Source organism: Peromyscus maniculatus, chromosome 4 (assembly GCF_049852395.1).
Source record: "Peromyscus maniculatus bairdii isolate BWxNUB_F1_BW_parent chromosome 4, HU_Pman_BW_mat_3.1, whole genome shotgun sequence".
Lineage (NCBI taxonomy): Eukaryota > Metazoa > Chordata > Mammalia > Rodentia > Cricetidae > Peromyscus > Peromyscus maniculatus.
In genome coordinates, this window is record NC_134855.1 from 70469863 (window position 1) to 70612783 (window position 142921).

General features: G+C 52.2%; 1 protein-coding gene and 1 long non-coding RNA gene across 2 annotated transcripts; one reads left to right on the forward strand and one right to left on the reverse strand.

Moving 5' to 3' along the window:
* Positions 1–908: 908 nt before the first annotated feature.
* Cd82 (CD82 molecule) lies at positions 909–46593 on the reverse strand. The gene is made up of 10 exons (XM_042275763.2): positions 45922–46593; positions 25426–25501; positions 18640–18722; positions 15133–15205; positions 11320–11444; positions 11141–11215; positions 3637–3750; positions 2330–2533; positions 2036–2119; positions 909–1748 (listed from the first exon to the last, which is right to left on the reverse strand). The coding sequence occupies exons 3-10, from the start codon at positions 18700–18702 to the stop codon at positions 1671–1673; spliced, it is 816 nt and encodes a 271-aa protein (XP_042131697.1). The 5' UTR covers positions 18703–18722; positions 25426–25501; positions 45922–46593; the 3' UTR covers positions 909–1670.
* Positions 46207–50391, forward strand: LOC143272930 (uncharacterized). Its single transcript, XR_013050597.1, has 3 exons — positions 46207–46302; positions 47885–47981; positions 50299–50391. It is a non-coding gene; the product is annotated as an uncharacterized LOC143272930 (long non-coding RNA).
* Positions 50392–142921: the final 92530 nt, after the last annotated feature.

The following is a 142921-nucleotide window of genomic DNA, read 5'->3' on the forward strand; positions in this document are numbered from 1 at the left end:
CACTCCTGGCTCAGTCTCCCCAGACCCTGTTACTCTAAGTCAGGTCAACTCAACGCAGGAATCACTTCCTGCTTTGCAAGAATGCAGGTTCCAGCCAGGCGGTGGTGGCGCACGCCTTTAATCCCAGCACTGGGGAGGCAGAGCCAGGTGGATCTCTGTGAGTTCGAGGCCAACCTGGGCTACAGAGCGAGATCCAGGACAGGCACCAAAGCTACACAGAGAAACCCTGTCTCGAAAAACAAAAACAAAACAACAAACAAACAAACAAAAGGAATGCAGATTCCTTGTCCCTCCAGCTCTGTAGCTCCCACACTCTTCAACCCTGGAGTCTGCATTGTCCTAAGTGTCCCCGCTGGCTGAGAGAATCCCAGACTTGGGGCAGGCCAGGTGCCCGCAGTAACAGGAGCCTCTGGGTCCCTGGGCTCCTAAAATGGGGCAGCAGCGCCCTCTGGTGGATCCCACGGAAGCATCCACCTGCACAGCCCAGAGAGGCCCTCACTAGGAGGCAAGGGTCCCTGTCCTCCCGGGCCCCACAGGTGAACGGGAGAGGTGCCACCTGGCCAGCCCTCCCACCTGCCATCTGCTCCTGCGTGTGTGTGCTTCCCCATCATGTCATTTGACTCTGGGTTTGTCCAGGCCATGTGTGCTGAGGCTGTGAGGGACAGTCCATCTCAAAAGGCCCAGAGTTGCGCATCCTTCTTGCTTCACTTATTATGAACTTTCCTTCTGTGAGTCTTAATAGAAGCCCAATGCTCCAGAAAGAGGCCAGACTGTGCTGTGGCTTCGTGGCTCTCTACAGCTCACTTCCAAACACGTGGACCCGGGTCTCTGAGGAGGAAGGAGCAGTCTCCCTCCAGTCACCCCCATGTCCCTTCCACCCCATAATTCAGGACAGTACCTCTTCAGGCTATATTGTACAAACCCTCCTTTAATAGTTGATTTCAGAGATGAGCACATGGAGGCCCCTCCCCCACCCTGCAAGGCACAGCCTCAACCACCCTTAGCCCAGGGGACAGGAACAGCTGTCTAGAAACACCAGGCCAGCTCCTCCTAGTCCACAGAGCTGAGTTGTCCTGTGCCAGACCTGAGGGACCCATGCCCCTAAGCAGTCGCGTCCCTCATCACGGAAGAGCTCACTAGCGGCTGCCTGGGGCAGTTCCCGCCCCCCAACCCCTGCTGGGCTGAGCTGCTAGGGGTTGGGGGGGAGCTGTCAGGTGTGGGGAAAGACTGCCTACTCTGTCTGTCTCCCACAGAAACATGAAAAACCCACAAAGAAAGCGTCATAATGGGGGGGGGGGCCACTAACCTTTCTTGTGGGAAGTCCTTGGGCAGCCATGGCTGCTACACCCACCTTCCCTGGTATTTAATACAATATAATATGACTTCAGGGTGGGGACCCAGCCATTCTGTACAGTAACACTGGGAGCCATTTCAAGCTGTTAATGGGTCCCAGACAGTAAGTAAGAGCCACAGAACAGCCAGGGCTCCAAACTGGCAGCAGAGGGGCAGGGAGAAGGGTCCAGGCCCAGAGAGTCCCTGATGCGGCCTGTTCAGGATGAGCCAGAGGCCTTAGAGGTGGACGGCGCACCGGCCATGGGGGAAAGAGCCAGAGAGGCCCCATCAGAGGCTGAGGGTGGAGAGACACAGGACAGAGGGGAACGTCAGCAGCCTCAGTACTTGGGGACCTTGCTGTAGTCTTCAGAATGAATGTGCCGGCACAAACAGATGGACAAGAGCAACCCCAGCAGCTGTAAAGGACAGACAGAAGTCAGGATGGCCGGCCCCGGTCCCAGACCCCTACCATCCAGCTCAACCCTGGGCTCCAGTCACAACCACCTGACAGCAGGCTGCTAAAGGAGGCCCAGAGAGGGGCAGTGCCCTGTCTGATATCACACAGCTAGACGGGCTAAGGTTAGAGCACCTCTAGACGCCCATGGACCACTCACCCCACAGGATATCAGTGCAGGGACAATAGGGAAGAGGATTTGTGAAACAATGCCCCGCCCCGAGGAAGGCTGGGGGAGGAGGGACAGACCTCAATGACAGCGACGCCAACACAGACGCCCAGGAGGATGCCCAGGTTCTCCTGCAGCCACGCCTGCACCTTCTTCATGCACCCCTGCGGGAAGACTCCACGTCAGCCACCATGCACCACAGCAGGGCAGGGGCCTGCCCAGGGCTCCCTGTCTCCCGATGCTTGTAGATGGAGCATACAGGGAGGGGACTCAGGAGGGAAGGAGGCCCAGTGATAGCCCAGGCAGGCCTAATGGCTGTGGAACACCCACCCTCTCAGGGTAGGAGGGCCCCATCCAGCCCCGCCCCAACACACCTCCTGGTACACAGGCCACTCTTCTGGGAGGTTTTGGCCCTGGGTGCTGTTGCCCTGGCCCTCGCAGAACCCCTTCTTCACAATGCGCCTGTTGTCCTCCTCCCCCGTGACCTCACAGGAGCAGGGGTAAAGGGTCTCCGTAGAGTTCCTGATCTCCGAGTTCTCTGTCCAGTTGTAGAAGCTGACCCAGCCACAGCACTCCACCTGTGAGGGGTCGGGACAGGCTGTGATCGGCCACTCAGCCCATCCCCAGCAGCCCACATCCTGGGGGAGACTCGGATTGGCCACTTCTGGGCCCCCAGGAGTGGTGTAGAGTGTGGGCTGAACTTAGGTCCTGTGTGTCACAGGGACTTCAAAAGGCTTCTGAGAAGTAGCGCTTGCTTGCTTGCTCGCTGCTCTCCTTGGTACTACCAACACAGCAGACAGCCCAAAGGAGAAACAATTCGCATATGCATACAGAGTGGAGGGAGTGAATTCAAGTGCGAGGCAAGGCGTGTGGTGGGTTGTGAGGCTTGGCAGGTGGTAAAGGCTGAGCATGGGGATCTGCGACCAGGGGCCGGGTTCAAATCCCAGTTCTGCCACTTCAAGCTGGGCTGAGGTTTCCACAAATGAAGAAAAGGAACTAAGGTCCCTATGGGGTGAGGCAGACAATGTGCACAGATGGGCCCAGCAAGCTTAGGCACAGTCAAGGCCAGGGTTACCTCTCAGTGCTCAGCATCAGCTGCTGAAATCGGGCACTGAGCTTCCTAGTCACCAAAGTGAAAAAGGAAACAGGATCGATTCTGCTGTTTTAAAGCACACAATGCTCTCATCCAGAAGGCAGAAAGTCTTCCTGGGATGGAACCTCAAGCTGCCACCCATGGGTCCCTCTGGGGATCAAATGGGAGGAGGGGCTGGTATCCATTCTGACACCCTCTGGGCCATCTCGTGTACCCAAGCTCAGTCCGCGGCAGCCAGAAGGGGGCGCTGCAAGCATGCACAGGAGAGATGAACTCCAGACTCTCCCCAGCGGTCAGGAGTCTGTCAGAAAGGCTGGACCCCCCCCCCCCAGGGGTGGGTGCTACAGTCTCTGTCCCACTAAGCAGACAAAGGCAGGCCTCACTCACTCTGTGACACCAGAAAGGGACCACCTTTCCAGGTCCAACAAACAAGAGTCAGCACTGTGAGCCCAGGAGCTACCTCCAAGGCTGTGCTTGGGGGCCAGGAACACTTGTGTCCCGTCCCCAAGGGCAACACAACCACACGCCCTCACTGTGCAGACATCAGACTGCAGATGTGCGCCCCGTGTCACCGCCAGCCCTCCTCACCTGCGCCTGCACGTAGTCCCAAGCCTCCTGCAGGCTCTCCTCACGGCTGCTGCTGGCATTGACCTTGTAGTTCTGAATGATGTCCATCACCATGTTGCCCACCTCCTGCTTCAGCTGTAGAGGGATTTGAGGGTCAGGGATGGACTTGAACCTGAGCCTCACGGCTGCTCAGGCTGACACAGACCACCTCCTCCACCACGGCAATCCCAGGCCACACTCATGGCTACGGAGGATTTTGACCAACTTCCTGCTAATTCCTAGTACCCACTTGGCAGGCTTATCTGCCTGTGGTCTATCCCTTAACCATTCATCTTTCCTGTCCATGCGGAAAAGCCTCCTGTGGCCTCCCACACCTTTCAGGAGACATGTCAATGTCCTCTCAGTGACTTAGAGGGTCCCACAGCACTTGCCCAGGTCTTCCCGGCCCTGCTTGCCTGCCCTTCCCTGCTGTGCCCCACTACAGAAGACCTCTTGCTGCTTTCATGCTGTTCCCTCTGCCCAGAATGCTGTTCCCTTGTATATGAACATGGCTGGCTCCCTCTGTCGCCCTGCCCTGCCCTCCTTGTCCTACAGGGTTAAGTGTTGGCACCACAAGCTCATCTCTTTGGGCTTAGGGTCTCTTTCCTCAACGGTGGGGGGATGGGCTGGCTCTGGGTGCTGGCTAGAGTCCCCGACAGCTGGAGTGGAGCTAGGTGTATGGATATAGATAATAAATACACTTTTCCCATGGTTGGTCTTCAGAGAGGCTGGGCATAAGACCCATCTCCTGGAGAAAGCCAAAACAAGAGGCTGAGCATGTCCTTCCTATTCCTTGCTTTTGTGGAGTGGGCTGCAGTTTCTCCGGAAAGTTCTGAGACTGCAGGGCAGGCAGCTGAGGGACCCCAACCGGAAGCCCGTTTCAGTCTCAGCCCCTGGACCAGGCTCTCCTCCCTCCAGCCAGCAGTACCACAGGAGGCTGAGGTCCGCCTGTCTGTTAGAGGGGTGGGGTGCAGAGCTGCCTGACCCTTCATGGTTGCCCTCCCTCCCTAGACCTCACAGTCCACATCCTGACTAGTGGTCCTCACCCCGCTGGGGAATCCCATGGTAGGTGGTGTGAGGAAGCCCAGGGGTGTAAGGCAGAGGAGCGCATCAGAGGACACAGGCCATGGTCTCACAGCTTCTCACTACCAGCCAGCTCTGCGGATGGAGACCTTTCGGGTCTCACCTCACTCTGGGGCTAGCTGTGGTGCAAAAGATCTGCAGGTAGCCCCAGAGCGAGGTGAGATCTGCGAGGGTGGGGATATGGACCAGTTCCTGCTGGCTTCCCTAGCACAGTGGGCAAGCTGGCCGCCCTCACCTGCTTGCCAGCGAGGGACCCAGACAGATGGCTGTGGTGAGGAAGGCCACACACTTGCCCTTCTTCCCGGTATCAGCATTTAGTGTGCTCTTCCCCCAGCCTCCCAAGGGGAGCCTTTAGTGCTGCACCCAGGATGCTCTCCTCCTCCAGCTGTGCCAGCAGCTGGGCTGCTGGCTACTTCCCTCCTCCACGCAGGGGACCAGCGAGTGCTCTCAGCATCCTTCCCTCCCAGGAAAGCTCCCAGCATCGGCTTCCAAAAGCCTCACCGGCTGGGGCTGGGACTCAGTCAGCACAGAACTTGCCTAGGCCAACCTGGGGTCAGTCTCCAGCATGGCATAAACTGGGCATGGTGGCACACACCTGTAATCCCAGCACTCCAGAACCCCGCAGATGGAAGGAGGAGGGTGAGAAGTTCAAGGTCATCTTTGGCTATGTAGTAATCACTTTGAGACCAGCCTAGACTACATGAGACTCCCCCCCCCCCCCCGCCCCCCGACTCAAAAGACAAACCAATCAACAAGAGGGAAAGAAGGAGAAAGCCAAGAAAAAGCATCATGGAATTCTACAGTTTGCAAATCTCTCCAATCCATTGTCAACAGGGGCTTGACTTACGGAACATAGTAACTGCGATATCTCCTGACCCTCCCACCAGGCCTGTGGCCCTGGCCATCCCTGCTGTTCCCTCATCGCAGGCCCAGAGAGGTGTGTGAACTCAGCCAGGTCACATGACCATGGGCAGGCACTGAAGTTAGGACGTGGACTTGTCTTCTCCCCGAACCCAGATTTCCAGTCATCCACAAAGCTCCCTCAGCATTCAACCACATGCCAGAGAAGCCCCTGCGGTTTGCGCTCCGCACAGCTGGGCCGTCTGCCTACAGGTCTTGGGTCTGACTGGCCTGACCATCTGGGCCTCACTTCTAGTCCCTGGTAAGCAGATAATCCCCAGGCGTCGAAAGCCCACCTCCCAACCACTTCCACATCCTCCCCTTGTGGTAGGCCTCCTTTTGTGGCCACAGGGCTCTGTATTTTCCCAGTATGGTTGCCATGACAGCCGGACTTCCCTGTCTCCTCCACAACTGTCACAGATACCAGAAGGTGATAGAGGCCCTGGGTAATTTCCACCAGGGTGGGTAATTTCCATGGCGATCATTCAGCATCCTGTAGTCCAGGATGTGGCTGACACAGCTGGGTTGGGAGACTCAGGCTGTCACTTGGTGATGTACACACATGTGTGTGGGCTTCTTGTGTTAGAGGAGTGTGTTGAGAGGCTCCCTGGGGGACAAGCCACCTCAGGGGGAGGGTTGAGGGCTGTCATAGCTTTGGAGACTCATAGCTGATTAGGAGTCTCTTGTCCTCTTGGTCCGTTCCTGGGATGGTGTCAACCCCACCATCCTCCCCAACTTGTCAAATTGTTCCTCCTAATGTGACCCCCAGGCCTCCTGGGTCACACAGCCAGCCTGTGGCAGATTCTGTAACCCAGATCTATACAGCTCCTGTGATCCCAGAGGCCTCCACCTGGACGGACGGACGGACACACACACACACACACACACACACACACACACACACACACACACACACACACACACACCTGCCAAGGCTGTGCTGCTATTTCTCCAGGCAGAGTGCTGCTTCTGAGTCTGAATGGCGAAGGACCTTCAAGTACAGCACCCAACTCAAGACTCCTTCCCACACCTTCCTGCTTAAACACTTCCTGTCATGGAGAGTACAGTACCCTACAAAAGCATGGTTGGGAGTCTCTCAATGCAAGCAGCTCACCACACTTCATTAGTCTCCCCCTGTCTCGCCGGCATTGGTCTCCTTAAGTCCTAGCTTTGACTACATAGGACCACTTAAGTCCTTTACAAAGATGACTGGTGCCCTCTGCCCTCCTTCCCGTGGTCACGCTCCAGGTTCTGTGGGACACTGCAAAGTCCCCTCCAATGTGTTGGAGCAGCCCAGCACGGCCCGCAGGGTCCCTCTGAAGATGCTGTGTGGTGCTCCTTTTGAGGGTCTGCTAGGAATGAGGCCCTCCACTTGGGCCATGAGACATATGTCACCTCTAATGACCACCCGAGTGCAATCCACAGTCTGACAGAGAGCCTGGGTCCTTCCCAGTGCAGAGTCAGACTCCAGGTCTCAGGGCTCACTTGAGAGACTCCACCCATGTCTCTGTGACCCTGGGCAACCAAGAGCCTGCTGCCTTCTCCCTTCACAGCTGGGAAGCCAAGGCCACCTGTCCTGTGACTGGAACACTCCCTCCCACAAGAGCAGACTGTTCACAGAGAAGGTTTTATCTCTGCAGACCTGACCCACCACCTCTGCCACGGCTTGAGTACACTTGTGACCTCAGGCTTCCTGGCGCTGGGAATGATCCAGCTGGCCTACCACCCTCTCTGGAACAATCTGGCCCCACCCCTCCCCCACAGGAACCCTTTCTCCTGCAGTTCTAGCTCTGAGCCCTGCACTCAAACCCAATCTGGGTTCTTAACACCTCTCTCTGTACACGTTAATAGGACGCTATCATGTGGCCGTCACAGGAAATTAGGAAGACCTCATTTCTTCCCCGGCCCTCTCACTCTCTACTGCCCTAGGGAGGATCAGCAGAATCCCAGGCCTAGATATCTGCACGGCTCAGAGGGTGTGTGTAACTTCACCCAAGGCACACAGCAATCAGCACCAGAGCTTGCCAAGGAGCAGGCCCCCCAACGCCAGGCCTGGCCCTGCTCCCAACACTGGCTCGGTGAAGACACAGCAGCCAACAGCCAATGGATGGCGACTGCACCTTAGGTCGCTGTGACTTCACCCCGAGTCTTGCTCACTCAGGCTGGCCTATTGACTATGGTGGGTGCATTTGTTACCCATGAGCCCTCATCAGGCCCAGCAAAGTCTCCAGTCAGTGATGCCATGATGTCCACTGGCCAGCCAAGGGCCCTGGGCTGCGCACCCTCTACCTTTACCACTGTCCACACAGCACTGGAAGGAGCCCTAGAAGCATTCAGATCTTATAGAGGGACTGGAAAGCCTGGGGGTGTGGCTTGGTGGCTAAGTGCTTTCCTGGCTCACACAAAGCCCTGGGTCTCATCCACAGACTAAATAACACAGGTGTGTGTGTGTGTGTGTGTGTGTGTGTGTGTGTGTGAGAGAGAGAGAGAGAGAGAGAGAGACAGAGACAGAGACAGAGACAGAGATAGAGACAGAGACAGAGACAGAGACTGTACTCCTAGCACTTGGGAGAGGTGGGGCACAAAGAAGTATCACAAGTTCAAAGTTATCCTTGGTAACAAAGTAACTCTAAGGCCAGGCTGGAGTCTAGGAAACCCAGTCTCAGAACAACCAGAAAGGGTTGGTGACATGTCATAGCCCAGAAGGGCATTAGCACAATTGTACCCACTGACTTCCTCAGGGACACCAGCTATGGGGTACAGGGGCCCTGGTGTCCTGCTCGTGGACCACACTGCCGTGAGTGGCTGCAGCTGCTGTCTCAGAGGACATACCTGACAGAGACACACCCAAGGGAGAGTGGCCTGAAGCACCATTCCACAGAAGAGGAAGCTGAGGCAGAAAGAGATTGGGGGACTTCCCGCCTGGGGTCTCAGAACCATGGGCCCTTGAGGAGGGCCAGCCCCTCTTCTAGAAGGCCTCTTCCTCTGCCCTGAGAAACCCTGCCCCACCTCCCCAGCTGTGCCTGTCAGCAGGAATAAACGTCACCACGGGATGTTTAGTCTCCTGCTGTGGTTTACAATGTGCCTAGAGTGGGAAATTATGCTCCTTCCAACTCAGGGGTGCAGGGCCAGAGCCTCTCCAGCCCAGGGGATCCCCGTCCTATGGGGGAAGGAGTGAGGTGTGGAGCCTGAGGTGGCCAGGTGGCAGAGGAAGGGCTGTGGGGCACACAGCACTGGAAAGAGCCAAGGCCTGACCCCTCAGCCAGCCCTGATCCAGGACTGGAGGCAGCCGGAGGCGGGTTCCTGGGCTTCCACCACAGATGGGGGTCGGCAGGCAGAAGGACCCTGGGGAAGTCACTCTGAGGCTGCTGAGTGTGTGACTGTGGCCAAAGGCACCTGGCCTCTGTTTCTTGGATGGGAAAGGTTTGTAAATTTAAAACAGGTTATGTTCATGCTTGGCCCCTGACATGGGGTTGATGGCCGCCCAGAGGGTGCTGCTGTCATCACCATGAGATGGTGGCTCCACTGGGGGGAGGGTGGGGGTGGCTCAGACCCCCTGCAGAGGGCACCAGCTTCCTACCTAACTGCATTGCAAGGCACCCTGATTGGGTCCCAGAAAAGCCACACAAGGGACAAATGAGAACCTGACCCTACACCCTGCTGGGTAAGGAGCTTCCCTCCCCTAACCGCGGCTTCCTGCCTGACATCCAAGTGAGCCTCTTTTCATCTAGAACTCCACCATTTCCTCTTTTGCCTTGGCCCCCTGGAGGCTCAGGGCTCAGGTCAGCCCTCAGCAGTCCAGGGTCAGCAATGCAGCTCTGCTTCTTGGCACAGGCTCCCTTCTCTCTCACTGTGACTGCAGCTGCCCTATGCCCACACTGGGAGCCCTATGCCCATGCTGGGAACCCTATGCCCACGCTGGGAGCCCTATGCCCACTCTGAGAGACCTGTGCCCATGCTGGGAGCCCTGTGCCCACTCTGGGAGCTCTATGCCCACTCTGGGAGCCCTATGCCCACTCTGGGAGCCCTATGCCCACACTGGGAGCCCTATGCCCATGCTGGGAGCCCTATGCCCACTCTGAGAGCCCTGTGCCCATGCTGGGAGCCCTGTGCCCACTCTGGGAGCCCTGTGCCCACTCTAAGAGCCCTGTGCCCACTCTGGGAGCCCTATGCCCATACTGGGAGCTCTATGCCCACACTGGGAGCCTATGCCAACGCTGGGAGCCCTGTGCCCACTCTGGGAGCCCTATGCCCATGCTGGGAGCTCTATGCCCACTCTGGGAGCCCTATGCCCACTCTGGGAACCCTGTGCCCACTCTGGGAACCCTGTGCCCACTCTGGGAACCCTGTGCCCACTCTGGGAGCCCTGTGCCCACTCTGGGAGCCCTGTGTCCACTCTGGGAGCCCTATGCCCACTCTGGGAGCCCTATGTCCACTCTGGGAGCCCTGTGCCCACTCTGGGAGCCCTATGCCCACTCTGGGAGCCCTGTGCCCAGCTTACGTGGGGAACAGGCTGGGGGTGAATTATAAACCAAAGCAGTCTGAGGTAAGGAACCACTGTGGTGAATATTTTATCAGCATGACCACTGAAACCAGAAGGCCTGAATTCCCATCCTGCCTCTGCTGCTCACTAGCTGTGTGAACATGGAAAAGTTGCTTAACTTCTCTATGCTTCAGCTCCCACATCTGAAAATGAGATTCCTCCCCTCTGGTCTGCACGGTTTTAAGAAATGAGCAAGCGACAAACTGTGTGTGTAGAACACAGCACCAGGCTCCTTCTCCGTTCTGCAAAACTGAATGTTGAACCAATGTTCTCAGTTCCCAAGAAGGACCTATGACCACGCAAGAAACCCTTGCCCCAGACTGCACAGCAGGAAGAGAGGGAGGCCCAGGGCTCAGCTGGGCCCCAGTGGGGCCTCTGAAGGGAGTCAGAGAGCCTGCCTCACTTCTCCCCTGGCAGGATGGAGGCCCGGGTATGACCCCGCCCCTCACATGGCCTGGCTGGTGACTAGTGACAGCACAGGTGTAACAAGGTCACCACTGAGCTTCGTCTGTGGCCTTTGTGGACCCAGCAACAGAGACGCTGGGGTCCGGGTGACTATGATCAGTGTTTTCCCTCAGCATCCACTTCTCCAGACATGGTGGTACCCACATTTAATACCAGCATTCAGGAGGCAGAGGCAGATGGATCTCTGAGCTCTGGGCCAGCCTGGTCTGATAGTGAGACCCTACCTCAATAAAAAGCATTTGTTTCTCTATCTGTCAGCATGGAAGCTTCTAGATGGTGCCAGTACACACAGCAGGTGCCCAGTCGGGGAGACAGTTCTGCTTGGCCACTCTCACAGCCTTGGTCACCTAGAGGGGGGTAGTGTCCTTTGCGGGGGGGCTGTCTATGACCTCCTGGGCTGCCTGTGGCAACTGAGTGGCTTCCTGTCTGCTCCATAGCCAAGGTACCTGCCTCACGGGACCTCACCCCCTGGAAGTGCAAAAGAAGAGCGCTCACCTTGCCAGCATTGAAGTAGAACAGGACCCCTACGGTCACCTGCGCAATGAGGATCAGCAGAAGGAAGACGAAGTACTGCGGACAAAGAGGTACAGAGTTAGCTATGGCCCAGGGACGTCTGTCCTCCTTCCAGGAAGAACTCCCCACCTGGAGATCTGGGCCCCAGGGCCTCGACTCACCAGCCCCAGCAGGCAGCGGACCTCATTGACAGCACCAATACAGCCCAGGAGCCCCATGAGCATGGTGATGGCGCCCACGCCGATGAAGACATAGGCTCCAACCTGCAGTGAGCTGGACGAGGTTTCTGAAAGAGAAAGGCATCCACCCAGTGAGCCGTGAGCCGCAGGGCAAAGGCAGCCTGAGTCCAGGACTACTGCCTGACTCTCAGGAACTGGGGTGGGGGCAGCCACGTTTCTACCCTCTGCTGGTCTTGGGTCCAGCTGCACTCCGCTCTCATCCAGCCTAAGGTTATTTTTCTTCCTTATTGTTCTCTACACCTCACACCTGATTTTCCCTGAACCCAGAGACTCTGAAAGCAGGAGGGTGCGGCCGGGGGTTGTATTTCCCGGGAGGCCCCGCATGGCAGGCCTGGCATTTGGAGGAGCATGTAGGTCAGGAAGCAGACACCACAGAGGTTCTGTTGAAGGCCCTGAAGACCTGCAGATGCCCATGCTGGCCGAGACCATGGTGCAGGGAGAGGCTGGAGGGTGGGAAGATGTTAACTGGGGCAGCAGTCTGGCATGCTTTGTAGAGAGCAGAAGTCAAAGGAGATGCAGGGGTGAGGGAGGGAGGGGAGTTGGGCATGTCTGGGAAGGCTGTACCTATGGGGAAAATGGGGACCCACCAGGGAACGGCACTGGGGAGCTGGGCAGACCTCACAAGGGAAGGTGGGGCCTGTGGTCAGAGGATGGAAGGTAGAAGCAACAAGGGACTCTTTCTGTGTTTTGTTTTGAGATGGAATCTCTCTGTGTAGCCCTGGCTGTCCTGGAACTCACTTGTAGACCAGGCTGGCCTCCAACTCACAGAGATCAGCCTGCCTCTGCTGGGATTAAAGATGTGCCACCATGCCTAGCACAACAGGGGAATTCTTTTTGTTGGTTTTGTTTTCTATTTGAACAAGGTCTTGTTACAGCCTAGGCTTAAACTCCTGATCCTTCTGCCTCCGAGCGCTGGCATGCCACCATGCCTGGCTAGAGGAACCTGAGACTCAGATTCACACAGGGCCTTGGGGTCAAACTCTGCTGGAGGGAAGGAATCCTTCATATGGCCCTCTAGGGATGAGGCCCAGCCGGGGCCAACTCAGACCCTCCTTCAGGGGTGACATAGACCTACTTGGTCATTCTCACTGCTTGATCACAAAGGTGCTGGCTGCGGGGTGGGATGGAGTGGGCAATGTCCCTGGAAACAGATGCAGCTGGGGCATGGGTAGCAGAAGGCCCTATGACCTTAGGTAATATTCCAGAACTCAGGAAGACCCAGGCCCGCCCTCCTTGCTGCTATGGTCCTGGGGAAGCCTCTTTGCAGCTCCACTCAGAATCTCCAAGAAGCTTGGGAAAGTCCCCTGGAGTGAGTGGGAACTCCTGGAGTTAAGCTCCTCACACCGGCCTCACTTTCTGGGGTCACAGAGATGGGTCTGGGCTCCAGAGGACGGGCTGGCTGGGACAAGAAGGATGCCATGAACCAGCTCATGCAGCCCTGAGCAAGGCCCTTGGACTAAAGCCCTTGGCACAAGCCAGCACCGTCTGGGGAGGTAGAATTCATACCCGGGTCTCCCTAGGAGCTTCCCTGAGGCTGAGGAAAGCTCCGGTACAGGGAGCTGGCCCTGTGAGACGCCAAGACCTGCTGTCCCCACTCAGTCTCTGTCTACCTGAATCTGAGCAGCCTGACTTGGCAACTGACAAGTGTCTATCCTTGGGTGGCCCCTGCCCTGTGTACAGCGGGAAAGTGTGTCTGACTCAGCCAGCAGGGGACCAGGGCAAGAGAGAGCAGGCCATACAAACGGAAAGGACTGGGCAGCACCCATTCAGGTGACCAGTCTGCCAGCATGCCACAGCTGGCGGCAAACCACTTCCTCCTTGTTCCTCTGAAAAATGAGACTTTGTGCTGTGCCTCAGGGTCATAAGGATTAAACCGTATTACACAACCACTCCAAGCGGTCTCACAGTCTCACGGGGCACACTGCTCTCATCGCTGCTCTGTAGGTGAAGTAGTGCAGAGAGGTAAAGTCACCTGCCGAGGACCACACAGCAGATCTGTGATGACTGACAACCCCCACTCCCCCCCACACCCTGCATCCAGGGCTCCCTCTTAACCATGCCTGCCTGCTTTCTCTTCTGAAGAGCCCACCTTGAGGGTCAGAGCAGTCACATGGTACAAGGGCCAGGGCACGGCTGCCATCCCCACTCCCTTACCGCCTATCCGTGTGCCCTCAGGCAGGTTACCCCCTCCTCCTTGTGCTTTGGATTTTTTTCCTCTGTAAAAGGGGATGATGGAGGAGAGTGGAGCCCAGTACCAGGGATTTACGGCAACGGGGTGTCTAGGTAAGGGACGGCTATGTCATACAGCAAATCAGGAGCCCTAGGTCCCATTTTGACACTCCCTTGTAAGTAGGGCCTCTACCAGCCTCAGTTTCCCCAAGTGCCTGGGCTCCTAGATCAGCGTTTCTTTCCTCTGTATTTTGACTTTGTTTTTGTTTTGTGTTTTTTTGAAATAAGTTTCACCCTATAGCCCACGCTGGCCTAGATATCACAGCAATCCACCCGCCCCAGCCTCACAGATCAGTGTTTCTGGGCCCTGGCTGCCTTTGAACCCCTAGAGGCTGTTGTAAACACAGAACAGTAGTAGGTGGGTGTGTGATGGGTGTGACCTGGGCCTGGAATTTACAGAGCTGTGGACGGTCAGAGCCTTTAAGGCTTGATCACACGGGGCAGAATGCAAGCCGGAATGAGGTGGCCTGCAGCCTTTGCACCCTGGCACAGTGCCTACTGGGTGTGGGATGGAGTCATCAAGCCAGACCAGGTCTAAGGAGAGCTTCTCCCTGTGGGTGGGCATTGGAGTATGGGGGTGGGCACAGAAACCCCGCCCAACCCTAACCCAGACACTGACAGCTCACAGCAGGACCATCCCTGCTTTCTACCTCCTGGGGCAAGGCCCGGCCCTGGGAACCTAGGCGACAGGTGTAGACCCTGCTCTCTATGTCCCAGCCAGGTTCTGTCTCATTTAGGTCAAACAGCTGTCAGACTGGCCAGAGTCCAATCCAGCTGCTTGGGACAGCTGCTGAAAGTGAAGAGGGCCAAGGCCTGCCACTCACTGGGAAATGGCTGGCACAGAGTGCTCCTGGCAGGCTCCACCCTTCCCCACCCAGAACTGGGACAGGCCAACACAGCCAGTCATGAGGGCCTCCCAAGGGAGGAGGCAGGAGGTCAGTCACTGTGTCCTCGGCCAACCCATGCTGGTCACCTCTACTTGTGAAGAACAGAAGGAGCCTTGCATGGAGGCTCACCCCATCCTGGGCTCATTCAGGACCAGAGCTCGTGGGGTTGGGTCTTGCAAATCACCATCAGGAGTTGTATGAACTTCAGTCGCTGTCTTAATGGCTCTGTTCCTTCACTCCTCCAGTGGGAGCAGAACAGGGCTATTGGGCTAGGACCCTGTATGCACCTGACTGTCTGCCATTCCTGGCTCTTTCCTACGGCCCTCGGAAGTGGGACGCGACTGCAGCCTACATTTCGCCGTACAGTCAAACACAGGGACAAAGGATGTGAGAAGCTTTTCTGAGGGTGAAGAGAATGAGTTCCTCCACCCCCAGCCCAGTCACCCAGGGATCTGCAGACAATGGTGGCTTTGTCTGTGAGCAGGAATTTGTCCTGGACCCTGGCAAGGGCCCCTGTGCAGCCGTCAGCAACAGGAGCTGGCCACGTCCCTGAGGGCAGCTGCACACATATGTCCCTCCCCTCAAGGGCAGGCTGTCTGTGGGGCAGGGGGTGTCTTACGCAGGACAGAAATGAAGCTGTTCTTGTCTGCGAGAATCCACACTCCAAAGCCCAGGATCACGGCACCCAGGATCTGCAAGCAGAGAGGCAGTCAGTGGAAGCCCAGAACAGGTAGGTCAGAAAGCTGCCCCTGAGACCCAAACAAGGGAGGGAAGGGTAGGAGGATGCATAGGTGTTACCTCCATCCTGAGAAAGGCCAGGGTATGTCCTCTGTCATTCATACACACACACACACACACACACACACACACACACACACACACACAAACACACACACACACACACACACACACACACTGATCCCACTGGTACCCTTCTTCCCGTATACTGAAGTTTCCAGAAAAAAAAAAAAAAGGCACACCAAGTTCAAGTGCCTCAAATTTAATTAAGGGATGAGAACTGTGGTTGTGGAGAGTTGGAATGTTACAGGTTGAGAGTACATTACTCTGTTGTCTTTAGTCTTCTAAATAGCCATTTGCCGCACACCTTGTGTATGGTCTACCATCCTTGTGACTTTTAGGGGAATCTCTTTGGAACATTATAAACACTAACTTCCACCAATCCAAACACTAAGAATGTCATCAGATAACATCAGAAGCCTACAACAGAGATCCTCCTCCTATGATTTGCTGTAACCTACCTACCAGATGTTTCCACCAATGTATTTGAAAAGTTCTCTGAGCTCACTTCATGTCAGCTGGCCCTGCCTGGCTCCCCAGGCTGCACCCTCAAAGTTCTATGTACAGGAGCCCTGAATACCCAACCTGACTGGATGAGAGGTGGGCCAACCTTGTCACCACAAGGTTGGTGAGTCTACCTCAAACAACTTAAAGAAGATGTTTCCAAGTGTAAAGGAAGAAATGCATTTGAATGAAGTCTGGACATCTGTCCTAGTCAGTACTGTCAACTTGACAGAGCCTAGAGTCACCTGAAAGGAAAGCTCCACTGGAGGAATTGCCTAGATCAAACTGGCCTGTGGGCACATATGTAGGGCTTGGTCATTAACTGATGCAGGAGAGTTCTGCCCACGGTGGGCAGCACCATTCCCCAGGCAGTGTATAAGAAAGCTAGCTGAGCATGATCCTGTGAGTGAGCCAGCAAGCAGCATTTCTCTGTGGTTTCTGTTTCAGGTTCTTGCCTTGAGTTTGTGCCCCGAATTCCTTCAATGATGGACTGTGACCTAGAAGTGTAGGGTAAAATAACCTTTTCCCCTCCTACGCTGCCTTTGGTTTATCATAAAGCAAACTAGTACCCCATGCTAATATAGCATGTTCCACATAGTGACCACAGCTGCTCATCTAGATCTAGTTGTGAATATTCTAGAAAACCTCTTTATGAATATACATCAAGTCAGAGCTTGTCTTTGTATCATTCAATAAGATAAATAAAAATCCTCAGATTCTTTTTTTTAATGTGCTTTAGTTTATTACTTTCTTTATTCTCTTACTAGAAAAACCTCCTGAGGGGTTGGGAAGATGGTTCAGTGGGTAGGTGAGCTTGCCCTGTGAGGACCTGAGTTCAAATCCCCAACACCCTCATAAAAATCTATGCATGCTGTGAGTGGTATGAATGCATGCTGTAGCCCCTGTGTGGGGAACAGTGATAGGCAGATCGTGCTAGCAAAGCAGCACAGCAGACACTAAGCTTTTGACTCAGTAAGGGAGCCTCTCTCCCCAGCCACATGTGACCACAGCTGGCTGACCTTCCCTTTCCTTTATGGTTAGTCCTTTATGGTTAGTACCTAGCACTCTGCCAACCAAGCAGCAAGCCCAGCCTCAGCCCTATACTCTAAATCACCTCGAGATGGCCTGTGATAGTTGACACTCCTGGGAAATGCTATGCTCACAGTGGCCATATTGCAATGTCTAGGGAACAGTGAGCAGCAGTGGACTGCACGTGCTCAGTAAGGAGACAGCATTTTGGAGATATTCTTCAACTGTCGTGGGCGGAAGTCACAAACTCAGCACCTGTGGCCCTGTGCTAGAGCAGTGGTGGGAAGGAATGCATAAACGCTCTCTCTGCCTCCCTCTCCTGCCCGGCGAGATGAGCACCTAGGCCGATGTACAGGCCGCTAACACCTGCCAAGCCGGCTCTCGACCGCTGGTTCATGAGTCAGCCTAGAGAAACCCAGAGGAGAGACCCAGGCCAAGCCATCCAGCCTTCTCTCATTTTCTACGAGCTCATGGACCTTTTTCACTGTCTCTCCCAAACTGTATAGAAGGCAGAAAAGAGAAAAAATACCTATGCCCTTTATCCCACATACTGAAAACCTCACCAAGCATGAACCCTGACGCCTTTTTCTAGTTTCCAAGGCCTGAGACAGAGCAGGACCATGCTGGCCATACCCTGTTGTCCCTCTCACCTGGGCCTTGGCCCAGGAGCCTGGTGTCCATAAGACCAACTGCTCTGTCTGCCTGTGCACTTGTTCCCTAGGAGCCAGCTGGGAGGGATCCACCTGCCAGGCTGGGAAGGGCAGCACCCATGCTCTGTGTGCCCAGCACAGGTGGGTTCTGGGACAATGTCCTCATTGCAAGGCCTGAGGCCTAGAGGGAGGGACCAGCTGGCCTATTGGAACCTACAGTGGAACATGCCAGGACAGCCCACCTGTGTGTGCATACATGTATGAATGTGTACCAGGGACATTCCTGTAAGTACCATGTACTGGGATAAAGTTTTGAAGGGGAATTTAGAATGATTCTTGGTGAATATTCCAAAGTTTCCATAATCTTTGCACTTATAACATGAAATTTCCCCCTATAAGTAACTCATTTATACTTCAGAAAAACTCCAACACAAGCAGGCAGGGGCTTATCCTTTGCCTCTCAAAGGTAGGACTCTAGACATTATAAAGCATAAAACCCGGCTGTGGCAAGCACCTGCTGTATACGATCTGTGTCCTACAACTATTCAGGGTAAACCAGTACGGAGAAGCCACGGCCCCAGTAGCACTCTGGGGCCGTGGAAGCCCCTTCAGGCTGCTCACACCCCCATCACACACAAGCACACACCCATGTGCATCCACTCACGCACACATGTGCACATCATGGGTCTGGCAACACCAAGGCTGGACTGTGGGTTCCAGGCCAGAGGGGAAGCCCAGGGCCCCAGGAAAAACCAGCTCCAGATGTGCTACGGAACTCACATCTGAGCGGGCCTGTGGTGGGGGATGTAGTGGGTCTATGGGGGTGGGGTGGGGGAAGGAGGTCCCCCGTGGCCTCTGGGAGTTCAAGATGGGGTGTTGGGAGCCTGCTCAACTGGAGCTGTAACGGGCATCCGGCGAGGGGTCAGGCAAGGAGGGCAACCAGCCAGAGACACTGGGGGGCTTTCTTCTGCCACTCTGCTTAGAGGGAGGGGATGTGTCCACCCTCAGCCAGGCAGTCACTCCATTTCACCATCACCGGTTCTCTTAGGGACAGTGTCCTGGGACTCACAAGCCACATCCCACCCAATACCTGGCCAGAGTCCGGGGCTTGAGAGGGCTGGATAGCCTGGGAGTCACATACTTACAAAGAACAGCAAGTTGAAGAGAAAGAGGAAGTACTTGGTGACTTTGATGCAGGCCGCCCCCATCCTGCAGCTTCTGGAGCTCCCTGGAGAGAGAGGAAAGGGGAGCAGGTGATGGAGGCAGACTAGAGACCGGTGGAGGGCACAGCAGGGCAGAGAGCCAGCACCATCATCCCCAGACCCAGTCATCTCAGCCCACTCACAAAGGAGCAGCTAGCACTGTGCCTGCTTTACATGATGCTGAGGTTCAGAGAGGTTGGATGCCTAGCCCAACGTCACACAGCTAAAAAGTGTGAGTCTCTGGTCCAGAGAGATGTTACTACACAGGGCAGAGAGGGCTTCACCTCCAAACACCAGGCTCTAGGACTCACCTGGGGAGACACTAGCAGAAGTTACAAGGCCAAGAAATTAGTAAGTGGCTGACAGACCAGAATGAGACCTAGGGCTAGCTCCCCAGCTTGGTGCGCCTTTTAGGACCAAGGCTGGGGATTCCCGGATGCTGAGGCTGGAAGCTGGAAGGGTCTTGGCTTCTCAACAAAGGGAATAAATATATGTCACAAAATATCCAACAAACGCAGAGAAACACAAATGTCGGCCACAGACTCTTCCTCTCACAGCCTCACAGCAACTAACACCATCTCAAACAGCTACTTCTTGTGTGTGCTTTGTAGCAAAACTGTGGGTGTGTGTGCCACACACAGAGAGAGGGTTTTGCATAATCTCTGCAAAACAACATTTGCCCAAAACACAAAAACACACAATCTTACATGTCTCATAGGAATCTACTATTGATCAGTACTTATTCATATTCGGGGGTTATACATTCTTTCTGAAAATTCACATGTAGGTAGCATTTTCAGAATCTGGTGGGGGGGGATTGGTTACAGGCCAGGCCCCAGGAAAATCATTCAAAAATTCCCATGCTGCTGCATTGAAACCCCTAGTCCATGGAGAACATGGTCGGTAATCTACCCTGGGATGCTCAGGTTGTTTCCTAGTGTTCACGACGGTCACCCTGAATAACTCAAGCTGCACTTCTGAAGTGACAGAAGCCAGCATGAGGCACCATGCCTCTCCACAGTAAACCCCCCAACTCCCTGGGAACTAGAGGATTCAGGAGAGGCAGGAAGTTGGCCTCCCTCTCCTCCCCAAGGCCAGGCAGGTCCTTTGGGATGTTGGGAGCCATGGACAAGCAGCTGGGTGTGGACAGCTGGGATGGAACAGCTGCATGGGTAGGGCCAGGCTAGGGTATGGGGCAGCACAAACCTGACTGGTCCTGCAGTCCTGGGGAGGGGAACCCAGGGCAGAAGGGAGCAGAGGTTGTTCATACGCAGCCTCCTCTGAATCTACACATCCACACCCGGGTCCCCACTCCTTTCTGAACGCGTTCACAGTCTACCCTCCTTGCTGAGTAGAGCCCCACTTCTACCCTGTACACTTCCAGAGACTGGAGATGGGGCTGGGCTAAGGGAGAGGCGTGCGGCCTCCCATGAGGACCCCTTCAGCCTGTGACAGCTCTGTTAAGGGAAGGTTTAGATGCCCCTTTGAAAGGGTGGCCTTAGAAACTGCTTGAAGCAACGCCATCCGGGGAAAGGAAAGACTGCCCAAGGGTGGTGATCTCCCTATCCCGGGTGGTATGCAAGTAGTGGGAATTAATGCTCACAGGGACTCAAGGACTGCATGGGGAGATGAGAGGAAATGGCCGTTCCAGTCTACTAAGATGTCAGGCCTAGCTGCCAGACCTGCAGGGCAGCAGGGACCTTCTATTTGGAGGCACTTCCGGTCTCAGTAGCTCCCACACAGTCTCCCCAAGAGGGAAAACAAAGGTTGCCTGCATCAGAGAGCTGGAGATGGAGATGCCACAGGCCCGGCCTGGCCCAGGGAAGGTCTGCCTGGACACCACAGGGGCAGATAATTTCTCCTCCCCCGGGCCTCCCAGCACAGCCTGGAACCCCCACAGACTACCATAAACTCCAGGATAAACAGTCCAAGAGGAAAGCTATGTCCCGGAACGAGGGGCTGTTCTCACCTCTCAGGTGACTGCTTTGCTCGGGCCTGTCTATGTCTCCTTCCCAGCACATTCCTCGGAACAGCTGGGCCCAGGCAGGCCAGAGACATTCCTCCCTCCACGGGAAAAATTTAATCTAATTGTCCAGGAGGCTGAGTATCAGGAGCTGGTGCCCATTTGTCTGCTTAGGAAGGGGTTGCGGCCCTCCCGGCAGGGACCCCTGAGGCAGGCCCGCAGTGCGATTTCAGAGTCTGGAGTGTCTTCTGTACTGTTGGGCTCCCACACTCTGTAGGTAGCTGGGGTCTGCAGAACAGGCTTCCGGGGAGCAGGAGTGATATCTAAACAATGGGTCCTGCTAAGGGACGAGGAGTGGCCTCAGTAAACAGCACCTGCTATGGACAATCACCCTCACACCTCATCCCCATAATCCTCCCAACAAACCCTGGGGGACCTGGGTCAGGCAGGCTCTGACTGGCCCAATCAATGCCAAGTACTGGGTGCGAAAGTTGAGGTCCTCCCACTCTAAAGTGCTCCCTCTGGGAGGAGCCCGCTAAAACATTAGTTCTTGCTCACAGAGATCCACCTGCTTCTACCTCTGGGAATTGAAGGTGTGAGTCTATATAGCTAGCCAAGCTAGCCAGGACTACATTCTTCCACAAAACAACCAAGATAAAAACAAAAACACTGCAGAACAACAACAACAAAAGCCACAGTTTATCTGTAACAGCCTTCAAGCAAAGACTGGAACCCGAGGGCAGACAGGGCAGGTGGGCCATTGCCACTGACCACCGTGACTGTGGCACACCTGCCTGAGAACCGCCCTCTGAGCCCCTCACTGAACCACACCATCACAGTAAGACCTGCAGGGCCCAGGCAGAGCTGGGACAAAACCACCGGCAGTTTTGAGCTCCATGCAGAAGCTGTGGGGCACTGACAGCCTCCTCCCTTGCCACACATTCAACCCTTCCTAATAAACCCAGACGAGATGGCCTCTGCCTTCAGGCACCTGCAGCCACCACCCACCACCTGGGGCATATTTGCTGGGCCTGTTTCAATGACAGAGTCTGGCTCTGCCTCTGCTTCAGAGCTGGTTCAGGTCTGACTGCTACCCTCCCGGAGATAAATGATCACCCAGATGGTGACAGGTGGTGAGGACCGAGAGCTGCTGCTCAAAGGAGCTCTGGTCTTGGAGGCCAGGAGGAAGCCTCAGCCTTGGACACGCTGGACCACACCCCAGGCTGGTATTCCCCTAGTATCCCAGGCCTTTGACACTTGGGCTGGCCTCTTGGTTACTCATCAGATCCTACCACACATTGGCCTAAGTCCTTCAGCTCCTTGAAAATAAACTGAGACCCAAAGAGGTGAAGGACCATGGCCAAGGTCTCCAATAGCTGACAGGCGAGGGTAGAGCCACTTTGAAGGCATTCGATTCCTATCCGGAAACAACAGCCAGGCAGTGCCTGACTGGCAGACAGCTCAACCAATTGGGACTTGGGAACCACCTTAGGAAGTGTAGAAGCTGAGAAGCAGCTTCGGAGAGGGTGTTGGGTGGCCCAGCAGAGCTGTCACAGGTCCAGGCCACAGGTCTTTGTGCCTAGAGGCAACTGGCAGGCAGTAGAGAGCAAGATCCTTGCTGAGCACAAAACAGACAAGAGTCTCCCTAAGGACAGACAGGCAGTTCAGTGCCAGCTGGAGACATGCCCAGGTTGCCCCATGGTGGGCAGTGGTACCAGCTTCAGAGAACCCACAATCACCATCATACCTGAAAAGGACCATAAAGTCTTACTATGGGGGCACAGGGTTATATCTGGGCATGCCTTGCCATCTGAAGGGACAAACTATAGTTCTTGCCCAGCCAATAGAAATAAGCGCTGGGGGAGGGCAGGGCCTGGTTGGCCCCCACCTATTCCCCTAATAGCTGGGCTCTGAGAACAGACTGAATATTTTTAAATAGTTAACCAAACAAACAAACAAACAAAAACTGGGGATGCAGCTCAGTTGTGAGCAAGTAGAATGCTTGCTCACAACGTCAGCAACGTAACAAGTCTGAAAGTATCCTGAGCTACAGGAGACCGTCTCAACAAAGCAAAACGAAAACAAACACAAACAACCAATCAGACATTTTGCAGTTCACAAAAATGACATGAAATTTAAGTTTCTGTGTCCATAATTAAAGCTGTTTTGGCAGGCAGCCACACCCACCAGCCCATGACATTTAATCCCTGGCCCAGCCTTGCCAAGAGATCAAACGATATTCACACAGGGTCTGTACCCACACAGGGTCTGTAGGAGGTAGCACGGGTCATGACTGGCCTTAGCCGAGATCTTAGATGGAAGGGAGTAACAGGCTGGAATCAGGAGCTAACTGCTCCTGGGAGAGGACAGACACACAGTCCCTGGATGAAAGTTCAGATCCTGGCTCTGCTAGCAGAGTCACAGGGAAGAGTTTCCTGGGGCTAGGCTTGCAGCGACTCTCCTCTATACTGTGGCTCCCCTCTGTGCAGTGGGCTCCCCTCTGTGCAGTGGGCTGCTCTCTGTGCAGTGGGCTCCCCTCTGTGCAGCGGGCTCCCCTCTGTGCAGCGGGCTCCCCTCTGTGCAGCGGGCTTCCCTCTGTGCAGCGGGCTCCCCTCTGTGCAGTGGGCTCCCCTCTGTGCAGCGGGCTTCCCTCTGTGCAGCGGGCTCCCCTCTGTGCAGTGGGCTCCCCTCTGTGCAGCGGGCTCCCCTCTGTGCAGTGGGCTGTTCTCTGTGCAGTGGGCTGTTCTCTGTGCAGTGGGCTCCCCTCTGTGCAGTGGCTCTCTGTGCAGTGGGCTGCTCTCTGTGCAGTGGGCTGCTCTCTGTGCAGTGGGCTGCTCTCTGTGCAGTGGGCTGCTCTCTGTGCAGCGGGCTCCCCTCTGTGCAGCGGGCTCCCCTCTGTGCAGTGGGCTCCTCTCTGTGCAGCGGGCTCCTCTCTGTGCAGTGGGCTGTTCTCTGTGCAGTGGGCTGCTCTCTGTGCAATAGGCTCCTCTCTGTGCAGCAGGCTGCTCTCTGTGCAGTGGGCTGTTCTCTGTGCAGCGGGCTCCTCTCTGTGCAGTGGGCTCCCCTCTGTGCAGTGGGCTCCTCTCTGTGCAGTGGGCTCCCCTCTGTGCAGTGGGCTGCTCTCTGTGCAGCGGGTTCCTCTCTGTGCAGTGGGCTGTTCTCTGTGCAGCGGGCTCCACTCTGTGCAGCGGGCTCCTCTCTGTGCAGCGGGCTCCACTCTGTGCAGTGGGCTGTTCTCTGTGCAGTGGGCTCCCCTCAGTGCAGGGGGCTCCCCTCTGTGCGGTGAGCTGCACTCTGTGCAGTGGTCTCTTCGTAGCTCGAATATCAGGAAAAGAGGAAGTTGGGACCTGGCAGCCCTGGGGCTAGTGCTCAGGATACCAGGGATGCACCTTGTGGCACCAAGTTATACAATACATGCAGAAGTCGGGTGAATGTTGCTTCCCAATGGAGCTGAGCTAAGAGAACACCCCCTGGGTTAGGTGCTCTTCTGAATACTTTGTATAGACACCTTCCTGCCCGGGTGTGTCAAACACAACTGATAACACAGGGACTGAGCTGCAAGCACATCTTATGGGAAGTCCCGGAGTGGTCAGGGGGAGCCGTGCCAGCCACCCTGTGACAGGCCAGTTGGCCATTTCTAAGCAAGAATAATTTAAACTGATGGAATGCAGTTTCATGCCAAGTCAGTTTACACAACAAAACAAACACACCAGTATTTCCCTGCTGCTGTCTATGACATTCATCTTAGGCCTGACCTCCTCCCCGGTACTCCCATAAACATCCCCCCTCATCCCACCATCGCCCCTTGGCCCTAAGACACACGTCAGTTGGGGGCATCATTCCTATAGCACTGGATACTAGAGAAGCTCCCAGAAGTGGGGTGCAGCATCAGACCATCTGGGTTTGAATTCAGTTTTATCACCTCTTAGCTGTGTGACTCTGGATAAGCGATTTAACCTGTCTGGACTGCATTCTAGTCCCGTGAAATGAGGAAGTTTAAAACCTGTTTGTTTGTAAATTGTTTCCCAGGTGCTAATGTAAGTAAAATGTCTGGCGTGTGGTGGGCTCTCAATGCATGGCAGTTGCTGTAACTTTCCGATCTGTCTCTGAACCGTGATGTCTTGAGGGGAAGACCCAGTGCTTTGTAAATAGGTACCCCATAGGTGAGGTGAGGCTGGATGTGTAGATGAACGATGGGGTGGGTACGTGGGTGAGTGAGAGGACGGTGGAAGGATGAATGGATGAGTTGGATGGGCTGTGGAAGAGGAGGGACTGTCACAAAGAGCACATGACTTCGGGTGCTCAGCCACCTGAAGAGTGTCTGAGATCCACCGTGCCAGAGTCACCTGGAACTATTATCATACACACCCTACGTTTCCACCCATGGGGTATGGTGAGGCCACACCTGGTGCCCAAGCCGAGCCAGCTTTGAGTATGTACAATGTTGCCAGACCTTCCCACCTTCCCAGGAGCCCCTGGGAGCATTAGTGGGGCCCAGGGAGGCTGGGGTTGCCAAGAGAACACTCCCGTGTCACCCCCTCCTGTGACTTTGCACTATGTATTGGGGGAGGTAGTTGTCACACACAGGGGCACAGGAATATGCCCTCCAGCCGGACCTGAGGCTCCACCCCTGTGTTCCTAAGTGTTCCGGGGTGTGGGGACCAAAGTGCTCTCTGGTCCAGTGTTGGGAGATATGAATTCCAGGGTTCCACAGGGAAGCCATGTAAGACCTGCAAAGGTGCCTGCCCACCCTGCTTCCTCCTCACCTGTTCAGTGATCAGCTTGGAGCAGAGCAGCAATTTCTGCGGCAGTTTCTCAGATGAGTTCTGGACAATGGACACACTGTGAAGAACAAACAGTTCTGCTTGTTACCAGGCCGGAGATCAGGGAGTCTCTTCCCAGGAGTCGCCGTGTGCTACCCATTCCAATTCCCAGCATGCCCAGCGGCAAACACGTCCAGCTGAGGCCCTCCCAACTTCCGTGAAACCCCTTTCATGTAATGGCTCTAAACACTGTGTGTGCCACCTCTCAGGATGCACCCAATCGGAATTCCAGCTTTCTAAGGTCCCTGGGGGGCTCCCACTCCTGGCTCTAAGTGCTGTGGGGTTGAGAGAAGAGGAAATGGTCCACCATCAGAACACCTAAGAGCTGTACAGGTCTCCTTCCTTCCTCTCTGCAGCTTCCCCACTTCCCCTAGGCCTAGGCCAGCCCAGAACGGAGCAGGGGCCAGATCCACCCCTGCTACCAACTCCTCCTCCACACCGCAGAGATACGTTGAGAAAAGCAGCAAGAATCCTGTCCATCTGCTGCTAGAAACTTTCCTGTTGACATACTGGCTATAAAATGCAGACTCCGTACACGGTCCTCTGGGCCCTGTCTGGTTTTCCCTTCCTTATTCTTGTCGCCCTGGTTCTCTTACACACACTTATTTGATCACACATGCTCTTACAATCGCCCGGTACTCTTGGCCCTTATCTACACCAGGGCCTCCGCGTGTGCAGTTTCTCGGTTAGAAGCCTTCTTTACAGAAACTCCCAATGCAAATTTCTCAGCCTCTGCGAGTCTCACTTCCAGTGCACAGCACAGCCAAACTTTACCAACACCCAGGCCCACACTGCCCAGCTCAGACCATCAGATGCTCTAGAGGTGAGTTTGTGCCCCCAGGCAGCTCTCATATGACTTCCCCACCAGATCTCCCCAGAATTCAGGGTCCTTCAGGGGTGTCCTGCACCTATCTCCTTCTGCTCATGACTCTACAAATGCCCAGGATGTAGTGAGCTCCTAGCACATGAGCGTGAGAATAAGGTAAGAGGTGGGGATCTGGAGAGCTCAGGAAGGTCCCTTAGGGATACAGATCAACTTCAATCCTGCAGAGGAAGTCACTGAACACCAAAAATGACATCACTGAACCCAGCATGGGGCACAAGCTTGTAACCCCAACATTTGGGAGGCTGAGGTAGAAGGATCAGAAATTCAAGGCCAGCCTCAAGTTTCATAGCAAATTTGAGGTCAGTGCGAGCTAAATGAAACCCTGTCTAAAAAGAAGAGGAGGAGGAGGAGAAGGAAGAGGAAATGCTGAGTTATTGCAATGGGAGTGAGTTAGTTGACTCCTACCAGGATTGGTTTGAAAACTCCTCTGAGTCTGAAAAGCTGGGGAAAAGCACAGTTTCCTTTCCTAGAAAGATGCATACAGATGGTTTACTCCTGTAATCCCAACACTGGGAGGCAGAGGCAGAAAAATCTCCAAGACTGAGGAAAGCCTGCCCTACGCAGTAAATTCTAAGCCAGCCAGGAATACATGAGAGATCCTGTCTCCAGAAGAAATACATAGGATCTATACCTAGTGGTTAGGAGTGTGTACTGCTGTTGCAGAGGGCCAGTTTGGTCCCTAGCACCTACGTAGGTGGCTCACAAATGGCCCAGCCCGTAACTCCAGCTCCAGGGGATCCTCCATCTTCTTCTGTTCTCTTTGGACCCTGGCACTCACATACACATATCCACCCAGAGACATATAATGAAATAGAAATCTTCACAAATAAGCAAATGATATTGGGGAGAGGATTCAGCGGGGTGTAGACACTTGCTGTCAAGCGTGACAGCCTGAGTTCAACCCCAGGACCCCACGCGATAGAAGGAAAAACTGACTCCTGAAAGCTGTCCTCTGACCTCCATGTGTATGCATTGGTGCTTGTACACACAATATAAATAAACAAATGTAAAGACAAACTTTGAGATGAATTAATTAATAAGTTTCTAAAATGCTCAAAGACATACTTCCACCCAATTTCCAAGGATTGCCAGGCCTGGAAAGCCCACATGGGACCCGAATATCTACCATCCCTATCACCCCAATCTCCTGGAGCTGTGTGTGGTCCCATCTTGGCTGCACACTGGAACTGTCCTGGAGCGTTAAAGCTTGCGGGCACTTGATCTCCATGGCCAGAGATCAAGTGAACTGGTGAATTGCTCAGAGTGCAGTCAGAACCCGGGTTTTCAAGCTCTCAGGATGGAATGCGTTGAGGTGCACTCAAGGGTCCAGCCCAGACACTTGCTCCTGTGTGGTTCAAGCCTGAGTTTCCTGGTATCACAGTGTTGTGTGGTTTTCCCACCCCTCTGCTTTTTTCACCCTTCTAGAAGTTCATTTCCCTCTAGTCGCTTACCCCAGAGCACCATCATGAGGGCCATCCAGAAGATCACTGTCTTCAGAGAGACCAGACAGAGTAAGAGGCACAGGGTCACACAGCCTGCTGGGCTGGGCCAGAAGCAGAGTGCCTGGAAGCATGCAGGCCAATGCACACCAGAGTTCCAACAACGCACAGGTCTATGCTGAAGAGGCCACACGGGCCACCTCCTACCAGCTACGTGGCCTGGGACCACCGCCTTGCTTCTGCTGTAGCTTTCCCACCAGTGAAAGGAGAAGAACAGTGGGTCCCCGTGAAGCCTGGAGGAGCCAGGTGAGGGACTGGTACGCAGTGTCAAATTCAATGGCAATGACATTTGAAGTTGGAAAGCAGTCAGAAACCATCAGAAGCCTGCTGCGGCCTCTGATGTGCCCCCACCCTGCAAGCTTCTACCCAGTGGTCCTGGCCTGCTCTGAAGCAAGAGTGGGGTGGCTCTCCTGAGGAGGGAGATCTCTGTCATCCCCATGGCAAAGAGCCTGCTCCCAGCCACAAGGGTCTGGCCTCTGAGGCCCCTGCAGGCTGGGAAGTCTGGTAGCCATGTCCGGTGAGTGGCCTGCTCACACATGGCAGAACGTGGAGGGAGAAAAACTGCCTGGCTTCAGGGCTTTGGAGACCACCTGGCCCAGCCTGGCCCCACAGGCTGGTGTCTGGCACAGGTCTCTAGCCTCTGGACTTTGTCCTGATCATTCACTGGAGGAGGCTGGGCATGGCGACTGTGTGTGTGTATGGACCTGTGTGTTGTAATTGGCTGTGACAGCTGACTTGGGGATTACTGGCTTTTTGACCTCTCACTATCTTATTTTCCAATCTCTGGTTGAACTTTCAGTTGTTGCTGTTGTTAAAACGAGAACGGGGAAACAAACACCTGTTGCTCTGGCAACAGGAGAAGCATGGGGCCATAAGACAGCCTGGGAGTTTGGGTTCCCCGGAAGACCTCTTGGGAATCCTGCTCTGCTTCCTAGCTGCTGTGTGACCTAGCATAGGAGAGTTACCAAACCTCTCTGAGCCCTAATGGGCCTCACCTCTAGCAGAGGGGTGCTTGTGGGCCCCTGAAGCAGTGGGAGCCTGAACACAAGTGGCTGTCTCCCCCTAGTATCCTACATGTTTACTCACAGGATTCCAAAGTCCAGTCACATGACCCCATGAGCCAGATCGACAGGTTCCCACTCTCTGCCACCTAAACACTGTAGCCAGGAAATGACAAGCTTCAGCCTGTCATCTGCTATCACCCACAACTTCTCATTGAAGCTCCATAACAAGCGTCTAGATAAAGCACTGTCCCCATTCTGCAGCTAGAGAAATTGAGGCTCAGAGGTGCAGTGACCTGCCTAAGGCCACCCAGTGACTAAGGCAGCATTCCTTCCTTACCTGATGCTGGGTAATGAGTTGGTGGAGGCCCCACCCAGCCCTTCCTCACCCAGTCTTCCACCAGACCCCTTCTATCCTGACCAAGCTCCTGAGGTGTGACTCTTGGCTTCCAGTGAAGGAAGGAGACCAGATCCTCCAATCCTGGCCAGGATGTCCCTTCAATTTGGCCACTGAGGCCTATAGAGGTAGCCCTTCTTGATTTTGCTCTGAAACCTGAGCAATGTGACTGGAGGGCCCTTGACTGAAGAAAAGGCCACCTTGGAAGGAAATAGGGAACAGGGGAACACAGACCCCGGAGCCAGCCTCCTCACCTGGCCCACGCACCGAAGGCACAAGCTGAACCAGGGCCCCTGACCTCCCCAGGGTGCTGGGTTCTGTGGCTCCCACACTCAGATGCACTGTGCTAGGAATGGCCCAGACACCCCAGTTCAGTCTCCACTTCCCAGTGAAGAGATGAGGCCCAGAGAGAGCACTTTTGAGGAAATGCATGTTGAGGATCTGGGGGGCTAGTTAAAGGGGCCAGTGCTGTGGGCTGCTTTATATTCTGATGAGAAGAAGTGTCCACATTTGTTCATCACACTGGGATATACAAATGGAGCTGGGCTTGGCCTGAAGGGTCCCGCCCATGGCTCTGCCCTTGGAGGCAAAACAAATGACCATCTCAATCTAACTGTTCCTCATTTGGAAGGTCAGAGAGGAAGGTCTGAGGAACACTTATAGACTTCAGGCCAGGCTATTCAGAAATCTCAGATCTCCGATTCTAGGGCCTCATGTCAGGACCTAGGTGCCCAGGAGATTTCTACCTTATAAGGTAGAAGCAGCTACCTTTTAAGACCCTCTCCTCTCCCCAGTAAACCGGGTCATAGTGTGGACTCGGAGTTGAGAGAGACTTAATTATAATCTCATTACTCAGAGCTATGTGACCTTTGACAAGGAGCTTTCCCACTCTGGGCTTAGCACGGTCTGTAAAGTGGACTGTCATGGATGTCCAGGAAGAAGTCAGCCCTGACTTGCAGACATCTGAAGCCTCGTGAACTCTAGGAGGTCGTTAGCCAAGTAGTGAAGTGTCCTCGCCTCACACAGCAAGAAGGGTGTGCATGAAGATGCCCCTTGAGAGGTGGGACAGGCCTGGGGCTCCAGAAGACTGGCCCAGAAAGGTCAAGGTCACTAAGTCCTTGAAATGAAGTCTGGCAGAGGGCAGAGTGGAGGACAAAGGGAATGTGCTCACTGCCCAAGTCACCATACCCAATTCCCAAACCTCAGCAGGACCACCGGGGCTCAGGAGGGAGCGGGCAACATTTGCCCTGGTCACACAGGGATAGTGGCCGAGCTCAGCTGGGCCCTCGGGACTCTAACTCCGCAGCCCAAGGCCCTGCACATTTTATGATGAGAAGGGACCGTCCTGAAGTCAGGGATGACATGGGTAACTGGCCCCCGAGCCCCTAGAGCCTGAGCAGATGGGAGTGCTGTCCAGTATCTTCAAGGTCAGTGGCACAACACTTCACAGCTCCTGCCTGCCCTGTCCCAGGCAGCTGGACAGAGCTGACCCACGGGGCCTGCTCAAAGCCCAGCGTAAGGCTCAGAGGTAAAGGGCTCGGGGACCCAAAGGCCACTCGGGGACCCCAAGTGACTTCCATCCTGAGCCACTGCAGTTCGCCAAGATCCCACCGTGGGCTAGCCTCAATCTGGACACACAACACAGGAGCTCACAAGACAATGAAGCACCAAGTAACACTCCGTGACAAATGCCCAGCTGTCCTGCTGCTCGGAGGGACAGCTGGGTCGTGGGAACAGTCCACAGTACTAAGCAACCACAAGTGACCACAGGTCACAGTACTAGGTGACTGCAGTTATCCTTGATGGAGAAACTTGTCTCCTACTCTCCACGCCCGTGACACAGTTGGCAGACTGTTATCCCGAGATGTGATCCGGATCCCCCCTGTGCTAACCACTGTGTTTCACGGCCGGCAGAAACAGTTTTGCACGATAACGAACTGATGGACCCTAACCAAGGTTATCTTGCTTGTTACTCAGGCAGTTTTATAGTTCAGACACCAGACCTAACCAGCAACAGACAACCCACAATGGACCTTGTGAGGTCTGGGGAAGAGACTTGCTCACCCACCCATATGATGGGCAAACTCTGGGCCAGGGCCAGGGTTCCTAAAACAGAGCCTGGGTGTGGGCCCCGAGTGGGTGATTAGGGACAGGGAGGGGACTGTAATCAGGGATCCCACATGGCAGCAGGCAGCAGGCTCTGGCAGCTCCATTGTAACCTCCCCAGGCTGAGCTCGGGACAGAGGAGGGGTATGGCTGCAAGGCTGCTTCCTGCAGGCAGCCCTCCCAGAGCCCTCCTGCCATCTCCACAAGTGTTCAGACAGGCTCACACTCTGCTCCTTCTGCCCCTTCCCAAGTGCTGCGTTCTCTCTCTCTCTCTCTCTCTCTCTCTCTCTCTCTCTCTCTCTCTCTCTCTCTCTCTCTCTCTCTCTCTGTATGTGTGTGTGTCTCCCCCGCACCTTTCTGTCTCTCTCTCTCTCATAGATAGGTCCTCATGATCTGAGCCCTGTCTTCAAACTCACTCTGCAGTCAGGGAGGACCTTGAACTTCTGACCCTCCTGCCTTCATTTCCTGAGCGCTGGGGTTTCAGGCATATATGAGGTCAGGGACTGTACCAAGACTCCGTGCACACTATGCAAATGCTACCAACTGAGCCACGTCCCCAGCCCCTGAGACTTACTTTCCTGCACCTCTGCTTCCACCCCTGAAAATGGCCAGACTTCCTGCTTCCCCTGGTTGCAGGTTTAGGAGGTGTCTGGCCTGTTTGGTGGGGACACCGGGGCGAGACAGCATCACACCCAGAGGAACCCACACTCCCCTGGGCAGATGTACAACTCAGAGAGCATCTTTCTGACATCTAGCTCCAAGCACTGGCCAGGCTGGGAAGAGAGGAGACCATAGCCCTCTCTCCTGTCCCCCCTTCTGTGGCTCCTGTGCCTCTGCCCGCAGCTCCTCGGAGCCTTCCTGCCTCCTTGTCTCTGGGACCACCTCTCCAGCAACCACAGAGCCCGTGAACACCCAGGGTTGACAGCCATCTCACCGAGTATATAGCTCAGACGTTAGCCTCATCAGCCCTCTGCAGGGTGGGCACCAGGCTCTAAGGAGGGGCTGGTTCCATAACGAGCACCGGGGCTGCACCCTCAGGAGGCCTGGCTGAGGGCTGTGTCACCCTCTGCCTCCCCAGAGGGCCCTGACCACCGACACAGCACAGGCGCTCAGCCGTCAAAGCAGGAAAGCATCCACGGAGGAGGCCAGCACGTTCTGTACTTTTCCACCAGGACCCCGTGGGCTCTTGGGGTCTGTGCGGCTGCTGAGGAGCCACGGCCAGGAGACTTCTCAAGGGTGGCTGTAGGGCCAGCCAGGATGGCTGGGACATAGACGCTCTGCTCAGAGAAGTATAGAGGATCATGGGAAGTCATGATGGGGAACGAAAAATGTGAGGGGTGAAAAGAGGCAGAGGAGTGTGAGGAGGGGAGAATGGGAGAGGAAGAGGGAGGGTGAATAAGACGCTAGAAGACAGACAGCTATCCAGGTGACAGGAGCCTCCTCTCTCAGACCTCACGTACTCTCTGGTCCCTACAGGAATGCTTGAGGAATGTGCTCAGAGGGAAAGCATGCAAACCTCAGGCCCTATCAGGCCCCACTGGCCACCAGGAGTCAGACCCCCCAGGTCCCTAGCAACTCCAGATGCTGATGAGTCCACTCATACCTTGTCTTGTAACCAGGGCCCTGTGCTCCCTTGGGGCTCCTAAGGACACTGTGTCCCTCTGGCTCTGCTTCTCCTCTCTCTCCCCCACGAGCTACCATCAGCTACCCACCTCCACCAGCTTGTTCTCAGTCCAGGCCATACCCCGCCCCCAGACTCCTGAGCAGTCCCCCGGGCTAGTCTTTATTGCCAGATGGGGTACAGAGGAGCTTGGGGCCTAGCCACCTCCCACACCCAAAGTAAGGGGAGACAAACGGGGAGTAGGAAGGTTACTGGGGGGTAGGGAAAATTAAGACAGAGTCTTGTTATATAGCACAGGCTAGCCCCAGACTTGCGCCAATCCTCACGCCTCAGCCTTCTAGGTGCTGGGATTGGAAGCCTGTGCCACCACGTGACCTGGGAGAAGGAACTCAGTGTCGGTCGGCAGCAGAAAAGCCACAGCCACACCAGGTCCCAACGAGCCCATGGATTCTCTTCTCTTCGCCATCAGGGCTCCAGGGATGGAAAAAGGACAGAAACCCGCTGGACCAGTTCTTCACTTCGTTACTTGTGGTCGCAAATCTCAGTACGCCAATGTGTGACACCCCCTATCACAGCCCCTTAAAGCCGGTGGGAATCCTGGCCCTCCACCCTTACACTCAATACTTGACACTCCTCTCTCTCCTCACAGGACCACTACTTCCCTTCCCTCTCTTGGCAGATAGTAGGCCAAGCCTCTGGGATGCAGATCCTGAGGGTGATGGGGTGAAGGTGGTGGGTCCTGGCTGTGGGCCTAGGGAAGGCCTCTTCGAGGGTGGCCACGCTCACTCCTGCTGTAGGCAGTAAGAAGTCTTGGCAGCTCAGGGACCAGTGTACTGATGACTAGCATGAATAACTAGTAGATGTAGGGTGGGGAGTTACTGGCATTTCCAGAGAGCTGGGACAACCCGGGGGGTGGTTAGTGTTCTTCCCTGAATTCCTGCAAGTCACCGGAGGGAAAAGCATCCTTTTCCTTAAAAGACAAGTGATAACTCCAGGTCTTCAAGACCTGAGGACCACAGGTCTGAAGCTGATAGTCCCTGAAACACACAGACCCAAACACTCTGAGCCCCCCGGCCTCTGCAAAGGGCCTGGTCCCACATTTGTTCTAACCCTGTGCTCAGGCCTAGTTAGGGAGGCCACTCAGGCTAACCACGCTAGCCAGGCTAGTCGTGTCACCAGCTACATAGAGCATGAGATTACGAGTTTATGTCCCCATGCCTGGCTGGGATATCATAGCAATACCAGGTCCCAAGCCTGTGGACTTTCCTCGGCCTTCAGGGCCCTGGGGAGGAGGAACAGGAACCAGTTGAACCAGTTTCTTGGTCAGAGGACCAAGTTCTCCTCCAGGGAGGATGGTGGCCTAGAAGGAGGACAAGAGATGGCAGACATTCAGGCAGGGCAGTAGACCCCACATCCTGATGTGTGAAAGTCTGCAAAATACTGTTCTGAGGACATATGGGTTCTAGGAAAAAAGCCAGGGGCAGAGTGTGCCTAGGATCCCACTCCCACATCCACACCTATCTGGGCTTTTACATTCCAGGGCTGGAGACAGTCTGGACCATCACCTTTCCTCCACATGGGCTCCAGACCTGGTCCTTCATGGGGTCTTGCGCCCCTCACACCAGGGCCCACCAGCTCAATGTGGAGCACTGGGTTCTCTGGGGCTGAGCAGAGAGGGCCCAGAGTCCTCCCTTCAGAAGGCAGTGTGGTGATACCAAATGGGATCGACAGCCACGGTCTCCTGAGCTGTGGGATCTGGGCAGCTTGCTCAGCACCCTGTCACTGTGAGAACAGACTAAGTAACATCCCTCTCCCTGCCTGATTCCCAGGGCACTGGAAGGCCGGAGAGTGTGTGTGAGAAACCGTCCATGGCCAACAGCTATAAAGCACAAGGTATCATTATGAGAAAGGGGGAGTGGGTGCCCCAGGAAGGAGTGTGGGATTGGAATGCCCAGCCCCGCCCCTTTCGGTTAGCAACCTAGCAGGCACTTCCAATCTCATCCCTCAATTTCTGTCTGAGAAATGGGCACGGATGACCTCTACTTGGGAGGCTGACCTGGTTCAAGAATTAATTCTCTGCGAACAGCCCCGGGCAGGCCTGGCTCGCACTAGAGGCTCACAGAAGCCACAAAGCACCCTCCTCCCTCTGATGCATGTGACAGGCAGAGCCCAGGCTGAGGGAAAGTTTCTGGCTTCCGGGAGCACATACTGGCTGGGGAACAGGAGACGTGGACTTAGATCACGTTACTGAGGATCAGTCAGCGGGGAAGCAGAAAAGGCCCTGCCTTAGGAACGGCACAGCACGGAGACTCAGCTCCCTGGGGAGTCTCCCCGGGTAGGCACAGTGCTAGAGAAGGTATGGAAGGTATGGCAGCTACCCTGCCCACAGGAAAAAGCCAAGGCAGGTGAGGGTGAGGGGCACAGCAGGGTCAAAGTTGGCTGGAAGCCAGCCTTCAAGAGTCTCGTGCCCTCACACCCAGGCCCCACTGGTCAGGGCAGAGCCTTGGGTTCTCTGGGGGTTGAGGAGGGAGGGGGCATGTGCCAGAGCCTCAGTTCTCCTTTCCGTAAAATGGGGGTTCTCCTGTGTGTAAACTTCCCCATTCAAACAGCATCCTTATGGAGAAGGGATGGGAGGGCAGTCACCAAGCCTCACTGGGTGAGCCTCTATTGACAGGACACAAGCCCCGCCTCCACGCACATCCATTCTGCTAGGCTGCCTTCACCAAGGGACGCCCTGCAGGACCTCCTGCGAGGGACCGTGTGTTAGAAACGGGTTTGCAATTGCCTAGCACATGCAAGCCCCCGGGTTCAGTCCTCAGCGTGGAAAGGGAGAAAGAAAAGACAGAAATGCACATTCTGGGCCCAGCAAGAAAGTTCAGAGGGGGAAGGCCTTTGAGGCCAGGCCTGAAAACATAAGTTCAATTTTCCCAGGTTCCATGTGATAGAAGGAGAGAACGGATTCCCACAATGTGTCCTCTGACCTCCCCCCCTCCACCAGCCCTCATACACATACTAAAATAAATGGATGGATGGATGGATGGATGGATGGATGGATGGATGGATGGGTGGATGGGTGGATGAATGGAATAAAAAATGAAATGCACACTCGCAGGCCATGTCACACACTAGTGGGACAAAGTTTTCCTAAGCTTTCTCATGACTGGCATGCACACCAGGGTGTGAGAGCCACAGCACCTGTCATGACCCACCTCCCACTCCTGAGATGTCCTATCCGGGGCTCGTCTCCTGGAGCCCTGGTTTCCAGAAGGCTACTAGGAAGAAGGAGTCACTGCAGGGACGGGCCATTAAATAGTAAAGTGATCCCATGGCCAGCTAATGATACCACAGGCTCCAAGGGAGGAGGGTCCAAAGTCACACCAAAGAGAGACCTAGCTGCCTCTCGCTGTTTCCTGTCTCTTCCAAACACAATAAACTCCCCTGTACACACTGCCCTTCCTGTGATCTTGAACCCAGAGACCACCTAACCCAAAAGCTACCTTGACGAGTTTATTCCTCATTCTGGAGGACAGAAGGCCTGAGCACAAACTACAGTAAGGACAAGGTGACCACTTCAGCCACATGGGTCATCATGAAATATTCAAATGGGCAGGCGGATACTTAACAGAGGGAACGCACCCCCTCTTCCCGGAGCTGGGAGCTGGGCTGTGGGGTCATGTGGCAAACTCCTCCCTAGGCCATGGCAAACCCAGGCTCAGGCTCACAGGAAGCCACTCTGATGGCACAACCCCAATCTGGGGGTGTGAACACTTCTTTCATGGTTTGTTTTTAAAAGCCAAAACACCAAATTGTTCACCATGGTTATCTCTGAGTAATTATTTCCTTTAAGTATATGGTTCTGTGTACTGTAATTTTTTCCACAGAATCTCTCTTCAATAATTAGAAAGTTTTTCATTTTTTTTTTCCATTTGGTTCATATGGAAACAAAGATTCTTTGGTCACTGTTGTTTTGGGACATATATGTGTGTATGTTGTGCCTGTGTGTAAGTGTGTTCCCTTGTATATGGGCACACGTGTGGAAGTCTGAGGTTGAAGTCTGGTGTGTTGTGCCTGTGTGTAAGTGTGTTCCCTTGTATATGGGCACACATGTGGAAGCCTGAGGTTGAAGTCTGGTGTCTTCCTGTGATTTCTCTCCACTTTATTTACTGAGATGGCTTCTCATTGGACCTGGAGCTCCCCAATTCCAGCTAGTCTACCCAGACAACTTTTCCCAGGGATTCCCTCTCTCTGTCTCCAAGTGCTGAGGTTACAGGCACCTTTGCCTGGCTTTTAGATGGGTTCTTGGAGTCCTCACACATACAGGATCCGTGTGTTACCCACTGAGCCATCTCCTCAGCCCACAAGGTTGTTTTGCTTTGTTTTTTAAGTCTATGCAATCACCCCTGCTCCATTTTAATGTTATTTGGGTCCCCTCAACTCTATACCAGCAACACCCAACTCCAGGCTGAGCTTATTCAATCGGGTCCCCAGCTGATCCTCGGCTCTTCAGGCAGCAAGCTCTGTCACCCCAGCTCAGGGCTGCCTGGCTCGGCTCTCATTTGCCATGTCATCACACTTACCAGCTCCTTGCTTTAAGAGGGTGGGCTCTTCCTGCCACTAAACATTCCCTCATCTACCCTCCCTGCAAGTCAAGGGTGAGAAAGGGCCACAGGCAGGCTGGGTGGTGGTGGTGCACGCCTTTAATCCCAGCACCTGGGAGGCAGATGCAAGTGGATCTCGGTGAATTTGAGGCCAGCATGGTCTACATAGTGAGTTCCAGGACAGCCAGGGCTATGAAGAGAAACCCTGTCTCAATCAATCAACCAACCAGTCAGTCAGTCAGTCAGTCAATCAATCAATCAATCAATCATCAGTCAATCAATCTGGCTAAGCCAGGAGTCCCAGTGTCTGGAAGAATCCCGTCAAGGTGTACGGAGCTCCCCGAAGTTCTCTGCTTACAGCGTACACAAAGCTTGAGAACAAGGCACCTAACTGTCTCCAGGAAAAGAAAGGCCTGCTGCCTGGGGATCTTCTGGAAAGACTAGAGTAGAACACACATCCTGCTTGTGCTGGCCACTCTACGTGCACACATGCACGCGCGCGCACATACACAGAGGCCAGAGGTCAGAGAGGTGGACGGTCTACATGACAGAGCATGACTCGAAGCCTAGACACCCACTCACTCATTATATGACTTCAAAGACATCAGTCCTCTTCCAATGCGTCCACCGAGTTTCTGTGCCCTCTATAAACAGGGCTGCCCTCCACTCCCCAGCAGAGGCACACTAATAATCCATCTCCTCAGACAGAGGGTGGGAGATGGTTTCCTCCATGTAGACGTGCAACTGCTAACTGTTGTGACTAGCAACAGGTGGTGAACATGTACTGAGTGCTTAGTACACACCAGAAGTGCTTCAGTGCTTCGTGTGTGTGTGTGTGTGTGTGTGTGTGTGTGAACACACACTCCTCTCTACACTTGTTTCACCGTGGAGGGATCCCCATTGATTATACACTGCTAGCCTTGCCCCCAGCCCCGCCCTTCTTCAGTCCCTGCCCCAGATCCAAGGGTAGCTTATCAGATGGGCTCCTCTAGGAGACACACTGGGCTGGCTAGGCCAGGCTCCCCACCCCCACCCCCCACCTGGCACAGAGCCAGGTTGTCTGCAGACAGCTGCCATCTTGGTGTTGTCTGCTTCTGCCACCTGGTTCTGCAGCGAGGCAGGCTCCTGCCAAGTGCCACCTTTATCCAAACAAGTGACTCCACCGGTTCCAGAACAGACAGTATGCCCAGATCTAAAGCCGTGTCCTATCTTAGCCTTTCACATATGGTAAGCTCGCCTAGCCCTCATTCAGTGCCCTGGCATAACTTTATTAGCCCCATTCCCATTTCACAGCATGTTGAGGCCCAGAGAAGCAATTAAGCTGTCCTCGTAAGCTGCTGGGGACAAGCTCTGTGAACCTAGCTCTCGGGTGGGTCACACCTATGCTACCTGTGATATTCTCATCCATATCTGGTGTTGGTTGCCCAAGCAGGCTGTGGCCCAGGCACTCCCTGGGAGTTGCCTGGGCCTTGACAAGCTGATATGTTCTTCAAACCAACACTCCACCCCTCCTCTGAAAACACAGGATTGATTAACAACCAAAAAAACTCAATGTGACCTCAAGTTTACACAATCTATTTTTCTTCAAATATGTGTCTTTTGTAACTTTGTTGCGTGTGTTCATTTTTTTAAAAATTGAATATCAAAATAAGTTGGGTTTCTGGCATAAGGTTAAAATAAGGAAACTTTAAAAGGTAATAAATTGTCTCAAACCTGCATATTTGGATATGGTAATGTGCATATATATTTACTTGGGGTGTTTATTTAGTCACTTATTATGTGTATGAGTGTTTTGCCTATGTGTATGTAAATGCACTGTGTGTGTATGGTACCCACAGAGGCCAGAAGAGGAAGTCAGATCCCCTTGGAACTGGAGTTATGGACAGGTGAGAGCCACCATGTGGGTGCTGGGAACTGAACCCAGGTCCTCTGCAATAGCAGTAGAGTTCTCTTAACTGCTGAGACAGCTCTCTAGTCCCATTCTTCTTTTTGTTGTTGTTACATTTATTTATTCATTTAGTGTGTGTGTGTGTGTGTGTGTGTGTGTGTGTGTGTGTGTGTGTAGGCACACATGTAGAGGTCAAAGGACAACTTTAGGAGTCAGTTTTCTCTTTCTGTCATATGGTTCCTGGGGCTCGAACTCATGTCCTCAAGCTTGGAAGTAAGGGCCCTTGCAGGCTGAGCCACCCCTCATCCCACTGTGCATATTAAGAGGTCTTTAACTGCACCTTGATTGGCGAGAAGTCATGGGGAGCAGCCGCTACCCTTCTGTGCCCCCAGAGCCTCCTGGCAGCCGCTGAGAGCTGACCATCCCCACCTTGCTCCCGGGCTCACCCAGATGTCCTCTCCCTGGGAAAGGCCCCGCTCTGCCCACAGTGGCCGCACATGTGCCTGGATGACAGAAGCCTCAGAGAGCAGCTGCAGGATCACAGTTTCAGCTCTGCAGTCTGGGAAGGGCAGGGACTTGTCTGAGGTTTCACAACAGGTCTTCAGGACAAGCTGGAGTATGAACCCAACTGCCTGGTCTTTAGATTCAAGGCTCCAGTTTCCCAGGGACTTAAGCCTGCTTCCTGTCAACAACAGTGGCCAGAAGCAGCTTGTATGGAGACAGCACCCAGGAGCCCAGCACTGTCAGAAATCTTTCACAAACATTAGCTCCTGGGTCACTGTCACACAGCATGAAGTGAGCACAGCTGTCCCTTGGCGTCTGTAAAGGACACCAAATCTGGGGATGCTCAGAGTCCCTTACGGACAACAGTGTAATGTCTGGGTAACCTGAGTACATCCAGTACGCCTGACGCCCTCTCTGGTTGTCACACTGTGTCATTAAGAACTAATGACAGCCCCACCAAGCCTGCCCACACGACAGTTTCCCCCCAAGCGCCCTAGGTCCACAGCTCATGGGCTGGGCAGATGTGAAGCCCCTACCTGTGGGATGGCTAATCCTAGCTGCCAAGGTGACAGGCTCGAGATCACCTAGGAGGCCAGCCTCTGGGCATGCCTGGGAGGGATTATCTAGATTAGGGTGACTGAGGTGGGAAGATGCACCAATCCATAGCCCGGGGCTTCAGACTGCATGAAATGGAGAAGGCTCACTGAACACTCACTTTCTGACTGCAGATACAATGTGACCAGCTGCTCAAGGCCCTCCCCTCACAGTGTGCCCACCATAGCAGACTGTGTCCCTTCAAACTGCGAGCCAAAATACACCCCACCCCACGCCGCTTTAAGTTGCTGTTTATCCAGAATTCTGTCATAGCAATGAGAAAAAAATGAATGCTCTGTGGACAACCTGTGGCTGTCCCCTTCACAGGTACCGACACTGGTACTAGGGGACACAGACGCTTGCCCAAGGTCACTCTCCACTGGTGAGCAGCAGCGGTGGCAGATATCCTGGAAGTTTGATTCCAGAGTCTCTGACCCTGCCTAGGGTCCCTGCACTCCCCTGAGGGCCCAGGAACCTTTAGAGCATATCCTGCCTGAAGTAAGGAAATCAGGCAGAGGCCCACTCCCTGCCCCAGGTTCCTCAAGAATCCCATGGTACAGCCAGAATCTGAACCCAGGCCCTAATGTCCAACCTCCAGCACTCTGTCCAGCGTCTCATCAGCCCTGAGAGCACAGGCCCAGAATGCTGAGCTACGACGCCTAGCTGATTAAGGAGAGTTGGATTGGGCCCCAAAAGGCACAGATGCTGCAGCACAGGCCAAGAAGTCGGGGTGGGGTAGCACTTCCCAAACTGCCCAGGTGGTCTGTGGATGATGCCTGGCCTGGGCATCCTGGAGGGCACCTCTCCCGTCGCCAGCCCGAGCCCCACATGCAGAAGCTCTGTCTACTGCCAGCTGCTGCCCGGAAGGTGCCTCTGGCCGAGTAAGGGTTCACTAAGGGCTACAGAGGTCCCTCACTAGGCTAGGACTGAGGAAGTTGGCTGTTCCCCTCTCTGTAGAGGAAAGGCCAGGCTTCATAGGGAAGCGGAAGCCCTGTCTGAAACCATGGAAGCCCGCAGCCACCCTCCTTCCCGGTACAGGTTGTAGGCCCTACTTCCTGAAGGTGCGACCGCTCAGAGTCTCCAAGGACCTCACATGGAGCTGAGTCCTCCTGAAGTTCCGCCCCAAGACAACCCTTTATTCAGCTAGATGTCATTTTCTGAGTGTCTACTGTGGGTCAAGATACATAAATGGACAGGGTGGTCCCTGCCCAGGAGGCCTCTGTATGCCACAAAGCAGCAGGACCAAAGGGAAGTTAAGTCATGGGAGATCCAGGTAGAAGAGCCTGGGAGCACCCGACACTTAGAAATGACTAGTGTCTTGGGGCACCCCGTTATGCAGAGAGAGGAACAGAAGGCCAAGGAGGAAGGCACATTGAGAAACGCGTCTGTTGGAGCTGGAACGGACCAGCCATGTGCAGACCCTAACCACAGCTCTCAGCAGTTCGCCCCTGCCCTGTGCCAGGGATAACATGCTGTTTCCCTTGCAAGTGTTTGTGGTGTCCTCACCCCATCCCACGAAGCCATAACCACCACTATCATCATTCCCCTGGTTCAGAAACTGAGGCTCAGATACAGTGACAGAGCTAGGAAACGGAGCTCCCGAGTGCAATGCCGGGGGCCACATGGCATACTATGAGCTCAAGTCTCCCTTCTTCCCGTCAGGCAGAATGGAGGGAACAGAACAGGAGGCATTGCTCAGCCCACGGCAGTGAGGCTGGGGTGTGCATGCGTGCGCCGCCTGAAAACCAAGTAAGGGCTGGCCGGTGGCAGGGCCTGGGAGGGATGGCCAGGGAGGACTCATCTACGTCCACACTGGACAAACAGGAGAGCTAGCCTCGTCACCTCTGCTCCTCTCAGCTGCTTCTGCGTGCTTGCCCTGTGTGTGTGTCAGCTGCTGACAGGAAACCCACTGTGGTGCCGGGGGAATCCCAGGATGAGTCAGGACTAAGTCACTGGACAGACCCCAGCTGGACCCTGCAGGGCACTGGCTTTAGGGCTGACTCCTCAGCAGGACAGCATCAGCAGCTGAGGGGACGGGAAGAACGCATCTGGACCACTGGGCCCTGTTTACCTCTGGGCTTCCCCTTCAGGCTTCTCAGACCCAGGCTGGCCCTTTCCTGCTGAGATGAAACAGGTCACCTCCCCCAACCCCATCCTGTCCCACAGAAGGGTCCAGGCCAAGCAGCCTGGGTTCTACCCACCCTTCCCACCAGCTGCCTCTTGCAGAGCCAGATTCTGGCTGTTTGATGCTACTGATTGTATCATGGCTCCAACCCAGCTTCCCACAGGGCAGAGGAAGTGGGCATAATGGTTCAGATTAGCGGCCAAGGCTAAGGTCTCAAGGCAGGAGAGCCTGCAGGCTCCAGACATTTTAAACCCAAAGCAGTGTTCAGGGCCTGGGCTGCTGGGTTAGGTGCCAGTGTCTTGGGACAGTCCCCTCCCTCCAGTGAGGATCAGACCTTGTTTGGTCCTCAAGTGAAAGAGTTGGGTCCCCAAGGTGGAGGGAGTTGCCAGCCATTGGGAACTTCCTCTTCTAAAATAAGGGGATGCCCCTGCATGTCAAACTTTAGCCCCAGGGAACCAAAAGCCATCCTTGTGGGAAATGAGCCCAGACGGCTGACCTCTCAATCTTGCCTTCTCTGGGCTGAACAGGGAAGCCTGGGTACTTTTCCCACCCATCTTGAACAGATACCCACTGCTAGGGACACAGGCTCCCCACTCAGCCCAGACTTCACTTCTTCATGGGTGAACGCAGGGCTTTCTGGGGCTGCCACCCTATCACTCTCCAGCATTCATCCTCCCTGTGACTATCACCCAAATTAGTGCAATCACCTTCATGAGCCCCGACTGGGTCCCCCAAGGGCAGGCACAGCTGGATTCTTCCCGTATCACTCTTGGCTGGCTGCCTTTCCTAGCCTGTGGTCTCTTTCAACCAAAAGTCCCCTAGACTTGTTAGTCCTCTGCCCCCCCCCCATATCTAGGTATCGAGCGCACACAGTGTCAAACCTTGCATCACTCTTCCTCCACCTCACCCCACCCCACCCCCCCAGCTCTAAACCCTTCAGTGGTTCTTCTCACTTTCTATGATCCAAGCCTAAGCTTTTCCATTGTCATTTAAAGCCCTTCTGGAGCTCATCCTACCTACTACCCCTGCTCTTCATACCCTGAAAGCTCAGTTGTAGCCAGACCAGTGTTTCCCAGCCAGCGTTTCATTTGTGCGGGTCAAATGAGACCATAGGAAACGCAAGACATTTACATTATGATTCATAACAGTAACAAAATTACAGTTATGAAGTGGCAATGAAAATCATTTTATGGTGGGGGGGGGTCACCACAACATGAAGAGCTGTATTCAAGGGTCGAAGCGTTAAGGTTGAGAACCACTGAGCTAGAAACTCAACTCAGCCATTTACAAGAGCTCGCTCAACAGGCTGACCTTGCCTCTGAGATGGTCCTCTGTCCGAGACGCCTTCCACCCTAACTTTCCAGTCCCTAAGGCTCCAAAGCCCCCCCCCCTTGTCCTTGCTTTGAACATCTTGTGTCACATTCCCTGATCCAAGCCCCTTCCCAGATGCTCAGCAGCCCAAGGGCGAGGGCGTCATATCACAGAATGGGAGTGGTGGTGAAGGGGACCCACACACACCAGGCATGGTTCTACCACGGCTGATCCCTCCTCACTGTAGCAAATTCTCATCTAATGCCACTGAGATGCTGACATCCGTGGAGCAGGGAGTGTGTCGGCCCAAGCTTAATGAGCACCGGAGAGTTCAGGCAGAAAGTCTTGTCCAAGTCACTCCCATTCCTGCTACCGGCCATGGTTCTCCGGAGTCTCCCGACAGACTCAACACACACACACACACACACACACACACACACACACACACAGTCTCCTCCACATGGCCCGGCCTTCAGCCTGGCTTTCCAGTACACTTTCTATCTGACTCCACAACATGGGCTCATCTCCCCCAAGATGCAGGGCCTCACGTGTAGTACCTTCCCTGTCTTCTGTGCCAGTCCCTGCTCACACAGACCGTCTGCTCACCCTGCCCCAAACGGAGCCTCCAGTCACTAGAGCCTCAGAGACCCCTGAGACGTCCCCTGAATTGACCCAGGCTGTGAGAGAGTCTCTCCAGGAGGGAAATGGGATGGGGGAGTCTCACAGCACCTCAGGAGGAGGGCAATGCCAGGTCCATGTGAGGATTCATGTCTCCATCCTCCAGCTCTGTCTTGTGTGCAGTACCCATCAACCCCGAGCACTGTTATGAACTCAGGCACTGTCTAGTCCAGGTAACATACTTTCTGACTCACAACAAGATGATGGCGGCTGGTGGCTGTTTCTGACTCTGGTGAGGTCAAGGGTGGGACAACTGCAGCTACCCACCAGCCCTCCAAACCAAGCCAAACCCCAAAGACAGGCAACATACCACCTGCCCACTGACATCACAGGAGGCTTCTCGGCACCCAATGTCTTGTTAGGTGTTGTACACACAGCTTCACTTAGTTCTTGTTACTACTGTTAGGTCACTGTCCCCCAAGTCACAGGTGAAGAAAGTAAAGTTTGAAGGGGGAATGGAATCCAAGTCGGCTGAGTTCCAAAGCCCAAATCCTTGACACAGCCAGGACCCGGGACCCAGGACCCCCACCACCATTAGGACTGGAGCCCCTCAGCACAGATACCTAATCCTGGGCATAGCAGGGAGCTCCAGGGCTTGGCTAGGTTCTAAGTAGGTTTTCTAGGGTTTCCCCTTCTCCTCATTCACCCCCCAAAAGAGTTACTCCTTCTGCCAACCCTCCGGGGGGCCTCTCCCACCTGCTCACCTGGAAAAGTCTGGCTAGGTTTCCACTTCTGAGCTCAGTGGAGCGCTCAGAAGTTGGAAGGAGGGAAAGAATGTTAATTGCCTTGCTTTGGGGTCCCTGCCTGGGACTCGATAACCCAGAGTGACGCATCAAGTGGTTTTTCTCTCGGTGGCATTTTGCAGCTGAGGTCTAGCTACGCGGGTGGCCTTCTGTACCACAGTGCCCGTCACCTGCTTGCTAGCCCTCACCTTCCGGGGTTCTGGTGAGAATAGGGCACTCCGGGAGCACGGAGCTCACCTCAATCAACTTCCTCCTTCTGGAACCCGAGGAGCTCAGGGCTGGGGGCAGGGACCGGCCCAGCGCCACACGGCTGCGGTCTGCTGCAGCCAGAACTAGGGAGTTCGGACTCGGAGGCTGAGAAAGGATCTTTCTCAGTCCGCTCTGGGTCTTGTTACCTGTTGCCAAGCGGGCCCTGAAGTCTGCAGAAGTTCAGGCGAAGCTAAGTTTGCTTCCGATTGTCCCGCCCCCTCCCCCATGCCCCTCTTTACCTGCTGTCTCGGTCCTGGCTACACGCTGAAAGTCCGGCTTCTTCAGCTGGCGCCCCAGTCCGCGTCTGACTGCGCAGCTTGGCTCAGTTCTTCCACTCTGCCCTGCCACCCCCTCCCGGAGTCAGTCCAGAAGCTCAACGGCCTCGTCCGGCCACGCCACGCCCCCCCTAGACCACGCCCTCGACACGCCCCTTGTAAGCCTCCTCTCCCAGCCCGGGGGAAGGTAGCACCAGGTTCCGCCTATCACAACCTCCTGGTCCAATCAAACAGTCACACCCCTTGGCACACCCCTGAACTGCCCTTTGCCAACCCTCCAGCTCCGCCTCCGGCCCGGCAGCCTGGCTCCAAGCAGAGCTCGTCCCTGCCCACTACAGCCTGGAGGTGAGGCCGTGGGCGGGCCTTCTCCAGAGGATGAAGCCCGCCTAGGACCCCAGTCTCTGCCTTGTTTTCTGTGCCCTTCCAGCCTCTAACAGCCCTGCCTAACGGTCCTCCCCCCCTGAGGTCTCCCTCACCCTTCCCAGTTCCCTCCTAGGCTGCTGGCGAGCCTCCTAAGCCCTTCGTTCTCCGCCTCCATCACTTTCTCTAGGGGCTTACTCCTGGGCCTCCAACTGGGAGGCTCCGCCCCTCCCCGGGGGTTCTCTGCTCCGCCCTGATCTTGTTCCCCCTGGCAACCCCTGCTCAGGGCTGCAGGCCTGGGGGCCCCACGCTGGCATTCTAGGACTGGCGTATCCTGGTGCAACCCGGGAATGGCGTGGGAGCGTTCGCGTTCCAAGACTAGGCCTCCATGTGGAGGCGGTTCAGACCCAAGCACTTTCTGAAAATACTAACAGCTACCAGTGTTTGAATCCTCGCTCAGAGACAGGCTGATTAGTCAAGAGTTGTGAAAGCCATGATCCTTGAGTTCTACTTCCCCTGGGCTACTTTCCTTGCGCCCATTTTACAGATGCACAACCCAAGCTTTAGAAAGGGGGAGTCGTGGGCTAGAGTCCAACAGCGTAGTTGTTTGTGAACCATTCCCACGTCTCCAGTCACAAACTTTGGCTTGTCCTAGCTTGCCTGGATTCTGGCCCTTGAAGAAGTGGCCCAGGCCAGCAAGCTGCTGGTACAGCAGGCAGATGAGGGTGTGGCCCGAGAGGGCTGAAGGCCTGAGCCCTCCATGACTGGCTTCTCCCTTTAGAAGGTGGGCTGCCAAAGATCTCCAGATGTCTGCACACCCTGCCCTGCATGTCCAGACTGTGGACCAGCCTCGGGCAGATTACCAGGTTAATGATCAGAGCCCTTAACCTGAGAGCTGACAAAGCTCTTTCAGCCGTACCGTATTATCTCACTGGCATCTCACGGCAAGCCGCTGTGGGGAGGGTATGAATGAGCCTGCTTTACAGAAACCCAGAGGGTAGGGAGCACTAGATGCCTCGTGGTTCTCCAGGCTCTGTCCTCACCCAGAAGCCCTCCCACTGCCTGGGAACTTGTTAGGGGCATGTTTGGGGCTTGACACATCCCAGAACAGAGTGAGAAACTGCAATGGTTGGTTTTCACAAGGTTTCCAGGTGATTCTGAGTCAGCCTTGAGTTTGAGAGCCCCTATTGGAAATAGATGAACACCTTAGGGTGGGTTGAGACTCCCAGGACCTAGGTAGACCGGGCAGCTGCGTAACCCAGGGCAAAATAAAACACTTAGAATGCACCATTAAGAAGGGACTAACAGCCAGGTAAGGCGGCTCACATCTATCCCAGCACTCAAGAGGTAGAGTCAGAAGGATCAGGAGTTTGAGGCCAGCCTTGGCCACACACATTTTTCTGAAAAAAAAAAAAAGAAAGAAAGAAAAAAAGGTTAATAACAAAAATATTAATGCCAATTCTGAGGGTGGCCATTGGAAATAAGACTTTATTTTTGGTTTTTGCTTTTTTGAGACAGGGTCTCATGCAGTCCAGGCTGTCCTCAAATTCTGATCCTCCTCCTCCAGCTTCCTGAGTGCTATGCTCAAGAACACTGCTCCTGGCTTGGAGATGAGGAGAGATGCTCTTCACCGAGAGTTCAGCCCGGAGTGTGGACTAAGGTAGGTATGGTGGTATAAGCTGAAGTCCCAGTACGTGGGAGGTAAATACAGCAGGAACATCAGGAGTTCAAGGTCATCCAGGCTGTCTCCAAAAATGGGTAATGAATTAATCACACAATTTACACACTGCGTTTAGGAAACCAGTTAGAGATGGCTCATGGGTTAAGAACGCTTGCTGCTCTTCCAGAGGACCGGAGTTTGGTCCCAGTACCTAAGTTGAGACGGTTACAATAGCATGTAACTCCAGCTCCTACCAATCCCAAACCCTCTTCTGGCTTCTGAGGTCATTGTATATGTGGCATGTACACACACACACACACACACACACACACACACACACACACACACAGCCCATGTAAATAAATAAATAAAAATAAGCTCAGGGAACATGGACTGTCCTTTTCCCAGACGACAAACCTTTATTCCATAGGATGCCATGATCTCGCCAAGCTCCCAGATGCTGTGGCTGCTGCTGGTGCAGGGCCACGGTGAGAGAACAGGTCTGCTGCTGCTGCTACGTCCCGGGTTGGGTGCTAAATCTTGACCCGGTCCAGCCTTTGCCAGGTGGCCATAGATTACCCTCCCCTCCCACCCGGCTTGGGTCTGCCTTGGTCTTTGTGATGTCTGTGACTCACAGATGGCTGTTGTGTGACAAAACTGTTACTGGGGGACACACTGTACACAACAACTCACCCCAGATAGGGAGCCCATGACAGATCCACAGTGTGGATGCCACCAAAGTCCAACTTGGTGAAGCAATGAGTTTTATTGGGGTCACTTGCAGAAGCATAAATGACCCATAGGCAGCTGCATCCCCAAAGCCCACCCCAGCATGGGTGACAGTGCACAAAGCTGGGAACCTGGAGCACACTGCACAGCCTGTAGGCAGCTCAACAGGTTGGAGAGTGTCCCTTCCAGGTGATTCAGTTGGGCTAAACCTCTTCCAGTCTGACTTTTGTTGTTGTTGTTGTTGTTTTTGTTTTGTTTTGTTTTGGTCTGAATCTTCTCTGTAGTTTAGCTTATCTGAAACGCTTCCTTACTCTGGGAGGGAGGGGCCTTGTGAATCTGGTTAGTTTCAGGAACTTCCTGAAGCTATTTTTGAGTTGTTCACCTTCCTGCTGAAGGAGCTTCTCTGCAGGAGGAGCTGTTTCAATCTCAGGGAAATGTGACACAAAACTGGTAAAAGTCCTGGGTCCGGTCAGCCCCTCCCTAGCCCAGATAAGTCCCTCCTCCACCCAGATGGCCCCTCCTATTTAAGTCCTGTTGGTACCCACTTCCTGTTCCGGCCACTCCAGATTGGAGATGGGGGCTGCTGTGGGAAACAGAGAAGGAGGCAAGCAGCTTCTGAAATGTCTGCCACACAAGGCCCCAATCTTTTGCAGTCCTGCCGGAGTTTTCCCCAAAGGCATTCACAGCCTGGGGCCCTGGTGCTGTTGTCCAGGCCTCATTTAGCACAGGAAGCCCAAATTCAGAGTGCAGTTGAGGTGTCCTTCCTCAGGCCTTGAGCGGTTGACAGACAGTACAACAAAGGGTCCCCCTCCTGCCTTCACCGTCATCTTCATAACCTCCAGCAAGACCGTGCTCGAGTTTAGACTTCCTGGATTCTGCATCTCCATGTTGGCGTAAGAACGGGTGAGGAGGTCAGCTTGACTCCAGATCTGGGCCACCCACCTGCTTCTCTTCTTCTCCCCATTTCCATCTGGTGTCAGACTGTACAGGATTCGGTTATGAGGATACTCTAGCCCTTCTGTCCAAACTCTCTCCACAGCCACTGTCTCCCGGGGTTGCATACCTGTGACAGGGCCAGTTATCTGGGGATAGAGGAGTCGGGAGGTTTGGGTCACCCTTGAGGCTGTATGTGTGCCAGCTGGACAGAGATCCCGGTGTTTCCACACTGAGACACCGTCAGGATGACCCGGTAGACGCAGGTGCTCCTCATGTCTGGTGTCTAGGTCCTCATCTCCTAGAACTCATACACAGTGTCTGGAACCCTAAGGGGTAGTCCTGGGTGTATACAGACACAGCTACTCATTTACTGGAATGATAGATGTCCCAGAATTGTTCCTGCCTTCTCTTCTAGACTTACCTGGGGTATTTTGTCAAAAAGACAACAGAACTTTCATACCAGACTCCATCTGGTATGAAATTCTTAGGCCATTCCAGAGGTGAAGCCAATAGTTCTGGAGGTGAGAAGAGCCACTCTAGAAAGCTTAGCAGAAGAGCTCAAATGGCCAATTGGAGGGTGTGGGGTGGTGACTAGACTTTTAAAGAAATGTGGTCATGGGGTTCCCAGACCACAGAAGATTCCATTTCTTCCCCAGGTGGCAGAGGGGCCGAGCAACAGAAGACCCGAAGCCATGAGCAAGAGCGTAGGCATTGTAGGCATCAGGTTCTTTTGGTGCCTGGTTCCAGCAAAGACTCCAAAACTTCTGCACAGCTGAGATGGAGAGGAAGAAAGGGTGTCTCTCGTTGTTATTGTATTCATCCATTTTGCATTACTGTAAACAAATTACCTGAGTCCAGAAGACTTATAAAGAAATCTGACTTGAAACATGTTCTTCAGGGCAAGGTGCACATCTGATGATGTATGTTGTTGACAGGGTTTCCACTAGCCCAGGGCTTCACAGTGTAGGACAGAAATGCACTTGTGTGTTGTCATGGTCAGTGTTCTGTTGCTGTGAAGTGACACCACAACCATGGCTGCTTTTACAAAGGAAAACATTTAATTGGGGCTGGCTTACAGTTTCAGAGGGTTAGTCCATTATCAACATGGCCCATAGCATGAAGACACACAGGCAGACATGATGCTGGAGAAGTAGCTGAGAGTTCTACATCTGGATCCACAGGCAGAAGGAAGAGAGAGACATTGGGACCCGCTTGGGCTTTTGAAACCTCAAAGTGACCCCCAGTAACACACTTCCCCCAACAAGGCTGTACCTACTCCAACAAGGCCACACCTCCTAATCCTTCTCAAGCAGTGCCACTCCCTGAGGACCAAGCATTCCAGTCTATGAGCCTCTGGAGGCCATTCTTAGTCACACCACCACAGTGCACTTACCTCTGTAATCCTGGTGTTTGGTACTCGGGAGGTGTGAGCAGGAGCATCAGGAGTTCAAAGTCAGCCTCAAGAAAGGTGGGAAGGGGAAGAGAGGAGACAAGGAAAGAAGGGAGGGAGGGAGGGAGGGGACAGTCACAATGTGTAGTGCAGTCCTCCCCTCCCCAGGGCCCTCAGTTTGGCTTCCTTATAGAAAGACTAATGCTCTGCAGAACAATCTAGGGACAAGGAAGGTGCATGCGGCGTCTTGTGACCCAGCCTTGGAAGTAAGGTGTGTCTTCCTTTTCAGCCCACAATGGAGCTCAGAAAGGACCACCCTGTTCAGAGGGAGGAAATGGCTCAGCCTCCTCTGAGAAGGTGGGGATCTAGGATAGTCGCTGGCATGGCAGAAGCGGCTGCAGGCTTCAAATGGGTCCTCAGCGAGGTGGGGTAGAATTTCCTTTGACGAGAACTGGGAATCTAAATTAAATTGAGTTAAAGCAAGAACAATCTTCCTTTCAGAATTCTCTGGACAGAGGAAGCCCCTCCTGCCCCTTGGCTGGCCCTGTTTCCTTGACATTGTGAACCTGAACCGATTTTTCCCACCCCCTCCAACAATGCCCATTCTTAGAATGCCTGCTTCCCACATGTGGGAACAGAGGTACAGAAACGCATTTGCCCAAGGTCAAGGTCATGAAGGAAAGAGAAAGGCTAATGTGGCCAACTCTGTGGCGGCTCACAGCTGGCTTCTGCACATCTCAGCTGCAGAAACTGAACGCCACAAAGCTTTGAATTGGACCATGTCCAGGACCCAGATTTTGAGCACCCAGCACCCAGCACCAAAGGCCCGCTCTGGACCAGAGAGCTTCCCCAGAATCCAGGGAACTAGTCACATCTAACTGTAATAAAGGATGCTGACCCAGAGAGCCAGCTCCAGAGTACCCCACATATCTCTGTCCCACCACCTCTGTACCTTACCCGTGTCTGGGTCCATCAAGTCCCATCAGCATCTCCAGCCTGTGGCATTTGAGTGCATTCCATTGAGACACTGGCCTTCATCATCTTGGCCAATGAACCCATAAGGCTCTGACCTCTAAACCCATTCCAAGTGGGTCACAGCCAGGACAAGGGCCTTGTTCCCACAGAGGAGCCTGGGTGCATTCTACTGGTAGCCACTTAAACAAAGATCAACCAGACTTGATGGCATCCACTGTCCCTTGCTACCTCCGGAAGTCCAGGGAGACCAGGAGACCACCCCACCATGGCCCGGGGGTGGAAGGCTTTTAGCATTATTAGGATGGTAACTGTGGCAACCATGGTTTTAAAAGTAACCAGTTACAGAATCTCAGCAGCAGTTCTCTGTCTGCGCAGGGGATGGAACCCAGAGGCCTGAACCTACCAGACAAGCGCTTGACCACTGAGCTACACTCCCAGGCTCTGCCATGCATTAAAAACAAAACAACAACAAAAAAAAACCTACTAGTTTAAGTGTATCCACTAATTTACTAACTTGGCATGCCACACTCTACATTTCATAAAGATGTCATTAGTGGACAATCTCTGCACCTGGGTCACTATCCATTAATGTCTTCATGATTTTCTGTCACAGCTGCCCTTTTTCCTTTGCCGGCATAGGCTCAACTCCATGATGGGGCCTGGGTACTTCAGACATTCATGACACCTCCATCTTAGCAGCTGTGGGTATATTTATTCTTCTTGTTTTATTTGTTTTGAGGCAGGGTCTCTTAAGAATGTAGCTCTGGCTGTCCTGGAACTCACTATGTCGATCATACTGGTCTTGAACTCACAGAAATCCACCTGCTTCTGCCTCCCAAATGCTATTATTTATTCTTTTAAAAAATATTTATTTATCCATTTATTTATTTTGAGACAGATCTCACTACATGGACAGAGAGCTGGGATTAAAGGCATGTGCCACCATGCCTCCACAAGATTTGTTTTTATTTTTTATTGTGTGTGTGTGTGTGAGAGAGAGAGAGAGAGACAGAGACAGAGAGAGAATACCATAAGTGTGTGGGTACCTAAGGAGGCTAGAAGAGGGGGTCCGATACCTTGAAATGCAGTTTTAGACAGTTAGCCATTGAAGTACGTGGTGGGAACCGAACCCAGGTCTTATGCAAGAGCAGTACAGGCTTTTAACCTGTGCGCCATCTCTGCAGCTCCTGTGAGTTTATCTGTAACTGATATTCCTGGCATGCTTTACTAGGTATTTTGCCTATTATGAACCATGGACCAACATGAATTTAAGAACATTTTTGAAACAGTGACTTCAGATATCCAGCATTCATGTAGTAACTACAAAGCAGCCCTGCCATTTCTTGCAGTAGACCACCGAGACCATTATCCACAGCCTTCATGCTCTGGCATGAGGGCTGCTGGGTAGCAAAGCCAACATAGAGGAGACCCGTGCTGTGTGGCTTTTGGTGGGGAGACGTGAACAAATGTCCCCTTAGTTCAAGCATCCACAATGCCAGAGCAAAGACTCAGACCCAGCAGTCTAGCTGGGTGAACCAGCGGGGCTCTTGGAGCTAGTTACTTCAGGGAGCACAAATGACCCTCAGGCAGCTGCAACATCACCCCAAAGCTCTTCCCAGCAGGGGTGCCATCTGGTGAAGGCTGCATCCCTGGAGCTCCCATCATGCAAGCATCTTCACTGAAGAGTCTCCTCTCCCTAGCAAGGTTACTTTTTAATCATGGAGGGGCCTGGAGAGTTCTGTACGTTGCTAAGGACCAGGAGCCTTGGACACTTCCTTAGCTTACCTGAATCTTCTGAGCCTCTTTATTCCCCTCGGGAGGGAATGTTTCAGCTCAGAGGAAACAGCTACACGAAATTCGCCTAAACAATTTCATGTCCAGATCACCATCCACCCAGAGGTGGATGAGAAAGATGGGAAGGAGAAACATGAAGAACAGCCCTTGCACTGACCCGGGCTGGAGTGCAGGGTACCAGTGGGAGAGCCTTTGCTGTGTCAAACCCAGGTCAAACAAAACACTCTCCAGCTGGGTTGGTGGTGGTGCATACTTAATCCCAGCACTCCAGAGGAGGCAGGCCAGCTTGGTCTACAGATGGAGTTTCAGGCCAGTCAAAACAAAACAAAAAAATTCCAGCAGCCCCAAAAGCCTGTGGTGGGCAGCATAGACATTCTCTCCCTGAGACTTGAGTGGGAAAAGTTTTGAATCTGTTGCCAGCATTTAAAAACTAGGAAATTGCCAGGCGGTGGTGGTGCATGCCTTTAATCCCAGAATTTAGGAGGGAGAAGCAAGTGGATCTCTGTGAATTTGAGGCTAGCTTGGTCTACAGAGCTAGGTTCAGAACAGTCAGGGCTACACAGAGAAACCCTGTCTCAAAAAAACCAAAAAACCAACCAAACAAACAACCCCCCCCCAAAAAATAGGAAAGTTTACATTAACATTTAACTGTGTACCTCCTGGTAAAGGGAGAATATCTCTGGTAGACCTGGGCTACAGTTGGTAGACCTGGACTGTAGCTAGTAGACTTGGGCTGCAGCTGATAGACCTGGGCTGCAGCTGGTAGACCTGGGCTGCAGCTGGTAGACCTGAACTGCAGCTGGTAGACATGGGCTGCAGCTGGTAGACTTGGGCTGCAGCTGGTAGACCTGGACTGCAGCTAGTAGACTTTGGCTGCAGCTGGTAGACTTGGGCTGCAGCTGGTAGACCTAGACTGCAGCTGGTAGACCTGGACTGCAGCTAGTAGACCTGGACTGCAGCTGGTAGACTTGGACTGCAGCTGGTAGACCTGGACAGCTGCTGGTAGACTTGGGCTGCAGCTAGGAGACTTGAGCTGAAGCTGGTAGACTTGGACTGCAGCTGGTAGACCTGGATTGCAGCTGGTAGACTTGGACTGCAGCTGGTAGACCTGGATTGCAGCTGGTAGACTTGGACTGCAGCTGGTAGACCTGTATTGCAGCTGCTCACTCCAATTGCAACATCCATTCTCCATGGGGCCACAGCCTCCCAACACCTTGACGCACCCCATCCATTTGTCTCCTTTCTGTCACTTGTCAGGTTCCTATAGGGATATAAATTCCTATGGGAATCATGGATACTAGCTGACCTTCCAACTGCATCATACAGCCTTCTGGTATGAGATGGCTCTAGCCCGTGCTCTGTTTTCTTATCATGTAACCTTGGCCATTGGCCCCTCTAGGGACTTCTTTGTGCTTGTTTCCTCTTCACCTGTGAGCTGCTGCATTTTACACAAAATATGAAGGAGGATGAGCTCCTTGCTCTAAAATAAAGTTATATATCGCCCCCTGGTGTCCATAGTTGTCAATGCAGCCAATCAAATGCCGGGGAGAGAAACCAAGAGTTGAAAGGTGGAGGGGTGGGGAGAAGAAAGGGGGCAGAAAGGAGGTAGGGAGGGAAGGCGAGAGAAGAGAGGGGAGGGGAGGGAAGAGTGAGAGTGAGTTTGTGTTTCTCTGTGTGTTGTCACCTCCCTCAACCAGTCAGGGTCTCAGGTTAGCTCCTATGGCCAGGGGACCAGGAGAAGGAATTTAGACCCCACACAAGGATCCAACAACAGACGCTCTCCCTGTCTCAGACCTTGGGGTGTGTATTCACAAGCCACTGTTGGTTGGTGCATGGTGACCAGGTGCCTGGAGGCCTAAAGGACCTGCTGCCTCTTCACTGCATAGTGGTGACAAGTGGAGCGCAGAACAGAATCATTAGGACACAGCTCATGCAAACACACTTGAGTTACTGAGGGGAGGAGCTGGCCGGGGTCAGAGAGGCAGGTTCAGGCTCAGGATCCAGGTTCAGGCTCAGGATCCAGGAGGAAATCCCTAACCACACAGCAGTGCTGGCCTGGTGTGGCAAGTGTCACTGTCTCCGTCCTCTGGCCCCAGCCTCGGGAGGGAAACTTGGTAAATTTGGGGGACTGCCACATGGTGACTGCCTGGCCCAGCCAGCAGGGTCTGGGAAGCCCCTTGAAGAGTCATTTCTTCCCAGCACTCACTTGTAGATCCCAGCCTGGAGCAGAGGGTCTGCAGGGGGCAGCTAGGCTACTGCATCCAGGTAGGTCTCCAGGGAGCCTGGAACTCATAGTTATTCTCCTGTCTCCATCTTCCACATGCTAGGACAACAGACTTAAGCCTCCACGGCCATCTATATCCATATTTAAGGACTTTGCTTTGCAGAGGAGAAAACAGAAGTTAGAAGAGATAGTCCAAGTCTTTGACAAGGTCAAGCAGCTTGGCTCTGATGGAGGTGACATTGAAGTCCAATCACCTTGACTCCTGCGTCTGTCAACCATGCCTGGTCAGTTGGTCACTACTCACTGTGACTGGGGTCTGACAGCTTCTGGATCCCCAGAGAGAAGATGTGTGCAGAACCAAACAGCTAGCCATGGACTCCCCCAAACTGTTGGTTAAATAAATCTTTTTCTGTTTAGGGAGACATTCATTTCACACCTTTTGTTAGAGAGACAGAAAGCTGACTAACATGGGATGCCTGACTCCAGCCCTCAAAAAGCCTGGATCAAAGCCTTTGTCCTGTACTCCATGAGTCTTGGTCTATCTCTGTCCAATGTGGCCTCCTCTTTGAACCCCGGTTTTCTAGTAAAGCAGAAAGAACAAACTCAGCACCACAGAGGAACAGACAGATGAGTGAGGCGTAGTCAAGGCTTCAGGCTTTATGAGCAGGATGAAGTTCCAAAGGAGAGACTGGCGAGGGCAATGGTGAGGGTGGTGGTAGCTATGACGATAGCAGTGATGGAGATGGACAATCCTGCTGGTGATGGTGGTGATTACGCTGCTTGTGGGAGAAGAAAACGATGGTGGTAGCTAGTGATGCCCGTAGTGGTTAGAGGCGATGACAATGGCAATGATGTTGCTGATGGTGCACAGTGGTGATGGTGGTGACCACTGTGTTGGTGATGTGGCAGGGATGAGTAAGTGATGGTGGGATTATGAGGTCCTAAGGGCTTCCCTGGTGAAGAGTGTGATGATGATGTTGATTCATAGTGTTGATGGGAATAATGGGGATGGAGATGATAGTGCTAATGTAGATAATGGTGATGAGGATGTTAACAGGACAGGGGTGGAGATGATGGAGATATGTCAGTGACCGAAATGACTGTGATGGTGGAGAAGACAGCGGTGATGGAGATGATGGATGACTGAGATGGATGATGGTGGTGATGGAGGTAATAAAGATCATGGCGGTGAGGGCGATGTCAGTGGTGGAGATGGTAATGGTGACAGATGATGGTGATGGTGAGGGGATAATATAATTGAAAGGATTAGGGTGAGGGGTATGCTGCTAGTGATGGGTGATGGTGGTGATGGGTAGTGGTGGTGGTGGAGATGATGATGGTGTGGATAATGGTGGTGGTGGAGATGATGATGGTGTGGATGATGGTGGTGATGGAGATGATGGTGGTGATGTGGATGATGGTGGTGTGGATGATGATGGTGATCCAGATGATGGTGGTGTGGATGATGATGGTGATACAGATGATGATGGTGTGGATGATGATGGTGATGGAGATGATGATGGTGTGGATGATATGGTGATGGAGATGATGGTGGTGATGTGGATGATGGTGGTGATGGGGACAGTGATGGTGGTGGCAGGGGATCTGTTGCTGGGTGAGACGTTTAGAAGATGTAGGTATGGTGTGGGTTTTTTGGTGGCATCAATTTGAGTTCTTTTGTAGCTCTCCTGGTCCCTCCTTCCTTTGCTAGATGACATTTGATGTTTCCAGCTGTGCTCTGGTGGGCAGGTCCTGGATGCACACACCATCCGTCCACTGCCTGTTTTCCTCATCTGCTGCTCCTGCCAGCCAGTCCCTCTGTCTGTCCTCATTCTAGTCAGCCACAGCACCTGCCACCCTTGCTGGGTCACTCACCCTCTGGCCATTATCCTCATCTGCACCAGAGCTGCTGTGGTGATGCCTGCCTCCTAAGGGCTGTTGGGAAACCTAAGGAAACTCCCTGTGTAGGGTGCATGACACATGCTCAGTCAGCCCCAGCCACCGCTGTAAATTGCGCTCACATCGGCATTCACTTCCAATGACCGACAGGAAAAGCGTGGGGAACGTTTGTCTTTTTAATCGGCATATACTATCTGCTTAAAATACGCATTTATCACAACGTTTTCAGATGAGAAGTACCACTTTGCCTCATCACTGTGGCAAATCCCTAACACGGGCATCTTGGGGACGCCTCCACTTAGGCTCACAGTTTGAGGGCACTTGTCCACCCTGGCAGGAGAGATGTCCCACCTATCTCTCCTGCCTAGCTATTGACCATTTAGTTCTTTTTTTTTTTTTTTTTTTTTTTTTTTTTTGGTTTTTTCGAGACAGGGTTTTTCTGTGTAGCTTTGCGCCTTTCCTGGAGCTCACTTGGTAGCCCAGGCTGGCCTCGAACTCACAGAGATCCGCCTGCCTCTGCCTCCCAAGTGCTGGGATTAAAGGCGTGCGCCACCACGCCCGGCGACCATTTAGTTCTTTACCAAGCCAATCAGAAGGTGTGTAAGGCAGAGACACATCTTTGCAGTGTAAACAACTGTTCTGCAACAGTGTGCCATCACACTCAGCCTGCTTTCATGTTTTTAAAACCTAGATTTCACATATCAGTGGTGTTTGTCTTTCTGAATCTAAATTATTTTGCATAACATGATAATCTCCAGTCCTGCTGAATTCCCTGAAAATGTCATAATCTCGTTCTTCAAGACCAAATATAAACTCCATTGTGTTCCTGAACCAATTCTCTTCAGTCTTTGAGCTTTGGCTTTTCATAGTCTAATTATCCCTTAGGAACAGAGGGAAGTAGGGAGGGAGGAAGGGAGAGGGAAGAAGGGAGGGAGGGAGGAGGGGAAGGAGGGAGGGAGAGAGAAGCCTAGCGTCTTTAGGGCAACCCACAGCAACATGGCATACTCGCAGATCGCCACCAGGTGGCGCCCAAGCCCATTTACAAGGCCGTGAGAGCAATGGTCCAGGCTGCCCAAGTGCTGAGATCCTTGCCAGAATAGTTGCTCTGCTCCAGAACGTTGCTAGAGAGATGTGGAGGGCTCAGCACAGAGGCTTTGCTTCTCTCTCAGCCCAGTTCCCTGGTCCTTCTCCAGCTGTGTGACCCAGGTAAGTCTCCCGCTCTTTCTGGGAGTTCTCGGCAGAATGGGAAAGGCCAGGCCAGGTCTCTCCAGGGTGATCTTCAGTCATATCCTCTACTCCCACCCACATTGTGTGTAGAAATTAGAAATATATGCATATAACACAAAGCCAGGTCTGGGTGAGGGACGAAGACCCCAGTCTCAGTGAGGCCCTCCCAGCTGTGATCCACAGCATCTCCAACAGCTGGTGCTCCGGGTCCTGATCAAATGCCAGGCTTGCTGACTCTCGAGTTCTCCACCCCAAATCCCTACATGCCCCAGGCTTACACACACACAATGTCTCATCCCTCTGACCTTGGAAAGGTCCCATGAGGGGCCACAGGCTCTGTCCACCTGCATTATAAATGAGGAATATGTCTGACAGGAGCCAATGGGCTGGGCCCAGGTTCCACCCACCTGCACCTCACCTCCACTTTCACCCAAAGCCACTCCTCAGTCCCCTGAGAGCGGGATGGATGTCTAAGGAGGCTGAGCTGGTGTCCTGGCCAGTGGGATACCAGCTGAAGCCCAAGATCACCACCCTTGACTATCTTCCCACTGGTAATTAACTCTAGGCCAGGCCCTGGCAGCTCCCAGGTCACCCCAGCTGGGACCTTGCCCACCATCCCGATCCCAGAAGAGGGGTGAAGCCAACCCCCGAGGTCACCGCTGCCTGCTCTGTCCATCACTGCCCCCAGGCCCCTCTTTCCCCAGCTCTTCATTCCCTGAAGAAGGAGCTGGAAACTCCTGCGGTTCTAAGTCTGGGGCCATCAGCTTCCCGCTGTGTGACCTAGAGAAAACCACTTCCTCTCTGGCCCTCAGATTCCTTTTCCCTGAGATCCCCTTACGATCTAGTGAGGTAGCATGAGCGAGTGCCTAGTGTATTGTGTACCGCTGATAGATTCTCTTTTGCTCTTTCAAGCGTTTCCAAAGGAAGAAATGGACATTTCTTTTTCAGGAACCCAAGGCTCCTCAATCTAATTCCAGCTCCCCCAGGTCTGGCCACTTTGCTCTTCTGGGAAACACCCAGCTTTTGGGGTATGACACCATTGCCCCTACCTCTGTTTGCCCCTCACTTCTCAGCTGCCCTTCCAGCTCCAGGAGGTGAATGGTCATCAAGGCCTTTCTGGGTCTCCAGCATTTGCCAAATGTGTGATAGCATTCTCCTGGTTCAGTTCCCCCTGTGGTGGAGGCAGGCTTGGGGTGGGGGTCACGCCTGACGTTGCCCCTGCGTCCCCCACCTCCCAAGTGCTAGCTGCTCCTCCCTCCCTTCCTCTGCCTGTGTTTCCCTGGGTTAGATTCTCTTCCCTGTCGAGTGGCAGCTGGACCTAGTGACAACTGGGAGCCTGCCCTAAACATTCTGGGTGTCAGCTCTTTTTAAAATCTGTCCACCAACCCCTTGACGTTGCATGTGGGTGGGGAAATTGAGGCATAAGGAGACCTAAGCAGGTTTAAGGTTATGCTATCAGCTGGTGATGGAGCCAAGACTTCAGGCCAGGTAAACTAGTTTCAGATTCTGAGGTTTGGGGGAGATACTGCAAAAGATTATCATCCCAAAACGCGGGAGGTGGGAGGCAAGAGGCAGCAAGGTTGCCATGAGTGTGAGGCCAGCCTGTGCTACATAAGGCATTCCAGGCCATCCTAGACTGTAGTATGAGGCCCTGTCTGGGAAACCGAATGCATTGGGTGTGGTGGTGCACACCTGTAGCCCACACTGAGGAGACTGAGGCAGATTTGAGGCCAGTCTGGTCTACACAGCCAGATCCTAACAAATGGCTGATAAGCAGATAAATAAAATTAAGAAGTCAAAAGAGAACAAAAAATCTAGGGGTCCGTCCTAAGCACAGATCAATCCCCAATTCCTGGCCAGTGCTACCAGGCTTACCAGGGACTGCCACTCCGGGTAGACTACCACTCAAGTTAACTCAGAGCTGGTCCAGCCAAGGCTGTCTGCTGCTAAAACAGCAGCTGGAGTTCTGCCACCTGGTGGTCACATTGGGAATTGCACCATTCCACCTTAGTCCTGTTTTTTTGTTTTTGTTTTGTTTTGTTTTGTCACCGTCAAGCTTGGTCTCAGTAAAATTAAGATCTAGCCCCACGATTGAGCCACCCAGACTCCCTGGTAACTCATCCACAAGAGTGCAGGTGCTCACCACACCCTCTCCATCCTCAGCACCGCTCCAGTTCACCTGGGTATGTGCCACTGGCCCCAGCCTCTGGTGAACCTTCTGGCCCCCTTTTAGCCAGTGTGTGGAGCCATTTGCTGAGGGTGGAGGCACTGTCCTGCCCTACCTGTAGAATGCCTGGCCCAGGTTAACCCTGGAGCCCTGGGCTGGCACTGTGCCTTTCACCCCACCGACAACTCTTCTTCCTCCTCACTTACACAGACCCACAGCACTGGCCTGCCCCAGGGCCCTAGCACTGCCTGTAGTTCCTCCCCCCACAAAGAAGGACACACATTAGGGTGTGTTCTCCAATGCCCCTTATTTTACTTAATTTTTTTTGTTTTTTTTTTTTTTGTTGTTGTTGTTGTTTTTTTCGAGACAAGGTTTCTCTGTGTAGCTTTGCGCCTTTCCTGGAACTCTCTCTATAGACCAGGCTGGCCTTGAACTCACAGAGATCCGCCTGCCTCTGCCTCCCGAGTGCTGGGATTAAAGGCGTGTGCCACCACTGCCTGGCTTATTTTACTTAATTAATGTATTTTATATATTATTTGCATGTGCGCACACACACATGCATGTGCACACACACATGCGTGCACACACACATGCAAGTGCACACACACATGCGTGCACACCCACATGTGCCATAGTGCATGTACAGAGGTCAGAGGACAACAGTTCTCTCTCCTTCCACCTTGTGGATCAAGCTCAGGTCACTAGGCTCAGCCACAAGCACATTGATCAATGTGTGGCTGTCACTGCTTCCTTTGGTTGGTCTTGAACCTGGCATGGTCCCAACCCTCAACAACCGCCCAGCAACATCTGCTAATTGACTGGATGGATAGAAGATGGAAAGAAGGAAGGGATGAGTGAAGGAATAAGGAACAAACAAAAGGAAGGTGGAAGGGAAGGGAGAGAGGAAGGACAGGAGGGAGGGAGGAAGGAAGGGGAGAGAGGAGGAAGGGAGGAGGGGAGGGGGACAGAAGGAAGGGGGAAGGAAGGGAGGAAGGAAGTTGCTCTTCGGGATCCATTAACCCAGCTAATCAGAGGTGGCTCCTAGACCCATGACCTCTCAGACAGAAAATGCAGATTCCCAGGTCCTTATGTGGAGATGGCACAAACTGGGCAGATGGGACAGGAATGACCAGGTGTGTCATGTGATTTCTGAGTGCCAGCCGCCCATTTCACAGATGAGGAAGCTGAGGCCAGAGGACGGCGAGTGGCTTGTTCCAGGTCACACAGTGAGTGGGACAAGTTGGGTGCCGCAGCCCAGGCTGCCGACTCTGCATCGTTCCTGTGCTTTCCCTCTCGTTCTCTCTTCCATTTTTGGTGGACACTGGGGAGGGGGTTCCCGGGTGCTGGGGCATGCTGGAGATAGTGGGGCTGAGGACAGTTGACTTTGGATGGATGACTCTGACGTGAAGAGACAACTGAAGGCTTGTACCCCAAACCCTGCTCAGGAGCACCCCATAACATGGCACACGGAAGGTCACAGAGGGCCAGACTGTGAGGTCATCCGCTGGCTCCAGGAAGAACAATGGCTAAGGAGGCTGCTGTTGAAATGGGGTCTGGAGAGAACCATGGGTCCCATGGAGCTTACTGGGTCATGGGGAGGGGACCAGAGCTGAGGATGTAGATTTATTCTGCCTGTCTCAGGACCACTCATAACCATCGTCATCACCATCATCAGTATCTGCATCCAGGGCTCAGTGTGGGAATGCTCGATGCAGCCTGGTCCAGCGAGGGTTGGGAAGGTGCTGATGGCCAGCATTTTAGGGTAGGTAGGGTAGGTGCTTCTGGATGTCCCTGCCCAAGGACAAGGTCAAGGCCCTTGGGCATCTGTTCATACATTTTCTTGAAAATCATTTTCTATGGGTGTCTTTTTTGTTTGTTTGTTTTTATTTTTCAAGACAGGGTTACTCTGTGTAACATCCCTGGCTGTTCTGGAACTCACTCTGTAGACCAGGCTGGCCTAGAACTCTCAGAGATCCACCTGCCTCTGCCTCCAAGTGCTGGGACTAAAGGTGTGAGCCACCACACCCAGCTTCTACTGGTGTCTAATAAAAAGATCTGGTGTCATTAGAAAGGTCTCGCTCCTTAGGGTTGGATGGAAGAGGTAGGATCTTGGACATGAACTCGGACTCACAGAGACTGTGCTCATTGCCATGACCACACCCTGTTGGAGGACAGAGCTGGTATGCAAGTCCCACATGCCACACTGGGCCTGGAGGGTCTCTGCTTGCTGGCTTGAGAACTAGAAATTCATTCTTGGGGGCTGGGCCTCTGTCCCCCCCTTTGCAGAACAAGTTGTGTTCTACACAGTCAAAGGAAGGCAATTTTAACTCCTTCAGCATTCGGCAAACTGTGGTCTCTGAGCTGTCAGGAGCAGCCTCTGCCTGGGGACATCTGAGGACAAGGATGGCGTGCCTGACCACCTGAACACTTGAGAGATGGTGTTCTAAGAAGTGTGACCGTGGGGTTCTGTGGAGACATGGATCGCTCTGTCTCGGGGCCTGCTGTGGGAGGATTTAGTCTAGTCTGTAAAATGGCCAGCTGCTAAATGTGCCAATTTTGCTTAGGAATCTGGAGGGAGCAGGAAGGCAGCCTGGGCGGCGGGAGGGGCTGCCGGACACATGTGCAGGTGGGCTGCTCCAGATGGGGCTGCAGCTGTGCGGTGGTGAGTGTTGGGGGGAAGCTGTGCTTTGGGGCCCTTCCCACTTCGTCTGCCCTCTTCGGTGTCTCAGAAGCCTGGGACAGCTGAGTGGTTTCCCCAGGGAGCAGCCACTAGCCCCTAAATGGCTTCTGGGACGACAGGAGAGGTGTCCGTCATGGAGAAGGACACTGCCATTGTTTGGACGGAGGGTCAAGGTACAGAAATGTGAAGAACAGCAGCTGGAGGGAAGACTCAGTGGTTAAGAGCAATTGTGGCTCTTGCAGAGGACCTGGGTTCAATTCCCAGCACCCACATGGAGTTGTGTCTGGTCTGAAACTCTAGTTCCAGGGGGGCCAGTGCCCTGTTCTGGACTCTGTAGGCACTAGGCACACATGTGGTCCACATATACATGCATACAAGACGCTCACACATAAAATAAAATAAATATTTAAAAAGGCCAAACATGGCCAACAGCAATGTGGTCACCAGGCCTGGAACCATGAACTGGCTGCATAGGTCATATTGCAGCCACCTGAACACAAGGGATGGCTGCTATCAGTCACTTACCTCTTGAACAAAGCGAGGTATGGTAAGATCAAGGTGGGTAGTACCATGGCTCAGCCCTAGAGCTGCCCAGCACCTCTGGACTCTTAGTTTCTGCAAAGCTAGGCCAATTTCAGAGGAGTGGACCTCTAAGCACATGGATGTGATGGTCCTCTTGGGTCAGTGGGGATCTCTGCAGGGCCCAAGAGAGGGCACTGGCTGCTTCACTGTCTTAGGGAAAGATGAGCTTGATCGAGCTGGAGTGGCATTAGGGTCCCAAAGGGACACAGGGAAAGGAGTCTCCCCATCTGTTCTTCTATAAGCCGGAGAGGGGTGACGACTTGTGGAAGCAGCTGGCAGCTGGATGGACTCACAAACGTCAAGCCCTGTCTCTGGCTGTCTCAGACTTCATGGATGAAGGAGAAGGCGGTTGTGAACTCCAAGTCACCCTGCCCTGGCTAACATGCAGTCTTAGGCTGTCCCCTCCCTGCCCCAGCTTTAGCATCTTAACTGCCTCCCACCCAGTCAACCCTCCTCCTCCTCCTCCCCAGGAACCTGCCCCTTGTACTCAGAGCACGGTGCAGAAAGCATGGCTGTGAGGAATCCTTCACACATGTCCTAAAGGGGCCAAGAGGACATAGGAATCGGGGGGGGGGGGGGGTAGAGAGATGGGTTTGGATTCCAGGAGGCAGAACCCATGTAGGTATAATCATGTACAAGACTTGGCCAGGACATACAGGGTTAACGGGAGCTGCCCAGCCATGCCTGCTTCTGCTGGGTGCCCTTTCCCAATGGCTGTCTAGGAGGACGTCTGTGGTGGTGACCTCTGCCTTGGACCTTCTATCTTCCCAGCAGGGCAGCCCGAGAGTCCCTCCTGGATGCTCACCCAGGGAAAGAGTCTGCCCCAGCTCTGCCACTCCACCAGAGCTCGTGCGCCTTGTCTTTCTCATTCAGGAAGTGTCCCCCCCCCCCCCCCACACACACACAACGAAGCCACCATCGGCATAGTAAGCCACCTTTTCAGGGTTCTGAGTGCATTCTGGGAAGAGATTTATCCATGGCTGCCCCTACTGTTATGGCCAAGCACTGAGCAAGGGGAGAGATGGAGAAAAACTCCCAGAGCAGTGTGGGCAGGCTGAATGGCCACTGGCAGATTGCACATTCCAAGGTCAACTTCCACTGCTAGGTGGCACTTTCTCTCCAGTGAAGGCAACATGCTAGAGACTTGGGCCAAGCTTTTAACTGCTGCCAACCCCATGGAAAGACAGTCCAGGCCACTCTCCGAGGGCTAGAGGTCCAGGGAAGACTTTCCTCTGCAGGAGCCCAGGCTGGGCCTTACAGGTAGAACCCAGAGGCCTCCACCCAGCTCGGGCCTCACAACGTCTTTGGAGGGGGGAGCGCCCCACATTTATAGGTGAAAGTGAAGGTCTGGGGAGGTGACTGGCTTGGACAATGTCACACAACTAGAAGGTGACAGTTTACAGTCCAAACCTCTCTGCAGAGGAAGTGAAAGCCAACAGAGCAGATCAAGACTCCAGGAGCCTCCACCCAGCCCTCCTCGTCCCTCCCCATCACCTGTAGATTCAAAGATTCATTCACTCGCTCATCCTTCTCTGTTTTCAACAGACGCTTATGGAAAATCTCTAGGAGATTCTTTAGGGCTGGTGAGATGGCCCCTGTGGGTAAAAGCCCTTACCACCAAGCCTCATGTCCCTGGTTCAATCCCTGGGATCTCCATGGTGGAAGGAGGGAACTGATTCCTGTAAGCTGTCTCTCCTGCACATAGACACTGCTGTGCGTGGACGGACACACACACACACACACACACACACACACACACACACACACACACACAATGTAATTTAGAAGATTCTCCAAGGCTTGTGCTAGGAAAATAGTAGGGTAATAAAGGTGGCATTATTGGGAAGGTAGGAGCCAGGTCGCAGCCTCAGTGACTTTTGGGGGTCCACCACTTTCTTTGTTACCCCAGGGCTTTGCCTCACTGGAGCAAGGCCAGTTTTCAGCCCCTTTTCATCCTCAAATCCATTTTCACCCCCCAGGAGCAGCCCCAGACAGGACCGGGGCGCAGGTGAGCCCTTGTGAGCCTCTCCCATCTTCCTTCCCTGCCCCCACAGCTCTGGCCTCTGCCCCCCATCCTCCTGGCGCTAGCTCAGCAGGGACAGGCCAGGAAAGCCCCCAGGGAGCCCGGGTCAGCTTGAGGAAGGGTCGGGGGTGGGGGGAGCGGGTACTGCAGAGGTGTGTTTTGAAATCTGTTTCCTTTTGGCCACGCTTGAACTTCTAAGCTGCTGGGTTTGACTGACAGGCGGGAACGGAGCCCCAGGGCAGAGATGGAGGGGCTCTGCAGGGGCTGTGCTTGTGGCTGCATCTCCTGCTTTTCCCCGTCTCCAGCTCTCAGGGCTGGGGGAGGGAGCCCGGGGCTTAAGTCGCCCTGCTGGGGGAGGGAGGGGTGGGGTGGGGCTCCTGGAATCAGAAGCAGAAGATTCCGGAATCATAGCAGGTCTCGGCCGCCGCTCGCTCGGAGCCCCTCGGAGCCCCTGGGAAGGCTAAGCCCGCAGCGTCACCCCTGCCAAGGCAGGCTACTTTTATTGCGGTCCCATCTGTTCGACAAGTATGTCCGTGAAGCGAGCTGATCTTTGCAAGAAGCACACAGCAGATGTCCTTCCCCGATAAATACCCAGTGCTCAAACCAGGGCCTAAGTGAGCCCGGGACCTGTCCTTTGCCACGTTCAGCTCTTCTCTGGCCTGGCTAGGTAGCTCAGGGTCACTCCTACTAAACTACACTTCCCAGGTTCCCTGCCCACCAGCTTCCTGTCAGCTTTGGCCAATGGGAAGAACTGGTTGGAGATTAATGGGCAGGAAGAAAAGGGATCCCAGGGTCCTTCCTCGCCAATCCCTGGGGCACGGAGGGGTCACCTCCATGGTCCAGCTCCCAAAGACAGCCTCTGCCTGATGGTGACTCCAGCGTCCCCATCTGACTCCTGGGTTCCTTTGTCCCTCCAGCGCCAGGATGTCACAGGTCCCTGCAGCAGCTGGTCCCTTGATTGCCACACCATCCCTAACAGGCCCCTAGCTATTCCAGATGAGGTCCGTCTGCCGAACTCTCTTCGTGGGGATCCTAGAGTGAGCTCCACTTTCCTCACTGGGTTCTGACATCTAAGACCCCGACGCTGTGACAGGCTCTGGTCCCTGCCTCCCAGGAGTATGTCCTTTAATGGGACAGGAGGACAGATGGCTGTGGGCTCAGAGACCCCAACGACCTCACTTTCTCCTCCCTCCCCCACATGCTTCCCCTGGTACCATTCTTCCTTGCTCTCTGTCTGCCTCTCTGGGTTTTAAAGGGAAAGCCTTCTTTCTCCTAGGGCCTGGTCACGCTGCCTCTGACCTGATGTGCCATCATCTCTCCTAACTGCTCCTCTATCTCAAGACCTGATCATGACCCCCACAAGTGTGACCCTCCTCCTTTCTAAAGGCTAATTCCTGTCAACTCCTTTCCTGAACCTGAAGCTCCGGGTCCTAATGCCATTAAATCGTGACATTTACCCAGAGAAGCACTGATGGCAGTGAGTGTCGTGAGCACACCTGTGTGAGCATACCTGTGTGAGGACCTCTGTGAGCACATCTGTGTGAGGACCTCTGTGAGCACACCTGTGTGAGGACCTCTGTGAGCACACCTGTGTGAGCATACCTGTGTGAGGACCTCTGTGAGCACATCTGTGTGAGGACCTCTGTGAACACACCTGTGTGAGCACACCTGTGTGAGGACCTCTGTGAGCACACCTGTGTGAGGACCTCCGTGAGCACACCTGTGTGAGGACCTCTGTGAGCACACCTGTGTGAGCATACCTGTGTAAGGACCTCTGTGAGCACACCTGTATGAGCACACCTGTGTGAGGACCTCTGTGAGCACACCTGTGTGAGGACCTCTGTGAGCACACCTGTGTGAGCATACCTGTGTGAGGACCTCTGTGAGCACACCTGTGTGAGGACCTCTGTGAACACACCTGTGTGAGCACACCTGTGTGAGGACCTCTGTGAGCACACCTGTGTGAGGACCTCTGTGAGCACACCTGTGTGAGCATACCTGTGTAAGGACCTCTGTGAGCACACCTGTATGAGCACACCTGTGTGAGGACCTCTGTGAGCACACCTGTGTGAGGACCTCTGTGAGCACACCTGTGTGAAGACCTTCGTGAGCACACCTGTGTGAGCATACCTGTGTAAGGACCTCTGTGAGCACACCTGTTGAGGTCCTCTGTGAGCACACCTGTGTGAGGACCTCCATGAACACACCTGTTGAGGACCTCTGTGAGCACACCTGTGTGAGCACACCTGTTGAGGACCTCTGTGAGCACACCTGTGTGAGGACCTTCGTGAGCACACCTGTGTGAGGATCTCTGTGAGCACACCTGTGTGAGCACACCTGTGTGAGGATCTTCGTGAGCACACCTGTGTGAGCACACCTGTTGAGGACCTCCATGAGCACATCTGTTGAGGACTTCTGTGAGCACACCTGTGTGAGGGCCTCTGTGAGCACACCTGTTGAGGTCCTCTGTGAGCACACCTGTGTGAGGACCTCCATGAGCACATCTGTTGAGGACTTCTGTGAGCACACCTGTGTGACCTCCATGAGCACATCTGTTGAGGACTTCTGTGAGCACACCTGTGTGAGGGCCTCTGTGAGCACACCTGTGTGATGACCTCTGTGAGCACACCTGTGTGAGGACCTCTGTGAGCACACCTGTTGAGGTCCTTTGTGAGCACACCTGTGTGAGGATCTCTGTGAGCACACCTGTGTGAGCACACCTGTGTGAGCACACCTGTGTGAGGACCTCTGTGAGCACACCTGTATGAGGACCTCTGTGAGCACACCTGTGTGAGCACACCTGTGTGATGACCTCTGTGAGCACACCTGTGTGAGGACCTCTGTGAGCACACCTGTAAGCAGCTTTCCGTGGCTCAGAGTTACTGCTCCCATGTCATATGGAAGAAAGGAAGTTTGACAAGGGCACCCCTCCCCTCTGGCTGCAAGGCCCCTCGCAGCCCAGTTGAATCTGTATGTCATCTCTGCCTGCACTTTTCCTCCCAGATCTCTTGAAGTCACAGAGAGCAGTCTTCGTGATGCCCAGGTTCTGGGGTCCTGGAACAAAGAATGGGTGAGGGACATGAGGCTATTTTGAGATACATAGATGATTTATTAAGGAGGAAAGGCACTTCTGGGAATGGAAGTGCACTAGAGAGCCAGCCAGTCCAAGGGTTGAACCCCAATCCTTTCTGGGTCACTTACATTCCTCTTACTAGGGTAGTGTGGAGTTTTCTCAAGCATCCTCTTTGCTGCTTCTAGCCCAGGCAGGAGGGTTTCATTTTCCTCTGTCAACTGGCTTGTTTCATGGTGATCTTTTGTTGTTGTTAAGATTTATGTATTTTAATATTATGTGTATAAGTGTTTGCCTACTATATGCATCATGCTGTGTGCCGGGAGCCCCCAAAGCTAGAAGAGGGCATTGGATTTCCTGAAACTGGAGTTACAAGTTGTTGTGACCATCTGATGTGGGTGCTGGGAAATGAACCCGGTCCTGTGCAAGGGCAGCAAGTGCTCTTAACCTCGGAGCCATCTTCCAGCCCGATTTCAATCTTGATGTCTCTCCTGCCACCAACTACTGTCTGCAACTGACATTTTTCAGAAGAGGCAATCTGCCTAGAGAGGGACAGGATGTCCCAGTGCCGTTGGACCAGGGGACACCAGGTCAGCTTGTCCTGGAGTGGATCCCAGGGCCGCCTCTGCCCTGAGGAATCTTCGCCATCACAGCTCAGCTGCTGATTCTGCCCATCCCACCCCTTCCAGCTTCCCTCCAACTCAGGGCCGAAGCAGTTTCAGAAACCACAGAGCTGGGCCCACTGCCAGAGCCTACCCCTCAGCGACCCTTTCCCTGGCCCTGGTTCCTGAAATTGCTATGCCTCTGAGGGAAGCTTTCTCAGCCCTCCTGGGCTGGGTGTGGTGTCATGCATGTGTCTGTAATCATTTGGGATATGTAAGGTTAAGGACAAATAGTGGCCCTAACCCTCAATGAAAATCCATCCCTAAAATTTATTGCCACAGTGTGGGCGTAAACTTCTGCTTCAGAGGGCACAGGTATATGGGAGTTTGGGGGTTCTTGGAGTCCAGGAGACCTTCCAGGATAGAGCAATCCCTTCAGTAGGCGATCTGGGGCCCTGGGACAGAGCTAAGGGCTTTCTGGTCTGGTCCCGCCCAGGCAGGGACAGAAAATCAGGCCAAGAGAGAGCAAGGAGGCAAGACTCCAGCACATCTGGGCTGGAGGAAGGTGCAAAATACCCACGCAGGAGGAGAGGGCGTGGACTGCATAGCTCAGAGGCTGCTGGGAAGCAGAAGGGTCAGGGGTCTCAGTGATCTGGGAACCGGTCTGGGGATGGGTGGAGGGAAGTGGACCTGCTGGTGCCTTCCTAAGCATGTGGGGACACCAAGGCTGAGACGGGGCACCGTTCATTTGAGCAAGGGCCTTTCAATGTTGTGCCCACCATCCTCCATGGGAGACAGCCAGAAATGGATCAACACCTCCAAGCCTTAGCCTGACTGCCTGAAGGAGCACACGCTGCCCTCACCCCAGCAGCCATATTTATTAAACCCTCACCTCAAGTCTAGCTGCCCTTCCTGTGGCCTCACAGGAATCTCAGGAGACAAGCCCTGTGCTCACACACTTCAATGACGAGGAGTCTGAGGGTCAGGGAGGTGTTAACTAGCTCTAGGTCAGACAGCAGATCTAAGGGTCTGGAGGAAAGTGGCCCTTGCTCAGGTGTCCCCAAGGCGGCTTACCACAGCTATGCCATGTGAGAACGTTAACAGGGACCCAGCAGCTCTGATGCCATCCTGAGCTCTACACATGTCTTTGCTCCTCAGCCGGAAAAGCTCTTCTGGTCTCTTTTTCTGGCTCTTCCGCCCCCACCTTTGGGGCTCAGTCTGAACTCAGTTGCTACGCTGGGAGTCCTATCCTCAGCCCCGGCTAGGCTGGGTTTCTCTGTTCGCTCTCTCAGCACTCCTATATCCCCTCTCTGTAGCGTTCACTCATTCAATGCAGGCTTCTTGCTAACTGTTCTTATATCTTAAATTAATCCATTTCTATAAATCTATACCTTGCCACGTGGCTCATGGCTTATCGGCATATTCATGTGTTGCTTGTCATGGCGGCGGCTGCCAGTGTCTCTCTGCCTCAGCCTTCCACTTCCCAGAATTCTCCTCTCTTTGTCCCGCCTATACCTTCCTGCCTGGCTACTGGCCAATCAGTATTTTATTTATACAGAGTGATATCCACAGCACTCAGCCAATGTCCTCCAAGTACTCAAGAGCATGCCAGGTACTAGAGACTGAGGAAATGGCCCCGGCTCCCAAGCTCTAGGCATATTAGCGGCTTTCTTGCTGCCGATACCAAAACACCTGGCAGAACATACAGGGGGTGGAATGTGAATTTGGACTCACAGTTTCCGAAGGTTTCAGTTCATCATGGTGGAAAAGCATGGTGGAGTGGGTTTGCCAGAGGCAGCCATAGTGTGAGGCCAAGGCTGTCCACGTTCTAGTGGACTTGAGGCAGAGATGGAGCCAGGATCCAGGAGCAGATCTGCCCTTGTGAACCATCATCTCCTCCCCAAAGTACTGCAGCCTCTGAAACTGGAGCTACCAGATGCATCAAGTGACCAAAACATAAGGCTGTAGGGGACCTTACAAATTCAAACCCTAACCAAGATAGAAAGAAGAAAAACAAGTAATACATAGTTGGGTACCAAAAATGCTATGCTGCCTTTTAGAAGAAAAAAAAAAAAAAAAAAGGAAAGACGATGGAGACCAGCAGGTAATAGTTTAGGATTTTGGAGAGGTCCCTTGAAGGAGGTAATGTCTGAGCAGAGGTGGGTGCAAAGGAACTTAGCACAGTATGAGTTTATTATTTTCTGAAGTTGTTTCTAATGCCTGTCTCTCCCACTGGGATATCATCATCATCATCATCATCATCATCATCATCATCATAATCACCACTACAGTCATCATCACCATCATCCTCACCATCCTCACCATCATAACCATCATTACCATCATCATCACCATTATCATCATCCTTAACATCCTCACCATCACCATCATAACCATCGTCACCATCATCATCACCATCATCACCACCATCACCATCATCACCATCATCACCATCACCACCATCACCATCATCACCATCATCATCACTACCGTCATCACTATCACCATTATCACCATCATCATCATTTGAGGGAAGGGGTGTAAGGAGAAGGTAGCCATGTGTGGAGGTGACAGCTTTGTGGAATCAGTTCTCTCTTTGTATGGGTTCTGGGGATCTAACTCAAATCATCAGGCTTGTGAGCAAGCCCTAAGCACTTTTACCTCTATGACATCTTGCTGGCTTTGTTTTCACTGTTGTTTTGTTTAGTTTTGGAGACAGGGTCTCATGTATACAAGGCTAGCCTCAAACCCTCAAGATAGTCAGGGATGATCTTGAACTTCTGCTTCTCCTGACTCTACCTCCCCATTACAGATGTGAGCTACTTATAATCCCACTGATGAGATTCGAACCCAGGACCTTGTCCATACTCAGCAAGCAAGCATTCTACCAGCTGAGCTGTAATCCCAGCCCTTTCTCCTGGGCTATTGCTCTATGGACAAGAATATCTGCCTGTCATAAGAAACTATTTCAGTGCTTAGAACAATGTCTGCAGTAGATGCTCAACTAGCAGCCCCTATATTAGGTAGAGGAGTGACTAGATGAGATGTAACACCTTTGAGGTTCTGCCCGGAGGCCCTTCCAGTTCTAATGGAAAAGACCAGGCACCCAACTGCAATGTTCTAGCAATCACCCACATCTGCCCTCCTTAGCTGAGTCTACCCTAAAAAGAAGAAGACAAGGGTACAGCTAAAGAGCCAAGAAAAGACGATAGATCACCCCAGAGCATAGCCACCTGCTCTTTGTGGCCCTGGCAGGGCATGCCCTGGTGTCTTCTGTCTATAGAATAGGGTGGTGGACGTCTGTGGAGCATCACAGAATGACTGTGGGAACCATAAAGGAGGACCTTTACAGAGCCACAATCAAGTCCCTGCAAAGGATGGACAGTGGTGGTAAATGCAGAGAAAACAGCATCAGAAAAGAGCAAATCTCTCAGGCTTCCTGACTTCCTTGCCCAGACTTGTGATTAGCAAACCACTCACTCCCTTTTGTGTTTTGGAGTCAGACAATGTATGCTCAAATCCTGGCTAATGACTCTCTGTTGTATAAAAGTAAGAGGCCAAGCCACCCAGGGCAGATTCTAGAGTGAGACCAATGAATTATTCTGTTAACATCCCTAAGTCTAGATGTCAAGAAGAAAGGGGTCCCCCCTTCCTCAGAGGACCTCTTATGGTCACTTAGGAAGAGGCTGGTAAGGACAAGTAGGAAAAAGAGAGCCCCTTACCCTACAAAGGAAGCTTTCTGGGGTGCCCATGCCACATTATGGGTGAAACTCCCCCAAGGCGCCATACTACAGACTCTGGGCCCTATGTGGGCGCAAGCAAGGGGATGGCAAACACCGGCAGGGCCAGCAGATACCCGTGTCCTCAACACAGAAGTTCTTGAAGCTCAGCCCTGAGTTAAGAGAGCTGACTCCGTTCTTCAGTGGGTGACCCTAGTCACCACTGCCCCATGACCTGGTCTGATTCACTTTCCAAAGGGTCGATCCCTCTGTGGCCATCACTCCAAAGGAACTCAGGGCAGAAACCAAGCAGGGGGCAGCCAGGTTGCCATGAGAACCTCCCCTGCAGCCTGGCCTCCCCAGGCCTTTAACGAAGCCATAAATCCCAGGCCCCGCACATGTCCCAGTGGCTGGACAGAGGACTGCATCTCTGGCTGGCTGACTGGTGGGGATGGCGCCCTGACACCCCATCACTCATCTCCTGCGCCCTGCGACCCCCTCCTGGGCAGCAGCCCATCCATCTTGGCCGGGGACTTTCAAGTCCAGCTGAGGCCTCTCTGCTCAGTGTTAAGATGAGCCTCGCTCACGCGGACTGGTCTTATTTATCTTTTGGTGGGTCCCTTTGCGGCCATCACTCTGCAAGGCGGCCTGGTTCTCAGCCCAGGCCTCCGGAATGCAAATGTCCTCCACCTTCCTTTCCGCCCCCACCTGGTGGGATCCAGCCAAGACCTGCAGCCCTGGTGGATCTGTCTTAGTCAGCAGAATCTCTGGCCAGCCTGCAGCTGGTGCTGTGGCCTAGCAGCCTGGAAACAGCTCTTCAAAACAGGAGTGTCTGGCCTTGATAACAGTGGAAACTGAGGCACAGAAAGGGGAAACCATCCTCAAGACCCCAAGTCATGACTTTGGGGGTCATGAGGTCTCTGATTCTCAGCCTGAGAAGCCTGGGAGGAACATGTTCAAACCTCCCAGAAACACAAGATATGAACAGGGGTCTGGTGAGGGTATCCTTGTTTACAATCGCCATGACTTTCTTAGTGTTGGGTACTTTGAGGGCCAATATTTTTCAGGAGCCCCTTCAGACAAGACACAACCTGCCATGTTGAAGGGACCCTGGCCATATATAGAGAGTTCCATCATGGGGGTGCCTGGAGTTTCCACAGCCCAGTGTCGAGACAGCCCATTCCCCAGGAACCAGAAACGGGATGAAGGATTGCTTTTGAACACAACTTAGAGCCTCCAGAAACACAGGATCATAGAATCCACCTTCTTTGAGGACAGAACTAACTAACTAACTAACTAACTAACTAACTAACTAAATAAATAAATAAATAAATAAATAAATAAATAAATAAAAATAAAGGCTAATTTGGACCCACCCTATTCTCCACCCAAGGTTCAAGGGCCTCTCAAGGGCCCTCCCTCATTCTCCAGGGCAGGACTTACCAACACGACAGTTACATCAAAGACAGTTGTCATAGGGGTTTTGAGGGGGAGTGAGCACTGGTTGGAGAGTTAAGCCCACCTGGGTCCTCACCTGGCTCTGCCACCTGTTGTCTGGATCAGCTAAGGTGTTATTAAAGATGTCACCCAGTTGTCAGGGTGTAAGGCCACCGGGCTTAGGTTAAGAGCTGGTCTCTTGGTCTCCAGGCTTGTCTGTTGATTTCAGAGGTAGCATCTGGGCTTGCTGACTCTCCCTAGTCTGGTGGCCAAGGTCTCAGTCCCTCTCCCCCACTCCCCTGTTTACCATCAGTGGTCCCTGTTCTAGGGGCCCAAGAGCAATGAGCATGACTTTCAGTTTGTGGGAAGGAGGACAATCAAAGGATTTTAGGATCTTCCAGGCCAAGAATCTTCCCTGGTGCCCATTTCCCTTGCTGGGCAGGAGACAGGCTTGTAATCCATAGAGAAGAAAAGTCATCCACTCACGATCACACAAGGTAAGTGTGACAGAGACCAGGATGGAAACCCACAGACTTAGCTGATCCCTCTTGGTGGGCTCCTCTCCCCAACTGCCACACCCAGGACATGAAGGGGTTAAAAAGCACCAGCAGCCCAGCCTAGCTCCCAGCAGCTTCTGGGAACTCCCTGTATTTCTTTCTCCCCACTCCTTCCCCTCCCCCACATGTCACTGGCCATAATTCATGTGCTTATTATAATCATGACCATATGCTTAATGGCCTCTAATAAAACCACTGCTAACCTGGCTCCCGCTCATGAGTCTCTGGCCACCTCACTCCTGGCCTGTCTCCTGGTCCCAGGCTACTTCAGTGCTTTCTCATAGTATCACTGACTAGAGGGACAGGAGCCAGAGCCGGAGAGTGAAGTCAGCCATTCACTTAGTGCTCATTCACTCATTCAGTTATTCATTGTTTTATTCATTCATCCACTCACCCACTCTAGATCAGGTGCCTATGCCCCAAGCACCTGAGAGGGAAGAGTGTGGAGCCCAGGGAGTCCCCACCTCCATCACTACAGACCTGGTAGGACAGGCAGGTGTCTCACAAAGAGGTCATATGATTATCACAGCCCATTACAGAGGTGTGGCAGGGTAGGAAGATCCAGCTGGAGCAGGTTTGAGTTTACAAGACACACAGGCATAGGCAGACTGAGCCTTCAGAAGGTCGTCCAGGAACACCAGGAGTGAGTGACTGGCTCAGCAGATGGGTGTGTTGTGGACATAGCCCAGGAAGGGCTTTCCTGAAGAATAAAGGCTCAATTCTAAAAGAACAGTCTTCAAATGGTGTGCCCTAGAGAACCCAGAGGGTACATGAACAAAATAATGAACTTCTGGTGTGGGTTTTTTGGTTTGGTTTTTGTTTTTGTATTTCTCCATCACGCAAGTGAGGAGTGGGTACCTTTCCAGTACCTCCTGCATAGATGCACACTCCTAGCACAGATGGCAGAGTTGGAGGAACTCAGACAGGCCATGCATGCAGTACAGTCACATTATTTTTGCAGCTTGGCTGGTGTTTGAGAACCACAGATCTGGTGGCTTTGATAGCACACGTCTATTTCTTAGAACCTGGGAGTTAGAAGGCCAAGTTCAAGGTCTGTCTGGCTAGGTTCCGGGTGCATTTCCTGGTTTGCAGAAGGCCACCTTCTCGCTGTCCTCACGTGGCTTTCTAGTGTGTGAGAGAAACAGAGATGGGGGGATCTTCCATATTTCAAGGGGTCCACACTACAGGCCTTTGACTTTTGCCCTGCAGCCTCGTGCCACCTCACTGTCTCCTGGAAGTCCTGTCTACAAATGCAGTCACACGGGGCGGGCTTCTGCAGAGCCGTTTGGGAGTGGCACCTGCCAGTTCTACTCTTCAGGAGAGAGTAAGGCTCTCCTGAGAGTGCCTGGGTAAGGAGAGCCACACACAGGAGGCCAGTGGGAGCCTCAGCTGCTTCCAAGAGGCTGGGAGGGTGCTGAAAGTGTGCTGAAAGGTTAGAATGCGTTTCCTTCTAGATTAGGTTTATGCTGGCATGAACCTGGGCCCACTTTCAGACGTATAAAACACCACCGAAGTCAGCAACAGAGCACAGTAGAAGATGCTCAGTCTACTGGGCTCCTGGACAGAAGGATGGCTGGATGCAGTTGGTGCTGATTTATAAGAACAGAGCCCTTGGCGATAAGCACTTTAACTTATGGAGCCATTTCCTGGCCTTCCAGTCTCTTCTTGTCCCACTCTGGGTCCCAGGATTGCCCCCAACATCTCCTTGGGTCCTCTATGCTATAAGTTTCAAGCATACCAGCCTTTTTTTTTTTTTTTTTTTGGCATAAGCCACACACATTGTCATGTGCCAGATTCATGACTGAGAATCTTGCAAATTACAACAAAGGGGAAGAAATCACCAAAAGTAATCTTAAAATGTTTTAAGTGAGCTTTTGCTTTTGTGGGGACCACAGTCATGGCTGTCCTGGCCATGCCTTCAAGCTTCTCACTACACTCAGAATACACCCAAGTTTCTTCCAAGACCCATGGGACCTGCATGACTTACCTTTTGGCCACTTCTTCTGTCTCTGTTCCTATCCCGCTCTTTTCCTCTTCACACGAGCCTTTGTGCAGCGGTGTGAACACCACCTCCTACCCCAGGGCCTTTGCACTCACTCTCATGTCTTCTCACTGTGCCCAGGGGTCTGAAAAAGCACCTGGCAGCTGTGAGTGTTCACAGAATCTGTGCTGAATAAATGAAAATTGATCTGATAACCTATGGAGGGAAGAGACAGAGTCTCCTATAGAAGGTGAGGGCAGGTAAGGAAGGCAGAACCTAGGAGTCTGGGAGACCCTGAAAGGGAGTCTGGGTTTGACTCTTACTGCAATAGGGAGCCAGCAAGGTGTTGAACAGCATCACCTTTTCATTTTAGCCTTTTTCTAGAAGTTTCCTCTAATGTACAGGGGTACAAGAAAAGGAGAAGGCTTTCCCCCTATAGAATTGGGGGCAAATGAAGCAATCTCTGGGATTATGGGAAAACCAATAACTCTACCCTCAGTCTCCCTTTCTGAATCCTCTCTATGCTCCTTCTTACCCCCATGCATCCCTCTTCAATCTCTTTAGTTGAGACAAGTCACCAAAGGGGACGGGCAGAGTGGGGTGATAAAGCCCGCCTGCCACTTCCCACCCACCCCGAGTTTTATATTGGCTCCCTGCATGTTCCCCTACTCCCGAGTGTGTGAGCAGATGCCGGGCACTGATTTATGCTGCTGACAGAGAACCTAATGAATCGGAGACATAAAAGCATAACAAGGGTCCCCCCTGGGGTAGATCTGTTCTGGATGCAGCCTTTGAGAAGGGCAAGGGCCGTGCTGACAGCCTGGGGTCCATGAGGGATGTGGCCCTAGATGCTGAGGCAGGGGCACTGTGGTGATCCTGAGGCTCTGTGCGGGTGGAGAGATTCAGGAGCCTCTAAACATCCTGGCCTTGGAGCAACAGAAGTCAGAGCCAAGTCCACAGTGGAGATTTCAAGCATGGGGGGGCAGGCACAAGGGTAGCTTGGCTTCCAGAGGCAAGGGGAGGGCACAGAGAACCAGAGATAGATGCAGATAGGGAGCTCCTGAGCGCCAGCATGCCTACTAAATGTGACCTTCCTTAGGCAAACGCATCCATGTCTGCTTGTAAAATAAGGCTTGAATTGGTCAGGGCCTGAAAATTTGAGATGATTTTTAAAAATAAAAGAGAAAAGAGGAGAGAAGTGTGTGTGTGTGGGGGGAGCAGACCATGATCTCTGTCCCTAACAAACGTCAAGCAGTTTCATGGCTGTCATCAGAGCAGAATGTGGCCTGTGTACGTGGGGAATGGGCATGTGACTCAGTGGGTAGAGTGTTGCATTAGCATGCACAAGCCCTGGATTCCATTCCCCAAAGCACACAGACATAGAGTGACACACGGCTGTCATCCCAGCACAGTGGAGGAGGAGGAAGTAAAACCAGAAGTTCAAGGTCATCCCCAGCTATGGCGTTAGTTAGAGGCCATCCTGGGCTACAGGAGACCCTATTTTCAGACAAAATAACATGAGTCTGGAAAAAGGGTGGAGGTTGGGGTCCGTAGTGCTCTGCTAAGCTGAGAATCAAATGTTAGGATTCTATGTAGGGTCTCCCATTTGAAATATACTGGCGGCTAGATCAAATAAAATCATTTAAATGAGGGTGGCTGAACCCAGCTCATGTACTGAGAGCTCTCATTTGAGATCTCAGATAAGATGACGACACAGGGGTCCCATTTCATCTTAACTTGGTATGTTCAACAGTCTTTACTATAATTCTGAATGGTGACAGGAAGTAGGTCTTCAGGGTCTGGCAGCCTAGATCAGAAGAGTACCTTTGTTGTGGGGCCACCAAGAGCTGTGAGTGTTAGATCTCTGTGTAAAAAAGTGCTGTCCAGCAGCAGTGTAGACAATAGTTATAGGTACAATTAACACAGGGAGACCCACACTGGGGCTTCCTTAGAACCAAGCAGTTGATGTGAACTTGAACCCAGGTAGAGGCAGAGAGGACAGAAAAGTGGTCACCACCTTTAAGAGATCGAGGATGTTTTTCACATTTTCTAGTTTTTATTTTATTATTTTATTTTATTGTATTTTATTTTTTCTGGTACCATTAACCTCAGTGACCCAGAGCTCCTTGCAACTTACAACAGAAAGCTGCTTTTAGCAGATAAGAGCCAGAGCAGGAGGCTTGGAGACCATGCTGGAAGAGCAGCATCTGTGGTCAGGCTCTAGCGCTTCCCAGAGGGTGTGCCATCACCAACCCTGAGCACACCCTGCTGGGCACAGCCCCCAGGCTGCAGCTGACAACCCCGGCTGGCTAGGACAGAGTGACTGCCCATCCTGGTGGCAGCACTTCTTGCTTCAATGAGACTGCCTTAAGGCTCAAGGGTTGATCCCATCTACAAGGCTCCTGGCCCACATCCTGGTGCCTAGCACACGACCACACCAGCATAATGGCAGCGGTCACTGTGGTCCTTAGCATCCTCAGTGTTGCCATAGCGACTTTCTTAATAGTTTCAGCATTGAGTTAGAACTGCCCCAAGGACAAGACCCTTAAATCATGCTTCTTGTGTCCCCAACAATTCTCTCCATAGTTTAGAGGGTTTCCATCCCAAAGTCTCATCTGTGTCTGTCGTGAGATACTCGTTGAATACTTACAAGGGAAGGGACTGGACTGTCATAGGAGAATGAGCGACAGGCATGACAAGTTAGATATTCCCAGTGTTTCCTCTTTGATTGGAAGTGTCATCACCCATTTTATTCACTCGGCCATCTTCAAGACAGAAGGAGAACAGATGTCCCTTCAGTCATCAGAGGGTTCCCCGGCATTCTTAAGACACCATCTGTGGTCAGTTCCAGCTCCCACTAGGAAGGGAAGTTCCAAATGTTTCTAGAGAGCTGGATGCTCAGTGAAAGGGCAGCGCATGGGGAAATACGATCAGGGAGGGTGTCCAGGACAGACACCAGCTACAGGCTTGCCCCCAGAGGGATTATTTTGGCTCACAGGTCACCATCTTTCAAGATGCTAGGAGCCTGAGGAAGCCGAGGATACACTGAGGACACAGAAGGTGATGAATGCCTGTGCTCGGTTGACGTTTTCCTTTTAATTCTGTCCAGGACTGCCTTAGAGTTTTCTACTGCTGTGAAGAGACACCATGACTACATGACCACAGCAGTTTTTATAAGGAAAACATCTAATTGAGGGTGGCTCGCTTACAGTTTCAGAGGTTCAGTCCATTATGATAGTGCTGATACAGAATCGACCACAGACCATGATTCTGCCTTGGTTTCAAGGTGGGTTTCAGATTCATAAGCCTCTTCTTGCTGGGATGGGGTATTTTACAAGAGCAGAGAGCCTCCCTTTGGAGGACCATTTTCTTTTAAACCACCACAAGGACCCAGACCCATGTGATGGCACCACCCATCTAGGGAGCGTCTTCCTATCTCAATTAAGCCAATCTAGATAATCCTTCCCAGGCATGCTCAGAGGCTCCTTCTTAGGCGATTCTAGGTCCTGTCAAGTTGGCTATCAATATAAGTCATCACCTGTGCCAGACTGTCAGAGACCATTGGAAGCCGCCAAACATTTCAAGGGCTCCCTTCCAGCTCTGCGATCCTTCTGTCAGTGGATTGTGACTGGGAACTTGGTGTCTCTTCCAGGAAGAAGTGGCTGTGGCCACTGAACTTCTATTGTCTTTCTCATCCTGTCCAGGGACCTTGGAGGCCACAAGTTTAGACTGTGCCACAATTACACAGGTTTCCCACGTCGGGGAATTCCACTATGGCTGGGCTAAGTCAAGTAAGAACTTGTCATTGCCCAGCCTGGCTTCCCATCTAAACCAGTCTCCTCTTACCCAGATTGTCATAGCAACATGAGCCTCAACTCCCAGAATCATCTAGTTCAACTGCCAGCTTTACACAGAGGAGGAAACTGAGGCAGCCCAGAGAGTGCGAGCAACACTGCTCTCCATAGCTGCACAGTGCAACAGGAACACAGGTGATTCCACGACAGACCTGCCCCGAGCCACAGCCCTTCACACCCTCTGCATAGCAGATATCCATGATGCATATTCTAAAAATTTGTCTTCTAATAAGCCCTAAAAGGACATCTTGTCTGCGGCCACTTCTGGCCTCCTGGTGTCCACCTGCTTCTGAATGACTTACCGCAATCATTGAGCTTCTGTGAAACTACACAAGACTCCTCCTTTACTCTCTCCTAGTCCCCAATCCCCTGGTCCTGCCTTTCCTTCCTTTATGGAATCCCATACCACAAAATTCTCCGGTGATGCCTCATCCCATTTCCAAAGCTCCAACAAGGCTCTGCACTCTGGGTGTGAGTATGCACCCCAGTAATTCACACTGCTTCTCGCCTCCCAGATATGTGAGCTTCTTGACAAGGACTGACTGTTGTGGGGCTGAGGATGCTGAGGATAGATAGGTTATATGTGTTCATGAGATACTCGTGCCTGAATGGCTAGGGCCCACCACTGAACTCAGTAGACGCCTGCTGGAGAGCTGGTGTGATGATAGGAGATGCCATCAAGCAACTCATTAATGACAATCATGATAAACGTCATGTGTGAGTCACAGACTGGTGTGGAAGAAAGTAACCTCATGGAAGGTAGAGATGGCAAGCCAGGGAATACTTATGAAGCAGGAAGTCAGGTGACATGGAGGGAGTGAGAGTGATGCCTTCAAAGGTCCTGTGCTAGGAAAGGGCTGAGAGAACTTGATGAGAAAGCAAGCTAGAGAGAGATCAAGAGAGATAGAGATGGAGATGGATTTGGGCATGGACATGGACATGAGATGGAGAAGAGATGGAGATGAAATAGACATGGAGGTGGGATGGAGATGAGATGGAGATGATATTGAAGAGGAGAGGAGATGGAGATGATATTGAAGAGGAGAGGAGATGGAGTTGAGATGGAGGTGGAGATGAGATAGTGATGAGATGGAGATGGAAATGGAGATGAGCCAGAGATAAGATGGTGATAAGATGGAGATGATATAAGAGGGAGATGATATAGAGATGGAGATAAGATGGTGATGAGCTGAGCTGGGGATGAGATGGTGATAGAGATATATAGAGAGAATGAACTGGGAATCCTTCATTTCTGTAATACTCTTCAGGAGTCAGGGAGCCCAGCCATAGCTCAAATCTAGTTTCAGGGTAGACATCAGAGTTGTCTGTCACCATCTGAGGGCAGAAACAAGGAAGAGAGCATCTCTTAGCTCATCACCACAACTGTATTTGCTCACGGTTCCTTCTGCCTGGAACATTACTCCTGTTGGGTCAACTTAAATGCACACTTCAGAGAATGGCTCACCTTCCTAATACAGTACTGCCCAGAGCCATCAACCCCATCTCTCTTCTGTGCTGGTACAGAATAGACCACAGCTCATGATTCTACTTCGGTTTCATGCATAGGTTTCACATTCATACACCTCTTCTTGCTGGGATGGGGTATTTTGCAAGAGCAGAGAGTTGGGCTTTGTCTATTCTGAAGCCCCCAGGATTGAAGAGCCCAGCTGCAGTATATACGGGCTCCTGGCCATATTACTAACCAGAGGTTGGCCAGGGAAGCCAGTGCAAGATGCCCATGTTTCCAAAAACCACTGAAGACAGGAAAGGAACTCACCCACGGTTACCATCAGGGTCAAAAGCAGCTCTGGGGTGAGTCCGGGATTCTTAGCACCAGTTCAGGAAGTGTCCTCTATTCATAGTTCCCACAATGGCAGCCGCATCTTTGCAGAGCCAAGGACGTTGTGACTACCTTTGGGAGTAGGAACCTCCTCCCACTACACAGTGCCACTGAGTATCCCCCTGGCTTCTGCTGCCCTAGTACCTGGCCCTAAAAAGCCACAGGGACCTCCCTGGTGTCCCCTCTTTCATATAGCTCCACATAGCCAAAGTAGCCTTCTTGGAGAGAGGTCAAGGCAAAGGGAGGCTGGTAGGGGATGGGAGGGCACACTGAGTGCCAAGAGAGAAACCTCAGACTGCTACAGTGTTTTATTAGCAGGATAGGAAGCTCTCCTATCTTGCATTTCCAGCTTGCATGATTTTATAAGGTTCTCCCATAGACCCCCCTCCACCACCCACACCCATGAGGCCTACAACTGCCTTAGCCATCTGGTTGAGGCACCTGGCCCAGCAAAACCTTGCCTCCTTCTCAGACCTCTTGCTCTTAAAGGGCCCTAGGAACTGGAACATGAGGGTTGCCCATCACCAGACCCCAAACCAGTGAGAATAATCCCAGGGTGTCTATGTCACCTGCTCAGACCTAAGGCTGGAGGTGCAGGAAGGGAGAACCACTGCCTTGGGAGCCGAGTCCTAAGGTGATAGGGTTGGGAAAGGAAAAGAGGAGAGAGGCCATGGGCTGGTCATGGGGATAGTGTGAAACTAGGAGGGAATTCCAGTGAAGGAATTAGGAGGGAATTACAATGGAGAAATCCGGAGGGAATTCCAGTGAAGGACTCAGAAAGGAATTGCAGTGAAGGACTCAGGAGGGATTCCAGTGAAGGAGTAGGAGGGATTCCAGTGAAGGAGTAGGAGGGATTACAGTGAAGGAGTAGGAGGGATTGCAGTGAAGGAGTAGGAGGGATTCCATTGAAGGAGTAGGAGGGATTACAGTGAAGGAGTAGGAGGGATTCCAGTGAAGGAGTAGGAGGGATTGCAGTGAAGGAGTAGGAGGGATTACAGTGAAGGAGTAGGAGGGATTACAGTGAAGGAGTAGGAGGGATTCCAGTGAAGGAGTAGGAGGGATTACAGTGAAGGAGTAGGAGGGATTGCAGTGAAGGACTCAGGAGGGATTCCAGTGAAGGAGTAGGAGGGATTCCAGTGAAGGAGTAGGAGGGATTACAGTGAAGGAGTAGGAGGGATTACAGTGAAGGAGTAGGAGGGATTGCAGTGAAGGAGTAGGAGGGATTCCATTGAAGGAGTAGGAGGGATTCCAGTGAAGGAGTAGGAGGGATTCCAGTGAAGGAGTAGGAGGGATTCCAGTGAGGGAGTAGGAGGGATTACAGTGAAGGAGTAGGAGGGATTGCAGTGAAGGAGTAGGAGGGATTCCATTGAAGGAGTAGGAGGGATTCCAGTGAAGGAGTAGGAGGGATTACAGTGAAGGAGTAGGAGGGATTGCAGTGAAGGAGTAGGAGGGATTACAGTGAAGGAGTAGGAGGGATTACAGTGAAGGAGTAGGAGGGATTACAGTGAAGGAGTAGGAGGGATTCCAGTGAAGGAGTAGGAGGGATTACAGTGAAGGAGTAGGAGGGATTGCAGTGAAGGACTCAGGAGGGATTCCAGTGAAGGAGTAGGAGGGATTACAGTGAAGGAGTAGGAGGGATTACAGTGAAGGAGTAGGAGGGATTACAGTGAAGGAGTAGGAGGGATTGCAGTGAAGGAGTAGGAGGGATTCCATTGAAGGAGTAGGAGGGATTCCATTGAAGGAGTAGGAGGGATTACAGTGAAGGAGTAGGAGGGATTACAGTGAAGGAGTAGGAAGGATTCCAGTGAAGGAGTAGGAGGGATTCCAGTGAAGGAGTAGGAGGGATTCCAGTGAAGGAGTAGGAGGGATTCCAGTGAAGGAGTAGGAGGGATTCCAGTGAAGGAGTAGGAGGGATTGCAGTGAAGGACTCAGGAGGGATTGCAGTGAAGGAGTAGGAAGGATTCCATTGAAGGAGTAGGAGGGATTACAGTGAAGGAGTAGGAGGGATTGCAGTGAAGGAGTAGGAGGGATTCCATTGAAGGAGTAGGAGGGATTCCAGTGAAGGAGTAGGAGGGATTCCAGTGAAGGAGTAGGAGGGATTCCAGTGAAGGAGTAGGAGGGATTCCAGTGAAGGAGTAGGAGGGATTACAGTGAAGGAGTAGGAGGGATTGCAGTGAAGGAGTAGGAGGGATTCCATTGAAGGAGTAGGAGGGATTACAGTGAAGGAGTAGGAGGGATTCCAGTGAAGGAGTAGGAGGGATTGCAGTGAAGGAGTAGGAGGGATTACAGTGAAGGAGTAGGAGGGATTACAGTGAAGGAGTAGGAGGGATTACAGTGAAGGAGTAGGAGGGATTCCAGTGAAGGAGTAGGAGGGATTACAGTGAAGGAGTAGGAGGGATTGCAGTGAAGGACTCAGGAGGGATTCCAGTGAAGGAGTAGGAGGGATTCCAGTGAAGGAGTAGGAGGGATTACAGTGAAGGAGTAGGAGGGATTACAGTGAAGGAGTAGGAGGGATTGCAGTGAAGGAGTAGGAGGGATTCCATTGAAGGAGTAGGGGGGATTCCATTGAAGGAGTAGGAGGGATTACAGTGAAGGAGTAGGAGGGATTACAGTGAAGGAGTAGGAAGGATTCCAGTGAAGGAGTAGGAGGGATTCCAGTGAAGGAGTAGGAGGGATTCCAGTGAAGGAGTAGGAGGGATTCCAGTGAAGGAGTAGGAGGGATTCCAGTGAAGGAGTAGGAGGGATTACAGTGAAGGACTCAGGAGGGATTGCAGTGAAGGAGTAGGAAGGATTCCATTGAAGGAGTAGGAGGGATTACAGTGAAGGAGTAGGAGGGATTGCAGTGAAGGAGTAGGAGGGATTCCATTGAAGGAGTAGGAGGGATTCCAGTGAAGGAGTAGGAGGGATTACAGTGAAGGAGTAGGAAGGATTACAGTGAAGGACTCAGGAGGGATTACAGTGCAGGACTAGGAGGGATTCCAGTGAAGGAGTAGGAGGGATTACAGTGAAGGAGTAGGAGGGATTGCAGTGAAGGACTCAGGAGGGATTACAGTGCAGGACTAGGAGGGATTCCAGTGAAGGAGTAGGAGGGATTACAGTGAAGGAGTAGGAGGGATTGCAGTGAAGGACTCAGGAGGGATTACAGTGCAGGACTAGGAGGGATTCCAGTGAAGGAGTAGGAGGGATTACAGTGAAGGAGTAAGAGGGATTACAGTGAAGGAGTAGGAGGGATTACAGTGCAGGACTAGGAGGGATTCCAGTGAAGGAGTAGGAAGGATTCCATTGAAGGAGTAGGAGGGATTCCAGTGAAGGAGTAGGAGGGATTCCAGTGAAGGAGTAGGAGGGATTCCAGTGAAGGAGTAGGAGGGATTGCAGTGAAGGAGTAGGAGGGATTGCAGTGAAGGAGTAGGAGGGATTCCAGTGAAGGAGTAGGAGGGATTCCAGTGAAGGACTCAGGAGGGATTACAGTGCAGGACTAGGAGGGAATTATAGTGAATTATTTAGGACCCTTGAGTCTCTGCTTGTCCATCTAAATATACACTCACCCTTTGGAACAGAGAGAGCTGATTAAAGCTACAGTCAAAGCCCCTGTATTCTCGCTGGTGGGGGTGGGGTGTCAAAGGACTAAAGTGACAGACAACATGGCTGCCATCCTGTCCCATCCCCCTCCCCTCATTGATTGACAGGGTTTCTTGGAGCCTGGACCAATCCTCCCTCTTAGCCACCTCTTGGTCAGTTTGTAACTGTGCCTCGGCTCAGTTTCCTTTTCTGTATGTCAGAGAAGGGAGAGTTCCCCTCTTCACCTTCCTGCAGGGGTTGACTGTGGGCTAAGCAGAACCAGATGCTGGAGGGTTGGCCCCAGAGCTCGGCTACGGTAAGGAGCTGTTCTAGGGTGACAGGGGCGTTATCTTCAAGTTTTGCATAATCATGTGCAGCCTGCATAAGGAAAGTTTAAATACGGATTATTGATAGTCGGTTAATATTCAATTTTACCTTCATAGCTGACCTAACATTGAAGACATGGACCGCGTTCCATGGGGATCCTCTCTACAGTGACTGCAGTCTTTGGGGTGAACCCTGCTGTGCCTCTCTTCCCCAAGAGCAGGGTCCACATCTTCAGGAACAATCATAGAGTATGACATGTCTAGGACATGCAGTTTGTACATGTGTGTGCTCATGTGGCAGTGTCCTTCTGCAGGACACCATGATACATGTGTCCTTTAGAGAGGTTCCACGGCCCAGGAAGCCTTGTCTTTCATTTTCCAGTTATGGACAGCCCTTGGGCAAATTCCTTGACTCTACTGCAGCATAGTGGCCTCAGATGTGAGTCTTGATGCTGAGGGACTGGGGCCCCTCTCAGCTCGGCCGTTTCCTGTGGAGGAGGGCCTGGAGTGCTTGACCGTGTCTATCTGATCTGTTTCCTCGGCTGACAAAGGGAAGCACTTGGAATCTCTTCATGGCGTTGTGGCCATTGCCTTGTCTACTTTTGGCACTGCTCTGGCCAAATAGCTGGGAAGAAGCAGCTTAGAGGAGCAAGGGTTATGCTGGCTCACAGTTTAAAGGGACACATTCCTTCCATGGTAGGGATGGCACAGCAGCAGGGTAATGGCGCAGCTGGCCAGATGACTTCCACAGTCTGGAAGCAGAGTACAGACAGAAAGTAAGGCCAGGGTATGAAACCTCAAGGCTACTCTCAGTAACCCACTTCCTCTGACTAGGCTCCATTTTTTTTTTAAAAGTTCCCACATCTTCCAAAACAGCACCAGTAGCTAGAGAAGAAGTAGACGAACACATGAGCCTGTGGGGGCCATTCTCCCTTCAAACCCACCGACCCACACTGCTGATAAGCAAACTGAGACCCAGGTCATTGCACCAGACTCACTCACCCGAGTCACATGAGGCCCCAGAGGAAGACGGAGGTCAGTGTCTGGTCCTTTTCCTCAAAACTTCAAATCTACAGAGAACTACCCTTGCTCTCAGAGGCTGGGAGCTGGCCCAGACTCCCCAGCCTCCCTGCAGTGGTCTCTCCTGCTCTGCTCTCCTGTCCTTGTCTGCACCTGGTCAGAGCGGGCCCATGTGCTGTCCGTGTCTTCCTATCTCATGCAATAAAGTGATTGAGCAAAGACTTGGAAGAGCCTGCCACACATGCAAGGGCCCTTGACATACTCTGGGCAGGCAGGGAGGCTGGGGCCAGCAGAGGGCAGTGGTACAGGGAGAAGGAAGATGACTGGAAGGGCTGTGTCTTCCAGGGAGGCTACAGTGGTGTGATGGCTAGTCTTAATCATTAACTTGTCAGAATCTAGACTCAATGGGAGACGGGCTTTGAGGCATGCCTAGGAAGACTATCTTGATTGCTTTAACTGATATGGGAAGACCCATTTTGACAGTGGTCTGGACTGTTCCCTTGGCAGGGGGTTCTGCACCACGTAACATGGAAAAAGCAAGCCAAGCACTGAGAAGCACTCAGCATTTGCTGCCTCTTGAGTGTGGACACAGTACGTTCCTCTGGGTGACCTCCCCACCATGGTGGACTGTGAGCCAGAAAAAGCCCTTTCTCCCGGATTTGCTTTGGTCAGCACATTAGTGCCATGGTGGGCTTTTGCAAAGCCCTGGGACATGGTCTGTGTTGGAGTCTTAGACTGTGCTTTTTGTTCTTTACATTGTGTGTGTGCATGCACATGCACTCACATGCATGGAGGATTGATTCTCTCTTAGTCATATGGGTTCAGAGATCAAACTTGTGTTATCAGGCTTGGCAGCAAATGCCTTTACCCGCTGAGCCATCTCAAAGATCCTAGAATATGGTCTTCTAGGTATAGTTGGTGGTGAGGGAGGCCCACATGGCCAAAGAGGACCCAGCTGGTGGGTATGACAAAGTGATACTAGAGGAGTGGCTTTAGAACTCATTGCCTCTCCTCTCTGGAGGTCAGAAACTCAAGCTCTCAAGATGTGGCAGGGTCGGTTTCTTCTGGGGGTGGTGTAGCTCGAAGAGAGATGGTCATGGCCTTTAGAGCTGGACAGGCCCATGACAGGCCTTCGATGACTTCCATTCACGCCCCTCCCCCAGCCTCTAGTAGTTTGCTGATCTTTGGTGTCACTGGCTCCAAGAAGCATCACCCTGTAGATGAACCCCGGTCTTCATCCTTGCATGCCTTTCTCTTTGTGTGCACACAGCTGGGTACAAATGTCCCATTTTTACAGGGACACCAGTCGCACTGATTTTGGAGTCCTCCCTCCTGCACGGTGACCTCATCTTCACAAAGCGTATCTGCACTAGGGATGCGGCTCAGCTAGTAGAATGCTAGCCTACTACGCACGAAACACACACACACAAAAAAAAACTGGCCAGAGTGGGGGCACATCTGTTTTTCCAGTACTCGGGAGGTAGAGGTAGGAAGATTAGAAATCTAAGGTCATCCTCAGCTGAAAAATGAGTTCAAGTCCAGCCTGGGCTGCATGAGACCTGTCTTGGGGTGAGGAGGAATTTTAAGTGTGTCTGCAAGGGTCCTGATCCCAAGCAAGACCACATCCTGTGCTTCTCGGGACTAGGATGCCAGCATAAGCACTCAGGGGAGCCACACAGGTCAACCCTTAACAGAAAGCTCCTCTATCGTCTGAGGGAGACAGGAAGTGACTTGAACTCAGGTGGTGTCCTCGGTGAGGGTGCAGAGAACAGACAGAACTGAAGACATACCTTGAAAGCAGAGCCGAAGGGACTTGCTGATGGATTGGATATGGGGGGGGGGTGTAGAGAGAGAGACCTACTCATTGCAGATCCAGCTTTAAGAAACAAGGGGAGGCGGGGTGGGGGTTGGGCTCAAGGGGAGAAGTCAAGAGCAAGGTTTTGCAGCCAGCTGTGGCTGACACATATGGTGTTCGCCCCGGCTTCCCTCCCAGGCCCACCTTGTCCTGGGCGGAGGAAGCAGGCCCTAATGGAAGGCAGCTGCGGTCGGGCGGCCAGCTTCATTTGTTCTGCTTTTCAGCATCAAAGGCCTGCGAAGGGTCTGTCCAGCCCCGAAGGCCATGGCCATCCATCTTGGAGCTACACCGCCAAGGAGCCGGGTCCCTGTGGCCAGGGTTTACAGACTCATTGAGGAGCCCCTCACTCCATTCAAAGTACGACTTCCTGGCTGCAGCTTTGGAAACTTCCCCCTCCACTTGGGTCCCCACCCACCCCGGGCCTGCTTTGGTCCTCAGGAAGGAGGTCAGACACCTGAGATGAGGAGATGAAAGGGAGAGAGGGGGGGGCCCTGAGGCCATGGCCAACAATCCCCAGTGACCCCTGAACACGTCCCATTCTATTTAACAGCAAAGGAGGGCAGCAATCTATTATAGCAAGATGCCGGAGTCCAGAACAACCTCTTCTCTGCTCATGTATAACCCAATGGGACACAGCTCCTATCTGAGGAGAGGACTGTGACCCTATTCTTAGCATTGTGTATACTACGCTATAAATTCTTGATAAGTTGCTGTTACTATTACTGGGGTGCTAGGTATGAATTTTTTCTTTTTAAAATTAATTATATTAAAAACATATTTAAAACAGTCTCTCTCTCTCTCTCTCTCTCTCTCTCTCTCTCTCTCTCTCTCTCTCTCTCTCTCACACACACACACACACACACACACACAAATCAACAAAAGCCCAGACAGACTGTCACCATTAATCTTCTGTGTTAGTTAGAAATGTAAGTGGAGGTCCAGGGATGTGGCTCAATTGGTACAGGGTTTGCCTGGCATGCACACAGCCCTGATTTTGATTCCCAGTACTCCATAAACTGGGGGTAATGGTGCATGCCTGTAATCCTAGCACTTGGGTCGTAGATACAGGAAGATTAGGGGTTGACGGCCATCCTTGGTTACATAGCAAATTGGAGGTCAGCCTGGGCTACTTGAGACCCTATCTCAAAAGAAAATGTAAGCAGTTGTGGTGTGATGCACTTAATACGTAGTAGGAACCTCCTGTGTGTTAGCCTCAGGCTAGTGTCATGTAGAGGACATACTAGAGGGCCATCTACTGCAGTCAGCAGACATACAGTTCTAATTTCGCTCGTGTCTCCTTGCTATGTGACTCTCGGTGAGTAATTCCACCTCTCTGAGGCTCTAAATTACAGACAAGGTAAAAATACCCCTAATTGTTGAAGGTGGCTCCTAGTCCCCCTTAATGCATTTCATCTTTTATGGTTTCAATTAATTGTGGCCAGATAACCTCTAAAAATAGTCAAATTTCATTTCTAACTTAAGCAAAAGATCTTTGAGCTTTTTTTTGGTTTGTAAGCGTGAATGTTTAAATATGAATTTGAATATAATTGATTATCCCAGTAACAATAACAACAGTAGTAGTAGTAGTTCTCAAAATCTTAGCACATGGCATTCCTGAGTTTGCTATTGACTGCACTGTGAGGTCCCCTGCCGTCTCACTGTGTCCCACAGAAGACATGAATCACCCTTGTGCCCACTGTCCCACGGCGTGCATGCTGCTCACCCATTATTGATTTAGTAAGCCCTCCCTGTCCTCAGAGCAACTGCCACACCGTCATATTACTTGTGTTAATTAATAATGGCCCCAATGTGGAAGAGCAGTGATACTGGTCCTTTTATTACAGTACTGATAGCATCACTCCATTCCATTATTAGTTAATGCTAAACCTCTTACTGTGCCTCATTCATGAATTAAACTTTATCACCAGTGTGTGTCTTAGCTCCTTGTCTTGTTGCCATGACGGAGTATCCATCGGAAGCAGCTTTTTTTTAATGGGAGAGAGGTTTATTTAGACTCACAGATTAGAGGGTGTGGCCCAATCTGGCAAAGAAGGTGTGGCAGCTAACGGAGCTCTGTCCATGGTGGTGGGAGCCTGCAGCACAGCTCGCTATGTCTTGGAGGATCGGAAAGCTGAGAGCTCATGTTGGAACCAGGGGTGGATGTCACTCACAAGGTAGTGACTTCTGCTAGTTTGGCCACAGTCTCAAAAGTTCCGGTCTCCTGAAACAACACCATGAGATGGGGACCAAGCATTCCCAAATACGAGCCCATCACACCCCAACCTGAGGCTGTGTTTAGGAACAGGATGTGGTAGAGTTTACAGTCTTAGGTATCCTTGGGGGAGGCTTAGAACTTCCTCTCTCACAGGTCAGTGAACTAGAGTGTCACTAAGGATCCAGCCTGGTGTCTGACTCATAGTAAATGCCAAGTGCAGTTCGGGTTTGCCAGCCCCCCACTTTAGCCTTTACCGTTCTTGTTTCCTTGCCTTCTGCTGTGGACCTCTTTAGTGACCTTCCTCCGTAACTGTGGCACACCCATGAGACTTGCTTTAACCAGGGTGCTGTCGCTAGCTGGGACTCAAGTACATGCTTCAGAACATCTGTTTCCACTTCCTTCTCCTGTGCCTCTGCACCTGTGTCCACGGTGTGCCCAGGCTGTCTTGCTAGAGCCACCCCAGCCTGGCCCTCTCAGGCCAGCAGAGATCCTGTTGACTCTATACATGTACCTGAGCCCAGTACAGATCGGCAGAGCTGCCCAGCAGACTGCAGATGTCTGAGAGTGTCCCTCAAGGTCACTTTGGTCCAAATGAGCCCAGCCCAGCCCAGGTCAGCAGGACTTACAGACTCTGAATCAAGTGTATATTCCCTGCAGTATATTCCCCTCTAACTTGTACCACACAATAAAGGGCACAGCTAGTAATAATCTGTGTTATGCATTCTTGCTTGTGGTGGGGGTCCATCTTCATTGTTGATTTGATTAGATCTAGACCCATGTAGGACACACGCCTCTGAGCATGCCTGTGAGAGTGTTTCCATAGAGATTTAACTGCAATGGGAGTATCCACCCTGAATGTGGGCATCAACATTCCCTAGACTGAATAAAAAGAAGGAAGCAAGCTGAGCAGCAGCTTCATCTCTTGACTTTCTGACTATGGACAATATGACCATCCACCTGATGGTCCTCACCATGATGGCCTGTATTCCATATTACATTGGTATAAACAAACTCCTCCTCCCTTCCTTAAGTGGCTCTCATCAAGTGCTTGTTTACAGGAACAAGTAAAGTAAATCATGAAGTACAGATTCTTCTAGATGATTCCTAGAGGACCCAAGACCCAAAGCCATAAACACTTATATTGGAAGTCCCCCCCTTGCCTTGATGTCTGTGAGATTATTTAACTGTTGTATTAGTTACTTCTTATGTTGCTACCACAAAATACTTGATCAAAGCAGTTTAAGAAAGGACATGCTTACTTTGGCTCATGGTTGGAGGGTGCCATCCATCACAGTGGAGGAAGGTGCCATGCATCATGGTAGGGGAAGCATGGCACAGAAACCCGAGGCATCGGCATCAGGAAGCAGAGGATGAATGTTTGTGCTCTGCTCACTTTCTCCTTTGTAGTCATTCAGTCCAGGACTTGGTCCACAGAATGGTACCACCCATATTTAGGATGGTTGTTCCCACCTCAATTCTTAAACAAACAAACAAAACAAAAACAACATCCAGAAGCAGGTCTCTTAGTTGATTCCAGGTTAACTATCACATATCTAAGCTGTATCACCTTGATACCAAAATATACCACTTTAAATTAAAAAAAAACTATGCATGTGAGTGTTTTGCTCACATGTATGTATGTGCACCATGTGCATGCATTGTCATTAGAGACCAGAAGAGGGCATCTGATCCCCTGGAACTAGAATTACAGATGGTTGTGAGACAGCATGAAAGAGCAGGTATTGCTCTTAACTCCTGAGCCATCTCCCCAGCCCCCAAACATAACTTTTAAGACATAATCTTCAACCCCTTGTCCCCACAGGCTCATGGCCTTCTCATAAGGCAAATGCCTTCAGTCCACCTTCAGAAGTCCTCTCCATCTTTTTTCAAATGCTGTTTCAAAGTTCGAATCTCAGCGGAGACTCAGGATGACGGCTCAGCTGTAAGCTCCTGTTACATCCTTCCAGCATACAATGATGCAGGATGAACATTGCCCTTCCCAGAGGGAGGGGTGAGAACTTAGCAAGGGTTGATCAGACAAAGGCAAGTCTGAAACTCAGCCAGACACCAAAACCCGAAGCCGCACGTCCACACCCGAGGCTTGGGATGGACTTGGGCGGACTTCCAAGGGTCCATCTTCTGCCTGCAGCACACCACATAGCCCCAGGATCGCTCCACTCCATGCTTGAGGCTTTCTCTGGCAGGCATCCCATTTCCGGCCTCTTCAGTATCCTGGGGTCACCACTGCAATTTAGGCCTCACCTTCACAGCTCCACTCAGGACCCTTTCAGGGTCTTCTCGCAGGGACTGCAACCCTGGAACAGACTGCCTAGGCTCAAAGGCTGTCTAGATCCAAGACTCCACAATCCCCTTAACCCTGCATCCCTCATGCCTGAAAAGCTAGTCTTTACGGATGACACTAAGGACAAAATCTGGACCCTTTGAAATAGAATTGCACCCACTTGCATGTGCTGACAGCCCTTCCCTAGGCAACTGCTTTGGAGCAGAGAACCTCTTTATACACGTGTTTAAGTTAAGCTCTCTCCTTTCAAGTAAATTTATGTTTTCACATATTGTCCCATGCAGCACAGACTATTTCTCCAATTTTTTCCCTTCTTTGAGATAGGGTTTCCCTGTGTAGCCCTGGCTGTCCTGGAACTCACTCTGTAGACCAGGCTGGATCACAGAGATCTACCTGCCTCTGCCTCCTGAGTGCTGGGGTTAAAGGCGTGGGCTACCACCACCACCCGGCAGTGTGGAGATATATTGTGTACCCTAATAAAATTTGCCTGAAGCTCAGAGAACAGAACAAGCCACTAGATTGAACACAGAGGCCAGACAGTGGTGGCATACACCTTTAATCCTAGCACTCAGGAGGCAGAGATCCATCTCAGTCTAGGAGAGAAAACAGAGCCAGGTAGTGGTGGCACACACATTTAATCTGAGTACTGGGAATCACACGGGCCTTTAATCCCAGGAAGTGATGGCTGGGTGGAGAAAGGTATATAAGGCATGAAGAGCCAGGAATGAAAGGCTTTTCTGCTGAGGAAGCTCATTTGGCTAGAGGCCTATCAGCTGAGGCTCTTTCAGGCTGAGGAGTTGGTGAGGTAGAGGTGGTGGCTGTGGCTTGCTCTGCTTCTCTGATCTTCAGGTAAACTTTATTAGGGTACACAATATATCACCACACGGCAGGATATTTCTGTCACAATTACACCCTCTTTTTCAGCTCCCACCATAGCTGCAACTTTAATCTCACCTGTGCTCTTTTCCTCGCTAAACTGGACATTAAAAATTATCTTTCGTCCTTATTTGTTATTTTTCACTGTAGACCTAGGTAAGAGCAATGAGCAATAACCGTGCTACAGCCTCAGTGCTGTCCTGCCTTGAAAGTTTCTCCAGCACACACTTAGTCCACTGCTTTTAAGTTCAGCATTACTGGAGTTCTCAGATATGGGCAGAATAAATGGCATCTATCCCGTACCTCGGTGGAGTCCTTACAGCTCTCTGAAATCTCATGAGCTGCACCTTCACCATCCATGTTTCTCTTGAACTTCCGGTCTTCCAAACTTCCACCAGAACAGCTAAGTGAGTTCTGTTTATAGCATTCAAGGGCTTCTCTACTCAGAAGATCTAAACATTTCCACATTCCTCCCATACACCAGATCCGAAGGCCTAAGAGCCACATGCTCGGGTTTATCTCGGCAGCAGCCCCCACTTCTTGGCGGCCAGTGTCTGCATCAGTTGCTTCTCTTTTACTGCAGTGAAATGCCAGACCACAGCAACATGAAGAAGAAAGGATTTGATTTGGCTCAGAGTTCAAGGGTGCACTCCATCATGGTGAGGAAGCCATGGTGCAGGGAGTGTGTGGTGGCAGATCACATGGCTAGGGTTCAGCTTACTTTCTCCTTAAATTCACTCTAGCACCCCAGCCTGTACAGTCCCTCACGTCTAATTAATCCTTCACACCTCAATTAATCCTTCCAGCAAACGCCCTCACAGACTCACCAAGAAACATATCTCTCAGTTGATCCCAGACCTCATTACGTTGACAGCCAAGATCAACCATTACATGGTGAACACACAAACCTCAAACTCTGAAGATGGTCCTTTGTAGGGAGCCGCTATTCAAAGATGGCGCTGGCTTCCTGGTAGCGTAGCTGTAAACAACTCCATATTTGGCTATGATGCACGAGTATGGTAATTGGCCTTATGTCCTCAGCCTATCCCGTGGCTCCCCGTGCTAGCATTCTGGCGGGACCCAATCACAGTACGGCACGTTTGCCTGATTCCCTATATAAGCAGCTGCAGTTTAGTCCTCGGGGCCACCCCTCACCTCCCGCTCTCCCTTAATCAAGAGGCGCTCCAATAAAGTGTGTTCTGAGAAGAATCCTTGAGTGGTGGTCATTCTTCCTCGCTGGCCGAGGAGCGCGCTGCAACTGGTGCCGAAACCCGGGAAGGAAACTTCGGACACCAGGTGAGGGGTCGAAGAGGATTCAGAACTCAACACACAGAGCGGTGACGTCAGTAAGTTCTTCAGGAACAGTGACGTCGGTAGTAAGTTCGCCAGGAACGGCTACGACGTCGGTAAGTTCTCCAGGTATGCTGATTACTGGGATTAATCCGCAGCCCTTCGCTCAGACATGGTAAACGGGTATCGGTAATGCGGGCGTTACCACGACAGTCCTTGGGCTCTGCAGTTTTATTTAGCTGGCACTGAAAAATGAGAATGTAAAAACAGGAAGTGATGTTGACTAGGCAAAGGGGATTGGATGAAGTGTGTGGGGGCAGGGATAAGTTACCTTCTCTGGCATCTTCTACCTTAAATCTTAGAGACGTCACAGCCCCCGAAATTAACCCTTCTCTGTGCCTTATCTATACAAATGTAATTCAAGAAAAGAAAGCAAGGAAAGATTAGGCCAAAGTAAGACCAAAACCCAGGAGGTCAAATACATCCTGTAGCTCATGGCATCAGGGCATGTGGCTACACAATCTGATGCCCAATTGGTCAAGCAGCCTCATCCTGGTAGCCTTCTGTTTGCAGTACCAGTGGGTGTCTCTTGGGCTGGCTCCATTTGGTGTCTGCAATTTTCATCCTCACATGGGCCATGCTCCTGGTCCTCCAGCATTGTGGGGACATCACTGCAGCCTCACCTTCACCATCACACCTCTGCACATGGCTCACTCGGAAGCTCTGTGAAGGGAATCTGACCCTGCTCCGGAGCGTCTGGCCTCATGGGCTTTTATCCAGAACCTTGGTGCAATCATCAATGACTCTATGACGCTTAAGTTTACCGCATGTCTGAAAAGTCACCACAGTGTGGACAATGTGAAGTTCTGCTGTGAGCTTGGACCACAGTGCAGCAACCTGTAGGCAGCTGCATACCTGAACCAGTGAAAACACTTCTCTGATGACTGTATTCAAGCAGAGTATCCCATGACTAGCATCTCAGCACCTCAGGTGTTCTCTATAAATGAAGGAGTGAGCAAATGGATTCGCATTCACGCACTCTAGAGCCTTCAGTGGCTAGGGCATTCATTTCAGGCACTTTTTATATTGTCTCTGTGACCAGCATTCAGCCTTTCCTTAATGGTGTCAATCTCTTTACCAATGACAGCTGTCCAGTCTGTGGGTCATTCCTTTCCTTGCCAAACTGAATCTTTCTCCAAATCTTTCTGTTTCACATTTTCATAGAATCTTCACTATAAATATGGCTGCAAGCATCCAGCTAGCCTGGCAAGTGCAGTAGAGACAACAGAAAACCTACTATGGAACAGTGTGGAAAGTGAGGCTTGACGTCCGCACGGTCCCCTGACCTCCACGCACACCGTGGCACATGCTCGTCTACCCCCTGTAAAAATCAGACAGACCCTGGACTGGCAAGATGGCTCAGGGGGTAAAGGATTTGGCCTTCAAGCTGCAACACCTAGTTTGACCCCCAGAATCCACATGGTGGGAGGAGAGAACTAACTTTATTCAATTGTCCTCTGACCTCCACAGGCATGAAATGACAGATGTGTACCCTCACATGTACACACACACACACACACACACACACACACACACACACGATGAATAGATAGATAGATAGATAGATAGATAGATAGATAGATAGATAGATAGATAGATAGATAGATAGATAGATATAATGATGATAAAAATACAGATCCTAGGGGCTGGGAGATGGCTCAGGGGTTAAGAGCACTGGCTGTTCTTCCAGAGGACCCAGGTTCATTTCCCAGCACCCACATGGCAGTTCACAACTGTTTGTGACTCCAGTTCCACAGGATCTGATACCTTCACACCAATGCACATCAAATGTTAAATAATTTTTTTAAAAAACAGACTTGTTTAAAAAAAAAAAAACAGATCCTGAAGGATGGCAGCTGGTGACTGGTGTCTTCATGGTTATCGGAAATAATATATGACCATGATGTGCCAGATGTGTTCTTTTCTGATTCTGTCTGATCTCTGCTTCCTGTGTGCTGTCACGATGTGACCAGCCGTCTCCAGTTGACTAAGTTATTCTGTTGCTGTGTCTTCCCTGCCATGACTGACTGAAGACTCTGCAAACTGGGACAAAATAAACCTCTCTTCTCCAGCTGTTTCTGTCTCGCGTTTTGCCACAGTGAGAAAAGTAACTAAGGTGAAACTTCCGTCAGGAAGCGGCTGTTGTGACCACCGTGTGGTTCTGTGGCAGGGGACAAAGGTGGCAGCTGCTCACATGGGGCAGTCGGGAAATGGCAAGCACAGTGGGCACCAGGGATGAGTATAACCTTCAAGGACCCATCCCGGTGGTCAGCACCCACTAGCCAGGCGCCAGGTCCTTAGGCTCCACAGTCTAGAGCTAGGCATTCAATGAGCCTGTGGGATCATTCCAGATTCAGACCACAGTAGGTCATTCTGGAAGCAATTATGAAGCGGCTCTAGCTGTGCACAGCCACTATTTCTCTGAGGTAGTACCATCAATATCCCCACTTCTCAGAGGAAGAAACTGAGGCACAGAGTGATCGAGTCACTTGCCTAGAGTTGCTGCTTGTGTTTGTGTTCACATGCATTTGTGTGTGTGCATGTGCATGGCATGCTCGCACACATGTGTCTGTGGAGACCAGAGGTCAACTTTAGGTTCAGGGAACACCTCATTAGCCCTCCACCTTGTTTTTTTGACATTAGGTCTTTCCCTGCCCTGAAGCTCATCTATTTGGCCATAGTGGCTGGCCAATGAGCCCCAAAGCCTTTTGTCTCCGGCTCCCCAGCATGGGGACCCAAAGTGTGCATCACCACACCCCAGCATGGGGACTGAAAGTGTGTACCACCACACCCCAGCATGGGGACTGAAAGTGTGTGCCACCACACCAAGCTTCTTGTGAGGATCATGGAAACTGAACTCAGGTATTTGCACTTGTGCAGCAAGTACATTTCGCGTTGACCTCTCGACTCTGGGGTTCATGGTCATGACCATTACAGCAACATGGGTTTTCAAAATCTACCCTTTGCAGGAAGCACCAAAGTAGCTTTGATCCTGAGTCCAGGTTAGCACCAGGGGTACTTTTCCTGTGACATCTCCCTTGATCTGGTTACCCAGAGGTCAAGGACACCTAGCTTCCCAGGAAGCCCCAGGACGTTGACCCTGGGAGGTAGAGTCATTTGTACAGCTGCCAAGTGAAGACACAGAGGTGAGCTATAGGACGTCCAGATGTCCAATGGGGTGTGCAGGCAGAAGATGGAGGGTCTTGGGCTTGCAAATGCAAATCTCTGTCGGGAGGCTCTCTTCTTTCATTACACTGTGGCCTGAGTGCTGGAACTTCCTCCCTCTTGGAAAATTGTTTCTCAGTTTGGTCCTTGACTTCTTGTTCTTGGGCTTGTCCATTGCATGGTGCATGACATGTCATGCACCTGAGCTAGTCCATCTTAAAGTGGAGTTTCCCAGACACTGCGGCCACAGGCTCCTTTTTGTGGCCTTGGGATAGTCTGCCCAAGAGCGACCCAGCTGGCCCGTAGATTCTCTGGGCAAAGTAATGTCAGGGAACATTTCCCCATTGGCTTATTGTGTCCAGAATTCTGTTGATCCATGTATTTGACAGCCTGGTCCTTTGTGTGTGCTGGGGAACACTGAGAAGCAAGCTTGAGGCCCAGGCTCACCCCGATGCAAGTGTGGAGTCCACCACTGCACACCGGAGGCGTATGGGTGCACACGGGTTCCTGGCCAGCCTGGGCTACACAGAGTTCCTGGGTCTCAAAACACCAGATGAGCCTTTGCCCCAGAGCTTATACTCCAGGCAGCTAACAAGTAAACAAAGGAGTGAATGAGCTTCACTGGCTGAGAATGCTGTGAGTAGAGATTAAGGAGGACAAGGGAGGAGACCTGAGGTGTGATCGGGAGGGAAGAGGAAGATTGCATTTTGCAGCCCTTCTCTGTCTCTTCCAGGTCTTACTTTTCAGCCCCTCTACTCCAATGTTCCCGGAACCCAGAGAGTATGGCACAGGTGTCTTGTTGCAGGCTGAGCTCTTAGCGGTCCCTTACCCTCAGGACTTGTGCAGCCCTGAGTCTCTGCACTCACCACTGTTCACCAGAAAGAGAGGCCTTTTTGTGTAAGGATGCCAGGAGTGTTTTCCCTGTGGCATGGAGTAGTGGGAAGCTCTAGCCTTCCCATCTAGCTCCTGGGAAGTAACCTCCAGCTCTTGGGGTTCCCCTGGAGATAGGTGCATTCCTGTTATCCAGCTCTCAGACAATACTCCATGGACTATGCTAACAGGTGACTCACAGTGGTCCCTGGCTGGAGGAGGCTGACTAGGTGGTTCAGGGTGGGGCTTGTCTACACCAGGAAGCTGCCCAATGCCAGCCCAGTCCTGGGGAGTGGAGGATCTAGAGGTCAAGTTCGGCCACGACTCTTCCATCAGACCTAAGTCACGAAGCTGTGTCGAATCTCTGGACATAGATGCTCCTGAGCACGGTCACAAGCTTGTGTCAGAGGGGGACCATTCCTAAGGAGGAAGGAGGCTTCCCCAGGGCAATGCTCCAATGCCTTCCACTGTAATAAAACTGGACTCAGAGTGCAAGTCTTCCCAGTGATTATTCAATTTGATGAGGATTCCCAGAGAGCTGGTCTGGAGTGAGGGCAGACTTGGGTGCAGACTATACCCTTGGTCTGTAAAATTTGGTCCCACTCCATACGTATGAGTGAAATATTAAATGTGTGGGTTTATGACAGCAGGACAGAACTACGAGCCCAATGTTTAATTGTTTACAATATTTTTTTTATTTGGAGGGGCACTTATGGAGACGAGATGTCAATGTTGGGTTTCATCTCCTACCCCACTCCACCGTGTCTTCTGAGGCAGGTTTCTCACCGTTTGACCAGGACTGGCTGGACAGTGAGCCACAGGGATCAGTCTGTCTCCGACCCGACACTCCCAGCACTGCAGCTACAGCACCAGGGCACATCCAGCTTTTGCATGGGTTCTAAGCACCAGTGCCCTGGTCTTCATGCTTGCATAGAAAGTACTTCTGCCGCAGACTCATCTTCCTATTCCGCATAGTCTGGCCCAGCCTGGAACAGAAGTCCCAGCCCACAATGTTGCTGTGGCTCTCACTCCGGACAGGACAGGCCCTCCATCATTGCTTTTCTTTGGCACAGCCAACTTGGGCAGGGACTTCTGTGAATGGGAAGCAGAGACAAACGACCCTGTCACATTCAGACACGTCCTATATGCAGGGGCTCCTCACACGCCAGGGTCACCCGGGGTCTATTCAGACTTACTGGTCCCCGTCAGAGAGGCATTCACAGGGCTGCGGTTGTCACTTGCTCTGATGGATGACCCAACTGGCCAGCCCACAGGCACTTTCTAGTTCACTTCCCTGGTTCCTGAGGTTTGGAGGGGGGCAAGTGACTTTCCCGGGTCATCCAGCCAATGGGGAAGGAGAGCACAGTGGGAGCCTAGCTCAAGGCGGTCAGCCAGCAGCAGTGTCATGACGCAGGGCCAAAGACAACTTGAAGTCCTTGCAGGGAATTTCAGTAGGCATTTATTTGGGGGGGGCTTGGAAGGCTGTGTTCTCATTTACATTTACTTGTGCATGTATTTGGAGGCCACGCACGTGCCACAGTGCTCGTGAAGAGGTCAAAGGATAACCTCTAATAGTTGGTTCTCTCCTTCTGCTTTGGGTGTCCTAGGGATCAAACTCAGGTTGTCAGGCTTTTTTTTCCCCCCAAGACAGGGTTTCTCTGTGTAGCTTTGGTGCCTGTCCTGGATCTTGCTCTGTAGACCAGGCTGGCCTCGAACCCACAGAGATCCATCTGGCTCTGCCTCCTGAGTGCTGGGATTAAAGGCATGCGCCACCACCGCCCGACTGCTTGGTTATCTTTTGAGCCATCGTGCCAATCCACTTTTGAATATTCCCCCCTCCCCCCCCCCCCAGAATCCCCTTGGAAGTCGCTAAGCATTCTGGGATGAAAGAGTCTTAAGTAATTGCAAATAGCTGACAACAGCTGGCTTCTGTAGTGGGTAGCTGTTTGAGCCATGCCCTGAAGCACCGTCTCTGGTGAGGGAGCAGGTAACTGTTACACCTGCCTATGACCTTGAGGTACATGACCCTGGGGCGTGGCCACTCGGGGCATCCTTAAGACCTGGGATGCACGAAGGCGGCTCTCTCATTGCTACCTCGTGGTTTTGGATGCTGGGATGGACCAAGAACAGCGTTGGACCGTGCCTCCCCCTTCCAGGATCCTTCCATGAATTCCTTAATTCTGTCTTGTGAGTTAACCCCCAAGTAAATTCCTTTGATCATTAAGTGGACTCCTTGGATTGCTAGTGATTTAATCCCATTATCTGGGGCCCAACTCCCCCATGTGGGAGGGTGGGTTGGCCATTCGAGGCCTTCTACCCAGCCAGACAGCTTCCAAGGATCCCCACCCACAGGCTTCGTGAGCAGCCAGCGTGATCTCAAACAGCTGCCCACTCCAGGCTTCCTTCATCTTCTTCACCTTCTTGGCAAGAGGGCAGGAAGAAGCCCAAAATGCATGCCTGATGTCGGGTCCTGGTCGGGGAGAGGCTCTCTGGGAGGTGTTTGCAGATCAGTCTGCTTCATCCATTTTACCCCTGAGGAGATGTGACTTGACCTCCTGTCAGTCTGTCTACCGCGAGTCTGGGCTCTACCCCTCGCAGCTCAGTGATGGGCATTCCGGCCCCTTCATTGTTCTGGGCCTAACTTACCCCATTTGTTAACTAGGAATAATACATCTGTTCACCCGCCTGGTGTAAAACCGGCACAGTCTAGATTCCAGTCTTTGAGCTGACAGACCCTGGGGAGGCCCAGAGAGATCATAGTTACCTCAAGTTGCCCCACCCTCTCTCTTGGGGCTAGAGTTAGCAGCGGTTTTGTCTGTCAAGGGCTCCTGGACCAAGGTATCCAGACACTTTGGGACCGCAGACACAGAGGCATTGCCATCCCAGCAGGAGTGTGCATTCTTCCTTCCCCATCCCTGGCGTCTGGAAACTCATCCCTGCTGCCCTTTCTTCTCCTTAGGAAAAGGAGGCCAAAGCTGAGCCCCTCCTCTGGGGACAGCGGGGAGTGGGGAGGTGGGGGGGGGAGTCTCAGGAAAGGCGAGGAAGCTCTGGCCCTTCCCCATACCAACCACAAACACACCCGCCTCCATTCTCACCCGCTTCTCCAGCTGGCGGTCACGCAGGGTGGAGGGCCCCCGGGAACATTCCCTGGAGACCAGCCTGGAGCCAGCAGACAGTGCCCCAGGCCTTGGCGGGGGCTGAGTCGCAAGATGTTCCTCTGGGGCCTCAGCTCAGGGAAAGATGTGCTGAAGTGATGTCTGATGGTGTGGCACTACCCTGGTGGGCTGTGCTTTCCAAGTGACATGCATGCCTGGGTTCAAGGCTGCCTTGGCCCAGGGAAGGATACTAGAAGGTTAAGTACCCAGAGGTGATGAGCGAATTCGGGAATGTAGGCTGGAAGAGAGAATAGTGTTCCAGACTTAGAAAAGCTCTGCCACCTCTACCGATCCTCACTCTTCCTGAAGAAAGCAGCGGATGCATGCTGGCCTGACAAAGACAGCCAGGAGTCTGTTTAGGAAATCGGACAGTGTCTTGGCTGTCTTCTCCAGCTTCTCACCCACCAGCAGAAACCGTGAACCAGACCCATAGGACGTGGGCTCCAACCCCATCCCATGATGCTCGACACTCTTCCTATGACTCCAGAAAGATGTCAAGAGTGGCAAAGTTGAAATACAGGTAAAAATAGAAAATAGTAACCACCTTCCTCGAACCCTGGGGAGAAACATCACTCTGCTTTCCTCCTAGACATAAAAATATGTCTAAGAAATAAATCAGGACAGTACAAGCTGAGGTCTGTGGACTTATTACCCAGTATGAAGAGAGAAGTGGAGACAATGAGAGGAGGCACTTAGAAATTGATGCCCCAATTCGACATTGCCACTGTGTGTGTGTTTACATTTTTATTTATTATCGTTTATTTGTTGGGGGGTACCATGGTACACATGTGGAGGTCAGAGGACAGCTTTCAGGAGTCAGTTCTCTCCTCTCATCATTTGGGTCCTGAGGATGGAACTCCTTTGTCAGGTATGGTGGCAAGCTCCTTTTCCATCTAGGCTACCTCGCCAGTCCCAAACTATCACTACAGTTTTATTATGTGTTCCAAAATACCAACTTGAACAGATTGGAAGGGACAGAGTGGTCCTGCAGCCTGGCTTCTTTGAGAAGCACAGATGCCTGTTCGCTGACTTCCATATCCTGTCCTGTGACCTCTGTCTGGTCCAGTCTGTATCCCATGTCTCCCTGACTGCTCGGGTGTCTTCCGTGGCTGCTCGCCATGGGTGGGATCTTAATAATGAAGCGGAAGATGGCTTTGAGCCCTCAGGGTTCTGAGCTAAATCTGGCCCAAGTCTTTGTCATCTGCTCTGTGCCTCAGTGTCCTTATGCCCTTAGATGAAGTTTCAGAGATCAGAATTCCATGGCAAAGAGGCACAGGCAAGGGCCCTCTAGTAGTTTTGACTCTGTAGCTCCATCCAGTGCTATGAAGGAAAGCCTACTGCGTCCACCCACACTGAGAGCTCGGGTGTTGACAGCAGGCTTCACTGTAGGGCCCATTGCACAAAGCTACTGCCTCTTGTGACGACAGCCTTCTACATACCTGGAGACCACAGGCTTGGCCCTTCTCTAGCCTCCAAAGTCTCAGTTCTTTCAACCACTTCTCATGGGTACTCGACCACAGGAAGACCCAGCATGGGTCCTATGGACCACTGCTTCTTTAGGATGCTAATTGGTACTTACCAACGAAAGGTTTTATGTTGCAATCATCTGAGAAATTGGTGAATTCAATCCAAGATGGTCTCTGCTGAGGACTTCCCAGTGTGTGTGTGTGTGTGTGTGTGTGTGTGTGTGTGTGCGCGCGCGCGTGCGCGCGCGCGCATGCGCGCGCATTCTTGAGAGGGGGTCTCACTATGCAAGTAAGGCTGGTGAAATTTACATCCTTCTGCCTCAGTCTCCTAAGTGCTAGGATATCTGGTGTGGCCACCAAGCCTGGCTAACATATATCCTTTGTCAATAGTAAAATGCTGGAGAGTTCCAAGTGTCCTCAGCTTATCCAACCACAGAACTCTTGAAGGAGGGGCAGCTCGTAGGAGACAGGGAGGATGGATAGTGCTTTATCTTGGCAAGGTGTATTCACACTTTTCGGGAGCCACAGAACTATTTCTGAGGAGCATGTTCTCTGGGAAACTTCAACTCATGTAAAGCAGATTAAAGTGAAATGGGACAGCAAGGGCCCAATTGTCCCTAGAGGGCCCTTGGGAAGGCCTGGAGGCTCCTAGGGACCCACATGAAGAACATGGTTCCTCTTCTGTTTCCCCTCTCCCACCAGGAATAATTTAGAAGGGCAGTGTCGAGGCAGACAGCTCTAGAGACACTTGTTGAGGAACGCAGGTCAGACCTTGTGCCCGGCGCACAGCTGCAGATGTTAAGAAGGCCCATTCCCTGCCCCTGGTAGTTCAAGTGTGGTGTGCGAGCTGTATAGACTCCAGCAAAGAGAAACACAAGCAGAAAGTTCTGACTGTGGCATACGTCCATTCCTGCCTTCCTTCTTCCAGTGACATCACTGACCATGTGCCACGGGTAAAGTCCATTGTCTGGCCCATCAAGCTGTTCCAGGGCCCTTGCTGGCCAGGAAGTCCCACTCTTTCTGGTGTCAGTGGCTGGTCTGGGATGGTGGTGGGTGCCTGTGGGGACCACAGAATAAGGATTGGCACATGACTGTAGCTAGCAGTGTCCCCTTTCCTGACTGTATCCCCCTGCAGAGGCACTCCATCCAAGGCACGGCAGGGTGAGCTGAGCCAGCCTGCAGGAGATGGAAGGTTGAGAGACCAAAGGCCAGTGGCCTACTGCAGGCCTGAACTCTTCAGTTCTTCGAAATAATCAGCTTGCCTTGGGTGCACCACTGTAGCTGACCCACCTACCTTCCTTCGTTCCTTCATTCCTAAGACTCACTGTGTAGCCCAGGCTGGCCTTAAATTCCCTGTGTAGTCAAAGGTGGCCCCAAACATACTCTGCAGCCCTGGCTAGACTCTTAACTTACTGTGTAGCTAAGACTGGCCTTGAACTTACATCAGTCTTTCTTCATCAGCAGCCCAAGTGTAGCATTATAAGCCTTGAGCTTCCACACTCTGCTCTATAAACTGACTTCTTGGCATTTGTTGTCAGAGATCATTGGCCAGTTCAAGTAAAGGAAGGGGTTAATGAGGAAGACGGCTTTCCCCACGGGAGCATCAGAGAGGGCGTTCCAGAGAATGTTAAACTGGACTGTCACTTGTGAGGATGGAAAGCCTCCAGGCAGGAGGTAGGAAGGGTGAAGTGGTGACCTTAGAGGGATGGGATGTGTGTGTGGTATCTTGGTTAAAGGGCAAGGGGGTGGCTTGAGGTCACCCAGGTCTGGTCCTGGGGCAGCGTTTTGTACCTAACAGTCAATCTCTACAGCTAAGCTTCCATTCTTGGCTGCCAGGTTCCTGGCATCTCATTTGACTCATGTATATTCCCACTCTTGCTTCCTGACCCCCACCATGTGGTCTGGTCTAGCCCACTGACTCCCAAGCCCTGGTCACAGTCTTCATTTCCTGCACTGTGGGGCAGCTAGCTTGCTAAGGATCCCTTCCTTAGATGTACTCACTGCAGTCTGTAGATATTCACACTGAGGTGTAACTAGCGTGCTAAGAGTCCCTTCCTTAGTTGTACTCACTGCAGTCTGTAGATATTCACACTGAGGTGTAACTAGCTTGCTAAGGGTCCCTTCCTTAGATGTACTCATTTCAGTCTGATACTCACACCGAGGTATAACTAACTTCTGGAGTCCTATCAACCTAAGAAATAGTGGCCTTTTATAAACGAGGACATATTTATCCAAATGGGTCCCTGACTGTAGGATTCCTGGAAGTTCAACAATGAGATAATAATTTCCAGACCAGCTGGAATCTGTCCAGGGCCTTCTCCCCCGAAACGGGGCTAGGTTTTCTTCTTTTATTCGATCTATTACCTTGATTTAAAATAAAAAAAAAAATATCCATTCTGATATGATAAATGGGAAGAACCCAAAACATCCATGAATGGTTCTCACCAAGAAATGTCAATGTCAAACCAAGTCTTGAAAGTTAGCTTCAAGTTGGCAGGAAATACAAGTTTTGAGGGAAATTCTAGGTGACTCCAGGAGGAAGAAACTATTTGCAGAAGTGAGGACGCTGCCTCCCAACGGCCAGCCACAGGCCTGTGGTCTCCATCTGTTCTGCTGACTGAAGCCTGGGTGGCTTAGGGGTGGTAGGGACTCACTGCTCAGATTTCTGGAGTCTAAAAGCCAAGACACAGGCCCAGGATGACTTGGTTTAGGGTGAGGGTCGCATCCAGGGTCCTAGATAGCTGTCCCCACTGTCCCGGCACTGTGGCAGGAGTGTGATGTCTCTCCGAGGGCTCTTGTTACAAGGATACTATTCTCATTGCCCAAATCACAGACCTTGTGACCTGGGCTCCCTAGTACCCCCCATCTAATGCCATCACCTGGTGGATTGGGCACAAATGTTCAGACGACAGTCCAGGGATATGAAGGAGTGCGGATGCTTTCAGCCAGATCTGACCACCCAAGTTTGGTCCCCGAGCCCCACATGGTGGAAGGAGAGAACTGAATCTCATAAGTTGTATTCTGACCTCCATAAGCACGCTACGGCATGTGCACACACAGATACAAACAGACAGACAGACACATCAACCATAATTTTTAAGTTAGGAGAGAATATCTTGAGATTTAAAGACGTGAGAGACACAGCAGCCAAATTGATCCAGTTTAAACAAATCAGCTATTAAAAGACATCTTTTGTTTAGTCATCATCATCATCATCATCATCATTATTTTGGGACAGGCTCTCACCGTGTAGTTATGGATGGCTTCGAGTTCACTATGTAGACCAGACTGGTGACAAGCCTTCAACACATGGCCTTTGGGGACATTCAAGATGCAGACAAAACAAGAGCTATTGCATTCCTGTGGGCTCTAACTCACCACACCATCTCCCACACACAGCAGCTGCCCATACCTGACCCACACCCTGCTCCAGCTTTCTGATGAAGGGGGCTCCATATGGACCTCAACTCCCATCCCACCCCACAGACCAGCTCTGACTCTAGGAGATGTCAGCAGCCTCCCACCTGCTCCAGCTCCATTCAGTTCCTTTCAACCATTTTGATTTTAATGCAGCTTTACTTTGTGGAGTTCATGAAACACTGAACATCAGCCTGGTGACGTTATCACAAACCACATCAGTTAAGTCCTGAACCTCACCCGCTCTGTCGCTGTTCAGATCCATGTACAATGTATCAGAATTCTAATCCTCGTTCACTCAAAACTCTCACGTCTGGAGTTTCTTGTACACTGCCTGGAGTTCATGAAAACTGCATGTTTCAACAAGTTCAAGGAGGTAGGGCTGTGGGCGGCGCCGGGGACTCAGCAGCTCTGAAAGAACCTCAGGCAACTGAATGCCGCAGCCCCAGCGTAGCATCTTCAAAGACAATGGCGGAGCCTGTGGCGCCACTGGGAGTCTAAAACTGTTTTTGAGTGACAGGATCTATCATTACAGGGGAACTTAACCCAGAATCTTAAACCCAAGACAGACGAAAGAAGAAGCTCGGAGGAAATGAGGGTGTAGGACCAAGGTCATGTCCGCAGGGCCTCCCTCACGCTGAGGAACCAGGTTGGGAAACTTTTAGAAAGGCCATGGTGAGTCCCAGGACATTTGTTCCTGGGCTTCCTCCCTAGGCAGTTAATGCAAGGTTTCCCATGTGACAGTAGAAAAGCAAAGCCTCCCGAGTCATGATCAGAAGTGCAAGAATGCCTTTAGCATTCTTCTATCTTGTCCTCCCATGAAAGCAACTTAAATATGACATCAAGGCAGAGAACACTCTCCATGTGACAAGAAGCAACACTGTAGTTTCCAAGTAGGACTCACCAAACCCATCATTTGATGTGGGCGTTGTTTTAGTTACTCTTCTGTTGCTGTGATAAAATTCCCTGATGGAAACAACTTGCAGTTTATTGTGGCTCACCATTCGAGGTGAGAACCTGGTCTTGCAGGGAAGTTGAGGCAGCAGGACCTTGGGGCAGATGGCCACATTGCAACCACAGTCAGGAAGCGGAGAGATGAGTGTTGAGTGAATGTATGTACGTAGGTGTATGCATGTGTGTGTGTGTGTGTGTGTGTGTGTGTGTGTGTGTGTGTGTGTGTGTGTAGCTCATGATCCCAGCATAGGGAATGTTTCCCCCAACATTCTTCCCATTTCAGTGAACCTAATCAAGATGACTCCTTACAGGGTGCTCAGGGGAATGTAATTCAAATAATTCCATGTGTCATCAGTTTGACGGTGGAGATTAACCATGACAGGTATGAAATGGAAAGACACATTGAAGAGCAGAGATTGTGTACTCCAAGAGCTGGTGCTCATACTTTTTCAATATTATTCAACTGCTGAAAAAAAATAATTATCAAGGAATAAGTAGATCTAGCCTGGCCTATAATCTCAGACACTAATGATGCTGGAGCAGGTAGGTCACAAGTTCTAGGTCATCTTGGGCAGTTTAGTGAGACCTTATCTCAAAATAAAAAGTAAAAAGGGGGTTGAGAACGTAGATCCATGGTAAAGTGCTTGCCTAAGAGGCATGAGTCCCTGGGCTCCAATCCCAGTACCAAAGAAAGAGGAGGGGGGAAGGGAAAAGGAGGCGGGAGGAAGGACAGAAGGAAGCAAGGATTGTGGGAAGGATGAACACTGTGGACCTAAAATAGAGCACTCACTTCATGTTTTTATATTTTGAGTTTTGTCTTTGTCCTTAACTATGTTACTATGTTTTACAAATCTCTCTCTCTCTCTCTCTCTCTCTCTCTCTCTCTCTCTCTCTCTCTCTCTCTCTCTCTCTCTTTCTCTCTCTCTCTGTGTGTGTGTGTGTGTGTGGTGTATGGGGTGTGTGTGTGTGTATGGGTGTGTGTGTGGTATATGGGTGTGTGTGTGTGTGTGTGTATGTGTGTGGTGTGTGTGTGTGTGTGTGTGTGTGTTACACAAGCCACAGCGCATGCGCAAAGGTCAGAGGGCAACTTTTGGGAGCTGATTCTCTCCTCCCGCCTTGTTGAGGCGTTTCTGCCATGCTGCGTTTTCCAGGCTAGCTGGCCCCTGAGGTTCTAGGTGACTCTCCTGTCTCTGCCTCGCAGCTCACTGTGGGAGGGCTAGGATTACAGAAGTACCCTGCCACATCTGGCTTTTTGTGTGGGTTGAGGAGAATGAACTAAGGTCTTCAGACTCACACAGGGCTTTTACCCACGGAGCCATTATCGGCCACAGCCCATTATCGGCCTCTTGAATTTTTTAAATTATATTTATTTAGTGTCTGTCACAGTGTGCATGTGGGAGCCAGAAAAAAAACAAAAACAAAAACAAAAACACCAAACAAAACCCACCACTACCACCACCACCAACAAAACCAAAACACTTGTGGGAGTTGGTTTTCCCTTCCATCCTTTGCGTCCCGGGATGCCAACATCGGGCACGGCTGCAGGTGCTCTTACCTGCTGAGCCGTCCCGACATCTCCTTTGCCACGTTCTTGGTGTGTTTTCAAGCTGTACCTGTTTATGGGGTGGTGCTGTGTGGCAAATGAACAGCTCCAGGGGGGTTGTGGGGAGGACACGGGATGCCTGCCTTCCGTCTCCGTCCATGCTCACTTCTCTGTCCTGGCAGTCTGTCTGTAACTGTCCCCTCCCCCAGTTCTCCATGCCGTGGACTGTACAGAACCGTGCTGAGGGACCAGCACATGTCCTCCCAGTCCATCTGTCCATTCCTCCTCTCTCCTTCCTCTGGGGACATTCTCAGGCTCCGGGACCACTCTTTGTCCACCCTTAGGACAGCCACACGAGTGACAACATCCATATGTGTCACTCTTGTCTATACCTAGTTCTTAACTCTCCTCTCTATCTATCCCCTTAAGATCCCTTGTGACCCCCACCTCCCAGAATCCTGCTCACTGTTCCCCAGTCCTCCAGGGAGCTAGAATCTTGTCTGGAAGAGCCTGACACATCCTCATCCTCCATACCTCACTACCCACTGCTGCTGGAAGGAGACACCAGATCATACTCTGCCTCTACTTACCACACTCAGGTAGCTTCTGTCCACTTAAAAGCAACTGCAGAATGCCTTCCCAGATGTCGAAGACTCCGTGTCTCCATGTCCCACCACGACCACCCACCAGCTCCCTCTGGTGCCCAGGTTGCTCGCTGATGGCTGATCAAGGCAGCTTCTGTCCAAACTGTCTTCCTGTCACCCACTTAGTTGCCGGGGCCTGCTGTCCTTCTTTGCTGTCCAGTGTTGTTCTTCCCGTTTCGTGCCATCATTTAGAAAGATGAGAGGTGAGAACAAGGGGCCCACTTTGTCTGCTGTGCCACCACCCAGTCCCAGATCAACGGGGCCCGACACAGAGCATTCTGGGTTATTTAACAACTAAAGAACCCGGCGCTGTGTGACCAGGGTAACTCTGAAGTCTCTGTGTGTTTCCTGGCCTTCACAATGGGATTCAGGCTCAGTCAACACTTTATACAGCCCGAGGTCTCATACAAACAATAAAAGCTCAGAACCTCTTCTGATGGGTGGTAGCATGGATAGTCCTTTCTTGTGACTGACATCACTTGGTTGCTTTGTCCCCAACAACATGAATCAGCTCTTCCCCACCCAGCCGGGCCTAGCGAGGGCTTGAGGAGGCCTGACAGTCACAGGAAATGGGGTCTACCTGGGAACTGGCCTTGCTCCTAGCAGTTTCAGGAAACCGCAGGCCTCCCAACATGTGCCCCTGACGCTCCAGGGGGAGGAAGAAGCTCCCGACAGGGAGGGGATCCTTGTCTTGTGGTTGGGCTATTCTTGAGTCTTGGAATGTTGCTCTCCTGGTGCTGACAGCCTCCACCTCTCCTGGTGGTGCCAGGCCCTCGTGCCAGGCCTCCGGAGCCTCGCTTGGTGGGTGGCGAGGGCTTCCGCAGCCCACCTGGGTTACGGCAGGCATGCTGAGCATGTGGCACTGGGCGCTCCTCTCTGGCTCTCCCTCCCCCTGCTAAACAAAAGCTTCCTGTTGGGGTGGGGACCAAAGCATGCTTTTGATTGAGGAGCAGGCTCTAGAGTCCCAAGGACGAAGGGGCGCCAGGGCCTGGCTGGATGCCTTTCCCACAGGCCCGTGGCAGTAGAGGAGACCCCCTGAACATTCAGAGCTGTAGCGTCTTTGTCAGGCCGGGATAGGGACAGCTTTTCTACCCCATTCTTTCTCTCTGCTCTGGCTTCAACTGCTGGTCTCTGACCAGCTGCGCCCGTTTTTCTGTCCCCGTCATCCGGTTTATTGTTGACAGAATCTTCCAGAGACTGTTAGACCCCTTTCCCCCTGGACTGTCCTATCACTCAACAAGCACCGTGTCACCGTGCTCCTTCTGTCTTCGCTGTGGTTTCCATTTGCCACCTTCAGCCCCCTGGTTGCCATGACGACCATGGCCTTGGTTGTTTTGCCACAGAGACGGTTCCTAGCAGCTACTGTTCTTTGTTTCACAGCACAGAGAAGCGAGTCCAGAGATGGTGAGTAGCTTGTCCAGAGTCACACAGCTGGGGTGGGAGCATGATTGATGCCAGAAGTCGGCTCCGTCCCCAAGTCACATGGCTTCCCAGGGCAGAGTTCAAACAGAAATTGTGGGTCCAAATTGGCAAAGCTGTTCAAGTCCTGGTCCCACCCTCTCTGCCTTGTGACTTTTGTCAGAGCACTTGACTTTTCTGTGACTCGGGGTGTCACACACGAGTGATAAGGACCCGACTTGCCTCCCGGGCTGTGGTGACGACGGCATGGGGTAGACATGGGGTGATGTGTGAGGGACAGGTTAGGAACCACAGGTGTCCCGGGCCTAATACGAGGGACTGTCATTGCTTTTGACAAAAAAATCACCCAAGGGAAAGAACCAGGCAATACAGGGGCACGGTGCAGGGATACCTGCCCGAGACAGTGTGGCTTTAAATAAATAAAAATAAATGCCCTGTTACTTTGGGAATCTCCATCCTGCTTCAGCTTCCTGCATGCTGGGATTGTGTGAGTGTACTGACACACCCAGGTAAAACAATTTTAACTCTGTGGAAAGTCACAGAGAAGGTGCTGGGAGTGTGCACAGCCCCCCCTTCCTTTGTCATTGGAATCTCATGTCACGGTGCAGTGATTTGTCACGCAGAAATCAACATGGTTTGACACTGTTCACTCATCCACCTGCTCTATTCATCTTTCTCATGTTCTCCCATCCTTGTCCCCAACCCACGATTCCATGCTGCCTTTCGCCAGGGTAGTTTTGAAGGATGGATAGGAGTCTGTTCAAGGCTTCGGCATTCCAGGCATGAGAGAACACACGCGAGGGCCATCGACCAAAACATGCTGTTTTCACAGAACAGGATGCATGGAATGGATCACCAGGGACCAGGTCACAGTTACTCAAAAGAAAGTGATCCAAAGCAACAGGATTTCTCATCCTATAGCTCTAGATATCAGACACAGGGCTAAAGGCAGGTCACTTCCACTGGAGGCTCCAGGAATAAAGAAATTCTTGCCTTTGCCAGCTCCTGGCCCCATCCTGCACCCTCAAAGCCAGCTGGCCACATCCTCTAACCACCCCAACCCGTCCCCATACTGTTTTGATGCTGTTTTTGTTTTTTTCTCCTACAAGGACACAGTGATGACAACAGGTCCCCTCTACCACCAAAGCCACCTCCTCAACTCAAGACCTTTCAACTGACTCTGTCTGCGAAGTCCCCTGTGTCACAGGAAGGAACATGGTCACAGATTCTGGGGATTGGCACATGGGCATCTTTGGGGCTGTCAGTCATCCTTCTAGAAGCTCTTTATCACCCTGATTGGGAGCAAAGGCTTGAACTCCATAGACCCGGGTTTGAATCCATGCCCTGTCATTTCTTGTACCTGTTGCTGCTTAATCTCTCCATGCCTCCATTTCCTCATCTTCAAAGCATGTCTAATAAGTGAAGTTACATCAAGGGTTGTTGGGAATTCAAGTGATCCCAGGCTTTCTAGCTGAAGTTCTCAGGCTAACGCACACACTCGAGTACATGCATATGGAGTCACACACACACACACACAACACTCGAGCACATGCGTATGGAGTCACACATATACACACACTCACACACACACACATACGCTCTCTCACACACACATGCACACACAGTAGCAGCTCAGAGCCCTCAGGAATGCTAGGGATACAGTGTGAGAAAATTTTAGAACCAGAAGAAACAGTAGCTGAAACCACCCTCTAAGACATGCCTGGAGAGGCTCTACCATGTCTCTTCCAGTGCTGTGTGCCCAATACCTGCAATGGGCACTTCAGCCATGGGGCTGGATCCTCCACTGAATGTGAGCCTGGGCAGGTGTCAGATTGTAAGGCTCTGTCCACATGCCTACTTTCTGGTTGTAAGACCTTCTGGGAGGAAAAAAGGGCCCGGCTTTCTCAGCTTTTCAGTGGCTGGCTCTTTTCCCTCTTCAGGCTAGGGCAGAGGTGGGGACTTCCTCAAACATGAAGGGAGATCTGCATGCACACTATGCCAGTAGTTCTTATTGCTCCAGGCTGAGGCTACACACACACACACACACACACACACACACACACACACACACACACACACACACACACACGCCTCCTTCTGTAGCAGTTGCATCCTGAAGTCAGACTGGTCCTGGTCAGACTCACCAGGGCACAGTCCTCTGCCTCAGTAGTCTCCACAGATGCCAGCTAAACATATTTCCTGGGTAGCCATTGCTTGGGGGCCTTTCTGAAGCTGGGGAGCCCACACAGCCAACTAACTCTGTCTGCTTTTGTAGGATAGAGGAGAAAACTTTAGGGAGCAGGAGCAGTAGGAAAAAGGCGTGCCAAAGATGTTTTTAATATGCATGAGACTGTGCAGCCAAGCCAGGGGCCTCTGCCCGGCTTCCAGGCGCGTTCCCGCCCCAGACAGGCTGATGATTTGAAGGGAGCCGCGGTCAGACTGTATACCTGTCATCTGCCTCTCCACACTAGCCTGCCTCACTTGCTCTAATGAGGCCTGACACCTCGGGAATCCAGTGGGTGCAGAGCAGTCACAGAGGGCACAAGGAGCCAGAACAGCCTGTTTCAGCCACTTGGGCTATCCTGGGAGGTGGCCAAGCAGCAGGAGGAGCCCAAAGCCACCTCTGCTCCAAGATCTGCCTTGGCCAGTGGCTGGAGGGACAGTGAGAATCACATCATCTCCATGCTCCTCGGTGTCCTTGGCTATAAAATGGGTTGTAATCAGGTATGTTGGCACATGTCTATGATCCCAGTATTCAGGACCCTGAGGTAGGAAGATTGCTACAAGTTTAAGGCTAGCCTGGGCTACATAGTGAGCACCAGACCAACTGCATTTGCATAGTAAAATCCTTTCTCATAAAACCAAAACGTAAATGAATTTTAATAGCCTCACAGAGATTGACGGAGAGAAATGGAGACTTCATGACACGGATCTGATATGACAACATGGTAAATATCCATGATAAACATCACCACCAGCCTGGCTGATGACTGCCTGTCACAACAAAGGGTCCCCTAGGCCTGAGTTTCTTTGATACATTCTCTGGTTCCATCTGGAGGGCCTCTGCAGAGAAAGGGTTTCCCAAGAGGTTCTGGAAAGGATCAGTCAACCTCCGCTATGACTGTTGCAGAGACCAAGGCAGGAGAGGTGCCCCACCTAAGGTGGGCCTGCTTCTTGGTAGAAGGGTTTTAGCCGTGACAGGCTTGAGGAGACACGGATGGCCCTGGAACCCTGTTCAGAGGAGCTCTGAGGAGTCCTGAGCTTCACCCTGTCCTGGGAAAGCCTCCCACGCAGTGATGCTAAGGGCAACCATCTTAGATAAATGCAGAGAATAGCTAGTGTTCTGGAGTGTCCCACCCTCCTTCTGTCTGCGCTCCCAGGGAGCACAGAGGTGCCCAGGGTTCCTGAGCTGTGTGAGGAAGACAGACTTTCAACCTCTTCCTAGCGGCATATTGGAAGCAGGCCTGGAGGCAGCAGGGCATGTCCTTGGGGATGATGCCTGTCATGGGTGCTGGTGGAGAAGTCAGCCTTCAGACAATAAAAAGAGCCAATACATTAAGGGCTAAAGAGGGGCTTGGGGATGGGGATGGGGTCTGCCTTAAACCTTGGAGAGGTATGGGATTTACATAGATGAGGGTGGAGACTGGGAGGGCCAGCTCTACCAGACACAGCTGCATGTTTCTGTACAAGAAAGGGAGTCACCAAGAACCCTCCAAAGAGGCCTGGGCAGGACACAGCCCAGCCCCATGGCCACCTGACCTGGAAAACTGATGAAGGACGGGCACAGCACCAACAGAGGATGTGGCCAAGGGACAAAGTCCCTTAGACTCTGAACTCCAAGGAACAGCATTAATCTCAGTGTTCCCATCTGAGTAGTGGGAATAGCAGTATGTTCCCTGGGTAGTGGTTATCAGAAAAAAACTGATCACAGGTGTTGTGCAAGTTGACAGAAGTCACCGTGTGTTCTTACACCCTGCACATCATGGACATCCACTCCCTCCTCCTCCTCCTCCTCCTCCTCCTCCTCCTCCTCCTCCTCCTCCTCCTTCTCAGCTGTGGGCTTGAGTTATGAGAACCACTGAGGGGAGGATGAAGCCAAGTCCCAAACTAGATGAGATCATCCACACCCCATCCCTCCTTGGTATTCAGTGTGAGCAGTGGAGCCTTCCGCCCACAACCAGCACTCAAGACAGACCTCACCTCTGAAAAGCCAGGCTTGCATCCAGAACAAAGTGCACCTGCCTCCCCAGGTTCCTTCAGCTTCACCAGGCTGCTGCTTTTCACTGGTGACTGGCACGGAGGGGCATCCGCTTCACCCCACCTCCTCTTGCCCCATTTCTCCAGGCCCTCAGCCCTGAGCTGAGAATTCTCCAGAAGCTCCCTCCCCCTCATCCTCAGATGGCCCAGGGATGGTGCCGCTTCTCTGTGTGGACATACCTTCCCTCTGGCTGTGGCTGCCACAGCCGTGACCCACCGGCTTCCCTGTTGGCTTTTTTTTTCCGTTTACCTGTTAGATGCCTGTTTATTCTTAGCAAACTTTGGCCATGCCACATGGTCCCTGGCGGGAGCGTGGCACCTGAGTCAGTCTCCTGCTACCTCAGTGCTGCTGCCAACTTTCTCCTTGTCCACCTGTCCTAGGAACAGGCTTTGGTGCTGTGGCGGCACCATTCCCGGGGTCTCCTGATCTCAAGAAAGCACTCTAGCTGCAGCTTGGAGAGTGAATGGAAGAGGATGGGCTAGAAGAGAAGAGAGCCCCTGGGTACCACAGTAGAGATCTGGGAAGAGGGACAGGGCGAAATGAAAAGTTCCACCACGCCAAGAGGAAGTTCTCTCTAGCTGCCGCCTGGAGCCTCTTTGCATCCCATCTCCCCTTCCCACCTCAGGCTCCTCTGGCATTCCCGGGCTTACTGGTTCCTTTTCTGTCACCTGAGAGGGAATAAAGGCCAGCTTCCTGCTCCCATCAGTGTCTTTCATCAGGGAAGGACTCTGATTGGTCAGAGGGGTGGGGTGTACATCTTCTCTGGACACCAGCAGAGGCCCTGGCACTGAGTAGCTCCTGGCCAGAAGACGTAGGGAGCAGAACTATGTCCAACAGGGAGAAATGTGTCTGTGCAGGGGAGGCTGGGGAGGTCGCAGAAGGCAGTGTGGTGCCCTCCATTTAGTTAAGTCCATGAGGGTTTAGACAAGGGATTGGTTTCACTTGGGGGCTACCCTGGAACAGGAAGGAGAGCCAAGAACAGGGCCCAGGGGAAGGGCAGGGGGCCCCTCACCTGGGAACTTCTGAGCTTCTCCAGCGGAGAGGTGCTGAGGACAGCACCCACCGGGCAGTGGGAACTGAGGAATGTAGAGCTGCATGGCGGCCATTTGCTCCCCACCAGTGTGAGACGGCTCCCAGTCGCTCGTGCCCAGGGGCTCTGTGCCGAGTGCTGAAGGACTGACCCTGCCTGAGTGTGAACTCACAGGTGGCCCTGGACGGTCACCAGCCTCAGTTTCTCTGCCAGTAAAGAGGAGGTGAGAGCTGAGCAACCTCAGCCCCCATCTCTTCCCAGAGTCCACCCCCTTTCCTCTCTTGGCCCCAGAAACCAGGAATGCGCCCCAGGCCTCAGCCTCTCCTGACTGAGGGGAGCCTCAGGCAGAGTGGCTGGGGTCCCCGCACCCCCTCCTCCCCTCTGCAAAGCACATACAGATGTGGGGCTGTCGGCCGCAATCAGGGCTCAGGTGAGGAATGGGGCCTGGCAGCCCTGGGCTTGTACTCGTTTGCCGGAGTGCAATTTCCCCGTAATTACACTTCCTAGCTTTTCGGCATCTGTGAAAGATCACCCTGGGACACAGAGGAGCCGGGCGCGCTGGCAGGGGGACAGGCCTTCGCTCCAAATCACTCTCCACTGGCGGAGAAAACCCACTCGCCCTGGACCTGATTCTGGCATGTGCAGTGTCGCCAAGAGACAGGCCCAGCACGCCCTACAGATCTGGTCAGTTCCGAGCCTCTGCACGGGTCTCCATCTTCTGACTACTCTCTAGCACTCTGTCACCTCCAGTCTCTGTCTTCAGCGGTTACCATGATACAAATTGCACTGTCACCCATCTGGATTCCTGGAGCCCACTCTGCCAGTGACTCAAGGTGACCTTTACAAGGTTGCCCACACTGCCCCCGTCCCCCAAGCCACTCCGGTTCTGTCTCTGTGTCATCACCCACCCACGGGTCCCTGCTGGTCACCATAGCCACAGGGTGACATCCAGACCCAGATGCCATTGAACTGCCCCTCCGTTAGCCCTGAGCCACACTGAGGTGTGCTCCCCGTCACATCCCACTCCATGTCTAGCACATGGAGTTCTTTCACTCTGCACTTGGGGTTCACGGACATCCTGCCAGCCAGAATCTAAAGGTACCTCCCCCAGGATCTCAGATGAAGACTTGCTTTCACAAACCCACCCAGAGAACCTCCAGCCGAAGAAACCCTGGAGAGAGACCTTCTGGGGACCCTGGAAAACCACTAGAAATGTGGGCAGGCGCTGGGAATGGAGCAACACTCTAGGGTTAGTGAGTTTGCAGGGCGTGCTGAGCTCAGTGTGGGAGGGGGACCGGCTACTCCAATCTCCTCCATCAAGACCCACGCTGGGAAAGCAGCCTGCAAGCCAGGATGGGCACTCCCACTCTGATAGAAACCACAGCCCTGGTGGGTCAGGCTACAGACCATCCTCAACTGGGCCTCTCTTGAAGTTCTGAAAGAAACATCATTGCTTCCAAGACCAAGAATCTGGATGTAAAGCATGGCCTCAAGCACACTTTGCATCTGGTCCAGAGGCAGATGTGTGCCCTGGCCTAGGCCCATAGCAGAAATCACTAATCAATCATGGCACCAAGAGGTTAAGTCCCTTGGCAAAGGTCGAAGCTAGTAAATGAGAGGCACCAACTTTTGAACTTGGGCAGTCTGGAGTCGGAGTCCTTGGCCTTAAGCACTAAGCAGTCCTACCCCACACCAGCTCTGATCCTGTCTCAGAGGCAGGCATGAACAGCCTATACAGCTTTCCCTCAGAATACAGAAGGCAAAGAATCAGAGAAGGGGGCTTGGTACAGACACGGATGGATTCAAAGCCAGGTACTGCCTCTCACTGGATGTGGACTTGGGTTGTGATTGAACCTTTTGGAGTCCCTATTTCCTCCATTGTAAGTGGACAGAGCACGTTTACAAAAGTGTGTCAAGCATATGACTCAGGGGGCATGCATGGCTTGCTTACGTTACATTAGTTACTTACATTAGTAATGTTATTACATTAGTAATTAGTAATGTTACTTACATTAGTCCAAAGGCAGGCACAAGCCAAGTGTTCATCCACAGGTAAGACAGTCCCTCTTCATTGTCAGCTTGACTAGTCTCGGAGTCACCAGGGAGACACATTCTGAGAATATTTCTGGGGATGGAATATTATTCAGCCTTGAAGAGGAAAGAAATTCTGAAATTCCTCACACATATGAAGCAATCTTAAGCATGCTTCTGCCTTGCAGTGTGAGGTCCTGGGGCTTAAATGGAACCTTCCTTTGGTAATGGGTTGGACAGAATGGATTCTCCAGTTCACTGGCTGGTTCTTCACGGGGCTTGACGCCTCCCTGGCTTTGGTGAGCTAAGCACCTTGGCTTGGCCACCTGTTAGTTCCGTGGGGTCTTGTGTCTCCACTTCCTGATCCACCAGCGGGCATCTAAGGCAACACACACACACACACACACACACACACACACACACACACACACACACTTTGGTTCTTTCATGAATTCCTGAGCACGGCTACTCTCTTGTCACCCACAGAGAGGGAGGACACTTGTCATTTCCAGCCTCACACTGCAGGAACCTGAGTGGCTTGTTCTTGCAGAGCTAGGCCTAGATCCCAGGTGTCTTGAACTTCCACAGCCAACCCCCTTTCCTGTCCATGCGCAGGACCAGCTGAAGTATTTCAACCAAGGAGGGGGTGATGGCCTTCTCCCCTGTCTCTCTCTGCTCACCTCTGTCCTCGAGCATGGGAGCAGAGTGCAGGGCACCGGGGGCGGGCACGGGGCTGCATGGAATTAGAGGGTTCACAGATGGCCGGGGAGAAGCGCCACACCTCAGCACGTTTGTTCACTGCCCTCCTGAAAGCGTCAGGCTGGCTCCGAGCCCCAGGCTGTACAAAGGCACACAGCTCACCAGTGTCACTGGTCGGTAAGGGACAGGAAACCACAGATAAGGGCATCGTAGTGGAAGACATTTGGGTTAGGCTCAAGGATGAAATCTGACAACAGTGGCTGTGGAACGCAGGTTGTCACATCTCTTCTTCCCTGACCTGAGCATCTCAGCCTTGCAGTGGTGCATGCTGGGAATGCTGGCACCTCAGGGCCACTGCAAACATGGGTGCCCAGGTGTGGTAGTGTGAATGTAATTGGCCCCCATAATCTCATAGGGAGTGACACTATTAGGAGGTGTGACCTTGTTGGAGGAAGTGTGTCACTGTGGGGGCAGGCTTTGAGGTTTCCTATGCTCAGGACACCAGAGTGTCTCAGTTGATGTCCTGTTGCCTGCAATTTATAGGACTCTCAGCTGCTACTCCAGCGCCATGTCTGCCTGCATGCCGCCATGTCCCGCCATGAAGACAGTGGACTAAACCTCTGAAACTCTAAGCCACCCCAATTAAATGTTTTCTTTATAAGAGTTGCTGTGGTCATGGTGTCTCTTTACAGCAATAGAAACCCTAAGACACCAGGCAAGTGGGCCTGGGCCTTGGCCTCTGGATTCTTAACATAGTTCCCATATTGAGTCTGAAAACTAACTCCATTTGGGAACTGCCCATCACCTGTGGGGCTGAAGCACGGTAGTCAGCCGATGTCCCCAAAGAGAAGAACCGCAGTTGGCAGGATCTGCCTTTGCTGTGGTTGGAGTATGAAATGTCCCTCACGTCCCCATCTAGTGATGCTGTTTGGAAGACTGTGGACTCTTGGGAGGTCGAACCTCATGGGAAGAAGCAGGTTCCTGGGGGCGGGCCCTGAGGGTTGATGGCCAGACCCTCTTTCCTTGTCATTCTCTTGCTTCCTGACTGCAGACATAATGTGACCAGCCACCTCATGCTCCTGCTGCCCTGCCTTCCTCGTCATGATGGACTTTATCCCTTCAAATGGTGAGCCCAGGCAAGTCCTCCCTCCCCTAAGTTCCTTCTCTAGCGTTTGATGACAGTCAAGGGGAACATAATGAGTATAGCTGCTTGCCCTGCTTCCCCATCTCCCTTTAGAGTCCCCTGGGGAAGGGCTCTTTTTCTGGGCCTCAGTTTGCACATCTGTAAAATGGATGATTTAGACTTAAGACTCTTCAAGTCCCAGTCTCACATCCTGCCTCCCTCCCTTTGCACCAAGGGAGTAGAGAGGACCCTAGTTCAGAAACAGACATGTAACCCAAGGTCCCAGAGCGGAGGAACACACAGCCACACACAGAGGGACACACACACACACACACACACACACACACAAACAGGGAGGAACACACAGACCAGACAGACAGACAGACAGACAGACAGACACACACACACACACACACACACACACACACACACACACACCCCTGCCCCAGCATGCCTTCCTCCTGGGCAATGAGGGAAGGCTGAGATGTGACTAGAAGGGGCAGGCTCATTTTATAAAAATAAGTGGGAAGAAGCAATGCAGGGGGATGGACCGGAGAGTCAGGAACAGCAAAGTACAAAGGCCGGTCCCTGTGTGTGCTCTCATTCTCCCACCCCGACTCCACCAGCTTCACCAAGAGCCTCACCAAAGCTTTGTCGATGGGCCCCACCACACCTCCCACCCATACTCACCCAACTGCCGCTCTTAGGCAACCTTGGCCCTCAGATTTGTCAAGTTAGGCTCAGGGTGCTTGGGCGGGGACGCTGCAGCCCTCAGCCTGGGACACAGTGTCTCTAGCATGCATTTCACCTCGGTTTCCTGTGCAGGAGGGGGTGACAGGTCAGGGACTTCAGTTCAGGCCTAAGAGAGCCTGGTTCTATAGGAGGCCCCTAAGAAACCCCAGGGGGAAGGGCTCTGAGGTGCCTCCGAGAAGGGGGTGTCCTAGAGTTGGGGTTATAGAGAGAAGATAACCCTAATCTCTGGAGAGGTCAGCTTGTCCGATGTCTACCCTGCTGCCCAGCCAGAAGCCCTACAGCCCTTGGCCCAGCCAGGCTGGGAGGCACCTGGAAGAGGCCACCTGGAAGCAATCTCCCCAGCCAGTCCCCTGAAAGTGAAAGCTGGGTATGGAATTGCTCTCTAAATTATGCTTCCTCCTCTCTTCCTTCCAGGGATGAAATTGGAAGGCAAGTGTGGGAGGAAAAGCAGCTGTGAGCTCTTGGCTCTGGCGTGGGAGAGTATGACTCTGTCCCTACCATCCTGCTTCCTTTACCACTGGCCACGGGCTTTGGAGATGGGCTCTGCTCTCCAGCCTTGGCTGTGCCACTGACCAGGCACTTTCCCTCTAGGGTCCTCTGTGGTCCTGCTACTGAGAGGGGAACACTGAAGAGAACCTTCTTCCCACAGTGATGGAAATGTCCATTTTGGTCCCATCTCCTCCTAAACAGTGGCTCAGACATTTGCGACTCTCACAGATGATAAGCACCCAATGATAAGGAATCCTCTAACTGTTGAATATGTGTCTACAAAGCCATGACCCTGTCTCTTAAATCCGGGCCAAACTTGAAGACTGGCTGAATGCTGGACTACAGAAGAAGTGACATTGTATGACTTCTGGGGAGGACAGAGAAGGTAAAGCTGTCCTTGCAGGTCTGTCCAACATTTGTACTCAAGCCCCAAGCCCTATATGGTGTTCTACTGTGGCAAGGCCACCATGTTGTGAAGCTGGAGTTAGTTCATAGGGAGAGACCTTGTGAAGATGCTCCGCCAGTTCAAGAAGCAGCAGAGGTCCCTGGCTAGCTCCCACACGCCATCAGCACTGCCATGTCAGCCACCAACCAACCGTAGGGAGGCCCTATGGCAGAAGCGCCCTGCAAAGCCCTTCCTGGATTTCTGACCCAGGGGCATCAAAAGATTCGGAGCCAATTGCTGGTGCTGGGGAGGTTTTCTGCATAGTGGTAACTCCACAACCCTGCGGGTGTCCCATGGTCCCCTGCTCCAGCTGGGAAGTGCTGATGCTTCCATGTGCCACCAATAGGGGGACACTTTAGGGGCAAAGGATAGGAAGAATGGGACAGAAAGCCCCCTGATATATTCTTTGACGGACCACTTCGTCTCAGCTGAGCTTCCCAACCAAGGGCTACAGGTCCAGCCACAGCCTTCCCAGCATGCTTGGGTCCCAATAGGCCCATGCAGGTACCCTCTACCCACCCCTGGGCTTCTATGGCCTTTTTCCATGTTCTTTGACACTGACCCCACCTGGATGACCATTCATTAAACTCTCCTCTGTTCACTGTCCACCCCCTCCTCTGTGTGTGTGTGTGTGTGTGTGTGTGTGTGTGTGTGTGTGTGTGTGTGTGTGTGTGTGTGTCCTGTTTCCCATGGGCAAATACCAGCCCTGACAGCATTCTACTTGATCCCAAGCTACAGCCCATGGTTTGAGACTGTTAGAAGCGACACATCCAAAGATATTGATTACCCACTTGTGAGTCTTCCTGTCCTAGCAATCAGAGATACAGTGGTCAACAGCAGAGCACGGTATCCATGCTTCAGAAGGCCTTGTGTGGTGTCTTCATGAGGGACAGGGTGCTAGTGTAGGATGGAAGTAACAGATGACAAATAACAAACAAATACATGAAGTTATTTATGGAACTGGAGACATGGATCAGCTACTAATTCTTGCTACTCTTACAGAGGACTGGAGTTCGGTGCCCCATACACACACATTGGGAGGTCCACAGTTGCCCATCACTCTGCCTCCAGGGGATCTGATGCCCTCTCTGACCTCTACAGGCACCTGCATACAAGTATGCATACTCACACAGAGATACATACATACACATGAAATAAAAACATAAGGAAAACCTCTTCTCCCGCCCCCGGAGCTGAGGACTGAACCCAGGGCCTTGCGCTTGCTAGGCAAGCGCTCTACCACTGAGCTAAATCCCCAACCCTGGGAAACCTCTTCTTAAAGGAGCTTGTTTTAGACAGCAGTGTGCCTGGAACCAGAGAGGAGGTCATTATGGGATATCATGTAACACTGGAAGAGCTGTCCTCAGATTTACATGCACATTTGGGGCCTCGTGAGAGCCTCCACAACCCCTTACAGATGGATCTGCTGAAAGAACAAATCAAGAAATAAAACCCTCAGGTGTTTCCTGGAGTGACCTTCTGAAAGGCCCCCCAGAGGTGGAACCCACAAGATGGTTGGCTGGAGCACCAATGTGGATGAAAACAAAACTGTGGACATCATCTTGAATCCACAGCTTACCCCCTCCACATATTCCTTGAGCTGTCCCCCTGGAATTGGGGCTCTTCCTGCTTTGAGAAGATGCCAGGAAGAGCCAGGCGTGACAAAGAACCGTGGTGCTACTCTAGGAGCCATCTGAGCCCAGATCTGGCCTCTGCCCTCAGAGGGGTGGTTCCCAGGACTCCAGCCTCTGGCCTCCACCACCCCCACGCACAGAACACACAATACGGCCACTTGTTTGAGACCCCAGTGAAGCCAAGGGAGGACCAGAATGGGCAAAGGAACTGGGTCACTCTTCCTGGTCTGGGGGAGTCATCCCCAACAAGGCTGGCCACAGCCTTCCACGGCAGCTCCCTTAGTTCTTTCTGGAACCCTCCAACACTTCTCTTTATTCAGAACTGCCATGCATTCCTCTCTGGGGCTTCAACTCCTGGAGCATCGGGGAGTGAAGACTCCAATCTGCTCCCCTCATTCTACCGCCAAGGAAGTGAGGCCGAGGGAGGGGGCTGGGCTGCTCAGCCTCACAATGCTGGTGTAAGAATCAGTTCTCTTGCACACTGCTGCCTTCTCGACATCAGGGTCACCCTCATTTCATGAGGATGGCCAAGCCCACCTGCTCCGGCATCTCACCTCGGAGAGACCTGGGTGTGTCCCGCTCAGTGCGGAAACTGAGCAAACGTAACTTATTTTCTAGTTTTTATTTGTTTGTTTTCTGATATAGAATCTTGTCATGTAGCCCAGACTGGCCTGGAACTTGCTGTGTTGCCCAAGATGGTCTCGAACTTATAACTCACTTCCCTTAGTCCCCAGAGTGCTGGGACAACAGAGTCAAATCGCCACACTTGGCGGCTAGATGATCTTGAGCATGGATTCAGATTACCACTGAGAAAATGCCCTCCTGAAGGGCTGGGGACCGGCCTTCTTCCCTCGTCTCTGTCAGAATTCCCTTAGTAGCAGTCACATGGCTCCTCTCTGGTAAACGTGACTCACTCCACTAACTAGCAGCATCTTTTCCTGAATTATTGCCTCTATCAAAGAGGAAACAGTGAGTTTTACACTAACGAGCCTGATCAAACGGAAAAACTCACATGTATACATCTGACCCTGCCCAGCTCACCTCAGGACCCTAAGCATGCTGGGAAATGGATGGGGTAAATGAGGGTCACAGTACCCTGTGTGGTCAAAGAGGCTGTGGCTCCCGAAGAAAAAAAGGCCTTTTGGCCAGGGTGGATGTCCTGGGAAACCCAGATGTCAGCCATATTGCCCCCTCCTCTCCTTACCAGGAAGAGTGCTATAACCTGGCCTCAGTATGGCCTCTCTCCCGCCTGCCTCCTGCTACTAGCTGATAGAAGAAGGTTCAGGGGCAGTGAGAGGGACTGGTTCTGGCTTACCTCTTAGAGTCAGCCTGTGTGTGTGTGTGTGTGTGTGTGTGTGTGTGTGTGTGTGTGTGTGTGTGATATGTTAGTGCAGGGGCACACACCTGTTCAAGGGCATGCGAGGAGGCCAGAGGGAGACATGGGGTGTCCTGCGCTATCTCCCTCTGCCTTATTCCCTAGGGCCAGGGTCTATCAAGATGGCAGCCAGTAAGCCCTAGTGATCCTCCTGTCTCTGCTCTCTACACCTGGCTCTTTGTGTGGGTGCCAGGGATTTGAATTTGGGCCCTCACACGTGCACAGCAAGTGTTCTTACCCACTGAGCATCTCCCCGGCTGGCTGTCAGCGCTGTTCCTGTGGCTTACAGAGTTTTCTCACTTCTTGTTCTTTCTTTGGTTTCTTTCAGGCTGTGATGCCCCAGAAGAGCCCCCTCCTTGATGTTGGCTCCTCTTGCCCACTCCCCCTGGTGACCTGGCCTCCAGCTGGCCAAGGTCTGGGGGTGGGAGACAAAGGCCCTTCTTAGCATCAGGCCATGACCTGCACTCTTTAGCATCTCGGCAGTTCCTGTCTTTATCAGATTAGCATTCATTTGACAGCTAAAAAATAACACAGAGCAGAGAGGGAAGCAGCCCTAGGCTTTGGGGAGCACCTGTCAGCAGGAGGGTGGGGGCAAGGTGGCTGATGGGAGTGGGGGTGGGGAAGGGGTGGGAGATGTGGCTCAGTTGGCGGAGAGTTTGCCTAGCATGTGTGAAGCCCGGGCGGTGATCTCTTTAGAGGACTACGTAAACCAGCCATGGCAGTGTATGTGTGAGCTCCTACACTAGAAGTCAAAACAGAAGGACCTGAAGTTTAAAAGCATTCTCAGCTCCACAGCAAGTTTGAGGCCAGCCTGGGCTGTGTGAGACCCTTCCTCAATAGAACAAAATCAAATGTTTTTAAAAAGAGAAAGGAGGGGGACAATTTGGAGGTGGGTACATGTCCATGCTTTCCACGAAGACTTGGAAGGCATCCAAATGCTATCATCTACTTGGAAGGATTTGAGGATCAGCTCCCAAGGAGATCTGCAGTTTTTGGGGATCCTCATGATTGATTCCTGAGCCATAGATCAAATGTTACTAAAAACTTTTGATGTAGCCTCATTAAAAATCTTTTAAAACAAAATTTTTATTTTTATAATTCTTTTGTTTTGTTTTTGTTTTTTGTTTTGTTTTATTTTTTGTTTTTTTGTTTTTTGTTTGTTTGTTTGTTTGTTTTAGACAGGGTTTCTCTGTGTAACCCTGGCTGTCCTGGAATTTCCTCTGTAGACCAAGTTGACCTTGAACTCAGAGATCTGCCTGCCTCTGCCTCCTGGATGCTGGGATTGAAGATGTGCACCACTGCTGCCGCCATCACCACCACCCAGCTAAAATGAGTTTATAAAATAATTTTTAAATTTTCTTTACCCAAGATGTCCTGAGTATTATCATTAGAACCTACAATCAATATGGAAATGATTAGAGACAAGGAGATGGCTTAGTCGATATCTGCTTCATAAACATGAAGACCTAAGTTCAGATCCCCAGAATGCACATAAAAATCTGGGTGCGGTGGCTGACATTTGTAACCTCAAAGCTGGGGGAGTGGGGCAGACGCAAGCAGATCCATGAAACTCATTGAACCAAACCAAGGAACTTCAGAATCCATGAGAAACCCTGTATCAAGAAAAAAAGGTGGAGAGAGACCTTGTCTCAAAAAATAAGGTGGAGAGCAGCTGAGGAAGACACCTGGATCACACACACACACACACACACACACACACACACACACACACACACACTCTCACATGCACATCATAGAGATTATTCATGAGCTATCTTTTATTTTCTCTGTTCATATATAGTTTTTGTGTGCATCTGTTATAGGTTTCATGGTTTCAGCTCAGCTCAGGTGAACCAGCCACATTTCAAGACACACGAAGGTTACATGGTTAGAGTGACCAGCTTCCCTGATTGGTCACAAAATGACAGTTATGTGTCCTAGGAACCCATCTTCCCCATCCCAGGAAACCTTCGGGAGAGGCTGCTGTGGATTAGAGACAAATCTAGTTCATCTTCCCAGGACGTCTCAAGGAAGGACTGGTGTCTTTCGGGTTCTCAGCTCAGGATCCCTTGATCCAATCTCACAGGTTCCTTTTTTGACAAAGAGAAATTCTGACTCAGAAAGGGCTTACCAAGACCAAATGAGGTCTGTACAATGGGAGCTGTGGGCAGAGCCAGGCAACCTGTCTCAGGATGCCTCGATCTGGTCCCTGGGGGCATGCCTGACTTCTCAAGCAGGGGCAGCCCTGGAAGGGCTCGGCCTGGCTCCCTAGGATAAGCAGGCATTCTCCCTGGTCTACAGGACCATGAACTGTCCCGTGTAATGTCACAGATGAACACACACCACTCACGCACATCTGGTGGTCCCATGCTTTATATCTTTTATTCCCATAGGAAGAACGTGTTCTTTTGGTTTGGGGTCAGCACGGCTGACACTCATACTTGGAGAAGTCTCATTTTAACAGAGGAGACTCTACCTTGGACTCAGGGAAATCAATCTTTGGTTTTACTTTTTGCTTAAAAAGTTATTGCAGCTTCACTAGACACTGCAAAGACAGCAGGAACAAAACTGCTGTATGTGTCCTTCAGCCACGAATACTTCTATGGCTAAAGCATTGTGTGGAAGCCAGGAAGTGGACACTGGCGTGACGTGTATGTATCATTTTACCTCACTTTTCAGGCACAGGGGGTCCTGCCACCACCACAATGATCACCACCTGTCCTAGGTTGTAGTGACATGCTTTTATTTCCCTAATGCTAATCTTCATGGCTGTCTACTTCCAATGTGACTAAATCCACCTTTCTACTTATGATGATGTGACAGTTCCCTTTCAGGTCCTGACCTAGAAAAGAGGCACAATAAAAGGATCTGAGCAACTTTGTGCCATACGTCACAATGCAGGTAATCCTTGGGTACAGCAGAGCCTTTGGCAATCCCACACACATAGCGCTGAGCAGGAAAAATCAATGAAGTTCAAGCATGGTTCACTTAACCCTCCAACAAGCCTCTGAGTCAAATCCTACTGTTATTCCCACTTTACATCCAGGGGTGTGGAGCAGAGTTAGAGTTTAGAAGCGCCCATCTGCACTCTTTCCCTGCACACAGCCTATTGGAAAATGGTCCCTAGTTTGTAAAACATGTGGGCGGACTATACTGCACATGTTGTTCGTTGAGCTGTGACAAATCCATCTTTGGCTGAGGAGGTGACTCTATAGGAAGGGACCCGAGTGTAAATCCCCAGGTCCCATGTAAAAGTCAAGGAGTGTGGCCGCTCTCCAGTAATCCCAGAGCTAGGGAGGCTGAGACAGGGAACCTTGGAGCAAGCTAGCCACACAGACTAGCCAAACCAGTGAGCTCCAGGTTAGTAGGAACCCTGCCTCAATCTACAAGGTGGAAAGTGTTCAAGGAAGACACTCACCATCAACCTCAGGCCTCCACATGCAACAGTGTGCACACATGTGTAAATAGGGCTAGAGAGATGGCTCAGTGACCAAGAGCATCAGCTCTTCTCCCAAAGGCCCCAGCTTTGATTCTCAGCACCCAGATGGCCTGACAACCACCTGAAACTCCAGTTCCTGGAGATCCAATGCCCTTTCCTGACTTCCAAGGACACTATGTGCATATGATGTCCTTGAAAGTAAATACTCTATATGCATAAAATAAATCAATCTCAAGAAGGTTTTAATTTTAAAAATGTGTACACGTGTCTCATGTCACACATGCACATATGAAAAACATTCATATCTGACTAAAACTAAAAACCCCAAACTAGAATCCCCAAGGTCAAGCTATCATTTGGGTTCCTCATGGCTGTGGTGGAGTCAAGGTGTCCAGATCCCCACAGGTTGCCCTCTCAGTCTGCTTACACAGGGGTAGGGACAGGCATGCCTGTCTTGGCCAATGGGCAGGCAAAGGATGGGGATCTCCTCTCTTCTCATGGCCCCTGATGCTAGCTGAGAACTCCCTGTTAATTATCTTAACAGACTTAATCCTGAAGTGTTAGGAACTGAGGGGCAGTCAGTGGCCAGAGGAGCCGGGAAGGGTCCAATGTCACTGTTCAAGCGAGTACAGAGGCCATTCCTACCCAGTGGGAGGCTGAGCGTCATGCCAATGGTCTCCCCCAGTGCAGTTTCTACCTGTTGAGCAGATGGGCGGTGTGGGTATGCCACCTGCCTCTCATTCTCCATCAGCAGTTGCCATTTTTTTTTTCTCCCAAAGTGGTGAGTGTAAAATACTGGCACATACCAAGGAGTTCTTCATAGATACCCATTCCATGGACTACCTTCAGTGCTTGGAACTGAATTTTTAGCAAGATTTCCCCTCTTACCAGCACTAGCCATGTTCTTGGGTGCCCCCCAAACTGATGCCTTTGCGGCTGTCCATGGAGAGCACATGGATCCTGGGCTTCCAGCGATCATGACTTCTCCCATGCTGGCTGCACAGCGCCCCCTGGCTGAGAGTCTTGGCACTGCTCAGGTACCTACCAGCCTGATTTCCCTGGGACTGTTCACCTGGGGTGGGTCAAAGGGGTGCCTGGCTCCACGCAGCTGCCTATCCCCAGTACCCACCAGGCTTAGCCTGGGAGAATGGATTAGTGTCCATTACCACAGCAGGCTCCATAAAAGGCTTATGGGGTGTTGCTGAGTTTACAAGCCCATTCTTGTAAAGCTGCCAGACTTGGGGTGGCCGCAGACCCTCTGGAAAAAGGACAGAAGGAATTTTCCTTCGGCCCCACACCACACAGTCATCAGTTCCGTGGGAGCCATCATGGTGCGGTTGGAAGAACAATGGGCTGTGTCAGTCAGACGGCCTGGATCAAACAGGCATTAAGGTGCTAAAACGTAGGGCCTCCTGGAACCTCTGCGTCCCTGCCTGGGCTGTCCACTCACCTCCTACGTGAGTGGGAGGGTAACCCAAGCTTGACCTTCCACATTGCAAAACTGCCAGTCAACGGGATATCTAGAAGAAAGGAGTCTCTGCTCACAAGGACATAACACTCTTGGGCTAAGTCTGGAACAGGTTGCCTTTGCCCACTATCCCCACCTCTGCCTGGACTCCTGGGCTCGAGAATATGGCCTCACAGATAACAGGCTTCAGGGGAGGACAGAGATCCTGTGTCCCAAGAGACCCCCCAGGCCTATCTGGCACCTAGCCAGGATGGCTTCCTGGCTACCCTCACCCGTTCCAGGCCTGGTTTGTGTCTGGTGAGAGAGTCCCAGCTTACAAGAATGTCCTGTGTGATACTTGATCTTCAGGGCTCTTTGCCCTGTCGGCCTCCAAACCTGGATTGTCTGTGTCAGGCCCCTGTGAAGTGATCAAACACAGCCCCGGAGCCCGGGAGAGTCTGGAAAATGTGAAGCTTGCCCGGGCATCTCTCTTGAGCGCCTCCCATCCACAGATCCTGCAGCTGGGGGGAGGGGAGGGGGGACCACTTCCCCTGGAGTTTGGTAAGCGTGTCCGTGAATCTTGCTGACAAAAGATCAGAAAAGCAGTCCGCACTGTGGTACCCAAGAGACAATGATAGCAGTGATTAGGGCCATCGGATGGAGGTGCAGCCAGGACCACGGGGACTAGGACCCATGCCACTGGGCTCTAAGAATGAGTGAGAACTATCCAGTCATCCACATCCTAATACCTGAACTGTACTGAGCTCTTGCCTCTAATTCCCAGCCTCACCATCACAGGAAGTATTATGCTCCCCCTTTTTATGGAGGGATAAGTTGGGGTTTACACAGGCTAGCTGTCCAGCCTAAGGTTGAATAGCTAGAAAAGGGGTTGGGGTAGGACTCAAATCTAGCATGAAGACTTTTTAGGAAAACGTTCCCATTTTCCTGGTGGTAGGGGCCACACATGTCAGCTTCTGTTTCTTGCTGTGTGGTTCCCATCTACCCAGGTGCTTCTCTCCGCCTCTCCCCACTCCAGATTCTCATAGACACTGCCTGGGCCAGCAATTATACACAAACTCACAAGGAAGAAAAAGAAAGGTTAGTTGTTTTGGAACTGTAAACTAAAATCAACACTTTCAACAGCATCCTCACCCAGCATGGCGATGCAAGCTCGGGATTCCAGCTACTCTGGAGCTGAGGCAGAAGAATCACACGTTTGAGTTCAACCTGGGGTGTATAGCAAGTTCAAGGCCAGCCCGGGGGACTTAGTGAGATCTGTCCTGACTAAGAAGTGGGTGGAAGGGCTGGGGTGTAGTTTTAGTGATGGTGGATTTGTTTAGCATGCGTGAGACCGTGGGCGATATCCCCAGCACTGCCAAATGAGGGAGAGAGAAGAAGAAAAAGTAAGAGGAGAGAGGAGGGAAGTGGGGGAGAGGAGAGTAGAAGAGGAGGGGAGACACCAGGTCCCCAGGGGTGGGGGAGGAGGAGCCAGGCCCCAGAGAGGGGTCTGGATTCATGGAAGGTCAAACTTGACAGAAATCCACGTAACAGTTGTCTAGTCAAAGGAACTTCATAATGGAGCCTCTTCTTGTTTCTGTGTCCCGCCTCTCGTGTCCAGAAGTCACTCAGAGACAACTCAGAAAGCCTCTTGACTCCAGGTACTCCCAAGTGATGGCATCCCCAGAAAGCCGAGAGCTGCCCCAGGAGGGAGATGGGAGGCTCCTGAACCAAGCCCTGTCCTCAACCCTGGGGGCCAGCTCATTCCTCTTCCTCATGCCTAGCTGCTGTATTTTGAAGAATTTCAAAAGCCCATTGTTAAACACAGTCATGGTTAAAATTTGAATTATATGCACATACAACTAAGTAAATTATATTGAAAATGAAGGCGGCCGTCGGAGCTCATCATTCCCATCAGTGTTTGCTTTTTTTTCCCCTTTGGGTCATTCTCTCTGCTACTGAAGCTGCACATGACAGCCTCACTCTGAGCATGCCCATGTCTCCCAGCCCCTGGGTCTGAGTTGTCATCCCCAGACCTCGACATTTGGCTCCAGGGACAGTATTTACATCACGGGAGTCAGCCAACACCGAGGAGCAGGCCTGTCCCCTTCTGGAACTAGTTGACATGTTTCCAAGCACACCACTGTCCCACTCAGCGTGGGGATTCAGAGTGCCAGAGCCCACCCTGCTAGAGGGGCTCCGGGTTGCCCCTCTCTGGTGTGATTTACGCCAACCCCAGACTTTCAGGACCTGTTCTAGAATAGAGAAGGAGGAGCCTCCTGAATAGATGGTGACCCAATGTTCCCCTTACAGCCTGGGGGGAGCTCCTCCCTCCATTGTCCATCCTCCCTCTCAGCTCCTCAGAGGCTTCTCCAAGACAGAGCTGCTGGGAGGGACATTGAGGTCAGAGCCTTGAAGGGCCGCCCATGTGCCTGCCGGTGGCTTCTATTGTGAGTGCCCAGGGATCTCGGGGCTTCCTCATGCTCAAGTCTCAGAATCCACTGGGGAGCAGCTTGCTTATGGTAAATGATGCCTACTTGCTTTGATTCCTAGTTCAGACCCTGGGGCCACCACTGTGTCCCCATAAATTAAAGGCTGCTTGTATTCAAGGCGGGATTAAGCAATACTGTGAAGGCCTGGGAACACTGGAACCTTCAATGAGAATGGCCCAGTGGGCCTCCCAGATGCAGCCATAGGGTGTGTCTATGTCCACACCAAGGCGAGGCTCCTTGGATGGTGTCACGCAACTCTGGGGACCAGGTGACAGCTTGTCTGCTCAAAAGCCACACAGTGTTTAAAAAGGAAAAAAATATAATACTTCCATTCCAGTAGGCTTTTCCTTCCCACCATTAATTTCTGGCTGTGCTGTTCTCCCTTCCTGAGACGGGCTCTATACACCACTCAAATGTACCCCAGGGTAAGGGAACTCCATATTTCACCTTTTAAGGTCCAGCTCAGGGTCCGGCAGATCAACAGTAGCAATGCCTGATATTCACAGGACCCACTGAATCCCACAAAAAGTTGGGGCTGGAGAGATGGCTCAGTGGTTAAGAACACTTGTTGCTCTTGCGGAGGAATCCAGTTGGGTCCCCAGCATTACACATGGTGATTCACAACCATTCAAACCATTAGTAACTCCAGAGCATCCAACACCCTCTTCTGGTCTCCAAGGGCACCAGGTATGCATGCAGTCGGTGCACTTACATACATTTGAGACACTCACACACATAAAATAAATTAAAAAAAAACAAAAACAAAAACCAGCCAGCCATAGCCCCTGCCCTTTGCTTGTGTTCCAGGCCCCAGGGAATAGACAGGGGTCACTCAAAGCCCCTGCTGTGGTGGAGCTTGCCCCCTAGAGACAAGTTCCAAAGCCACAGAATCCTGCTCTTCCCATCAGTAAACTGAGGCTCTGAGAAGTAAAGAACAGACAGCCACATCTCAGCACATGGAGTAATGGCCACAAGTCCTAAGTGTGGCTCAGTGGCTTTCATGGTGTGTCTGTGGATAGAGGCACCCTTCAGATGAAGAAACCCCATGGTTTATGTACCCCAAAATGTTTTCTCCTCCCCCTTCCAATCAATATTGCCAGAAAGTTTTTAAATACATACACAGTTCTGTGTGGTAAATGCATTCATTCCCATTCCTCAGATAGAGAAACTGAGGCTGTCTGTAAGCCAGGGCTCTGACAGCTGCTGTGGCTGCAGAAGGTCCCCAGAAATAGCAGCTGTCTTCTCCCACCTGGCTCAACAAACTTTAGTTACCTCCTCTGGGCAGGAACAGTAGCCCGAATAAACAGAGCCACCCCTATCCCTGAAGCCCACTCTCTGAACCCCCCCTCCCCGAAGACACTACACTAAGCAGGGGTCAGGAACACAGCCCGTCTGCCCAGACAACCGCAGCCACGAAGAGCTCCCCTCTCCCTGGCTCAGAAGGGCCTCGTCTTCTCTCTTTTCAATTCACTTCTTTAAGCATCCATAAACTATTAGGGAAACGGACTGAGTATTAGTTGACGACTGCCCGATGTCTTCTGACGACAGGAGCCAGAGGGAGGAAATCGACACTGGTGATTTCGTTTAGGCCTGACAACTCTAATTAAATGTCTCTCCTTTCCCAGGGAGCAGGGGCCTGTGAATGCTGGGCCGAGCTCAGTGAGGCCTCCGTGTAGGGATTCCTACTCCCTGGACAAGGCAGACGGCGTAGCAAGCCCTGGGGTCCACGTGGCTCTCAATCCACCCTAGGCTTCAGAGCTTTCTGTGGCTTCTATGGAGATCTACCCATGTCTCTGGAGAGGAAACCTGAGGCCTCAGGAGGTACCTTCTAGAGCCCATTGGAAGCCAACCATTCGGGTGGTCCTGGGAGGGCCAACCCTCCACCCTCGTAAGGATGACCATGACCTCTGAGCAGCCGTCATTAGACTGACCCAGGAGAGGGCCACAGGTTTGGAAATTTTGAAACCCAAACCCCAAGGTGTCACCCACAGGCTTTGGCTCAGAAGACTCCAGGCCTCCCAGCTTCGGCCAGGCTCTGACGAAGCAAGGATGACATGGAACCCACTGACCAGCACAGGCATCCATGCTGCATCTCACAGAAACCCTTGACCACCACCCCCAAAAATGTCACTAGCAGAAGTGGACAGTTAGCCTTAGCCATGCTCAAACATGCCAAGACTCTACAGGGGTCACTGAAAAGACCAAGGTCCTCAGATCCCCAGTCAGAACTTACGGTGGCACTGATCACCATCAAGCTCCATGTAGGGTCACGCGCCTCACTAATTTGCCACAGAAGCCCCAGGAACCCCTCTCTGCTGCGTGGATTTGAGCTGACAGAGGCTCTGGAACTTGAAATGATAACGGCATCAAGGAGAACCACCAAGGCCACGTGTGGCTGCCTCCCACATGCTGAACCTCATCTCTGAGCACAGCCACATTTTAGATCTCTCTCTCTCTCTCTCTCTCTCTCTCTCTCTCCAGGGCACAGAGTTGTCTTTTTCTCAAGCCAGTGTTCTCCTCCCATCACAGGGGCCCTGGGGATCGAACTCAGGTCATCAGGGCTGGAGGCAAGCACCTCTACCCACTGAACCATCTTGCCAATCTAAGCCCCCCTTTTTGACCAGTGAGGGTAAATACTCTCACCAAGGGTGTACTGTGGACCAATGGCAGAACTAGAATCCAAGGTCAAATCCACCTGTCTTGCCAGATGACCACTGCACTCTGTAACCACAGGCCTGTGCTCTGGTCTGCTACCTGGGCCCTGGCTCCTCCAAGCCCTGTTGTGATGAATGGAATCCTGGTGATCTCAGGGCGAGTGGCATGATGCCAGCCGATCTCTGATTTGGTCTGATCTGCCCTTGCATCCCTACCCTCATACATGGACCTAGACTCTGTGAAATACCATCCTGCATGGACATTGACCAGGTACCACCCCTAATTCTGGATGCTGCCCAGGAAAGTCCTGTAGACCTGACCAAAGGTAACTAGGAAAGCCATTCCCCCAGGGAGTGCTCATTCTCCAGCCACGGGGCACCTGTAAGGCAACCCTGGGCAGAGCCCTACTGTGAGTCCACTCAGGCTTCAGTGGCATTCTCCAAAACTTCTTACAGTCCTTGGGTTGAGGACAGTCCCAGGAGAAGGAAAGCTAGTGTTAGCCATACCCTCTTCTTGCTGTGCTCCTGCACTGGTCTACAAGCTCAGTGTCCCCACATGAAATGGGGATACTTTGACCCCACCGTGAGGGCATATCTTGCAGTTCCAGTAGCGGGCCCACATGAGAACAGTCTGTGGCATATGCCCTTGGCATTCCTGATCAGCTGCATTGACCAAGTATGAGTTGTCCACTCTTTCATATTGCTAGGTACACAGGTTTCTTGCAGCCCAAAGAACACAGGCCTTGGAGGCCAGCAGCCCTGGCTTGTATCTGTTGTGCCCTGGTTTTCTCTGTGTATCTTAAACTCTAGCTTCAGTTTCTTCATATGCAAAATGGGCTTAATAATCCCTCTTTTACAGCCTTGTTATGATTCAGTAAAGTAATGACCTACACAATATTTTTGTTTGTTTGTTTGTTTGTTTTCAAGACAGTAGCTCTGACTGTCTTGGAACTCACCTTATAGACCCAGGCTGGCTTCAAACTCACAGAGATCCACCTACCTCTGCTTCTTGAGTCCTGGGATTAGAGGGGTGTGACACCACATCCAGTTCTATATAATCTTTTAAAATACAATCTATGATTTAGTGAAACAACATCTCCATGAGGTCCCTGGGACACACTGGGACCAGTTTCTCACCTCTTGGCTATCCCTGCTTCTTAACTGAAATAATGGAAACTCAGAATGTCAACCTTCTCACTCTGATCATGGAGCTGGTGAGTGGTAGAGCCAGGATTTGAACCCAGTGCCCAGACAAGTAAGGATGAACCCTGGGGGCTAGAGGCAGTCAGACAGAGAGGAGTCTTCCTTCATGGAAGCAGAAAGAAGTGGAGGACTCAGCCTTTTCCATGCAGGGCCTCATCCCATCCCACACCCTGCTTCTCCACCCAGGCGTCGTGTGAAGGGGCCCAGAGTCAACCCTGAGCCACATGAAAGATCCCGCCCTGCCCTGGGAGCTGGCTTTGCACTCAGGGATGCCTTCCCACAGAAATGTGTCAAAAAGTCAGTTTGATCCTGTCAGCTCTGCATGTTCCCACAGCCGAATCCTGTCTGCAGCCTCCCAAGGGCTCAGGAGGCGAGACATCACCCCAACATTTTCCATGGATTCATTGCCCACAAACCAAGGCCAGCCTCCCACCTCCCACGGCTGCTGCCAAGACGTCTTCACACCGCAACTGGCTCGTGGGGGTCGCCAGCCACGCGTCTTATCTCTTTCCAGAGAGGCTAAAGGGGCTCGGGTACAAATAGTTCCAGGCCTCAGGTCCCCAACCTCACACCATCCTCTGCTCCAAGCTTCTGCCACTTTCCCATGGAACCCCCTGATAGTTTCTCTAGGAGCAAACCGTGGTGAGGGACCACCAAGCCCTGAGGAGACTCTTCCCAAGTAGTCAGAATCCCAGGAGGGCTGTGTTAGAAGGAAAAGCCCACCACCCTAGGTCGGTCCACACGGAAGAGGCCCTGACAGGGTTTGCCCAGAACTAGGGCTGCAAAGTAATTGCCGGGCAGACACAAAGGAGCTGTCAGGGCTTGTGCACTGGGTGGACAGACCAGGGATGGCAGGGTGGGGAGGACTGGGAACCGTTTCTGTGGTTGGGCACTTACTCTCTCTTCTGTGGTTGGGTTCCAGCTCTCTGCAACCTGTGTCCTGTTTCCTCTCTCTAGAGCCATTTGACTGATGAGGGAAAGGAACCTCGGGCTGGGGGCTTTAACACCTCCGAGGTCTGTGAGCATGGAATTCACCACAGCCAGAGCCTCCTTTTCTTGGACAGATAAATGGTACTGTCGAGTTAGACTCAGCCCTAGACACCTGCTAGCAGTTGTGGTCCACAGCAGCAGATGGAGCTATGCTCGGTCTCACCATGGGCAGGTAGCTGTTTGTAGGGGGCACCTGGTAGGAGTCCAGTATCTCTTGAGAGTTGGGGAGACCCTGTTAAGTCTTAATGGCTGCTGGACACTGGTCTGGTGCTTAAGGTCATTTCTCCTATAATGTTTCTTCAGCGCAGTAAGTTCCTGGCAGCTGAGCACCAAGAGATGAGGCAGGACCAGGCCCTGGGTCCTCAGGCCTTTGCAGTTCCCACTCCGCTCGCTCCTCCTTGGGTAGAGGTGGCTAGAATTCAAGCAGCCTCCTTGGAGCCACAGCTGGAAATCATGTGTTATGGAGGGTGATGCTGTGCCAGCATCCCTAGGCTGTCATGTGAGAAGGATGGAACTTGGCAACCAAAGCATTGGATTTTAAGGATCTCTTTATTACAGCTGTTGGACCGAGTCCTCAGTCATCCATGGCTCAGAGGGTCTCATTGCCTGGTTGCCTCCTCTGTAATCAACCATTGAGTCAACAAGCATCCCTAGAACAACTGAGGGGCTCTCCATCCACTGAGGACCTTGTCTTATTGTGATCTGGCAGTCCAGGCAGAAGGGTGGGCAAGGAAATCCAATGACAAAACAAGGGAGGATCATTTCAGCAGTGATGACTGTGCATACAAAACCAAGCAGGCAGGAGAGCACGTCTGTAACTTGCTGGATTAGGGGGGATCTTGCTGAAAGGGGGACACATGAGTATACACCAAGATGACCAGAAGGCATCAAGCCAATGACTGGGGAGAGGGCGGTGCAGGTGGCAAATGGCCAGAGGATGCGGGGAGGGGGGGAGCGGGGGGTTAGTGGTGCTGAGGATGAGGTTGCAGAGGAGGTGAGCTGCGCTGTTTTCAACCTGCCAAGTCCCTGGTGGAGAGTTGAGGGGCTACCCAATTGTGAGGATGTGCAGTGGAGTAGAACGACATGCCTCAGAGGGCGTCATTTGGACCGGGACCCCACCGTCCTGCACTCTAGTCCCTAATTTTCAGGTGCCCTGAAAGGCAATAACAGCAGAGAACTCAAATCCACATCTGCCTCCTCCAAAGGTGGAGACCTCTGCTCTCCAGACACTGGGATCAGCTCCATCAGAGAGTCATCACACTTACACACGGATGGGTCGCTGCCGAGATCTGAGAAGGTCGGAACTCTTCGAGTGGGTCACTGTCACTGCAAGTACTCTCTGCAGAGGCCCTAGCTTCCACATCCCACCTGCTCACCCAGTGGTGCTCCAAGTTCCCTGAGCAAGAAGATGGGCCCGCAAATGACAGCCTTTGTCAATCAGAACCATGGGGAGCAGTGAGAGCCCCCCAATGGTGGATTATTTGTATATACCAAGGGAAGGACTGCTCAGATTCAGGTCTATGGCTCCAGAAATTAGGATAGGGAATACTCGAACAGCTAATGCAAGGATGAGAACACGAAAGATCAAGTGTGCAGTGTGTGATATACCACACAGGTCATTTCCTACTTACTGTCCTCAACACCCCAGGCTTGGACACTCCCGTTATGCCCACCTGGCAGACAAGCAGGACTTGACTCTCACCATGACCTCAGGAGATGCAGACTGCTGCCCATGGTGCCAATAGTCACCTCCTTGGATACCTGCTTCTTTGGCGGGATCCATCTGGTCTTTCATTAAGAATGCAGTAGGATCGTTCACAACCAGTGGCTTAAACAAATATGTACTGATTTCCCCTGCCCCCTCCCCTGGATACATGCGTGCATTCACTGATCAGTTGTTCCCAAAGGCCTCCTTAGTTTACACTACAGGATTGGACAGTGGAGGTGAGGGACCAGTGGTGATAGCAAGGACACTCCTCATGCCTTCAGAAGCTCACGGTATCATGGAAGAATCAGGAATAGGGAATGACTTGTATGGCAACCGCTTCAAAGGAGACACATGGCTCCCAGAGCTAACAGAGAAAGGGAACATACGCCTTATGTCTGGAAGGCTTTCCTGAGGAAACAATTACTGAGTTGAGAAATGGAAGAAAGGTATATATTAACTAGACTCAGAAAAAAAGGCCTTATGTGCTGACCAATGGCACAGTATGTGTAAAGGTGATAGATCTGGGACGGACCCAGTGAGCATGCAGGAATGGGAAGAACTGGGGCTACAGGGTCCAAGCAGCAGCTGGAGAAGGGGCAGAGGCCAGGCCATGCAGGGACTCCCAAGACATGAGGATTTCAGGCTCCACCCTCAGAGCCACACGGAGTCACCAAGGATCCCAACGCAGCAGATGGGATGACCCAATCTATGTTACCACACTGCCGACCCTGCAGCTGTATGGAAAATGAATCTGGGGCAACAGACTCCACAGAGGAGTCTGGAGAGATGGCTCAAGTGATTGATACATGGACAAGGACCTGAGTTTAACTCCCAATACCTTTGTAAAAAGCTGAACACTATGGTACATGCCTGTAATCTCAACATAAGGAGGGGCAGGGACTGGAGAATCCCTGGGGCTGACTGGCTAGCCAGTCTGGCTGAGCCTTTAAGCTCCAGGTTCAGAGAGACTTGGCTTCAAAAATGAAGTGGAGAACAATTGAAAAAGACATCCATTGGCTTTCAGCCTCTGCATACATATCCAGGTACAGGTAGGTGCACGTGTACTCACACAAAGAATGTCCCACAGAAGAGACCTTTGGGAAAGGAGGTCACCTTTGGCAGCCATCTTTCTGTAGCTGAATCCCTTCACAAGGCCTTAAGCATTATGCAGAGCCCAAGAACACATGAAAGGTCAGCGAAGTGGAAGCAGGTAGCAGGATTAGAACCCAGGTCTCCTGTACTTGGTCCTGTCATCTCTCCTGGAGGAATGCTGCCCTTCACCCACAGTGTGACCCACATAATGAGATGGAACTTTGTCAAAATCACAGGGTACCTGTGGTTTGTTTGGAGGTGGTA

What these genes read in the sequence shown, in the direction of transcription:
- Cd82 (XM_042275763.2), bottom strand. Translation starts at nt 18,702, where the DNA reads ATGGGGGCGGCCTGCATCAAAGTCACCAAGTACTTCCTCTTTCTCTTC. An exon ending in GGGACTACGTGCAGGCGCAG is followed by an intron (nt 2,534 to 3,636) that starts GTGAGGAGGGCT and finishes GACCCCTCACAG; the next exon opens with GTGGAGTGCTGTGGCTGGGT. An exon ending in TTGGCGTCGCTGTCATTGAG is followed by an intron (nt 1,749 to 2,035) that starts GTCTGTCCCTCC and finishes TGTCCTTTACAG; the next exon opens with CTGCTGGGGTTGCTCTTGTC.